The sequence below is a fragment of the Mytilus californianus genome, unplaced genomic scaffold, assembly GCF_021869535.1.
Source record: "Mytilus californianus isolate M0D057914Y unplaced genomic scaffold, xbMytCali1.0.p SCAF_1, whole genome shotgun sequence".
NCBI classification, from domain to species: domain Eukaryota; kingdom Metazoa; phylum Mollusca; class Bivalvia; order Mytilida; family Mytilidae; genus Mytilus; species Mytilus californianus.
The window spans coordinates 34,640,207-34,771,640 of record NW_026262581.1 but is presented as its reverse complement, the minus strand read 5'-3'; the positions used below and the strand labels follow the sequence as shown (position 1 = coordinate 34,771,640).

Sequence of the window (131,434 nt, the reverse complement as noted above, 5' to 3'; positions counted from 1 at the left end):
TTTTAATTTTGGGTCCCGTTTTTTAAATTGGTCTACATTAAGGTCCAAAGGGTCCAAAATTAAACTTAGTTTGATTTTAACAAAAATTGAATTCTTGGGGTACTTTGATATGCTGAATCTAAACATGTGTTTAGATTTTTGACTATGGGACCAGTTTTCAAGTTTGTTCAAGTTGGGGTCCAAAATTAAACTTTGTTTGATTTCAACAAAAATTGAATATATGGGGTTCTTTGATATGCTGAATCTAACCATGTATTTTGATTTTGGACATTGGACCATAATAGGTAAATTAAAAAAATTGAAGTTCTTAGACCACATTCTTTCTGTGTCAGAACCTATGCTGTGTCAAATATTTAATCACAATCCAAATTCAGAGCTGTATCAAGCTTGAATGTTGTGTCCATACTTGCCCCAACTGTTCAGGGTTCGACCTCTGCGGTCGTATCAAGCTGCGCCCAGCGAAGCATTTTATTTTCAATTCAAATTATCAGGTTTCATGTATATTCATAAATTAACATTGTGATTTCAATTTTATTTGAATTATGTGGTTGGTATTTTACTATAATGACCATTGAGGCCAGTGTTTAATTTGTTTCTTGGCAGCAATGGTTTACAGAGCAGGCTTGGATTTCTTGAAAAAATCTTAATGTGATATTTAAACATTTTCTGCCTTGAACAAAAACATCAAACCAAAACAAGTGATTCTTTTGATTCAAGAAATTCAAGCCAATTGTACATTCTTTTTATGTGGGTCTGGATTGGGTCTTCCCATTAGAGAATAATTGTGAAAAAATAAAGAATGGAGAGAAAAGTGGCCAAGTATGAATGGCAAGAGAATAATTGGATGAAGAAATATAAAAAATGGAGAAAAACAAGCAAAAAATAAATAATGGAAAAAATGACATAAAAAGTCCAAGAATACAAAAATGAAGCTTCCCAATTGAGACCCTCTCTAATGCCATGACACAGTACTTTGTTGTAGCTTTACTAAATGCTTTAATTTTACATTCCATTAGATTGATGCTCATCATTCTAGCTCAGAATCATTCCATTTCTTTTTTTTTTAAAATCATTTTGGATAAGTTTTTGTTATATAATTTACTATTTTAGTTGTAAATATATGACAAAGTTTTTTTTATAATTCTCAAATTAATTTCTCAAAGTTGGTTGTGAAATTTCATAGAGATTAAATTGTTTATGTTTTATTACTCATTGAACACAATCACAAACTGGAAAATGCCATGATCACCTGTAACACTTATTAAAACATCATCCATAGAAGAATTTTTAAAAGGGTTTTAAAATTTATTTAAATGTGAAATGGACTTAATCCACTGGGAGAATATATCTCTGAAAGCAAATATTTGATGTGAATGTAAATAAAAAATTATCAGGACATAATGGTAGTAGATAGTCCCAGAATAGTTAATTTACTAAAGTTGTATGTTTATTTTTATGATTAAGTTATGATAATAGTGCAATTTTAATATTATATTTTATGTTATCAAGTTTTAAGAATTTAATCTGAGTCATATATTGTTGTACACAAGAAATTGTTTATGCATGCTAATTTTGCATATTATTATTCATTTTAATTAATTCATTTGATTGTTAATCTTTGATCCATGATGTCTTATACTGAACATATGGCTCTAATCTTGCAGTAATTCAGTTCAGTCTAATAAATGATTTTAACTCCACATATTTTAGCTTTCCAATGGTGACATGAATTATTTTTAAAGTCCTAATATTGATTATGGCACTTAACATTTTCAAACTTTGCTCTTCTGCTAGACTAAAATTTTTATTGGTATAAGCATATTATTATATTTAATATAGATATATTTGATAGAATATTTTATCTGTATAAGGATGTGCCTTTACAAACATAACATTCCAAAAAATCTTATTTAATGAATTTTAATTATTTTTTGTGACATATGTTTCATAGTTGAAAAAAATAAATTATGCATTGATTCATTTTCTGCATGTCACAAAGTTTTTTCTTTTTATTTGAAGATAAAAGAAATCATAGAATGTATAAATTCTTGAAGAGCTATATGACCAAAAGAGTCCTACAAAGAATAACCATATTCGTTTAAAGTCAACTTCAACTGAGGGAGTTGGAACTTTAGATTCTTAATATTTCATAATTTATCAACAGAAAATTTAAAAGGTTATATCATCAAACATTAGGGATAATATAAGATTGTTTGTACAAATAAAACCAGCATCAACTGAAAGATAACGATGAATAACTATTGTGCTTGAAAATTACCAAAGAAAGTTTTGTGCAATCAAAATTTGTTATATATTTATGACTGTCGACTCTAAACTCACCTCAAATTTTAAAGTAAGCATATTAAAATACAATTTTTGAAGTGCTTTTCTTGTGATTATTCATTAAATGTTTATACAATTTGCTAAGATCACAACTCAGTCATGCTAGAGGAATTGGAAACAAGATTCATGATATAGCAGGACATATTTTAATGTTGTGTACTTATATAAATTTTTATATTAAGGATTATAAATATACATACTACAAACTTATTGTATGTGCCATTTGTTATACTATTATCAAAGTTTATTATCAATATTCTGTTTCAGTTTAAAATTTATATCCACATTTGTTTAAATGTAATGATTTTTATATAAAAAAATACTATACTGGTAATTTATTTTTATTGAGTAAAAACAATGCAAGACAAATAGATGCAGATAAAACAATTTACAGAAATGAAGAGAAACATGATATGAGTTGTGCTATGAATAGTTTTCAAATTGTGATAGAGATTTTTATGCACAGCGAACAAACACATAATGTTTTCTGGTCTCTTTGTGATTCAATCTGTTTATCTATTTGATTGCAAGTCCCTTTAGTGGTTAAGGTTGTGGTGTAATCAGTCTGAATAAAATCAAATCTCACACTTGCTATCGTTTATTTTTATGTCTCGCAACATATCAGAAAACGGTGAGCTGAGAGGTTTGATTTTAATCAGACAGAGGTGTAATATAGGTTAAAGATATTGTATCAGGTAGTTTGCCCTGGTCATCTGGAAATTATGTTCACAGGTTCCTTATCATGTGAAGCATGATGACTATTTACACATATTCTTTGATTAAGACTTCAAGATTCAAATTCTATAGTATTTAATACAGTAAGTGGATTAAATCTATTTTGCTCTTCCATAACACAAATCTTTATCCCTAGTGTCTTTAATGGATATAAATATAAGAAGATATGGTTTAAATGACAATGAGACAACTATCCATCAGATACAACATGACATAGATGAATGCAGATATAGCTTGCTATTGCCTTTAACAAATAGCAAAATCCATACCATATAGTAAGCTACATAAGCCCCAGACATTACAGAATGTAAAAGCAATTCAAACAAGAAAAAAAAGACCTACATAATGTACAAAACAATAAACACAAAAAAATAATATGACCAACAGAAACTAATGACAAACCACTGCATTATAGGCTCCCGACATAGGACAGGTACATACGGAATGTGACTGGTTTAAACATGGTTTTAACTCAACCCTCACCTAACCTGAGACTGTGGTTGGTCACGGTACATCAGAATAAACTGTAAATTCTTTTGAAAAGCATTCAACTCATCAGGTTGACACAAAGCACAAAAAAAAAACAACAAACAAAAGGACAATGACAAAATGATCCAATCTAAGAGTACTTGTAGTTACTGAAAATTAGTTGAAAGCCAATTACCACATATAAATAAATCATTTTTTTTAACTAAAAATATTTAAAAAAAAAAAACATCTAACGAATTAAGTGTGGAGACATCATACACAGTCTGAGAAAAACATTGCGCAATGCCAAATTATAAGTATCGACAGCATATAAGACTGAAAGTATTCCTTACTAAATTTATTAATAACAAATAAATGTTAGTCCCAATAAAAACAACATTCAAAGGTCTTATTACAGTTTTAAATTGATAACCTTTTAGGATAAGTTTATTAGAAGGATCTATAAGTTGTCTTGGATCGTATCTAAAATTACGGACTCTTATAAACAACAACACTATAAACATTAGAATGTTAATTCCCGATTTTTAGGATTCATATTCTATAAAAGGCAACACAATAATTGGATTAAGATAGATGGGGGTCTTAATTAAAATCCATAGATGTTTTTGATAATTTGACAAAATGTAGTTTATATTTTGCTTTTTCAAAATTATAACGTATGGGTCACTGGGATTTTTTTCATGCTAGAGGTTGTGCAAAATTGTCTGATTTTGTATACATTATACCTGGAAAACCCAATTTTGTGTGATAAAAAGAAAACACACCACAGAATTTTAAGATAGAATATGAGAAGGTAGCTCTAATAATATGCTTTAAGATAAGACGAAGAAAAATGGGGTCACCGGACTTGTTTTTTTGCTACATTATAAAATAGGGTAAATTCACAACACATTCTATTATAAAAGTTACTTTATCTGAGTTATCTCCTCTTATGTGGCAAAGCAGAAAAAATGAATCAAACAAAAGCAACAGTAGTATACCGCTGTTAATTATTCAAAAGTCTTGCACATGAATTACATACTACTCTCGAAATTAGCACATTTCAACAAAGATCTGTACCAATTGTTATCTGCTTTTTCAAAATCCAAGATAGAGGAAGATACCCCAGTCACATTAAAACTATTTTGGTATTCTAGAACACCTTACTTCATCCTTAGTGTCTGTCATGGACATAAAAATAAGAAGATTGATTGGCAATGAGACAACTATCCACTAGATACCATACATGAAATAAATATATACAGCTATAGATAATAAGATTTCTACAGTCACATCCCAACTTCCAGACTAAATTTTAGTATGCAGCGTAGTTTTTCTGCCTATTATTTTGGTAAAATGCAAATAATCTTGAAAACCATTATAGGCAAAGTATGTTGGGTATGATTGGATCTTCTACACTTGATTTCCAACTACATATATGATAAAGTGGTCTTAAATGATGATTTTGTGATCAATTTTACTATTTGCCTTTTATCCCCAAAACTGTTCAAGAAAGGAAGAAACCATCAACAACAAAAATATAAAAAGAATGTAAAATAAATGAAATTTTCAGAAAACTACTTGAAGGAGTTAATGCCCTTCACTGACGATCTTTGACTAGTTTAACTATTTGCCAGTTATATGAAAAGCTACAAATATATAAGAAACCTTGAACAACATCTTAAATGATAACCGCTGGTTTGATGCCCATGCTTGTCGAAGTTTACTCCCCGTGTGTTTCACCAGCCCAGTCGTCAGCACTTCTGTGTTGATATGAATTATCATTGATATGGTCATAATTATAAATAAGGAGTTTACAAAGCTTTGAATTTTTCGAGATACTAATGATTTTCTACACCAGAATTAGATTACATTAGCTGTATTTGGCAAAACCTTTCCAAATTTTGGGTCTTAAATGCTCTTCAACTTCGTACTTTATTTGTCCTTTTTAACTATTTTGATTCTAGCGTCACTGATGAGTGTTTGTAGACAAAACGTGCGTCTAACGTACAAACTTTTAATCCTGGTATGTATGATGAGTTTATTTACAACCACTTGGTTGATGTCACTGTTGGTGGAGGTTTCCTCCCAGAGGGTATCACCAGCCCAGTAGTCCTTACTTCCATGTTAACATGACTTATCATTGAAATTATCATAATTATGAATTTACTGTTTACAAAGCTTTGAATATTTCGAAATACTAAGGATTTCTTACCCTAGGAATAGATTACCTTAGCTGTATTATTAGGCAGGAAGATGCATGTGCTCTATAAAAGAATTGTTGTTCAAGTTATTAGTGTTTGGTGAACCTCTGAACATAATTTTGGGCAAAAACTTGCAATTAGCTTACTACTGTCATATATGCACGCCTACATCCAGGTGTTATAATCTGGTAGTAGCGAAAAAATCTGATCTGAATTTAATCTATTAATTAACTATAAATGTTAAACGGACCTTGCTATTTTTTTATTTATAAAACGACCCGATACAATATATTTCATGATCCTTTAACTACAACTATCCAGTGGGGAAAACTGTAATAATAATTTGTAAACAATGATACTTCTCATTGTGAAGTAATTTATACATTTGTGATATATTTTCATAAAATGGATTTTTTCATGGGATGTTTCTCCTTTTCAAAAGTCTTGAATGTTATCTTTGTTCATTTGAAATATAATACACAGGGTAAGTTACAATGAATAAGAATGTTCGTTTTACAAAATGGACAGTAAACCCGAAGCTTGATTAGTCCACTGAATTCAGAGAGTCCTAAGTTCGGTTTAAACACATGCAATTTGATACAAAATACTGACTGAAAGTAAATAGTAAACAGTTGCTCTCTTCCAGTAAGTTATGTTTGATCAAATTGAGGATGGAAGGATTGCAAACTAACCTAACCGTCTGCAATATTATTTCATGATTTTAATATTTTTTTTTTTAGCATATTGAAGCCAAATCCTGTCTCCCATACCTTTGTGATATGACGAGTGTAGACTAATTTATTGACTGATTGTTTGTGTTTATCGCAACTTTCAACACTTGTGGGCGGACAGTTTTTATAGGTTAAGGTGGCTAGAGAGCCTGGATAAAACAACCGATATTGGGTAAGACTGAAAGGGCATTTGCTGTCTAATGCATTACCACCGTATTGACTAAAACTCATTTTTTTCATTTATATCATACTAAAATATTTGCAAGAACTGCATAGAATGAATAAACAATGCATGAAAGTATCAGCATTCAGTGTGTTTTTACGATTAGACTCCATCTAATAAACCATCGAGATGACCTCCGAAGATATCCGAATGCCAATGGTCACGTGACCGGTATATAAATAAAAATTCAAAATTTCGCTTTTATTTATGTTTATACCGAAAAAAAATCTTTCTTATTGTTTTAGTCTTATTTATTGAATTGATAGTTGCTAAATAGTTACGTCAATTGGAATTACACATTAAATTTTTCTTTCTATAAATACATTATAGAATAACATTGCTTTTCATTTGGCATTAACAAAAGTTGCTTTGGTTTTTATACGACCGCAAAAATTAAATTTTATTTGGTCGTATATTGGTATCACGTTGTCGTCGTCGTCGTCGTCGTCGTCGTCGTCGTCGTCGTCGTCAGCGTCGTCCGAAGACAGATGGTTTCCGGATAATAACTTTAGTATAAGAAAATAGAAATCAATAAAATTTTAACACAAGGTTTATAACCACTAAAAGAAGGTTGGGATTGATTTTGGGGGTTATGGTCCCAACTGTTAAGGAATTAGGGGCCAAAAAAGGGGCCCAAATAAGCATTTTTGCAGTTTCCAGACAATAACTTGTGTTAAAGTGTATGAATCTCTCTGAAATTATACCACAAGATTCCATACTACAAAGGGATGGTTAGGATTGACTTTGGGGGGTTAGGCCCAAACCATTTAGGAATTAGGGGCAAAAAAGGGGAAAAACAAGGGTTTTTCTGGTTAAAGGACAATTGAGACAATTTAAAAGCAGTGTAAGGGAGGTAATCCAAATCAAAATCCAAATCAATTTAAAGAACAATGTTTGATTACCTCCCTTGTAAATTATGTATTAAGAAATGATGATTGTCTGAGATACTGACCATAACTTAAGGGAAAGAATTATTTTTTTTAATAAGGGAAAGGGGGGAGGTGAAAAAAATTGGAGGGGGACAATTTTTCTCATTTCAGATTTCAGAAATTAAAAGAAAATTTCTTCAAATATTTTTTTTTGGGGGGTTAATATTCAACAGCATAGTGTATTGCACAAACGCAAAAAAACGGGGTAAATTTTTTTTTTGGGGAGGTCAATTCGCATAGTGTATTGCACAAAAGCAAAAAATTGAATATAAATTCAAATCATATAACCAATTTGAAGTTCTTTGACTACAGTTATTCTGTGTCAGAAACCTATTATGTGTCAAAAATTTAATTACAATCCAAATTCAGACCTGTATCAAGCGTGAATATTGTGTCCATTTTGGCCCCAACTTTTCAGGGTTGGACATCTGCGGTCGTATCCAGCTGCGCAAAGCGAAGCAATTTATTATACTTTTGAACAGTCTAAATATGAACGGTTATGTGAAGAATTTTTCCAATCGTCATGTAAATATGTTTGTTATACTTCAAAAATCTCCATAGAAAGTCATAGTTATGCTTTTATTTATCAAATAAACTCATCACAGACATCTATTAAACTTGCACTTTTTTGCCGAATAGAGATTTTGACTACCACGATATTTCATTTTAATGTAAATAAATATAGGAGTACCATAGATTCAATTCAACAATCTAAAGTCTAGATAAAACCATAAACCGTTGATTAAGAACAAAAAAATTCGTATGATTACCAAAAAAAGTGAGATCGTCAAAACAGCGTTGATTGGTGTATAAAATATGTACGTTGTTTTCGTTCGTTTTTTGGTGTTTTGTTTTTTCTTTTATTATTTTTCTTTTTTTTTTTTGTTGGGTTTCTTTCATCTTTTGTATGCAAAAATTGTAGCCGACAATATTTGATTGCTTACTATTTTATTTTGACCTTGAACAAAGAACACAGGGTTTACAGGTTTATTGTAAATTGAGAAACCGAGACACTGAAATGATCAACCATTTGTGATGGCTTATTACTCTATCTCCTAACCCCATTAATCTACAAGTCGTGTCCAATAAAGTTTTAATGTAAATTTAACGGTCGGTGCATTACATTTGCGCGCATTACCATTACATTCGGGCGCAAAAATCATTACGTTTGAGCGCATTCTCTTGCAGGTAAATACAGGTAGAATATACTTATTTATTTATTTCTAACTATAATTTTGATCAGGATAAGTCATTTTTATTGTGAACAAACACTTAGTCCTGGAAATATATACAGATAAAAATGCAAATACATGGTAAATCTAAAGATTAGAAGTACTGATTTTACATGTCGTAACGTGCAAAAAAATTCATGGATGAGCTGAATAAAATTGCTCCATTGTAGAGAGCATGGAATGATTCCGCCGGGGTCGTTTGTAGTAATGATTCCGGGCCATTTGTAGTATGCATAGATTCTACTGACGGTTGTGATGCCAAAAGACATTGAGGAAATAGGGAATCTGTTAAAGTACCTTTGCAATTATTTACAGTGCATCGCCATGATGAAATGTTCCCCGACTTAAGTGTTCTGTCGATACGAAAAGTAAATCCGTCGTACACAAATGGTTATTCCCCCTATTTGTTTCGTTTCGGTAAAATAATGAAACAGAATGCTATTTATTCTGAAATATTCGCAATTAAGTTACATGTATGTCTTAAGCTATTACGGGATTTCTCATAATTACTGTATCTTTTTTTAGAATTCAAAATGAAAAATATATAATTTAAATTTAAAAATAGAATATTTTCAAAATTCATATTAACTATAGTCATATTTATCATGAATTATCTTATTTTACTTGTGTTTTCTGTAAAATGAATGCGCGCAAATGTAATCAAAAGCTGCGCGCAAACGTAAAAAATATGTAATCTCCAAATGCCCGCAAATGTAATACGCCCATTATAATTCGATTTATGGCTTCAGTAAATCTATTCAAGAGATTTATTTAATATTTTTAAATATGTTGAATATTTTCCATTGTTTTATTCTCTTCATTGTAACCAGGAAGTTACTGTAATATATTTTTAAGTCATATTGTTTAATGTACATTCGATGCTACGTTTCATTAAGTTTCAAAAGGAGCGCTTATAGCTAAATATTGGTAATTAATCTGTACTGAACACGATTGAACATACATGCATATATAAAAAAGTTAAATTCAAAAATGAAAAAAAAATACAATCACTTGACTGATATTGTCAATTGTTTTTGTGGTTTCAAAAGTAAACAAAGCAGTTTTGCATCAGTAAATCATATTGTCCATATTGTACATCCCCCCGGTCTGTTGCAGCATGCAAAACTTAAATTTATTGACCTTGACAAAGTGTTATTCACTAATATCCCAATTGCGGCTCTTATTTTAAATAACATTACATATGTGTGTTACATAAAAAGGGGAAACACATATTAGAAAAACTCAGTCCGTCAGCAGCAAGTCAAAACCAAATAATGTTGACCCGTTATCCCGTACTTCCTGGAATCTATCAACAAATTTTTGTCAACCACTGGATTTCAAGGAGTTATCTTATAACAAATCAATACATAAAAGTAAGCGTTTTATGTTGAAGGATCGATACTATCCAAACAAAAATATATCAGTCAATGTCAATGCAGGATGGGCGATATCACAAACTGGGGTTCTTAACTTTTCCACAGGGCAATTGTTTACTGAAATATAATTCAGATCGTTGCATATTTCTTACAATTCGTCTCTCTTTTACAACAAATTTCCTATATAAAATATTGGTCACCTGCAATGTGTAAATTGCTGTGAATAGGGCATATTAAAATTTATGTAAATGGTCTATACGGATAAAAATCTCGACACAGTTTTTATATAGTGATAGTATAGAATTAAAACTCACTTCATAAAATTTAGTCGACAAAATTGAAAAAAGGACAAAACACCATGGTATAATTCACATGTAAGCAGTAACATCAATCGAATGAGTATAATTTTTGTATATTTTTTAAATTCGTGGAAGAAATTAAACATTTTTTTTTTTTAATTTTATGATTTTGCCGCATAAATTGCAGAATTATTACCTTTGATATTTGTTACTAACTTGGATTAAATACACATGTTTAGATTAATTTGATAAGAGTGCAAAAGTAACTAAACAATGATCAGATTGTGATTTAGACACTGTAAAGACGTTTATTCTTATTGGGTTTAAGGTCAAAGATTTTTGTCAAACATATGCATACAGCTGTAGAATGTTAAATGTATTTAATCGCGAATAGCAATAAAAAAATTCATCAACAAAATTTTCTATAAGACAGTATCCAGCAAGTTATTAACCAAATTAACAATACCAAATTGTTATTAAAGTTCATATAAAGTCTTACAAGTAAATCGTATGTCAAGAATCACTAAACATCCGTAGCTAAAGGGCCACAAATGATTCTTCCGTGCTATCATACTTGGATTATTGTAGGTTACAAATACTTTTTAATGGTCAATTGCAGTATTCAACATGTCAATAAATATATCCGTATTAATATAAGCTGTATAATCGATGTACGTTTGGTGAGCTATTAATTCTATTATTTGGATTGGCAAATCATTTTTAGAAATATTTTCCATTAGAACTATAATAATCATATTTTTGCCACTACGAGACCACATTCCTTCAACTCGAGCAATATTTAACTCATAGTTGCACCATTCAGATTCAAGAAATTTCTGTGTGATAAGACAAACTATTTTTTCGCTCTCGTGAATTGCATTTGTAATGTTGTCAGAAATATCACAACCTGGGATAAAATTGCGGTGATGAATACATAGGTACTTTCCTTTGCCATTTTCGAGACCCTCAATTATTTCATTGAAAACGAACAGACGATCATCCTCTGCATAAGAAACAAACGCGTCGAATGTGTATTGAGGTTTGTCATGTAGTCGTTCATATCCTTTAAAATATCGTCTTTTTGTTGAATAATATCAATATCTTATATACCAACGATATCTATATATTACACTTCCAAGAATTAATCCAATCGACAAAAGTATGCACGCCCCAACTATGACAATCAAGCCAAGTTTTGAACTACATGCTTTTTCTAATTGTGTTCTTGCATCTTTGAGGCCGATTATATCACCGGTAATGTTCTGACAAGTATAATTATTGTAAGACATGAATATGTGTTTGTTTTTATTCATCCATGAGAAGAAAGGAAGCGATTCACAATTGCATTGGAATCGGTTATTCATTACGTTAACTTTTACGCTCTTAGATTGTTCTAGTTTTCTCATGCCATTCTTTGAGAAAAATGTTATTTGATTAGATGATAAGTCAATCAATTTGATTTTCAGTAAATGTAAAGTGGTAAGATTCCAATCAGTTAGTAGATTATGACTTAAGTCTAAAACCTGTAGATTGATTGTGTGTTTAAGAAGCTTTTCTGGTAGCTCAAATAGCCTGTTTGAGGATATATTCAAAAGCTTTAATTTTGACTGACTAGAAAATAACTCACCGTTGTCAAATTTCATCACAACTTTGCTAAGAATATTGTCTTGAATATAAAGTTTTTCAAGACTGCTAAATCCAATGAAAAAATATGATGATATGTTTACAAACAAGTTTCCAGATATATCAAGTATCTTGACCTTTGATACATTACAAACCGGCCCTAAAAGGTATTGAAAATTGTTTCCACTTACATTAATGTCTTCTAATGTATCATTGCTTACAAATTGTGGAACAACAGTATCACCTAAACCAGAGTGTTGAAATTCGACACTCTTTAAATTAGGAGGAATAATTGATATGTAGAATAAGTCTTCTCCAAAGGTACAATTTTCCGGTCGAGGATAAGGATAAGGCCAATACTGAATGCTTCCGTGACTTTTGGTAAACCACAATGACCATTTGTGGTGATTTTTTAAATAGTCTTGGGACTCAAATACTATTCTTTGGTTTTTGATCTGCGAAAAGTTCATTACAGTGCCAAAAATATTCATTAGTGTATTCACATGAGCAGACGAATGCATTCCCTTGAAATTAGAATTTTCATGTTTAGCCTGATTAAATTGTTCTATATCCGAGTGCCGTTCTGCGTTTATTCGCCTTGATAAACATTCAAGAGTTTCTTCAAAGTCATCACACACAAACCAGTGAGCAATATCGTCCATTGTTATTTGGTCTTGATAATTCAGAATTAAAGAATGGATTCCAGTTAAGTTGAAAATTCCATGTATTTTATATTTCTCTAGTCGCAGTCTGTTGTATGTGAGACTAAGTAATCTTAAAGATTTTGGCAAATAAGACGCTGCAAAATCCTCTAGCATTTCAAGTCTGTTTTGATCCATGTAAATTTCACTAATTCTAGTTTTGTTCAACGGTTGGATGTCTCCAGCAAATAAAACCGTACTGTAGCCATATGGACATGTAATTTTTCTTGCTCTCAGTACCTTTATTTGTGTTTTTGTAAGATCATACGTAACATTTCTTAGTCCACAAAATCCTAGTTTTAGGTTATGTGATATATCTAAATACTGTAGTTTTTGCAGTTTAGCTATCGCTCCTGCTTCAATGCGTCTTAGATAACAACCCTCCTCATTATTGGGTGTTAAGGTACATGACAAATCAAGTGATGTAATCTGTGAAACATTTTCAAAGTAATCTGAAGAATATCCTACTAGACCCATATTGTAAATTCTTAACAATCTCAATTTTGTAAGATATCTAAATCCTTTTCCAAATGAAGCACCAGATATGCCGTCGATTTTCAAGGTTTGCAGAGACTTTAAATGACAAAATATTTCATCCGGATAAATAGGTTCCTTCGTTCCGATACTATTTTTGCCAATATCTAAACATTTCAACCATCGCAGATTTTCAAATAACCCGTTGTAAAATATTCTTCTATTGTATTCAAAATTATTGTTATATAAATCCAATGTTTGAAGATATTGAATATTTACAAAGGGATATTTCCCGAATGCTTTCATCAAATTAGAAGAAACGTTTAAATGTGACAGCGAACTAGGCAATCGAAATCCTTGAGGCATTGAGTGTAAACCATTACAGCTTAAATTCAAATGTTTCAGCTTCTTCATTTCTGACAATGATCCATTACCAAAATCATGAATTTGATTGAAAGATAGATCCAAAAGATAAACATTGAGTGGGAGATTCTTGGTGTCTGGAATGTATGTTATTTGGTTGAAGCTGAAGTCTATGTAACGGACAGATTCAAAATAACTAAAATTCGGGATCCAAGATAAATTTTTATGCGAACAGTCTATCTTAGTCATATAACAACGACATGGGTCGCATGATTTGGCTTCAATATACGCGAAAATCATTAAAATAATGACCAAATATTTCATACGGTCAGTGAACAACTCCCCCATTCTCAATATTTGAAAACACTTCCTGTTGGAGAACATACGTATACGTTAAATGTTAACTTGGGGTCCAAATTTTGATTCATGTATCCTAAGTGTTCTTAGCTTCTTCAGGAAAAAATAATTTCACAAAATGTTTACTTCCTCGATAGATTTAACACCAAGGGTCTATCATCTAAAATCGTTATTTAATTCCTTTTGAACACAAGTTATTAATAGGAACACATTAAAGTAATATAAATACAATGCCCAAAATATGACTTTATCAACGAGCTATAACCCTTGTTCATTTTTATAAGTTGCATGCAATATTTGGATAACACCAACTATAGTCTGATTCTCGAATCAGTGTCTGAAAAAATACCAAACATCATTCATTTGATTGAAACTTATGATTTATCAGAATACAACATCATCAAAACAATAAGATTGTGGATTACAACATTTTTTGGAGTGAAATTTAAATTTTTCTTTAAAATGAAATTAAATTCCTTTGATTACTTTATTCAATAGATTTGCCAGTTTCTTCACATTTTTGAAATATTTAAGTTCATTTATATATTTATCAAACCTCCAGCTACAATATATTCAAGGTTGTCACTGATGTCTTATTTCAATGCATTCATAGTTAAATCAAATTTTCTGGGTTTTGCTCTCTTCCTCATTACAATATATGACAGTTACAAATTTATAAGATAATTATAAGTAAAAATTTTAGAGAGTTATATTCAAATAAAGGTATTCTTTTACTCTTCGACTTTTCAATACTTTGTCCGTTTATTGAAATGAAATGTCTCTTCCTTAAAATAACGCAGACTGAAATATTCAATCTTTGTTACAGGTTCGTAATCATCTTCGCATAGTTTAATTTCAGTTGTTTTGACCTTAGTATTTTTTGTAAATGTAGAAGATAGAATTGATGGTAAACTCTTGGGGTTCAGTAATATTGTAATTTTCAATCACGCAAAAAATTAAGTATGGTATTTCTGCTTTTGTATATCTGTTCGTTAATTATTTGGTATGGGCAAGTAGGTATTGAATTGCTAATCAGGTAGGATTGATTGATTGATCGTTATTGTTTGGCGCAGCTTTCAGCACTCGTTGTGGACAGTTTCTATTAGTGTAGTAGGCCTGAGTGCCTGATGAAAACCACCGGTAATGGGTAAGACTTAAAGGGTATATAAGTTGTCAAATTCACTTTCACTGAATTGACTCAAATTCTGATAATTTCATTTATAGCATATATACATTATATTTTCAAGAACTATATTGAAAACAACAAACAATGCATGAAATCGTAATAACGCATCAACTTTCAGTGCGTATTGTAGTACTAACATGTAGACTCCATCTAATTAACCACCAAGATGACGACTATTGATTGTCACCTGACCGATAAAGATATAAATATAAATAGAGCGACAAGCAAACGCAACAGAATAAATACGATTTTTCCGGGTATTTAATTTCATGTTACAGATTAAAAAAATATGTATATTTTCGTTTAACCTCTAAAACGATATTTTCATGAGCCAAAATTGTCAACGAAATGGCTCTTAACGGCTCTCTTGATTCTCTTTTCAAATATAACATACTTTACATTTTGATAACTAAGCATGCTGAACACATACGCAAATTAAACCGTCTTCAACTAAGGCTCAAATTAAAGTTTGCATGATAACGTACCCAATATGAGGTGGACTTACAGTCTTGCAAGATTATAATATTCTAGTATCAACGATGTGGCATTTTTACTGAATTCAATCACACTTGTTGATTATTGCAAAGTACTATTTAAGAATTCCGCTTTGTTCATGTTTAAAACAAAAAAAAATTTCATTTTAACTATTTGTCTAAATCGTAGACAAGACGTATTTTAATTGATAGTCGATAAAATGTTCATGTTTACGTCAATTGGAGTTAAAAAAATCTATAAATGCATTAATAATTACCCCTGCGTTAAATTTGACATTTACATAAACATGATAAATATCTTAGAAGTTTACACTATTTAACAGCCTGGATACAAACGGTAATTTGACTCATCGTCCTATGTATAAATGTTTATTATTTATTATTGATAAAAGTCATAAATATCCGTTAAATATCAAACTTTCAATTGCCGAATTAAGCTTGGGTTTTGAGAGAAGACAGAAAACAAAAGACAAAGGTCGGTGCAGCCTAATCGCGTCCTCATATTGTTTTCTAGACATGCATTGAGGCAATGTATACAAATTAAAAAAATCAAAAAAAATCAGGCGTTGCTTATGCTATTTCTGAAATATGTACGTTGAGGTTAGTTTCAATTTTGTTTTGAGTGACCTTATATGAAATAAGACAAATGTAAGACGGGATATATGAACATATCTCGATAAAAATGGTATTTTGGTAGGCCTACGTCATTATAGTATACCTCATATTGTAGCAGAAATATACAAGCAGTGCTATATATCGAGAAGTGGGTTATATGGAAGTCACCGAGAAATCAGAAAGACTCCGGTTTGGATAAACGTCGGTTTTGCTCTGGAAAATTTAGATTCCTATGTCAATTACATGTCCTTGTTACAGAATTTACCTGATGTTGACCTAGTTTCATGATCAAGTAATTAACGTAAAGTTTAGCTGATTCGTACTGTTTCTTATACGCTATAAGCAATAAGTCAGATATGTTTATTTTATATAATTATAAATGAACATGTCCAGATGAAAACGTTGATCTGACCTTGACCTCATTTTTATAGTTGATCGCTCAGCCAATAGTTTTCTTTATAAGGTTAATTTCTCTCAGATATTTTAAGCAATAGGTCAACGTTATTTGGTGTATCGAATATATACGTTGTTTTCAATCGTTTTTTTTTTCTTGGTCTTGTTTTATAATCATTTTATTAATCGGTTTTTATTTCTTTTCGGTTCGTATTTTGTGTGGGTCTTATTATTTGAATATTGTAGGCGACAATTTCTATTTTCTGTCCACCATGTCATAACAACATAGAACATGGAAAAAATATAAAACTGTCATATGAAAGATGGTGAACATAAAGAGTTTGTCTATTTATTGTATAATGAGACACCGAAACATTGATTATTACCTCCCAATCCTATTACAATCTGTTTCGTGTCAAAAAAAAAAACGATATAATGTGAATTACAATACGATTTATAGCTTCATTCATGAATCTATTCATGACAATTGTTTGATATTTTGAAATATGATGAATATTTTCCATTGTTTATAATTATCTTCGTTGTCGCCAGGAAGTTATTGTAATACATTTAAAAACTAATAAAGACATTTGTCTAATGTGTTAGTTATAAAAGTACAACAAAATGCCGAACTCCATTGAAAATTCAAAAAGGGGGAAGTCCATAAAAATCGACAAAATCAATCGCTACCAATCAACGGAACAAGTGAAAAACAACTGCCATATTCCTGAATTGGTACAGGGATTTTTCAGAAGAAAATGGTTGGTTAAACCTGGTTTTATAGCTAGATAAACCTCCCACTTGCATGACAGTTGTTTATAGTTCCGTCATATTGACAAAACTGGGTGAGCAACCAAAACCGACATAATCGAATAATGTGACAATAATTGGGATCCAGCAACCAAAACTGTGCAAATATACATCACAGACATTCAACACAACTGACTAACAAACATACAAATTGATCAAACAAAGAGGCTAGTTTTCATTCACTTTTATTAAGATTGTTCATAGCTTAATATTGACAGTGAATGTATGCTAAACAGGATTGTACATGTACATAGATAATTAAATATTGAAAATCAAAAATGAAAAAAGATATATGATTCCTTGATTGGGTGGGTTTAAAAGAAAGGAAAAGAATCGGTTTTATCTCAGAAATATATTTTCCATATCATAATTTGTTTACACCCTCGTACAGTTGCAGTAAACAAACGATAATTGTATTGAACATTGAAAAGCGTTATTCACCAATTATCTCAATAGCGGCTTGTATAAAACTTCATCACATATGTGGTTTTATAAACACATATCAGACAAACTGATCTCGTCAGCAACAACAGTACAAACCAAATAATGTTGACCCGTTATAGCATACTTCCTTGAAATATCAAAAATCGTGTTTTACCACAGGATGTCAATGCTTAATCTTAAACCAAATTAATACATGAAAGTTATGTAGTTCTGTGCTGTAAGACACAATATCCAAAAAGATATATGCACATAACAATTAAATGAGGTTTCCATTTATCTACACGGCAATAGTGTCATAAATAAATAAGTCAATCGTTAGAAACAGACATATTGTTTACCAGAAATGTGCTGATTATTGCGGAAAGGGTACATTCAAATTTCTGTAACTGGTCCCTAGACGATAAAAATTTCGACTAGGTTGTTTGACAGTGATGGGATAGGATAAACCATTTCAAACTCCACCTATAACACTTAGTCGACAAAATCGAGAGAAAAAAAAATAAGATACCATGGTATATTTTCATGTATAGTGACATTCCGAACCTACTAAAAATCACCGCCTTTCCGACTAAATAAATCATATATATATTTTGTAAGAGTGTTGTTTTCTTTAAAATGTGTCCCTATCTGTAAATAAATACATATATTCAAAATTTGATAAATGTTGAACAGTAACTTAACATCGAACCAGATTTTGATTTTGATACTGTGAAGAAGTTTATTTTTGCGGAGTGTAAATTACGTGATTAAAGGGATGTAGTTCGCGTTTTTTCTTGTTCCTAAGATAGACCATATACATCTAATGTTCGAGTTGATATTTATGCTGATTTGTTTAATAGTGAAATAAGCGAAAACAAAGCGATCTACAAATTTTCTTTTTTACATTATAAAAAACTTATCAAAGATACATTGCTTTTAATCTTGTAAGCCAGACGCGCGTTTCGTCTACAAAAAACTTGATAGTGATGCTCAAATTAAAACAGTTAGAAGGCCAAATCAAATACGAAGTTGAAGAGCCTTACAACATGAAGTCTTTAATTGACCCAATTACCCATATATTATTTACAGGTTTGAAATTGTTAGTAAAGTAACTAAAAAGACTTAAAAAGAATGTATATGTCAGATCACAATAAACATCCGGAGCTGTAGAAAAAAAATAAATACGTCTTTAGTCCCAGTATAACTGATTATGCCATATATCTGCGATGGTACTTCTTAATGTTCAATTCCAGTATCAAATATGTCAATAAATATATCCGTATTATTCTTATAAAATATGTATAATCGATGTAGGTCTGGTGAGCTATCAATTCTGATATTTGTTTAAGTAAATCACTTTTAGAAATATTTTCATTTAGAACTATATTAACTATATTTTCGCCATCACGAGATCACATTCCTTCAACTCGGGCAATATTTAACTCAAAGTTGCACCCTTCAGATTCGAGAAATTTCTGTGTGATCAGAAAAACTATTGTGTCGCTCTCATGAATGGCATACGTAATATTGCCAGAAATACTGCAACTTGGTACAAAATTGCGATTATGAATTCATAGCTTCTTTCCCTTTCCGGTTTCTAGACCATCGATTAATGTTTTAAAAACGAACAGACGATCCTCCTCTGCATAAGAAACAAATGCGTCGAATGTGTATTGAACTTTGTCATGTAGTCGTTCATATCCTTTAAAATGTCGTCTTTTGGTTGAATAATACCAGTATCTTATATACCACCGATATCTTTATATCAAACTTACAATAAATATTCCAAGACAACATTATACACGCCGCAACTATAACAATCAAGCCAATTTTGGAACTGCAAGGTTTTGCTAATTCGATTCTTGAATCTTTGAGGCCGATAATGTCACCAGTAATGCTCTGACAAGCATAATAATTGTACAACTTTACGTTTGTTTTTATTCATCCACGAAATAATGGAAGCGATTAACAGTTGCACTGGAATCGATTTTTCAACATGTCAACTTATACGTCTATTTATGTTGTTTGCTTTCTAACATTTAAAGTTAGTAATTGCACTCGAATGCAACATTTACATAATAGTGTAATCCGTATTATTTAGATACAGTTAAAACTTTTGTGATTCCCTTCCCTTGAATCTATTATTTTCTAAATGTATCAGCTTATCCTATCAGGGAAATTTGCACAATTTCATTTCCCCTTGTGATATTGTTTTATTTGTATAAAATACGGTAATCTCCCACCACAAACTAATCTTATATACAATTTTCCAAATTGTGCTGAAAGTAAAGGTAGATTTTGACACAAAAAAAACACACACCTAAAGATCAAATTAATCTTAAACAAAAGACAAATACTTATACAATATGCTTATCTTTTAATTGCCCTGGACAATCAAATATCTGCCATCAGTATCACTTTCCCTCAAGGACAAAACATTAAGATACAACCACCACTGATAAGGTTCCTGGCATGAGACAGGCACATAAACATGACGAAGGGTAAAATGATCTTTTTCTGAGATCTCAACCCTCCACTTTAAATCTGGATCAGAGAAATAACAAAATAGAAGAATATTCTTTTCTGCTTGTCTTTATAGAAACTTACTCAAGTTCTCTTCTATTCTCTACCATCGACTTGATTCTCAAGTTTTGACTAGAATAGCAAAAACCAGAAATTCAAACCATTTAGAAAGAAACCCGAGTAGATGTACAAGGGAACAGGTGCTGGTAGATTGTACAAGGGAATAGGTGCTGGTAGATAATGTTGTATATTGCTCTAAAGTTACAATTTTTTAATACTTTCTATTTCAATTTTTCACAAGATCATTCCTGTTCTTACTTCTATGTTCTATCTTTCCAAATTTTAGCCCCCTTTTTAAGCATACTTTCCAATGAGTAGTTACCAATTTCTAGTGAAGAGAATTTTTAGCAACTGATTCTTAAGACAAAATTGAACACCTACACACTTTTACTTCCAAGTATTTTTTCAACAACTGAAAATAGATTTACCATCATTGCATGTACCATGCTCTTTATGAGCAGATGATTGGTTTAATAAAGTGTTCTTATTCATGTTCATAAACCTGAAATCTTAAGAAATAAACAAATAACATGTTTTTACTTTCATTATTTTTCTTTGGATGCCATCTCCAAAAGGTATAAAAGTCTAGTTCTGAAAAATAAAATAAAAAAGATAAACAGGCAATATATTAGATTAATTCATAAATACATCATATTGCAAAGCATTGGGTTGCAATCTTATAATCTTAGATAAGAAACACACAACAAATTAAAACAAACTATTGTTTAATATACTTTATTCCATTATGAACATATTTTTTCAGCTAATACTTTTCCATGACCAAAGGGAAAAATCAATTCAAGCATATATAGCACCTATTACATTGCCTTAAAGATAATGTAACCGTTTCCTTTTTGTTTTTGAAAGTCAGAAAAAGTGATTTACCTACAGATAAAATTGATAAATGTCTTCAATCAGAGCTTAATTGTTTTTAAAAAACATTGCAAGAGAAAACAACACATAAAAGTAACATTAGGCCTTATATGAAATAATGTTAGCTGTTTCCCATGTTATGGTGTTATATGCTTGGTCAGCAAAAGCAAAGAATCAATGTTGGCTTGTCTTGAGAAAAACATAAATCACACATGTTGTACTTTGCATTTCATCAATGTCACCTAAGAAAAAATGAAATACTGTTGGTAGTTTTCAGCCAAACAGTAATAAATTCTGGTCATCAAAAATAAACATTTAATTTTGAGGTATATCCTGAGCTCTTGAATTTAATATTTACAATTTCTATTCACAGGAATGGTGAAAAGGTTCATAACATGTAACAGGTATTAAAACTTAAACATCTCAACAAAACTATAATACAAAAACAATCCACATAAAAAAGACAAAAATAACTAGAGACAGAACAGAAAATCATACAACAGTTTCCAGAATAACAAGAGGTCAAATAAGAACAGCTATTTGATGCATCTTACTTCTATCTCACAATAACTTGATTAGTACAAGGTCAAGAAGTCTTCAAGAATATATCTTTATAGTGTCTATACAATATGTCAAGTTATTAATCACCATGATTCTAGATAAGATGAGATTAATTTAAGAAAGACAGCCAAAGATCTGAAATTTTAACTGGATTTCAATACAGGCAGGAAATAATGCATGCATTTGGAATAGTTAAAATACCTTTATTTCCTTATAGGTTGCATGATTTTCAGTTTTGCCTCTACAATGATAGTGCACACCATGTTCTCAATAAAACTCTTCCTACAATCAAATGAATTATGCAAATTTAAACTATGAATGACTGAAACAGCATTTTTTGTCATTTTTGCCATTTCAGAATGATATAAAACACTTTCTCTAAAAATTAAACGGATGGATACATGAAGTGGACAATGTGTCATGTCTTCTTTTCATCAAAATACTTATTCACTCTTTATTTCTCATTTATCACTTGATATGATAACAAGGAAAGAATATTTTATTGAACAACTGTCATAATTTTTACGAAAAATAACAAGAGTGCACACGCTGAAATGTCTCGCCTTCTTTACTAATCATTGATATTATGTTGATAGTCCTAAATATAAAGCTTTACTACAACTATCACATACACTTAACATGATCCAAGAAAATGAGGTCAAGGTCATATAAACCAAACAAGAAATACATGTACACCTTACAATCATTCAATACACTAAATATAGTTGACCTATTGTTTATAGTTTCTAAGATACAGACTTAACCAAGAAAACTAAACATTGACCAATGAACCATGAAAATGAGGTCAAGGTCAGATGAACCATGCTAGGCAGGCATGTACAGCTAACAATTCTTCCATACAACAAATATAGTTGACCTATTGCTTATAGTTTAAGAAAAACAGACCAAAACACAAAAACTTAACACTGAGCAATGAACCTTGAAAATGAGGTCAAGGTCAAATAAAACCTACGTGACTGCCAAATAGATCATAAAATATTTCCATACACCAAATATAGTTGAACTATTGCATATAGTATAAGAAAAACAGACCAAAACACAAAAACTTAACTATAACCACTGAACCATGAAAATGAGGTCAAGGTCAGATGACACCTGCCAGTTGGACATGTACACCTTACAGTCCTTCCATACACCGAATATACTAGACCTATTGCTTATAGTATCTGAGATATGGACTTGACCACCAAAACTTAACCTTGTTCACTGATCCATGAAATGAGGTCGAGGTCAAGTGAAAACTGTCTGACGGGCATGAGGACCTTGCAAGGTACGCACATACCAAATATAGTTATCCTATTACTTATAATAAGAGAGAATCTAACATTACAAAAAATCTGAACTTTTTTTTCAAGTAGTCACTGAACCATGAAAATGAGGTCAAGGACATTGGACATGTGACTGACGGAAACTTCGTAACATGAGGCATCCATATACAAAGTATGAAGCATCCAGACCTTACACCTTCTAAAATATAAAGCTTTTAAGAAGTTAGCTAACGCCGCCGCCGCCGCCGCCGCCGCCGCCGCCGGATCACTATCCCTATGTCGAGCTTTCTGCGACAAAAGTCGCAGGCTCGACAAAAACCCAACAATTTTTATTTTACTTTGATCTTATAATAACATGCATAAGTGACAAATATACACATTACAAAAATATAAAAGAACACAATATATTTAATATAAAAAATATCACAGTTTTTTATAAGTGTTCTTTAAAATTAGATATTCATGTTTTTGAGCATTGCATATCAATAATTGCTTTCATGCATGATTTTTTTTAAATTGAGTTGAAGAGTTGATAAAAATCTGATTAAGTTTAATGTAGGTAAGCAGTGTTTTAAAAAATAAAAGATCTTATAGTCTTCAGTATACATATAAAATTCTGTTTTAATTCTCTAAATCTTTAAAGTAATTTATTCAAAATCATATTTTTTTTATGTTACACTTTTCCCACTGAATATTTATCTATGCAGTATAGGACCATGGCCAGATGCTGTATTTATATGTTTTGACAAGAAATTGCGGCAAAAAATTGTCAGAGTTTGTATAACAATTAGAAAAATATTAGATTCAGTATTCATATTATAGTCTGTTTTAATTCTCTAAATCTTTGAAGTAATTTATTCAAAATCAGATTTTTTAATTATATTGCCTTTTTCCCACTGTATTTATTCATGTAGTCTAGGATCATGGCCTTATGTTGTAACTATATGTTTTGACCAGATATTCTGGTAACAAATTGTCAGAGTTTATATAATTAGAAAAATATTGGATATAAATTCAGCTACAACATATAAAATTTTGCTTTTCAATGATAGAAATTTTGAAGATTTATATAACTCAAACAGAATATAAACAGGTACATGTACCAGTATACTATGCCTAGACCCATCAAGTTTATACACTTTTTCAAACTAATAAATATTATAACGATAATACTGATATAAATTACAATTTTCAAAGAACAGAATTAAAAGATCCATTTGTATTGTCTCAAAAGTTCTGTCTAAGTGAACAGAAGAAACTCTTGTATATAACTATAATATTAATGCCATTCAAAAAGTCAAGATGGCCCCAAACTTAGTATCAGTAAGTAAAATTTATCCAATCATAGCAATTGGTCCATTCTGCTCAAAGGAGAAAGTCTGGTAAGGGCTAGTTTTGGCCTAAAATTTAAAGTACATCTGATGAAAGATTTTTTAAATTTTTTAATTTAAGTGTCTACTCCAGTCGATTCAAATAGTTTGTTAAAGATTTGAACTGATTTGGTAAATAAAGACTATCAAATTCAAGCTTAAATATAAAAAGTCTATAAAATATGCCATAAAACGTCACTTTTCAGATGGTTTTTGTCTAAAATGGAAGTGGCCCCATTCGTATTCGGTCTCAATCTTTATATATGTTATGCATTATCATCAAATACAACATATATTTAGAAATTACAACTGAACACAAATGCGGCCACTTCAATTTTAGACAAAAATTAGCACTAATGCTACAATTGTGAAGATTTCAGTAATTTTGCCAGAATTTATGATGCTATTACCTGATGCATGTGCATTGTATTGTCAAAAACTTTTCTATGGAACAAAAGTATTCTACTTTCCAATTAAGAGCTAAAGTTTTCATTTCAACAAATTTGTAAAAATGCTATATTTTGGGGCCAAAAAGGGGTCTTACCGGGCCTACTCCTTTACCACCTTATCCTTTAATACAGATAACCCATTTAAATGAATCATCTTGATTTTATTATCATCAGATTAATACCTATGGCCCATTTTGGTTTGTATCCACCCCCAACTGAACAATTCTTACTGCAACACCATACAATGACATAAAGTTCTTGATAAAAGTCAAATGCACTGATCAGCCACAAGAAAATAAGTACCAGTTAATGCATGGATGATTTCTGTTGTAAACTCTCCTGCATCAGTTATATGATATCTATTGCTCTGTGTAAAAAATGAAGTTTTATCTGCCAATAACCTCCAGCCCTCATTACCAATTTCAGTTCCAGATATTACAGAGAGGAATTCCCTACCCTTAAATTTATCAAGTTTCGTTCCAGTGATAACAAGGGGGATAACAATAAATAATGATAACAATCTTTGCAGTGAAAAAATGACAATAACAAAATGGTTCATTAATAATGATTACACAATGTCTGAGATGTACTGTCGGTAAGGTTGTTAACAATTGGCAATACTATGATTCTTGTTTGGGCATTCTTCTTGGTCCCCGACCAGCAGGGCCTTTTGGTTTGGCAAAGGCTTGTCTGGCAACATTCTTCTTTGGATGAACTTCATCGTATATGTAGACTTCTGTTAATTCTTTTGGATCATCTATTTCAATCTAAAATACATTTTTAAATCAATTTTAATTAAATTAAAAAGTGAAATAATGGAAAAGCTATTCCAGAAAAAAAAAACATGTATGGGACAGTTGGACAGCAGGTGACATTTCTTTCTGAGGTTAATAGGGAAGGAAATGATTAATTTTCAAACCAAAGAATGCTGATGATGATTTTAATAAGTAAACATTGTCATTTCAATCAACTTGGTGGGATTGTGGAAGCCCATTCACCTAAAGTGGGGCTGACCATCAATCTGTTAAACTAGCTTAAGCAGTGTTATGTCAAAGAACGTCTCGTCCTTTTTCTATAAAAAGTTCATCAGAAGATACCAAGACCTAGTTGATAAAATTCCATATCAACTTCACAAATAATACATGATGGTCTTGAAGTATAGAACCTAGGTACTGACGTTGTTTATCATCTTAATTACATGTTACAGTGTTCTTTTATTTGTTTTCGTAAATTATTAACCTTTACTGTTTATTCCATTTTTTGTAATATCCTAATGGCGTAGCTTGGTACTTATGCATCCCTCCAGTGTGTTTATGCTGTATTGTTGTCTTTAATTTTTGCCTATGTGCTTTGTCTATATGCCATTTTGTTTTTCTTTGTTGATATATTTGTTTGTTTTATAGTGATTATGATTATAACATGATGTTGACTGCTGTACCCCTATTTTTAACGTTTTTAACTTTTATGTCTGTTTGTTTTGTTCACACATCATTGAAAATATAATGGAATTTTTATGTGACTGTCATACAAATGAGAGGTTTAGCTAGCTATAAATTTAAATTTTCCTTGGAATTTGGTATTTTCAAATTGGTATTCGATGCTTTTTTACTAAACACACTGAATTCAGAAGTAAGAACAAATATAGCAAGCTCAAAGTCATAACAATGTGTCCATGTCGGGTGCTATGTCATCAAGTAAAATGGAAAAGTATATGATGTATTACCAGAAGTTCATGACACAAAATCATTACACACACACACATGAAAAACCATAAGTGAAGAACAAGTTTATATTCATGCCACATCAATATACTCTAATCCTAAATGGGCCCTTTATAGCTTGCTGTTCGGTGTGAGCCAATGCTCCATGTTGAAGGCCGTATTTTGACCTATAATGGTTTACTTTTACAAATTGTGACTTGGATGGCGAGTTGTCTCATTGGCACTCATACCACATATTCTTATATCTATTGAACATCTATTATCAATCTTTACACCATCTGAAATAATTTATTCTCAGGACCAAAAAATTGGAAAGCCAATAATACAAATTATTTGCAAGTTTAGAGGAATCGGAGAAGTTGAATATTGGTAGTTTATACAGTCTGTTGTACTGTTCAAGATTTTTGGTGATTTCTGCTACTGGTATCCTTTTTTTTGTATTATTCAAAATCTGGAAATAATTTTAAAAAAAAATAATGTTTCACTGACCGCACTAGATACGACTGCAGAGGGCGAACCCTGAACAGTTGGGGCAAATTTGGACACAATATTCAAGTTTGATACTGTCTGACTTTGGATTGTGATCAAATTATTGACATAATATAGGTTTCTGACACAAAATAAATGTGGTCAAAGATCTTTAAAATCTATTGTGCAATACTGTGCAATTGAAGATTTCTTCTTGAAACTTTTCAAAAGATTTGAAATTTGAAAAATTTTGAAGAAAAAAAATTGGAAAAAAATCCCCCCCCCCAAAACTTTGGAGCAATTACCCCCAAACTCAATCCCAGCCTTCCCTTTGTAGTATGGAACCTTGTAGTACAATTTTAGAGAGATCCATACACTTAAACACAAGTTATTGTCTGGAACCTAGAAAAATGCTTGTTTTTGGCCCCTTTTTTGCCCCTAATTCCTGCATATTTGGGGCAATTACCCCCAAACTGAATCCCAGTCTTCCCTTTGTGATATGGAACATTGTGGTACAATTTCAGAGAGATCTATACACTTACACACAAGTTATTGTCCGTAAACTACAAAAATGCTTGTTTTTTCCCCCCTTTTTGGCCCCTAATTCCTAAACTGTTGGTACCGTAACCCCAAAAATCAATTCCAACCTTCCTTTTGTGATATTGAACCTTCTTGTAACATTTCATAGAAGTCCATTCACTTAAACTAAAGTTATTGTCGGGAAACCAAATGTGTCTTCGGATGACGACGACGCAGAAGACATCATACCATTATACGAACCCAAAAAAATGTTTGCTGGCGTATAATGATGTTTTAATTGTGTTCTTCAATGGTCTGTTGTGATTTGCAATATCTCATTTTTTTTCATAAAAAGGTTAATTAAGATTCAGTTTTATAAATGTTTTTTTTAAGTGTAGAAGTCAATATTGCTCAAGTTAATTTTCCATATTAGCAATTCTAGATTCAGCATCTTAACTTGTACGTCATTTCTTAATAAAATCCTAATATATCTGACCACTTGCCGAAAAAATTAATGGACAAATTAATGGTTTTCAATGAAATTTTATAGATTTTTTTTACCTTGACCTATCAGCTTCGTAATAACAAAAAATAACACATTAGATTGTAAATAAAATATAATGTTTACTATGCAAGTAGGTAATATTTTACACCTTCTAAAAGACAATTCTTACAAACTGTTAGAAAGACTTACATTTTTAACTACTTCTAAACCTAATTGTTGTACATTGTCGATAAATGGTGCTTTACAACTAGAATATAACATTCTTTCTTTTATAGAACACTTATAGCCTGGCATTGAATATATAAATACTGAAAGAGAAGAATAAATTCTATAGATATGCATGTAAATAATAAAAACAAAACAATGACAACAATAAGAAGATAAACAATTTACATAGATAAGGAATCCAAATACCTGAAATTTCCATTATTTTCTCTTGTTAGCTTTAAAAAGTTCATATTTTTGCACATGCATGAAGTTGTCATATAAACACAATATACATGTTATAGGTACATTGTTGTCAAATATAATTTATACATGTTGCTAAAGCTTTTGTTAACTGTCCTATACCTGAGCAATGATATCAAATTGTTTTACTTTGCAAGAAAAATCCCCAATTTGTATCTTCAAAAATCACATAATTAATATGAAGCTAATTATGGGGGTATAAATATAAAAATGTACGATGTCCTAAGTCAGGAGCCTGTTGTTCAGTGGTTGTCATTTGTTGATGTGGTTCATAGGTATTTCTCGTTTTTCATATAGATTGGAACGTTGGTTTTCCTGTTTAAATTATTTTACACTAGTCATTTTGGGGCCCTTTATAGCATGCTGTTCGGTGTGAGCCAAGGCTCTGTGTTGAAGGCCGTACTTTGACCTATAATTGTTAACTTTTTATACATTGTGACTTGGACAGAGAGTGGTCTAATTGGCACTCATATCACATTTCTTATTTATATTGTACATTCTGAGATGGTCCCTTACCTATACTTTCCATGTAATCTCCTTCATGTGTATGTTTAAAGTTATAAAGATGATATCTAGCATGGTCTGTGGGTACATGTCCTTGCAAATCACCTACATTAACATTTTCTGCTTCTTCGAAATTTATTATTTCTTTACTGAGATCTAAACTCTGCAAATAAAAACATACAAGAATACGAAAGCTATTCATAAATATACAATTACATTTTTCTTAACTTATATCTTCATGATATAGCAGTTTCCTGGTGATGTGATGTCAAGCAGCAATCAATCAGTCAATAAAATTGAGAATGGAAATGGGGAATGTGTCAAAGAGACAACAACCCGACCATAGAACAGACAACAGCAGAAGGTCACCAACAGGTCTTCAATGCAGCGAGAAATTCCCGCACCCGGAGGCGTCCTTCATCTGGCCCCTAAACAAATATATATACTAGTTCAGTGATAATGAACGCCATACTAAACTCCAAATTGTACACAAGAAACTAAAATCTTTATATATACTGTAGATTTATTTATATTCGTCAGTACCAATTTTCATGGACTAAGGAAAACTTTCATTTTCAGGGGTATTTTATTTCTTGGTTTAGCCAAAATCTGCATACAAGCCTATAAAAAAATTGTTGAACATATTTATGTATCAGATATCATAATGCATTTTTTTTTATAATTGCGATACCCACCAAATCCTATTATTCCCATTGATAATAAAATGCTCTGCAGGGCGCAGCTTGATACGACCGCAGAGGTCGAACCCTGAACAGTTGGGGCAAGTATGGACACAACATTCAAGCTTGATACAGCTCTGAATTTGGATTGTGATTAAATATTTAACACAGCATAGGTTTCTGAGACAGAATGAATGTGGTCTAAGAACTTAAAAATTTTAAATTGGACATTCACTTATTATGGTCCAATATCCAAAATCTAAATACATGGTTAGATTCAGCAAATCAAAGAACCCCAAGAATTCAATTTTTGATGAAATCAAACAAAGTTTAATTTTGGACCCTTTTGACCTCAATGTGGACAAAGTTGATAACGGGGCCCAAAAATCAAAAATCTAAATACATGGTTAGATTCAGCATATCAAAGAACCTCATATATTCAATTTTTGATGAAATCAAACAAAGTTTAATTTTGGACCCTTTGGACCTCAATGTGGACCAATTTAAAAACGGGGCCCAAAATCCAAAAACTTAATACATGGTTAGATTCAGCATATTAAACAACCCCAAGAATTCAAGAATAAAACCCCATTGAAATTGGTCAAGAAATAAGCAATTTATACGAAGTATCTTCTTTTGCACAATACTGTGCAATTGAATATTTCTTGCTATTGCGCAATACTGCACAATTGACAATTTCTTGCTATTGCGCAATATTGTGCTATTAGATATTTCTTGCTATTGCGCAATACTGTGCAATTGAAGATTTCTTGCTATTGCGCAATACTGTGCAATTGAAGATTTCTCCCTATTGTGCAATACTGTGCAATTGAAAATTTCTTGCTATTGCACAATACTTATTATATAATAATTTACACATCCTGTTTGGTGTGTATCTCCTACCATATCATTCTTATTTGCTTTTAAATATTAATCAGAAATAACCAACTTAAAAAGGAAAATTTTAAAAGAAAAAAAAAAGGAAAAAAAGAAAAAAAAGGAAAAAAAAAAATTCCCCCCCCCCCAAATTTTTTGAACCCCCTTATGATTCATCACCCCCAAACTCAATCCCAGCCTTCCCTTTGTGGTATGGTACCTTGCAGTACAATTTCAGAGAGATCCATACACTTGAACACAAGTTATTGTCTGGAAACTAGAAAAATGTGTTTTTTGGCCCCCAATTCCTAAACGTTTCGGGCAATTACCCCCAAACTCAATTCCAGCTTTCCCTTTGTGATGTGGAACCTTGTAGTACAATTTCAGAAATATCCAAACACTTACACACAAGTTATTGTCATGAAACTAGAAAAATGCTTGTTTTTTGCCCCTTTCTTGGCCCCTAATTCCTAAAATTTTGAGGCAATTACCCCCAAAATCAATCCCAGCATTCCCTGTGTGATATGGAACCTTGTGGTACAATTTCAGAGAGATCCATACACTTGAACACAAGTTATTGTTTGGAAACTAGAAAAATGCTTATTTTTGGCCCCTTTTTGGCCCCTTATTCCTAAACGTTTTGGGCAATTACCCCCAAACTCAATTCCAGCTTTCCCTTTGTGATATGGAACCTTGTAGTACAATTTCAGAAAGATCCATACACTTTCACACAAGTTATTGTCATGAAACTAGAAAAATGCTTGTTTTTTGCCCCTTTTTTGGCCCCTAATTCCTAATATTTTGAGGCAATTACCCCCAAAATCAATCCCAGCATTCCCTTTATGATATGGAACCTTGTGGTACAATGTCAGAGAGATCCATACACTAACACACAAGTTATGTCTGGAAGTTACAAAAATGCTTATTTTTGGCCCCTAATTCCTTAACTGTTGGTACCATAACCCCCAAAATCAATCCCAACCTTCCTTTTGTGGTATTGAACCTTATGGTAAAATTTCATAGAGATCCAATCACTTAAACAAAAGTTAGAGTGCGAAAACTAATGTGTCTTCGGACGACGCCGGACGACGAGGACGACGCCAACGTCATACCAATATACGACCGCAAAAATATAAAAACCTCACAATAATTTCTGAATAGACAGTATTTATTTGTCCTTTCTATAACATCTATGTAAGCTTTTGTCACCTCATAACAGTTGCTTTATCTAACCTGGCAGTATCATCCCTAATTGAAACTTTGTAACTTACCAGCTGCAGGTAATTAAATTGGCCCTGTCCTAATGCCTCAATTTTATTCAAAGCTTGTTGTGATATGGGAAAGGCTACTCCTGATATGGTTTGCTGTTTGGTATCCACACTAGCTGTATTGATCTGGAATTACATAAAAAATTGTATTATATTTGAACAAGAATGTGTCCATAGTACACGGGTGCCCCACTCGCACTATCATTTTCTATGTTCAGTGGACCCTGAAATTGGGGTCAAAACTCTAATTTGGCATCAAAATTAGAAAGATCATATCATAGGGAACAGATGTACTAATTTTCAAGTTGATTGGACTTCAACTTCATCAAAAACTACCTTGACCTAAAACTTTAACCTGAAGTGGGACAGACGGACGAAAGAACATGACGAAACGGACGCACAAACCAAAAAACATAATGCCCCTAGGTGGGGCATAAAAATATTTTATTCATTCAATATATATAATTTACCCTGGCTAAGCTTAGCTAAAATTGTCAGTAAATTACAGTAAAAAAAAACCTGCTATAAATTTCAACTCTATTAAGCGAAAACCTGTCTTGGCATGTATCTGTAAATAAGCTCTCCTCCTGTGACACTGTAGTAAAACCTATGCATTTTGAACCCTAATTCAAAGGTCACTGCTATCATGAGGTCAGTTTTACCTGCTCCAAAAGGTGACCTTTAAACACAGATTTAACTCTACTCTAAGATAATCTTTCACAGTGTAGTCATTTTTTAATTTTTTTGAATGAATCTAAATTACTATTAATCACAGTCAAACTCTACTAATTAATGATAATCACAACATTAGCATAATATGTCAGAAAAGTTGTGAATAAATTTTTAACAAAGACCATTTGCAATCAACACCAAATTGACTACAAGAAAAATAAAGCATTTATTGTAGAGGAAATAAAACCTTTCCCCAAAATCAGTTGGTGTTTACCTTGCATTGACAATTTCTGCCAATTGAACTGTCCTATAGAATAAATACAACAACTATTGTTCTCTATGGAATTCATTCAATGGGAACTTTACATTTCTCCATGAAAAGCCAATCATACATCGACTAATTTGGCAGTAGGAAAAAACCTCTTAGTGATAAAAATACATGTGACTATGCAGTATGGATTTTGATCACTGTTGAGGACTATGGTGACCTGTAGACGTTAACTTCCATGTCACTTGGTCTCAGGTAGAGAGTTGACCCATTACCAATCATACCATATCTTCTTATTTTTATATACCAATACTGAATAAAGATACACTGCATGTGATGGTGTAAAAATCATCAACAGAGCAAAAAAATACTTCAGGATTCATCAAGCAACAGACATGACAAGCAAAATGCAAGGCTAAGCCTCATATTTTCTCTGTATCTCAAAGTCATGCTTAAAAGTTCCGTGTTGTAAAACTGCTATTAACCACTTTATTATCATCTAAGATATGTTTATTGATAAAATATCTTTCCTCTATGACTTATACTGACTTAGCTCCAGACCAAAATATCTAGAATAGGGGTAAAAGTAAATACTGACATGTTTGTTTAACCTAGACAATTCTTACATTTCATTCAAACTAAACAATAGCTCATAACTGTAACTTGTGACATGCAAATAACAAAGGACAAATTAAACAATTAGCAGACAGAAAAAGCACAATTGTGTTTTCATTGCATTTTGCTAACAGAAAAAAAAAGTTATATTATGGTGATTTTTTTTTATCTTAGACCCGTGTATAATGTTTAAAAAATTTAAACACAAGTGAACCAACGCCTGGTAAATATTCTGTCAGTAGATTCCATAAAGTGGATACCTCGGGTATGCAGGGTCGTTACGATAAAAACATAAAATGTAGAAGGTCCAGTAACAACAACACTCTAAGGAATGCTCCAGTAATTTATTGAGATCGACATGTTTCGGTGGCTAGGCCACCGTCATCATGATAGACAACAATACATAAAATCATGCTGAGGTACAAAATCGGGTTGATGATTTTATGTATTGTTTTCTATCCTGATGATGGTGGCCTATCCACCGAAACATGTCGATCTTAATAAATTACTGGAGCATTCCTTAATGTTAAAAGTTGTTGTACAATGTAAAGTTGTACTACAACAACAAAGCAACAACAAAAGCAATACCTAAAAAGAGTTTTGCACTACAATTTTGTTCCTTGTTAGTTGGAGCAGTATATGATTTAACAACATCAAATAATATACAAGGAAAACAATAAGTGGAAAGGGCTCAGTAGTTGCTGAGGAAATGCATATGTAATATGAATGAAACTTAAGAAGATGACATATATCTTTGACATGAGTTTATTCAAATTTTTAACAAATCAATATTCTATAATATATATAAAAATTTTGTTTTATATATCAGGAAGGGTGAAGTCAAACTAAGCTGCTCTGTTTTAATGTTACACACTAGGTTTTATTTTAAAAACATATTGTCTAGATACACAAAAAAGTTTGTGCTAATACTTAAACAGACCATCCACAGTGAAAAAGGGTTTAATACTCAGAAAAGTGGGTTAACCCTGCATCATGTTCCTGACGCAAATAAAGAATATAGTGTTTTGTCTCTTCAATTTTTATGCCTGTTGAGAAATTGGTACTTGTGTCAAATATTTGTTTTTACAAGAATTTGTCAAGAACTCTGTCATATGGAATGATGGCTTGTCAAAGTTAAAGGCAAGTATATGAATCTAGATATCTTATTTTGATTTTATGTGTTATTGAGTTTCTGTATCATTGATATGACCTTCATTTCCTTTTCTACATTATCAAATAAAATGTTGTTCCCTATAGTTTGTGTTTGGTATTCTTAGTGCAATTTACAATTTAGTCCAATATTTGTCATTCTTTAGTTATTCTTATTTTAATTCAATTTGCAGATATATTACAGTAAAAACAATCTAAACCCTACATAAATTGTGAACTGTGTCGAGTGGATTTCGTTTCAGGACATTAAATGAAAAAAATTCTTTAGTATTTCTTTCTGTGCAAATCAACCACCTTTACAATCTGAATAAAACTGGGTGTTAGAAAAGGTGTCGGCTTTCACAGGATTCATGGTAATAAATTCATGTTTTTCAAGTCACTGTACCTCTCAGAGCATTGTAAAGGTTCGTAATACCATGCAGAATACAATTCTTTAATGCAGATTACTTACATCGTTTCAAGATGTACCTACCATCATTTTGACCATCTGCTATATTATAAAATATTAGTATAGTACAGTTAATTCTGAAATTTTAGTTGCATTTAATATTGTGATTGATGTGCAATGGACAAAATGCAAGATTTGAGAAAAAGGTGCAAAAAAATAATGCTATCAAAGGGAGTTATATATTTTTGGAAACCTATTCCATCCCCAGTTTTCACAATAACAAATACATTACGAAAATGACTGAATTCATAGTATTTTCATGTATATATTAGAACATTTTAGGTTCATTCAAACAGTAATAATAGTGATTATTTTAGGAAACTTCTTTAATAATATACTTAATATGAATAAACAGTATTGTGGGGTATATGCCAATGATACATCATAATAGCAACACTAAACAAGAATGTGTCCATAGTACACGGATGCCCCACTCGCACTATCATTTTCTATGTTCAGTGAACCGTGAATCTGGGGTCAAAACTCTAATTTGGCAAAATTTGATCTAAATTAGAAAGATTATATCATAGAGAACATGTGTACTAAGTTTCAAGTTGATTGGACTTCAACTTCATCAAAAACTACCATGACCAAAAACTTTAACCTGAAGCAACCAAAAACTTTAACCTGAAGCAGAACACTGAATGGACGGACGAACAGACGGACAAACGCACAGACCGAAAAACATAATGCCCCTAGGTGGGGCATAAAAATAAAAGACTTTTAAAATATTAAGTTGATTAAAATCATCTCATATGTTTACATGCTGAAAACCATCGTTCATGTTGTAGTTAAATAGCCATGTATTGTAAAACAATTACAATTTTACTTCACATAAGTGGCACAAAGAGTAAGTACTGTCTGATTTTATCAGAGAAGCATTCATCTAGTAACTTTTGTTGAAACCTTTATGCAAATATTATATTATTACATAAACAATGAACAGTCAAAAAAATAACTAAAAATATGTAGGGGAGGGTTTATCCAGTCACAAAGTACATACAAAACACTCTTTACCTCAGTCCTTTTGATGTGTTGTTTTTCTTCTTCTGCTTCAGTTAACGGTGCTGGAGCATGCTGTGCTACTACATGTTTCTTGTAACCATTTAATGAGACATCTGCCTAAAAAACAAAAGATATTTATAGCCTGTCATTAACATAATCATCTTCCATGTTCTTCTAATAATTCAGTTATTGCCATGGTCCCCTAGTCACTTTGCTACCCATTATGACATTGTTTGGTGTTCAGTAGCTATGTTTTATGTCAAAATTCTAAGACAAAACCAACAGTAGCTATGTTTATGTTAAATTCTAACACAAACACAACAGAGCTATGTTTCAAGTCAAATTCTAACACAAGAGTGCACACGCTAAAATGTCTCGCCTGCTTTACAGACCATTGATTTTATGTTGAATGTCTTAAAGATAAAGGTTTTACTACAAGTATCACATAAACTTAACATTTTTAAAGACACAAAAACAAAAACCACAACGGTAATTATGTTGATGTAAAATTCTAACACAAACACGACAGAGCTATGTTTCATGTCAAATTCTAACAAAACCACACCAGTATCTATGTTTATGTCAAATTCTAACAAAACCACACCAGTAACTATGTTTATGTCAAATTCTAACAAAACCACACCAGTATCTATGTTTATGTTAAATTCTAACAAAACCACACCAGTATCTATGTTTATGTCAAATTCTAACAAAACCACACCAGTATCTATGTTTATGTCAAATTCTAACAAAACCACACCAGTATCTATGTTTATGTCAAATTCTAACAAAACCACACCAGTATCTATGTTTATGTCAAATTCTAACACAAACACAACAGAGCTATGTTTCATGTCAAATTCTAACAAAACCACACCAGTATCTATGTTTATGTCAAATTCTAACAAAACCACACCAGTATCTATGTTTATGTCAAATTCTAACAAAACCACACCAGTATCTATGTTTATGTAAAATTCTAACACAAACACAACAGAGCTATGTTTCATGTCAAATTCTAACAAAACCACACCAGTATCTATGTTTATGTCAAATTCTAACAAAACCACACCAGTATCTATGTTTATGTCAAATTCTAACAAAACCACACCAGTATCTATGTTTCATGTCAAATTCTAACAAAACTACACCAGTATCTATGTTTATGTCAAATTCTAACAAAACCACACCAGTATCTATGTTTATGTCAAATTCTAACAAAACCACACCAGTAACTATGTTTATGTCAAATTCTAACACAACCACACCAGTATCTATGTTTATGTCAAATTCTAACACAACCACACCAGTATCTATGTTTATGTCAAATTTTAAACACAAAAACAACAGTTGTTATGTTTATGTCTTATTTTGAACACAAACAAAAGTAAAAGCTTAAGTCCCTCAAATTAAGGTGGGTTGAATTTAAAAGTTGATAATTAACAAAAGAACAAACAGAAATGTATCTATTATCTTAATCAGCTAAACTAATTAACTAATTAAGCTACTTGTGTTCAAGCTACACATTCTATAGAGGGTTGAGACTTCATAAAACCAATGTAACAACACTATGTACATGTATTCATGTGCCTATCTCAAGTCTGGAACCTTCTCAGTAGTTGTCTTTTATCATGTTTACTTCTACTTGTCATTCAGAGAATTTAGTGTTGATGCCCGAGGCTCTTTTCACAAAAAATCTTATGACAATGATTTATCATATAAAGTTCATGACTATAGAGTATTTTTATTCGTACGATTTTTTGTGAATTGAGTCGCAGATCTTTACAGTCTCTGTCAAATTTGACGTTGATACACTGTATGGAAATAATTATTGTTAACGACTTTATGTTGACCTCTAAATTAAATGACTTTTAGTTTTTAGTGTCATTTATTTGATATCTCATTGAACTGTACCAAAAATCTTTGAAAATGTGAATCGATTCAATTGAGAAAACCAACGGCCTGATTAATAACAAAACATAAATGAAAAACAAATATTTCAGACAGGATCCTGTTCAGTGGTTGTCGTATGTTGGTGTGGTTCATAAGTGTTTCTCATTTTTTATATAGATTAAACCGTTGGTTTTCCTGTTTGAATTGTTTTACACTAGTCATTTTGAGGCCCTTTATAGCTTGCTGTTCGGTGTGAGCCACGACTCTGTGTTAAAGGCCTTACTTCGACCTATAATTGTTAACTTTTTATACATTGTGACTTGGATGGAGAGTTGTCTCATTGGCACTCATACCACATCTTCTTATTTATATGAACCAATGACAACCACTTAATTACAGGCTACTGACTAGGGACAGACACATAGAGGGATGAGGTAAAACAGGTTTGTGAGCCCTCAACCCTCCCCTAATCTAGGACAGTGGTTAAACAGCACAACACAAGAACAAACTGTAAAATTCAGTGGGAAGTGGCTTAACTCATTAGATTGGGAAGAGGAACAAAAACAACTAATATAAAAAATAAAAGACACAAAGTACCTGTCTAATAGTACTGTTTTGATTAAATTGTATAATTACCTTTTCTGTACCAAACATTTCATCTTTTATTAAACCTCCACCAAATTCTTGTTTTAGTGTGGATTTGGTTCCTGCATATAACATCTTCTCTTTTATCTTAAAAAGTCATTATACATTAAAAAGATAAAAAGTGAGACCTGTGTATCTCATTTGCAAAATTTTCAAGGGGTTTTGAAGTGATGCATGAGATATAATGTGTATAGCCATTTTGACTTGGGACAGGCATATTCTCATATAATAACTGTTCTGTTTCCAAGATTCACATATACCAACAATCATAAATATTCCAGCTTTGAACTGTGATAGGCAAAACTTTCTACATTTTAAATCAACACTACAAAAACTGTGAGCAGAGATCATATTATCCCAATGTTATCAATATGATAGTACATGTTTTGCTTTGTGGTATCCAAAATTGCTATATGATCAAAAATAAAAAGGATAATGTATAAACTTATAAATAGTATTTTAATACCATCAGCAAGTATTTTCAGTTTTACAGTTGAAATTTATCCGGTATTACAGCGCTACTGATGAATTGATTACAAAATATAAAATATAATTTGAATTAGAACAATGCTACTTTTAAAAAACTTAAATCGATAAGCATGACTTTGCTGATTACCGTTACTAATAAATCTTATATAGTAGTAATCCAGTTATAAATCACTTTTTTGTGAGTTTTCATTAAATACTGTTTTTTTTTGTGTGAGAGTTTCACTATGAAATGATAGGGTCACTAGCTGTTAAATTCCATCAATCACCAGCAATTATCCAGTTTCACTGTGAATCAGTCAACACTTACAACAGAGATTTTTAACAGAATTAACTAATGTGAAACTGCAGGACATAAGATATTCAACATAGAAACAGACACAAACATTTCTCATTTTTCATATTTTATACACAAGTTTTGAAAGGGAAAGGATAAGAAATGTGATTATATAAGGTATTTAACTGTAAAATCAAAACATGGCACAGGAGAAATTTTAGACATCAGCATTTAAGTTCAAAATGAATGCAGAATGCAAGATATTATATTGAACATGTCATGACAAGATGGTTGAATTTAGAAAAGCTACTGACTAAAAAAATCAAAGGAATGTTAAACGTATTACTAACAATGGAACATTTTTCACTTGTCATTAATATAAATATGGAATTTGACTTTTTCATCCTCTGATTGGAAATCAGTGTATTACAATTTCAATAAACTCAAATATAATGCATTGATGTCATTTCTGGTTGTATTTATTTTTTGGGTTGCGGTCTCATTGAAATATATCCCAATATCTCCTTTATATGCAAACAGAAAAATTATGAAAATCATATGGTACACAGAAAATTAAATATGTAGCACATACAGACATGATGTAGCACAAAAATAAATAAAAAAAAAAATCAGACAAAAATGATTTTCAATTAGGGCTCATGCCATAAAATATACACATGGTTCTTATTAGGACAAGTCCCTCAGTCCTAGACTTAGGCAAATCAGACTAGACTCATTATTCTGAAATTGTAAGTCCCAAATATGCATTAAAATAGTTTCAGAGTTAGTCTTCATCATTTCATTACAAAAGTTTTAAAATATTAACCAAAAATTATTCTTTTATTTTAATAGATTGTTTTGATTAGAAGATTAAAAACTATGAATTAAGGCATTTGTAATGTTTCTCTTAAGAAATTAAGATTTATCCTCGCCAAATCTGAGAAGTCCCTGAAATCACCTGTAATAATCCAATTTGAGAACCCAGCTGTACACTTTAAGAATGAAATTAGTCTTTTTCTCTAAAAACTACAGCCCTTTAACTTTTAATCCAGTGACACTTATTAACAGAAATTATGGTACACTTTATGTACTGTATATGAGACTGGGAAAAAAATATTAGAAAAACAGAAGTACGACAGATAACAGATAATAAATAAACTGTTAACACAGAGATATGTCTCGCCTATTTGTTATTTTGATAATGCAAATGTTGAAATTAAAATAGCAATACTTTAACATGTAAGTTATGCAAATATTCAAAGTCAATGAACCATGACTAAAGGTACAGGGCTAAACAATCTCCATGGAAATGAGATGTGCCAATGCTAATACAAATGCACACCAAATACCATTGACTTTTCATAAGTCGTTCCCTTTAAACAAACCTAAACACAAACATTAACTTGTAAACTATGTAAAAGTTTCAAAGTCAATGAACCATAATTAGGGGGTGGGGTTATATAATCTCCATGGAAATAAAACTTTCAAATGCCAATACATTTGCATACCGAATATCATTGACTTAACATTAGTGGTTCATCTTGAACTGACCTAATCACAAACCAATACATGTGAACTAAGAAAAAGTTTCAAAGTCAATAGACCATGACTGAGGGGTAAGGACCAAATATTCTCCATGGAAATGAGATGTGCTAATGCTTATACAACTGCATACCAATTATCATTGACCTACCACTAACAGTTACCCTTAAACTGACCTAATCACAAACTAATACATGAAAACTAAGCAAAAGTTTCAAAGCCATAGACCATGAATGAGGGGGCAGGGCCAAATAATCTCCATGGAAATGAGATATGCCAATGCTTATACAACTGCATACCAAATATCATTGACCTACCACTAGTGGTTCCCCATAAACTGACCTAATCACAAACTAATACATGTAAACTAAGCAAAGTTTCAAAGTCAATAGACCTTGACTGAGGGGGCAGGGCTATATAATCTCCATGGTAATGAGATGTGCCAATGTTAATACAACTGCATACCAAATATCATTGACCTATCACTAGTGGTTCCCCATAAACTGACCTAATCACAAACTAATACATGTAAACTAAGCAAAGTTTCAAAGTCAATAGACCTTGACTGAGGGGGCGGGGCCAAATAAACTTCATAATAATGAGATGTGTTAATGCAAATACTACTGCATACCAAATATCATTGACCTACCACTAGTGGTTCACCATGAACTAGACCTAATCACAAACTAATAAATTGTTGACACCGCCGCCGCCGGAAACAGGATACCTATGTGTCGCTTTTTGACTCCGTCAAGGCGAGACAAAAATTAGGAGAAAGCAAGGTATATCAGTAATACCTAACCATTAAAAAAATACTATTGACCAATGCAGTATATCATATACACAATACCATTAAACATGCTGTATACATATAGACAGTACTGAAATATACATAGCTCATGATTGTTTTAATACATACATCCTCTTACATGTATGAGGAACTTACACTCTGCAATATAAAACATATACATGTACTACAATTGTAGTTGTGATAAATATAGAAAACTACACATTATATTTCAGATCAGTGCAGATGTTGTTCCAAGACCCCAATATCAGTCTGAGGTGTTAGATAAGGGGCTGATATGGGTCCCAACGATGATATTGAGACTGAATAGAAAATCTATTTATTCTGTTCATAATATACAGTTAATTTCAATTCATTAATAAAATGCATGAAGGTATTTAATTTTGAACTGACTTTGCAATATGAAGTCACAATGAAATTTCAATTAAGCTTTTGCTTAGTTTAAAAATGACTTAAAGTGTTTATTTCAGTTTCCATATCTTTGTGAGTTGAACGTTTTTATTTTTGTAATACAAAATCATATGAAGAAAGAATGTTCAAAATTATTTACACAAATAAATATTAATTGTGATGTTATAATCTGAGTCTGATATGAGTAAAAATCTGGAACATGGTTGAATGCAACATTAGCTTAGCATAAACATTTTTGAATTTGTTGGTAAACAATATGCTGAACTGTGCTTTTATATTGAAGGACTGATAAAATGATATTCAAAAACAATGACTAAGACAAATGTAAGATGAACTTTGGAAAAATAGTATACTGTGATTCATAATTTGTGGGATACAAATTTTTGTGGTTTTTGTTGTCATAGGTGAACCACAAATTTACCTGTTCAACGAAGTAAAAAATTTAAAGGCGTGTATGAAACTTTTGTAAAACCACAAAATCAAATTTTCACAAAAAAAAACCAATTTATCCGTAATCTAAGAAAATAAATGAATTCACAGTAACCATTTTAGTATATATTCTATTAATAACAGTTAATCAAAAATAAAATTAAGTTTTCAGTTCCTTTTAAATATTCCCATGCAGCTGAGTAGCTTCAAATATCTTGTATCTTCCAGATGAGAACTGTTTATGATACAATAATGGTGAATTTGATTTGTGCTAATATTTTTGAAGAAAATGCTCTACTGTATATGAAAGATTTACAGCAAATATTCCTGAGTGTGTACAAAGTTATGTCTGCTTGTTTTTTAACCATAAAATCAATATAACCTTTGTTTACTAGCTACCCATTGCAAGAATAGTATAACAGTAACATAACAGTAGTTATTACCAACCAATCAAAGCCTGTTAGACCAGTTTGTTCCTATATTTATAACAGGTAATTAAAAATCCATGGCAAAACTATAAACAACAAGCAAAATTAGCCTTTTTTTTATGAAATACATCATCAAATAGTTCAGCAGTAACCTGTGGCTAATAACAAGCATTTTCAACAACTGGACACCATATTCAGGAAACATGTGTTTTTCATAATGCCAAAAATCAAATTGTTTAAGATAAAGGCAATGAGATATTTCCAATAAATAAGTTTTGAATAATATACATTATTTATACACTCCTTCATGTGTAAACAATTTGACAAAAAACAGTATCAATCCTGTTTATTTTAAAAACCAAAAGGAGAAAATTTAGATTATCTCCCCTTCTAAGTTTTATGCAGTTAGATAACTGAATTATATTTTTTACATAAATTCTAAAAATAATTACAACTTACAGGTGAGAAGTCTGGAGACCAACAGATAAATATAAACTGATATCCCAGGTTGTTTTTACTGTCTAGTCTAAATAGGATATAACAGGGCTGTTTTTCTTCAAGTGCTGGTAATACGAATTTGTCGTAATGTACGCTTGTCAAGGAATATTCAGTTCAAATAAATTATAATCTACATGTAAACTATTTCATAATGGATATGAAGAGGATTTCATAACTGATATAAAGTGGATTCCATAATGGATACAAAGTGGTTTCCATAATGGATATGAAGTGGATTCCATAATGGATATAAAGTGGATTCCATAATGGATATGAAGTGGATTCCATAATGGATATGAAGTGGATTCCATAATGGATATAAAGTGGATTTCACAATCTATATAAAGTGGATTCATAACTAATAATGTTATACAAACTATCATGAATGACTAGACATTTTAAAACTGAAAATTGATTTTTTTTTAAATCATGTCTTGAAGAAAACGAAGTGCATGTATTCATGTTCTTTGATCTCACACATTGTCACATTTTTAATCAAAGGTTAATTGTGGCTTTTCTTATAATACATTTGTACATAAATAACAAAGGATATCATCTTCCCATGTCCCATCCACATCTTTACTGTCTTGTAACACCAGTTCCTCTGCAAAACAATACAAAAGAAAATGTTTTAAGATAACTGAAATCAAGTCATAAGATAGAGGCATTTTTATATAAAATTCTATTATTTGTATTTGTACTTTGTATATTTTATGGTTCAATTATCTCCTTGGATATGATATAACTTGCATACCAGCTGATGAAGAATAAATTGATCATGGCTAGGTGAAATTAAAACTTGAACAAATATTTTGTGCTCCTCTGCTAAGCATTCAACTTTACGAGTATTATCAAAGACAGGTTCTCTCACTAAATAATTCAAAATTTGGTGACTATGTTGAACGCATCTATTCCATCGAACTTGAGATAAAGGATACAACAGATACAGTTAAGTCTGCCTCATATCCTGACTTACATTTAGAAATTGACAATGAGGGTCGGTTGAAAACAAAACTTTAGGACAAAAGAGATGATTTCAGCTTCCCAATATGAACTTTCCATTTCTATGTAGCAACATTCCAGCAGCGCCTACATATGGAGTATAAATCTCCCAGTTGATACGATATTCCATGGCTTGTATTTTCTATCATGATTTCCTTGATAGAGGATTGCTACTCACAAGGAAGCTTTTAAACAAAGAGTTCCAAGTGGTGAAGTTGAAATCATCCCTTCGTGAATTTTACAGACGCCTGCATCACGAGTTGGTTGACCGTTTTGGAATATTTGTTTCACAGATGATAGCAGATATGTTCCTAATGTCGTTACTACAATGCTGTACCCTTTTCCCGAAAGTGACCTATCGAATTAGACTTATTACTGGGTTTGTATTAACATGCGCAACATCTGCTTACCCTTCCAGAGCACCTCAGATCACCCCCAGTTTTTGATTGGGTTCGTGTTGCTCAGACTTTTGTCATGTTAGTTTTCTTTGTTGTGTTTTGTGTACTATTGTTTGTCTGTTTGTCTTTTTTCTTTTTTAGCCATGGCGTTGTCAGTTTATTTTTGACTTCTGAGTTTGAATGTCCCTTTGGTATCTTTCGCCTCTCTTTGACATAGAGTTGTAGTGCTATATCTTTCTGTAAACACTTGACATTTGAGCCATCATGTTTACAGTTCATCCATGCATGTTAGTGTGCACAGTGTGGTACAAAACAGGGTTGGAATTTATAAATGTACCCTGTTCTCATCCAGATTAGGGTTAAATATTACTTTATATTTAAATTCATCCATCTTCATGATCTTTGACCCAATTTAAATAGGTATTGACTGTATTTCATTTCATGGAGATTTGAATTGTCGTTGTTATTTCTTCTGCCCAGTTTTTCTTTCATTTTTTTTTTAACATTTATGGTATAGAACCACTAATTCAGGCCCGGTCGGAAAGAACATACAAGAAAGTAGTACATATTTTAAACAAAATAGTTCCTACGCATAGCTGTATCTTTGTCAATAGTGGGAATATTTGGGTAGTGCTAGTATCAAATGAAAGCTTGGGGACTTGGGGTCACTGTAGAACCCTTGTTGAAAGTTTTATTTGAATAATAAAGAAGTATAGGAAATTTTAATAGGAGGGCTCATTTGGCCTGTTGTTCAGATCAGAAGTTCCTGTTTTTGTACTATCAAACTTCCGGGAACCAGTACGCTCTAATATGCAATTAAAGGTATGTTGATTTTTTCAGCACAAGTCAGCATAAGGTACAGTTTTGACATGAAATAACTGCCACTTTATTTGAACTTAAGATAAAGTAGCCATTTATGCTTGAAATTGCAGAATTTAACATAGAAAGCAATGGGGCTATAAATTAGTGGTTTTATACCTATTACTGACAGGCATGTGAAATTCTATTTTTAGAAATCATACCCTTTACAGTGAAAATTGGTCACATTTGTTGTCAGAAATCATGTTACATTATTTTTTTTATGTAACAATTATGTTAGTGTCAAATTACAGCCCTCAAATTGCTACAATAAGGTATTTTAGCCTTTTTTGGTCATTTAGCATGCACACAGTTAAGATTTTACCTGAAATTTAAATTTTTGGATTATCTAACACTGAAACCAATGAAACTTGTATATTATGACTAGTTTATGGTATAAATATTGTTTTTGGTCAAATTATCTAGTGAGTGTTCATGTTTTATTGTGTTTCTTGGTGAATTATTTATTTCAAGGAAAATTGGTGTATACTTATATAGGAATTCCAAAATCTCACTTGAAATGCATTTTATAACCAGTTTAGCAAGTTGTCTAGCTTGGAGATACATAAATTGCTTTGTTGATTCATGTTTATACATGAAAGTATGGTTTTTTTACCTAATCACTCTCCTTTTCCAACATGTAGAAAAAAGGGGGGACAAAATTATCAATTATATTTTATGTTTGGACCACTGTATTTATATTCAAGGAAGAATCTCTGATAAAAATAAGACATATAGGTAAGAACACTGTTATTTGAGTAGATATTAACAAATCAGAACTGGTAAAAATTGAAAAAGTGTCATATCTGTCACTATTAGTATCCATATGTAGTTTTCTTTGTTTAACGCATATGTTACTACCAGTCCAATTTGAGCTTGAATTCAGTGATATAGTGTTTTGACAAAAGCTTTATGTGTTTTTCTATGCTAGAAATAGATCATAGAAGGAAATTAAGTCAAGCAGAAGTCAATATAACAAGTTTGGTGCTGTTATAGGTATAGAACCACTAATTCAGGCCCGGTCGGAAAGAACATACAAGAAAGTAGTACATATTTTAAACAAAATAGTTCCTACGCATAGCTGTATCTTTGTCAATAGTGGGAATATTTGGGTAGTGCTAGTATCAAATGAAAGCTTGGGGACTTGGGGTCACTGTAGAACCCTTGTTGAAAGTTTTATTTGAATAATAAAGAAGTATAGGAAATTTTAATAGGAGGGCTCATTTGGCCTGTTGTTCAGATCAGAAGTTCCTGTTTTTGTACTATCAAACTTCCGGGAACCAGTACGCTCTAATATGCAATTAAAGGTATGTTGATTTTTTCAGCACAAGTCAGCATAAGGTACAGTTTTGACATGAAATAACTGCCACTTTATTTGAACTTAAGATAAAGTAGCCATTTATGCTTGAAATTGCAGAATTTAACATAGAAAGCAATGGGGCTATAAATTAGTGGTTTTATACCTATTACTGACAGGCATGTGAAATTCTATTTTTAGAAATCATACCCTTTACAGTGAAAATTGGTCACATTTGTTGTCAGAAATCATGTTACATTATTTTTTTTATGTAACAATTATGTTAGTGTCAAATTACAGCCCTCAAATTGCTACAATAAGGTATTTTAGCCTTTTTTGGTCATTTAGCATGCACACAGTTAAGATTTTACCTGAAATTTAAATTTTTGGATTATCTAACACTGAAACCAATGAAACTTGTATATTATGACTAGTTTATGGTATAAATATTGTTTTTGGTCAAATTATCTAGTGAGTGTTCATGTTTTATTGTGTTTCTTGGTGAATTATTTATTTCAAGGAAAATTGGTGTATACTTATATAGGAATTCCAAAATCTCACTTGAAATGCATTTTATAACCAGTTTAGCAAGTTGTCTAGCTTGGAGATACATAAATTGCTTTGTTGATTCATGTTTATACATGAAAGTATGGTTTTTTTACCTAATCACTCTCCTTTTCCAACATGTAGAAAAAAGGGGGGACAAAATTATCAATTATATTTTATGTTTGGACCACTGTATTTATATTCAAGGAAGAATCTCTGATAAAAATAAGACATATAGGTAAGAACACTGTTATTTGAGTAGATATTAACAAATCAGAACTGGTAAAAATTGAAAAAGTGTCATATCTGTCACTATTAGTATCCATATGTAGTTTTCTTTGTTTAACGCATATGTTACTACCAGTCCAATTTGAGCTTGAATTCAGTGATATAGTGTTTTGACAAAAGCTTTATGTGTTTTTCTATGCTAGAAATAGATCATAGAAGGAAATTAAGTCAAGCAGAAGTCAATATAACAAGTTTGGTGCTGTTATAGGTATAGAACCACTAATTCAGGCCCGGTCGGAAAGAACATACAAGAAAGTAGTACATATTTTAAACAAAATAGTTCCTACGCATAGCTGTATCTTTGTCAATAGTGGGAATATTTGGGTAGTGCTAGTATCAAATGAAAGCTTGGGGACTTGGGGTCACTGTAGAACCCTTGTTGAAAGTTTTATTTGAATAATAAAGAAGTATAGGAAATTTTAATAGGAGGGCTCATTTGGCCTGTTGTTCAGATCAGAAGTTCCTGTTTTTGTACTATCAAACTTCCGGGAACCAGTACGCTCTAATATGCAATTAAAGGCATGTTGATTTTTTCAGCACAAGTCAGCATAAGGTACAGTTTTGACATGAAATAACTGCCACTTTATTTGAACTTAAGATAAAGTAGCCATTTATGCTTGAAATTGCAGAATTTAACATAGAAAGCAATGGGGCTATAAATTAGTGGTTTTATACCTTATAGAAACCAATTATGCAAGTTTGGAATTCTTATTCTTGAATAATAAAAACTACATTCAATTTTTTTAATCCATGTTTAAATTTGTAAAAGCAAACAATTATAGGCTTGTATGCAGACTTTTGTAAAACCACAAAATCAAATATTCACAAAAAAACAATTTATCCATAATCCACGAAAATAAAAGAATAACAGTACCGATAGTTATTACCAGCCAATCAAAGCCTGTTAGACCAGTCTGTTTCTATATTCAAAAGGTCTTGGTGGGGTTCGTGTTGCTCAGTCTTTAGTTTTCTATGTTGTGTAATACAATTATAGGCTTGTATGCAGACTTTTGTAAAACCACAAAATCATTTTTTTTTATCAATGTTTAAATTTGTAAAAGCAAACCATTGCCAATGTGAATAATATTGAAGCTTACCATTTGCAATACCAATTTTTATCAATCGTACATGTCCCTCTTTGCACGTTGCAAAATATTCCAATAATTCCCTTCCAGCTGAAATATAAAATACAATATTTCATTTAGTTTTCATATGAAAAAGTAAAAAAAAAAAGACAGTACGCACAAGGTGATTAGGTTAAAAAAATCATCAATAATGGAGATTTTCTACAGTGGATATTTAGATAAGAGGACAAATGCTTAATTAAGGTAGCACTACAGTCAGAATTTTCTGACTCCAACCAACAGTCTTTAAAGATTAATTTCTCCAAAACTACTGAATGGATTTTAAAAATCTTTAACTCATTTTAAAGCTGAAATATAACTCTTTCTTAATCTATAGATAAATTTATTTTTGGTATGATTAATCTCAAAATATAGCTCATTAATTGCCAAAAAAGTGGTCTTCCAACTTGGATGAAAATGGCACATTCAGGTCAAATGGTAGTAAAAATTTGTTTTCATCCCTTTAATCAACCATTCACAATCTACAAAACCGTGTCTCAGATTTTTGATATATGCCTCCAGTAATAAGATATATTATTTTTACTGCTGGATGCCAAACCTCATTTCACCTTTCATCTTTGGAGACCTATAAATTCATTTAGAAACAAATTATCCAAAAACGAGGACACGGTATTGTAGAAAATACTCCCTTCAATCACATATATCAAAGTCAAGCCAAAGGGGTACCCATAAAGTTTCTATTTTCATTTTTTCCTTACAATTCTCATGAAAAATTGTTCTGAGAAATGACCTTAAAACTGAATTTCCTCTTAAGAACCCCTATAAATGCCACATAAATACAAAAATTCCACTGGGAACACCCCAGGAGTGTTCTGACACCATTACTTTATCAATAGAACCACACACATTGTGTCTTTGATGCTCTAATGCTGTAAAATTTGCATTTTGTGTGCACTGTATAACACTAACTTGGCATTTGGCGGGAGTTTGACGTCACAGATTTGACCAACATCTGTGATGTAGTAATTAAATAAAGACAAAGCTCCGCCTCTGTCCAGACAGTCTAAGATAAGAGAATAACAGGATTGGCCAGCTGCATCATAATTGATATTTAACATCATTATTCTCACTATAAAGAATAATTTTCATTTGAATTTTAAAAAGAAATATAATATGACCATGATGACTGAAATTAGCTAAAATATTAAAATTAAAATACATGTCCATAAAAAGATCAAGACCATCCCCTTCTTGAAAATAGACTGTCCAACATGATTTATGAGTTTCATGGAATTAAAAAATTTCACATAAACTTAAAATTAGTTAAAATGTCTAAAATTATTTTTAAATGTAGAATACCAAAGACGAGAAATTTATACAGGCAGTCAGAGGCTTTCAAAGATACTTTCACACTCTTTTCCATAGTTTTTTTTCATTTTGGTAGATTTCTTCCCTTTAAATTTTTTCCTATTCATATCTTTTTCTTTTTCTCTGTTCTAAACTTCCATGTTTTATAAATTAGTTTTGTTGCAATGCAATGAGATATTTATCTTGTGGTCACCGATTAACAGCTGGACACTGGTATCAACAGATGATTGACATATTAGCCCCACCCAAATGCCTATATATTTAGATTAATTACATGTGCTTTTATTTACATACGTTCATTATCAATTTACTCCCTGTTGTGATATGATAATGACTTTGGGATTTTTACAAACTGTGCAGAATAATACTTACTTCAAAATTATGTGATAAAAAAAATATCTTCAAAAAATCATTGTTAGACTGTAGTGCTACCTTAAAAAGCAATTGTGCAAGGCAATCAACAATTGCTCACTTTAGGCTTGGAAATATAAAATGTAGGCAGTATTTTGAAAATAACAAGACAATGGAGATTTCCATGGCCAGTGTCCATGAAATTGTAATTTAATGAATAACTATAAACATGATAAAGACAATCAAACACTCTATTAGCATGATTAGAGCAATGCAGTTTTAAGTGAAATTCAAGGAGCGAAGAAAATATGAATTTGTTACAATTTTGCAATAGTCAAAAGAATTTGGATAAGTAAGGGAATTTCCGTACCTCCAAAATTATTTATCTGTACTGTTAAAATAACTTGTACATTAAAGTATTACCCTGGACTGACCTTATAGTTCTATATAGATTCTTGAAGAAGAGATTACATTATGATATAATCCCTTTTAGGAATCTGTGTCCAGAGTTATTTTCTAATTTGGCCACCCTCAGAATCCCTTATCAAGCCCTTCCATTAAGTCTATTTAGGAATTTTTTTGCCAACTACCTCACCTGTAACTGGCACTCATATGTCTACACCATTCCATACACAAGAAGCAGGTTAGAATTGAATCGGTTTAGAAGGTACGGTCTGTTTTAGCCTTCCACTATTTTTGACATTTATTTTTGGATCCTGTTATCCTTTTTATATATATTATTTGGTAATTGTAGCTAAATTTTTTTCTGGAGTATCTTTCTGTATATTCCATAGGTATTATATGCCAAGGCCATAAATGCACATTCATATAATATACCCGTTTATGATATCTACATATTCCATGTGACTGTCAGAGCCAAGTTAACTCGACAAAGTCAAAGACCCACCCACTTTTCAATATATATTTTTTGATAAAGGGAAGATTAAAGCTTGTTTACTCTGATGTTTTTTCATGTAAATGGCTCAAGCTGTTCAATATTTAAACTGAAAAATACAACCTATTACCTGTAATTCCTGTTTGATGGGACATTTCTGTCAAATATTACCAAAATTTTCTCCAAAGCGGAAGCTAATCGGTCTTTCGATACACTCTAGACCGGCAACTGTAGTATTGAACGACATAGAGCATTCCAAATGGATTTTGAAAGACTCTTTTTTATTTGTTTAAAAATTAGCGTTTAGCCAATAAAAAGTAGTTTAACGGAAACGTTTCGAACAGACAACGACGGTGTACGAAATCTAGCACGCCACTCTCTTGCTAGCACTGAAGCCGCTGCTAAAGTTGTTTGAGAGCAATGACATCTGTTGCACACAATTTGAAAGAAAAAGCCAGAACTGGAGATGTTTTAATTAGCGAAAATGTCAATTTTGATGGTCTTTTACTCTCAGATCCTATACTGAAAGGGTTAAAATCTGCTGGGTTTGAAAGACCTTCGCCTATTCAACTGAAAGCAATACCTCTAGGAAGATGTGGACTTGGTAATAAATAGATCACAGCCTCATGCACTTAAATGCAGTGTTCTTGGCTACCAGGCCTATTTGACACTATAATTTGTCCAGTATTACAGCATCGCTTACATTGACCTGCTGTGACTTTATTTCAAGATAATTTAACTGTTAATTTTCATATTTAATTATAAAATCTTGATATTTTTTGTCTAGAAAAAGATAACTTCTGAGAAATTAATCAAAATTACAACAAATAAAGCAATTGTTGATCGACTCAAGTCTATACTTTACTGACCACATCAGAACCTTTAATTGAATAGCTTATCAAACGGATAGAAATTTTTGGTCTCACTAATTAGCGACAAAAAGAATATATTTAGCGACAAGAAAACATTTTTTTTTTATTCAAATTATTTCTTCCAAATAAATATTAAAAGAATATGCAAAAGAAAACAATTTTAGCGACAAGAAAGTTAATATTCCATAAATAAATAGATAGAAAAAGTCATTTTTATAGTAATGAAGCATCACAAATTTTTGAAACATAGATCTAATTGCTACATTGTACATTTATTTGTGATATTTTATTATTTATTATGTATTACAGCAAGTATTACGTTTACCCTGTTGTATTATGAAATAAATTTACTTGTGTTTAGAACAATACTATATTTATCTTATAATTTGTTTTTAAAACTCTCTTTGTACAATATATAATAAACTTGCAAAATGCATTATTTGTGCATCATTGTCCAGAAAATACAGACACAAATTACACAGAACAGTTAGAGTATATCATTAATCAAATGAATCAAGAGATTATATTCTATTATGCCGACTCTATATTTATCTCCATTTGTTTATTCATACTCTGACTTTGATGAAAACAGTACATACATTATCTTAAACATATTCTTTATATCTAATAAAAACTACACAATCCCTTTCTTCCTTACAAATGTTTAATTTCTTCATCTATCAATGTAATAATAAAAAACAACACAATCCCTTTCTTCCTCACAAATGTTTAATTTCTTCATCTATCAATATAATAAAAAAAAGTTATCAATTTATTTCTGCCCATATATTAAAAAAAAATAAATGCATATTTTTTAATATTTACTTGGAATAAGTAATCTTAATTAAAAGAAATGTTTTCTTATTGCTAAATAGTCTTCTTGTTGCTTCTTGTCGCTAAATTATTCTTCTTGTTGCTTCTTGGAGCTTCTTGTCGCTAATTAGTGAGACCCGAAATTTTTCTTGAATAAATGTTTCTGTGTTCCTATGTTTGACCAGGGAGTTAAATCTTAAAGCTTTGTCTCGATGACAGGGTAATCTTTCATGTAAATTATAATTTTAAGATTTCAATAAGGAAAACATAAAAAATACAATGTATTTCTGCATGGTTTACATGATTAAATGGTGAATTAAATAACAAATTTTCTAAGTTTTCTTAAACATGTTATGGTTATTGGTCAATACATAGTAAAAATCTATTTTTACACAAACAATGAACATGATGAATACACAACTTACAGACAGGCAGTCAGGGGTACTACTTGTACAAGTAATTTTTATTTACTTGAATAAGTAAATATTAATATACTTATATAAGTAAATTTGTAGGATACTTCTACAACTGTATTTTATTTACTTGTATAGGTAAATTATTTTTTGGCTTAGTTATGTCCCTTAGACATTCAGATTTTTTTACTTATGCAAGTAAAAAAGTCATCCTATCTTCATTTTTTGAATTTCTTAGGACTTCTTTGCTCTAATAGAATTTTTGATTGTCTGTCCTTTGCAGATGTCTTTACTAATCATTTAAGTGTAATTTCATGGACATTGAAAATCTCATTTGTCTGTTATCTTCAGAACACTGCTCATTTACAAGCCCCAAAGGGGCAATTTTTGAAGGCGGTGGCAAATACTTAAGATCTTTGCGCAATTAGTTTCTTTGTTGAATTAATGAGATGAAACATTGAACTCTAATAAAAAATTATGAGCTTACCTGAGAAAAATTGTTAAAGGCATGTTTTTACATCTCAAAACTTGAGAATTTTTCGGGATTGTTAAAAAAAAATTACTTATACATTGTACAAGTAAATTTTTGAGAAAATTAAGGGGAGATTATTCAAGCATTATAATTTACTTATATAAGCAGGGCTCACACTACTTCAAAATCATAGGGAGAAGGGACTATTTTTTTTGAAACTTGTAGGAAGAAGTGGTGAGATTTGAAAGAGAAGTGCTCGTTCGCACGCGGCGCTACAATGTTTGGTTTTTACTATAATATAAAGGGCCATATGTATCCTTTTTTTTTATATAGGTGTTCAATTCATACATGAGTCAATTAAAATAACAGTTGTTTCAGTTTAGGTCTTAAATAGTCATTTGTAGTTGCATAATTATATAAATCCTCTTGTCAGAATCTACCAACTAAATATCAAGCACTTAAAAGAACTTTTTATATCAAAAAGGAAAAAAAAGTATCATATATCAAGTAAAATGCAATTAAAAAACTATTCTGTTTATGATCTTAATGAAATTCACTGTTTCTCATTTAAAAGATATATACATTTAACAAAGTTAAGCAACTTTAATCAATAAATTTAAACAATGCATTTACATGGAAATATATACATTTAGCAAGGAGATCTAACCAAAAGTCTATTAAAGGGGCACTAGCTATAGCTGTCAAATTCATGTTCACCAATTTGACTCAAATTCTCATATTTAATGTATAACAATGTATAACATTTATCCAAATTATAAAAAGTCTAAAATAAACAATTTACAAGGCATAGGGTGGATAATATGTAGCTCGTTTTGTGTGTATTTTAGTCTAGACGCCTTCTAATTAACTGTCGAGTTGACCTCCCGAAAACCACCGATGCCCATATAAGGTATATAAACATAAATAAAGATATAAATAGATAGCACAACTCGTGCAAATGGATTTTTCTAGGTCTATTTAATTTCATTTATAGATTAAAAATATATGTTACCGTAGAAAGGCTTGTATAGTTCGCAGTGGTACATAGTCCGCACCCCCTTCTCCCCACGAAATTTTAGGTAAAAAAACTTTTTGTAACTGTTAGAAAAGGTCTAATGAAACTCCGGTAATTTCAAATCCTGTGCGGTCGTTTGCGGTATTTTCTTGGAAAAACCTGTTTTCCATCATCAAACAGAAGCTGAAACTGCTTGTTAATGATTCTAGAACGCTTCATGATTGTTAAAATAAGTTTAATTCACTTAAAAAACAATTTAGAAACTTGTGTATGTTTAAACAGGAAGTTTAAAAAGCACATGTAAAAGAAGAAATTAACCGGTGAGAGTCGAAATCCGTACATAACAGATATCACTATAATACGACTTTGAAAGTAAAACAGTTCCATCCTTTTGTAAAACAGTCTTTAATATATCTATCACATTAATGTTTGAAGGGTCTTAAGCTAATACAAACCATATTAGTCAGTATGAAACACCAAAACGGAACGAACAATAACCGATTTCGTTTTGTAGTTTACAAATTCTAAGCTGGTTTACGGTTGTCTTTTTCACTATGTTTGTATCGTTTCAATCGAGCAGATACCAGTTTATTTCAACCAATGCATTGAAAAGAAACGAGAAATTTGTAATGAAAGGTTTAGTTTTTATATTTATCAGTATTAATTTGATATTGAATAGAAATAACTTATTAATATGGATGAGTTAAAATTATTAGTTTGAAAAATGATAAGAGCGCCCTCTACAATAGAAATAACAAAGATGGCGGATCGTAAACAAACCACCTCGACCGCGAAATTGAAATTTTTCTCTTATTTCTTGCTTATTGTACTCTATAGTCCGCACCCCGTCTGGAAGGTCCAATTTTGGAGAATAAAACCGCGGACTATACAAGCCTTTCTACGGTAATCATCATATTTACCTGTATAAGAATGGTTTTTTTGAGGATCGAATCAGTCAATTAAATGATTAATCTTTGTTTCACTTTCAATGTTGACATTCTTTTCCTTTAAATAATCAAACATGCACACAATTCATGCGTTTTCCATCTCTAGCTAAGGGGTTAAAGTGAAGTTCACATGAATACGGATTCAATGAGGTCGAATTATTCACTTGCAAGTGAATAATTCATCATCAATATTTCTTTGCTTATTTTGACAAAGTTAGACAATACTAGCTGCTAAAAGCAAATTATTATTTCACTATTTCACTTTCATTAATGATTGAACAAAAAATCAATGGATCAAACATTATGTAAAGGCAATTTTGATCACTTTCTAATGAAGTAACAAACTTATTTTGCCGAAAATCAAAATGTTTTGCTATATGATATCGAGTAACAAGTAACGGAAGTGAAAGAAAATACTTCATAAAAGTTGTCTCTTTGAAATAACATACGACCAATCAGTAAAATCAATACTTTCACATCTTTTGTAAAGACAGAAATCGTTTATGTCTTTGAATTTCTTCACTTTTAAATGAAAAATATGCTGTTTCATTGACTTGGTAAGAAGGGGAAATTGCCGATGACGACAGTGACTGTTTTTTATACGACCGCAAAAAAATTTTTGTGGTCGTATATTGGTATGACGTTGGCGTCGTCGTCGTCGTCCGAATACACATTAGTTTTCGCACTCTAACTTTAGTTTGAGTGAATGGATCTCATTGAAATTTTACCATAAGGTTCAATACCACAAAAGGAAGGTGGGGATTGATTTTGGGGGTTATGGTACTAACAGTTAAGGAATTAGGGGCCAAAAGGGGCCAAAAATAAGCATTTTTGTAACTTCCAGACATAACTTGTGTGTAAGTGTATGGATCTCTCTGACATTGTACCACAAGGTTCCATATCACAAAGGGAATGCTGGGATTGATTTTGGGGGTAATTGTCTCCAAATTTTAGGAATTAGGGGCCAAAAAGGGGCAAAAAACAAGCATTTTTCTAGTTTCATGACAATAACTTGTTTGTAAGTGTATGGATCTTTATGAAATTGTACTACAAGGTTCCATATCACAAAGGGAATACTGGGATTGATTTTTGGGGTAATTTCCTCCAAATATTAGGAATTAGGGGCCAAAAAGGGGCAAAAAACAAGCATTTTTCTAGTTTCATGACAATAACTTGTTTGTAAGTGTATGGATCCTTATGAAATTGTACTACAAGGTTCCATATCACAAAGGGAAGGCTGGGATTGATTTTGGGGGTTTTCCCTCAAAATTTTAGTAATTAGGGGCCATAAAAGGGCAAAAAAAACATGCATTTTTCTAGTTTCAGGACAATAACTTGTGTGTAAGTGTATGGATCTTTATGAAATTGTACTGCAAGGTTCCATATCACAAAGGGAAAGCTGGAATTGAGTTTGGGGGTAATTGCCATAAACGTTTAGGAATTTGGGGCCAAAAAGGGGCCAAAAAACAAGCATTTTTCTAGTTTCCAGACAATAACTTGTGTTCAAGTGTATGAATCTCTCTGAAATTGTACTGCAAGGTACCATACCACAAAGGGAAAGCTGGGATTGAGTTTGGGGGCGATGAATCATAAGGGGGTTCAAAAAATTGGGGGGGGGGGATTTTTTTTTTCTTTAACATTTTCCATTTTAAATTGGTTATTTCTGATTTATATATAAAAGCAAATAATAATGATATGGTTTGAATAGGCATACATGTGAACCTCCCGACGGGAGTACAATAATCCCGTTTTCAGGGGTCTCCTCCCGACCTCCCGTTGAAAAAATCCCGTGTATGAAATTTTTCATGAATGAAAAATTTCTGCCCAACGTAACATCTCAGGCATCTGGTGTAACTGACATTACCTGAAGTTATATTTTACCTGTAAATCAATTAACATGCATAATTATATGGCTTCACTTGTCAGCTTGGGTGTCAAACATACTGGTAAGCAACGATTTTACCTCAGGCTAACTGCCGTTGTGTAACAAAAACTGTGTATTTATTGGGTTACTTCCCTTGATTTATCCTGTTTTAAGTTACTTTCCTTTTAATAATGAAAATTTTTAAAAGAATATTAATAAAATATAAATTGAACAAATAATCATAAAAGGATGGTTATTAAATGATTTTCAATGTCTTAGGACAAATAAAAAAATAATAATTTGAAAATTATTTGAGGATTCTATACTTCCTTTTAAGGCTTAAATTGAAATTTATATAATAACTATGACCCTAACTTTACAGATAGAATGAATTTCTGAGTTTGCAAATAAAAACTATTTGCAAGAGAAAAAAAAAAAAATAAAAACTATTTGCAGACAGCTAAACAAATGTTCTGGTTGCAATGATTGTTTTATAGAATATGAAGTAAAAAATTTAAAGAACATACTGGAAAAAAACAATGTTAGGGGACGACCATTTGATATTCTGGGGGGGGGGGGGGGGGGGGGGGGGGGGGGCCAGGAGGATTTTGAAAATAAATAACTCAGCCTTGATAATCACAAAAATAAATGGTTTGTTCTGTGGTAGTTTGAAAATAAATAACCTGACTTGCAATTTATTAAAAATAAATAACTCGGCAGGTCTATTTGAGAGCATGAGATTGCACCAGATTCTTCATAAAATTCAACTTTTTTTTCAAAAAAAATCGGGAATCACTTCCCAAATCTTTGAATAATAAAAGTATAAATATTATTTAAAATACTTGAAATGTCTGAAAAATGGGTTTCATTTAACTTGAGGTATATTGTCTCAGGAACACTTAACTCACTTTTATTACATATGGCAGTAACTACATTCAGGCAAATGCCTCATGTAGGAAATTTTAAAACCAAAAGCTTGTCTTCATATCAAATTGTTTTCACGGCAAGTGTCTTGCAAGAAGCAAGTTCTGTTCTCCCTCAGACGTAGCTCCTGTTTTTTCGGGATCAATGTTTCTTATTTATTTGTCTTTTGTTCATTGATTGCCCTTCTGTATTCTGTTAGTGTTGCATTCCTTTTGTAATTTAGTAATTTTGTTATTAACTTGATCAAGAGTTTAAAAAAAAACAGCAGCCACATACTTAACTATGTGAATTAAATTTTTGCTTTATCTTTGTCTTTTGATGTTGTTCCTAAAAACTCATAAAAAAGTCTTACACTGAATCTATACATGTTGCTTGGAGACCAAAATATTGTCAAAAAATGATTAAAACAGAACTTTCATTTTCAGATTAAGAAAGGGTTGGGAAACACATTTTGCATCATTAGTTCTAATAGCAACTTGGGGCCTTCAGCGGCTCCAAAACCCTTCAAATTTTTTTTAGCCTCGCTCCGCTCGGCATAAATGCTTTGCAATACTTTTAAAAGACACTAATTACAGCCAAACTTTAATATCTTGTATGTATGCAATACATGTATATGCAGTTGGGAATTCAGAAGATTCATTTCTACAGATGATGATGATTAATTCTGATTAAATGGTACATAATGATTGGACTATTCATGTATTATTTATAATAAAAAATGAATTTAAAAATTGTATGTTTTCAAATATTATGAATATAGTTGTGAAAATAAATAATCAGTCCCTTGCTTTAATGAAAATGAAAAATCTTGCTTCAACAGTGCAGAAAATAGATAATCTGTCCTCTTAGTTTACAAAAATAAATAACCGATCAAAAACAAATCCTCCTGGCCCCCCCCCAGAATATCAAATGGTCGTCCCCTTAGATTGAACATGTAGAATATAAAGATGGAGAAACTTTATAAGTACAAGGGTACTATAAACATAATAAATTGGTTGGAAAGTTGAAGAAAACACACTTTAAAAGACCATTTTTACAGCACACGGTTACATTTACAACAAAATTAATGTCGATTAAAAACCTCCTGATATGAGTCCTAATCTCCTGACCAAAATTTCCCAATCTCCTGATCTGAGTTTCACAGTCCATCACATGTATGAATAGGTAAATTGAAAATTTTTAAGTTCTTAGACCACTTTCATTCTGTGTCAGAAACCTATGCTGTGTCAAATATTTAATTACAATCCAAATTCAGTGCTGTATCAAGCTTGAATGTTGTGTCCATACTTGCCCCAACTGTTCAGGGTTCGACCTCTGCGGTCGTATCAAGCTGCGCCCCAGCGGAGCATTTTATTATTACATTGAAATTAAATAACTAAATGTCATTTTACATTTTGATATTTTTAGATTTGATTGTACAAGCAAAGTCTGGTACAGGGAAAACCTGTGTATTCAGTGTAATAGCATTAGAGGGTCTTCAGCTTGATACCTCAGCTCTTCAGGTCAGTATGTGTATATGCATATTCATGATTTTTAGGTAATTGTAACAGTAAACCAGTAGCCACTGTCTTGATTAGTGGAAGAAAACTGCATTTGTGAATTAATGTGGTCACTCATTGAATATTTTGCTTTATATGAATTTTTTGATTAGTTATTCTATATGATCACTCTGTTAATCACAATATGAATAAAAGGCAATGTGGCGTATACCTCAATGAGATAGAAACTCCCCAACACACAAAAAGACACATCTACAACATATGGTATACAACAATACATGAGTGTCTATAAACTAAAGAACCTTTGTGTGCACTCTCACATACCCCACGCCCCCACATTGTCACTGCGCAAACAAAATCTCTCTAGATTCTTAAGTTAAAAGACTCAAAATTCCTACTAAAGTCAAATGATAAAAATTTCTTGTGGATATTATATTTAGGCCAAAATTTTAAGTTCAAAGTGGCTTAACTCCTAGAAAAATAAAAATGAATCGTAATTTCCTATTGATATGCACATCTACATAGAATGTTATTATTATCTACAAAGTTTCCTGAAATTCTGTTGCATGGATTCAGAGGAGTTGCAATGAAAAACTGATGCAGTAGTATATTTAGGCCAAACTTCTCAGTTCAAAAGGGCATAACTCCTAGAAAAAAGTTGAATTAGAATTTCCTGTCGATATGCGCATCTACATAGTAAGTCCTTATTGTCTACTAAGTTCCATAAATTTCTGTTGTGTGGTTTCAGAGAAGTTGATATGACAAGAACAGGACTGACAAACAGGTCAAAACAGTATCCATGGGGTATAATCAGTATGACTATGCCAAACTCTAAATTCTCAAGTCTAGAAAAGTTGTGAATGAATTTAAAAGGGACAAAATCAGATTTGTCATCAACTTCATATTTTCTCCAGGACAATTTTTTTTTAAAACATTGTATAACTGAAGACCATAACTGACCAGGCTAATGACTGAAGGGTTTAAGCTAAGGTTATTAGGTTAGGAATCAAAATTTCCACCTGTATTTAATTTGTTGTAAATGTTTTCACTGATAAAATATTTATGCATATTTTGTGTCTTCATTTTTTTTTTAGGTTTTAATTCTTGCTCCAACAAGGGAAATTGCCATACAAATTTGGGATGTTATTAAGTCAATAGGCCAAGCATTGCCACAGCTAAGATGCCACACATTTATAGGTGGCATGCCACTACTGGAAGACAAACAGAAACTTAAGAAATGCCACATAGCTGTTGGTACTCCAGGTATAATTAAAAATCTGAAATGAAATACTAAAGGGAGATAATTTGTTTGTTTTCAATTTATAGACTAAACTACATGGAAATAAATTGCTGTTTTGTCTGTAGATTGATTCTTGTATTCCTTATAGCTGATACTAGAACAAAAAGATCTGTTGATAATATTTTACAACTCTATTAAAAAAGAATTCAACACAGGGCTAAAGTATTCTTTATCAAGCCCTTTTGTGCTGATGCGGCGTAAAGAAATCACTAATCAAACATTAATCAAGTACCAAAAAAAATGTTAACATGTGCTGTTATTGACAATGAGTAGCAACATGACTTTAATAAAACAAAAAAGGAAAGAAGTCATGATGCTATCCCGGGTAAAACATGTGGAAAATTTTCTTAAAATCTTTATGTTCTCCAATATTGAACAATAAAATCTCCCAATTTTTCCTAGTTGATATATCTATAAGCAATTGTTTGTCAAGGAAAACAATTGTCAAATTGTTGTTAAAAAATTGTTACATAATATACATACTATACATAATATTAAGTGCCAAGATAATTGACCAGTGTGCAATAAGTAGAAAAATAGAAATGAATATATATGATAGACACAAGATGATTCAGTTAAAATTTTCTCTTGTCAGTGTCGAGTGATTCACATTGACACAACGTGATTGAGGGTGACTTACATGTAGTATGTACACTGACTTGCAACCTTTTCTTGTCTATAAAATAAATATTTTGAAGTCAAACACTCAATGATAAGCATTCACTATGAAATATTTCCAACAAAAATTTATTTTAACAGAATCACCCTGTTGGTACAGTAGAATATTCAGCTTTCATGTGTTTCATTAACTAACAAAGAAAACATTACATCCACAACTCCATGCAAATTCATGTTTCATGTTTTTTTTACAGGGAGAATGAAACAGCTGATAGAACAAGGTGTAATGAACATAGAGAACATTAGAATGTTTATATTGGATGAGGCAGACAAACTACTAGAAGACAGCTTCCAGGAACAAATAAAGTAAGTTGCCGGGTCCAGTGACAGCCCAGTTGTTAAAAACTTTTGTATGACAGTTTCCAATGACAAATTAAGTATGTTGACCCCAGTCAAAGCCACTCAAAATTCCCTTTCAAAGAAGCATGACTTCATAACAAACTGCCCAAAATTTAAACACCTTCCAAGTACAAATCAAGTAGGCTGAATGCAGTTTAGATTTCTCTGAAATGTTATTCAAGGATAAAAAGTGAATATGCTGCAGCTCAAATTACTTAAAGAAAGTCTCAGAAAAAATCACAGCACACACTCATTTAAATGAAGATTCTCATGCGAAAAATTAATTTTCAGAGTTCTAACAATTTTTGTTATTATTAGGCCATAGAGACAAAGGATAAAGGTTGAATTAATTGTTTCAAAAGGCATTCACATTAGTGATAAGTAATGTAAAAAAAACTGGAAAAAAACCCACAAAACAAAATAAAAGAGACAAGAGAGGTAAATGAATATAAAAATCAGGAGATTGCCAATGAGATAACTATTCATGAGAGACCAAATTATGTAGATGTAAGCAACTATAGGTCACCTATATATGGCCGTCAACAATGAGCAAACCACACTGTATAGTATTAAATTATAATAGACCTGAAATTACAAAATGTAAAACAAACAGCCTGATTTATGTACAGAACAAGAAACAAAATCAATTATGAAAGACAGCTACCAACGACTACCACTGAATTACAGGTTCCTAATTTGGGACAAACACCTAAAGAATGGTATAGTTAGTCTTGTTTGTAAGCCCTCAACCCTTCCATAACCGTGGACAGTGGTGTAACAGCACAACATACGGTAAGAACAAACTGTAAATCAGTTGGAAAAGGCTTGATTCCTCAGATCAATACAAAGAGTCAAAACACACTAACAAAGAGACTAAAGACACTAAGTACTGATCTTAAGAGTTCTCATAGATACTGAAAACTAGTTCAAAGACAATCACAACTAATAAATAAATCATGTGATGTCATTAATGATAGAAAAATTTCTATACCACATGTTTGTCTCTAAATAACCTCCATTTTAGTTTCCACATAATTGTATTTTTTCAGTTGGATTTACTCAACATTACCAGACAACAAACAGATGTTGGCTTTGTCAGCAACCTATCCAGAATACTTAGCAGAACATCTGACAGCTTACATGAGAAATCCCACTTTCTTAAGACTAAATGTTACTGATCCAGCTTTATTAGGTAGATGCTTACATTTTTTTTATATTGCTGTGTAGACAATATGTCTTGTTGGAACATAATTGATTGATTGTTGGTGTTAAAGACCACTTAATGCACACTTGGCTTTCTCATGGCAACCAGTTTTTATTGGCGAAGGAAGCAAAAGTTCCAAGGGAAAATCAGCCACCTTTGACAGGAATACAGGGCCATGGGCAATTGTCATCAATTGAAATCAGAGTCTAACTCAACTGCTACAACACTGTTGAAAATTTCCAACCTTGTGCTCATGATTGCTTGGTAGATGTTTCAAAGAAACATAAAAAATACCTTCATTTGGAATCTGGATTCCACTAACATGACAATATTTTAAGTGTTTTTATTGTTTAAAACAATAATGATGAAATGCATACTTGAAAATTTATAAAAAAAAAATTTCTTTCAATGACATTGTTTTTAGACAGCAAAGGGGATTCTGACTCCTGATTCAAAATTAAGTTATTTAAACAATTGCTATGTAAATGGTGAGATGCAAGATGTAAATATTTTCTTGCAACTGGACAAATGTATGTACTACTCTAGGTGAAATGAAAGTATTTAAACAAAATTACAACTGTTTAAATCAAAATATCTGAAACAAAAAACTGAAATATGGGTTATGTTGCAAGTAAATAATACCTAAGGTTCTGCAATTTTTTTTAGCAGTAAAAGTTTAAAATCAAAATATCTGAAACAAACAACTGAAATATGGGTTATGTTGCAAGTAAATAATACCTAAGGTTCTGCAATTTTTGGTACCAAAAATTCACTTTCCCACATGTTTAATGAACTTTCCCTCAATTTTATACTATTTTAAAAATGTTTTCATAATTTTGTTATTCCTTTTATTGCATGTTTATACATGTAGTTCGTTTTGAGATTATGAACTCTGTTATTTCCTTAGAAATTAATTAGTTTGTCTAACTAGCTTGTGATTGTGTTGATAATTCAATGTCATGTTCATCTAGATATACAAATCATTTGATGGAATATATTAATTTTATTTTGAAATATATTAATTTTAGTTTGACACAGTGATAGTTCATATAAATGTGACATTACATCAGTAATTCAAATGTATTGGCAAAAAAAAGGGATAATACAGGGCTCGACATTACTGTTTGTCCGATTGTCCGGGACAAGTGGACACAGGCGTCGGGCAAGTAGATTCATCATACTACTTGTCCGATGGGACAAGTGAAAAATCGAGGTCAGATGTAAAATAGATCAAATTAAAGACTTATACATTCCCAAAAATATGAATGATTGTTTTATTGATCATACTAAATGAAATAAATATTCATTGATTGAACCAGAGACATATAATACTTGTATAATATGTCTCTGATTGAACGTATTTGAACATGCTGGCAGCCATTGACTAGGGAAATATAAGTAAGGGGGAAAGAAACCAATGTTAATGCTTCTTCTCAGTATAAGCCTCCTTGAATTAGGAGCACCTCCATATGGAGTTTTACCACAACTTTAAAATTTTAAATTAAAGTACGTTTCATTTAATTTTGCTTTGATGCATAACAATACATTAAAAGAGGTTTTATTTAATAAGATCTATATATGAAAATAATAAGTTAAGATGTAAAAATTAAATAAAATCTAAAAAGGCAGATTTTTTAGTGAAATGTTTTATGTACTTCATGATCATATATCAAAGTATTTACAAATCAAAATAAATTGTAAAAGCTTGTTTTGACACCATCAATAAATTAAAAAGGTTTAATCTTATACAAGGTGGCCAGGTGTATTTTCATCCATGGTTTAACCCATACCACTACTACAGAATGAATAGGTCCATAGGAGAACCTAGTGGTTTGGTAAGAAATGATGATTTAATGATCGACACATGATAGTGACATTGAGTCAGAGAACTCATTCTTGCAAATAATCTTTCAGTCTGAAATAATAAAATGAATTTTGATGTGGTATTCATATAACATAACAAAATACTCCCTTTATTTGGTACAATCAAAGCGCCAGTGTTATTATTGCATATCATCAATATGTAAGATTTTCAATTATGAATTCGGACAAGTGAGTTAAGAGTTCGGACAAGTTGATTTTCTTGCAACTTGTCTGAAGGGACAAGTTAGAAAAAATGATAATGTAGAGGCCTGTAATATTGTCAAACATTACACGCAAAAAATCACGAATTTGAGATCCGGATATGAAATCTTTTACCGTTTGCGTTCTGGTTATTAGATTTTTGCGTCTAGATCAGATGGATACTTGACATCGTGGATTTTCCTTGCTTAGCTGTCAAGCGTATTTATGACGGTGATTGCAAAACACATGCACACGCTTTTCTCCCTTAGACTTTAGAACCCCTGCATGATTTACACCAACAACAAGGATCTAGATTTGAGACTTTGATTGAAATAAAAGAATACAAACGGTTCCACATCAATCTTTTGATCTGTATGAATAGGAAGTTTCTGTAATTTAATTTTACTTGCCCAGGGACAACAAAGGTTTGAATTTCCACTTTCCCGTGACCTTAATCAACTTGCCACGGGTGACGGGAAATGGGAATTCTAGAACACTGGTCTTTCTTCAAAAAGTTTAGACTTTATTAAAAACTAAATTGCAATAAATGGCAAAATCAAGAAAAAAGATAAAGCAATATAAAATCCCATCCCTAAACTAATTGAATTGAAACCCTATTAATATTATATATGAATTCTGAGTTGTACGTTTTCAAGGGTATATCCTGCTAGTAGCTATTATTTGCTTATCATTTGTTTAATATTTGAAATACAATACTGAAAAGGTAGAGTTGATCATTATTACATTTATGTTGTTTACTGATGATTGAAGATGATTTAAAAGATTGTCATGAAAAACCTTTAGAATATATATACTACAGGATATTTCAAGTTAAATAAATATTGGTTGTCTTCAGTTTATTATTAAAGTTTGTTCCAGGGAATCAAATATTCCAAGCTGAAAAATCTTACCATCTTCCTAGCAATACACGGTTTTAAGGGAATTTGCAGAAAAAAATGAAGAGAAATAATTCTGTATAGTTTTATAAAGAGTAAAACAAATATTATAACAAAAGGATCATAAAATTGTTCTTTTTAATGATGATATTATTTCATTTTAGGAATAAGACAGTATTACAAATCAGTGAAGTTCCACCCTCTGCCTAACAAGTTGTTTGAGAGTAAAGTAGAAATTGTCACAGGGCTGCTTTCATCCATAGACTTCCAGCAATGCCTGGTATTTTCTAACTTACAGACCATGTACGTAATATGTTTTTGTTTGTCATAGTTTTTTTTATGGCTTCCAGCAATACCTTTCATTCTCTTACTTACAAACAGTATATATGTTGTAGGTTCTTGTTTCAAGTAACAATACATTTTAAGTTGACTTGCAATTTGAATTATAAAATTATTGGAGTAATTTGATGCCAAATGAACTGCACTGATTTTCATTCTGACATTTGAACTGAACCATTTCAATATGGCACACAATGTTGAGGTATACACATAAACTATTATATTTTTACCCCACATGTCCAAGTGCTTGTTCTCCATTAGAAATTTTTAGTAGATGTTTTTTTTCTGTCATTTTTGGAAATTGGTATTGATGGCATATGCTTAAAGTCTGTTAATTTACTGACAACTTCTTAAACTCCCTGACATTTGAACTATAAAATTGTCATGATACTTGAATTTTGTTGATGGCCATATTTAGATGTCTACATAATTTTTGGCTTTTTCAATGGGATGTGCCCCACAAATATCCTTTCATTTATATTTTATCATTTAATAGCCACTGAAACTGCTACAAATCTTTTTTGAAGGTATAAATGAGATTCTCACAAAGCAGGTGTGTTACTAAAAATACCAAAAAAGTAAACAGGGAAGTGTTTATTTGTTAAATAGATCAGGGCTCTCGGTCATAAAAATTTACTCAGTACTCGGAGTACAAAATTTGTGCTCGAAACACCAAATCCAGGATTTTGATTGGTTAATTTCTGAGTCTGAGTACGAAAATCGTACTCGAAATTTTTATGACAGCAAGGCCTGGTCTAATGTCTTTCAGCAAATATGTGAATACATAAATTCGTATGGGTACCAATTTTAAAGAATTTTAGAAAGAAAAAGATTTGTGGATACACGATTTTGTTGTTTTAACTTCTCAAATAATCCAAGAAAATTTTCTACCCCAAATAATTATGAATCAACAGAATAAAGATGATTGCAGAATATTGGGAAACTTTCACATACTGTGGAATCATTAATTTCCATTGGCATCAATATCCTGGATTAAGGGAAAAGTGTATTTTTGAGGACACCTGATTTTATGGATTTGCCAAAGTCTGCAAACAAAGGAGTAGGTCCAGTAAGACCCCTTTTTGGCCCCAAAATATTGCAGTTTTACAAAATTGTTCGAATGTAAACTTTTATCTATCTATTGGAAAGTAGAATACTTCTGTTACATAAATATGGTAATATTTTTGACAATACAATGCACTTGTATCTGGTACTATTATCATTAAGTCATGCTAAATTACTGAAATCTTTCACAATTTTAGCATTTGAGTTAAATTAAATGGAAGTGGCCGCATTTGTGTTCATTCTTAATATTTAAATGTAAGTTGTATTTGATGATAATACATAACATAACATAAAGGTTGAGAATGAACACAGATGCGGCCATTTTCATTTTTGACAAAAACCATCTGAAAAGTGACATATTATGGCATATTTGATAAATTTTTCATATTTTAGCTTGAATTTGAGCGTTTTAAATGACCAAATCTGTTCAAATCTTTCACAAAAACTAATTGAATCGACTGAAGTAGACACTTACATTGTACATTGTAAGTGTTTTTAAAAAGTGTCCAAAATTTTTCATCAGATGAACCTGAAGTTTGAGGCCAAAAATCGGCCCTTACCGGACCTACTCCTTTGCAAGCTATAGAAAATTTATATTTCGTTGAACATTGAAATTTGTTGTTTACCTTTACCCATGAAATCCACAAATGATAATCAATCCACAGTATCCACATTTTCTCGGCAATCACATATTGTTGTATTTCCAGGGCACAGAACATGACAGATGCACTGAATTCTAAGGGATGGCCAACTGCCTGTATTGCTGGTTGTCTAGATCAAAAGGACAGAAATTTGGCAATGGCTAAACTGAAAACCTTTAAATGTAGAGTTCTTATATCTACAGACTTGGTAAGAACAATGTTACTGTTGGTTTATGATTAGTTTGCCTTTCCCACAGGTTCTCAAGACTTACTATTTTTATATGACCGCAAAAATATTTTGCGGTCGTATATTGGTATGACGTTGGCTTTGGCGTCGTCTTCATCCGGCGTTGTCGTCGTCCGACACATTGGTTTTCACACAATAACTTTAGTTTAAGTTTATGGATCTCTATAAAATTTTACCATAAGGTTCAATATCACAAAAGGAAGGTTGGGATTGATTTTGGGGGTTATGGTACCAACAGTTAAGGAATTAGGGGCCAAAAATAAGCATTTTGTAACTTCCAGACAATAACTTGTGTGTTAGTGTATGGATCTCTCTGACATTGTACCACAAGGTTCCATATCACAAAGAGAATGCTGGGATTGATTTTGGGGTTCTTTGATATGCTGAATCTAACTGTGTATGTAGTTAGATTTTGGATATTGGACCATAATAGGTAAATTAAAATTTTTTAAGTTCTTAGACCACATTCATTCTGTGTCAGAAGCCTATGCTGTATCAAATATTTAATCACAATCCAAATTCAGAGCTTTATCAAGCTTAAATATTGTGTCCATACTTGCCCCAACTGTTCAGGGTTCGACCTCTGCAGTTGTATCAAGCTGCGCCCAGCAAAGCATTTTATTTTCAAATCAATAGAATTTAAAATTTTCCAAACATAGATGGCAGGCGTGTTTTTTACTTTTAGATGATTTTTTTTTTGGTTAAAAGCAAATCAATTTTATCAGATTTTTATCAACCCCTCAACAAATAAGTTATGGTAACCAATTTTCAGTCTATTAGTCCACATTTAAAGCAGCATTTTTTTTTGCTTTGCATCAATACTCATTCTGGATTGATGAAAGTGAGTTCTATTCAGCACTATTCAGCTTTTATTTTCTAAAGAACTTTAGATATGAAAAAAAGATTTTGAGTCAGGGTTGGCATAAACCCGGGTTTTATGAGTATTGCCCAGCCCAGTGGGAAATACTGGGAAAACCCGGGTTTTACTGGGTAATACTGGGCAATACTGGGTAATATAAAATACTGGCCTGAATTTTAAAAAGGATTCAGTGATCAAACACAAATGCAATACATTTAAGATATTTATAAACACATTTTGATTTATAAATAAGTTTACTTGATTGAGAGTCTTATAATACAAGTGTATACATTTGAGAAAGTATTATTCTAGCAACAATGAGACAAGTATACATGAAGACACATTAGGCAAATATAAATGGAAAAAGCCTTTCTCAATAATTCTTCTCAAAATCTATTAAATCACCCTTCTGTCTAGATTGGTCAAACTGTTAACATAAAGCCAAAGAATTCATTTTTTTTCAAATATATATAACAAATATTAAGAATTTACAATTACAAGTAAGAAAAAATACTTTTAAATTATTTTATATGTACATCACTAATTAATAAGTTATTATTCAGATTAGAACACAGATATGTTTATATAACAATAATCAGCCTTTTCATTTCTATAAGTGTTAATGACATGACCCTGTAAGGTGTTTATTTAGCAATATGATTGCATAGCATTTTAAATTTACAATTCACTTAAACACTGCCATAAAATGCATTTTTTTCAAAGTTTGGATAATTGAAACAATGGTTGGAAATTAATAAGTTATCCTTAAATGTATCTTGTATTCTTCCTACATAGAATAAGTGGAGAAGAGAATGATATTGAATTTTAAATCTTCTAGAAATGACTCTCAATGGTTATCTGTATAAAATGTATATATTTAGCTTTAATACTATGAAACTACAACAAGACTTTACTCTTTTGGTTTGAAATAAAGCTTAAAAAATCATATTGCCCAGTATTGCCCAGTATTACCCGTTTCATGGAGTATTGCCCAGCCTGGGAAAACCCGGGTTTTCCCGGGCAGGTAATACTTTGCCAACCCTGTTTTGAGTGTGTTTAAAGTAATTACTGTTTTGAAATGAAATACACATAGCATTGGTCAGCATGTTATGCAGACCCCTAGCTTTCATAATATTTTTTTTAATTGTACCCCTTTCTCTCTTGATTTTTATAGAATTATGAAATGAATTATCTTTCCAATGTTTCACAGTAAGTCAACTTTTGATTTGAATTTTGAATTATTGAAAGATTTTATAAAGTTCCACCAGTCCATCGGAAAAGAAAAAGATTGGGAAAGCTTTTATAACATGAGAAAAAGTCCTATTATTGAGCCTATATATGTACATTAAACATGGCACTGGTAATAAATACTACATTCTATTGTTTCAGACATCCAGAGGTATAGATGCTGACAAGGTTAACTTAGTGATTAATCTTGATGTTCCAAAGGATCATGAGACATACCTACACAGAATTGGTAGAGCAGGAAGATATGGTAAGGGTTTTCTCTAGAAATAATAGCATAGAAGGGAGAAGGGTCTAAAGGCACTTCTAATCAAATTAGATGTGTGGCAGTGCTTGCTTTTTGAAGGACATGTTTTGGAAGCGATAACATGAATACAATTTAAAAATATTTTATTTTGTCTTTGAAATTTTTTTGATTTTGAAGTCTACATTTTTTGTGCTGATGGTAAAAATAACAATGATAAAACATTATATTTTTATGACTAAACTATAATATGATTATTTTAGATACTCAATTTTCTCATTTGAAATCTCAGGTTGCCTTTTTGTGCACAAAATTTATTATGACAGCATAATTTTCAATTTGTATGGCTAATTATATCATTTAACGTTAATGTACAAACAGGTTTAATATTGAATTTGATTTGTGATATTCATTATACACAATGTGACAAAATAAGTCAATAACTTTGATTGTTGCACATATTCATTTATCCAGGTGAGTTTAGGGAGTAGAATTGCTGAGTCTTGTTATATTGTATTTGAATAGTATTATTTCTGTATTTTAGGTACATTTGGTGGTTGTGTGAGTGTTGTTAGTGAAGGACAAGAACTGCTTAATCTTCAGTCTGTAGAGAAAAAATGTAATACCAATATCACACTTCTTCCAGGTAGGCATAGTATTCAGTTGTACATGGTTTTTGCATGCAGTAATCGATGAAATGTTCATTGAAATAGAATTTTTGTGAACTTTACCAAGCTTAAACTCATTACTGCTATATTTAAAAAAATGAAATGAATATTGTTTAATACAATATTGACAAATTTTGATTAAATCACCTTTAAAAAATGTTTTCAAAAGTTAAGTATTTAGACACTTTTTATTGTTGAAAACATGTTCTTTGGAAAATTTTATGAGTTTTGGGATTGCTGTTTCAATAATACATACTCCATATCTTGATTATTCCTAAATTTATGAAAATTATGTGATTTAATTATTTATTGCTTGGTTTCTTAAAATATTTATTTTGGTATTATTATAGTGGTATTAACTTACTAGCTATATTTTTTAAACATATGATTTTTAAATATATTTAGTTTTAAGGATAAACAATCTGAAGTTATGAATATCATGAAAACTATTATAAACTTTAGTTGTTGCATCAACATCATAAATTAAGATTGTAGTTCTAATTCCAATCATTTGATAAGAAAAAATGGCAATGCTATGTTTAAGTATTTGTTATTAGATTGCTGCCATCAAACTTGTAGTTAATGCTTGCAAATATAAGTTTTCACTGTCCTATTTTTAGATCCTATTCCAGTAGACTTAGTGAAGGCACAAGGAATGATAAATCTGGACGATATGGTGTCAACAGAGAAAATATTAACAATAAAAGACAACTGTTATGTGACATTTCCTGTAAAGAACAAGGAAGAAAATAAACAGTCAAAACGGAAAAATTCTTATGATGGTACTGATATTCAGTCAGAGCAGGTTTCTGATGACAAACATAAAAATTCAAACAATGATAAGCTGGAAGAAAACGATCTAGAATCAATTCAAATAAATGCTCGTAATAGCTCAGCAAGTTTCACCATATTGAAGAGTGATAAGTCTGATGGACACATTGTAAGTTCAAGAAAAGAGAAAGATATTTTGTTAAATGGAGTTTCAGATCAAAGTGATAAGGCTCAAATTGGTGACATAAGTTCTGCAGAGAACAGTTCTCAGTCTGTAATCAGTTCTATAGCTGATAAGAAAATACCTACTAAAGAAGGTTCAAATGAAGAGAAGACTATTAAAGGGGAAACTATGCAGACAAAGAAGAATCAAAGAAAGCATACTAGTGCTAGCTTTTGGACACAACTTATTGAAGAGAGAAATGATGATGAGGAATTTGTCAGAGAATTTCATGCTAGTCAGGTGGAAGACGACATATTTGATATTTCCACAGCTGATATTGATGATGTTGAACTAATAGAAAAGAAGTTAGAGAAAGTGAAAGTAGATAATGAAAAGGCTGAACCTATGAAACGAAAAACAGCAAAAAGAAGAAATGTAAATGAAGAAAAGAAAGGTGCTGTAACCTCACCTTCTGAGGTCATCGTGCCTACAAATGAAATCGTGGCAGATGTTCAGAGCCTCAAGGACCTGGAAATAAAAATTCCATCATTAAAAGAGGTTATTGGATTAAAGAAATTGCAAAATCCACACACATACCAAACTGCTGTGGAGAGTTGCAAAGTACACAACAGTACTGCAAATTCTCTGTCAGAACAAGTTGGAAAAATATGTTTATCAGAAGATAAAAATCAGTGTAGAATCAATAATATGTGCAGAGCATTGACTTACGATAAGGATTTATTACAAAAAGTAAATAAAATACTGGCTATGTCACATTTAAAGTTTACCAAAAAATCAGTGCAGACTTCCGAGGAATTTAAAAGTGATGAAAAACCTGCTTCAGCTGCAAACCATATAGAGGAAAAATCAAATAAGAAAGGAGAAGTTAGACAGACAATTCAAGCAAAAAGAAATAATAAAAAACAGTCAAACCTTTCTCCTAATCCTAAAATATCTTTTCAGTCAAAAGATAATGCTGATATTACATTTGTGCAAAATTCAGAAATCTATTCTGTTGGCAATCATGTAGAACAAAAGGCAAGTGAATTGAAAGATCTCAAATTAAGAGGAAATAATCAAAGACCAAAAGACGTCAAAGTATGTATCCATAGCGATAGCAAGGAAAAAGATGTACAGGAAGCTGATACTTTTTATAAAAGAGCAAACCAGAAAGAAACTTTAGATAAAGTTGGCACGGACTATAATTCAGCCAATTGGAAAAAGTCAACAAAAGAAGATAAAAGTTACAACAAAGAGCCTGGGTCAAAACCCTATCAGTGTTATAGATCTGAGCCATGGCAGGAAGTAAAACGTGATCTGTCTGAATCTGAATGTCCTGATTCTAGTGAATCTAGTGAAGATTTAGAGGAGGAGTCTCAGAATTATAAACATCCACATGACTATGGTCAGACAGGAAGTCGAAAAGGGAAACAGTCACATTATAAAAAGTCTAGTTATGATTTTGAAGACAATTGTGCATCTTCTTCAGAAGATGAGAGTTCTGAGATTTCTGGAAGTGACAGTGATTTGAATCAAAATCCATGGGCCTCATTTATGAAAAGTTACTCCACAAATTTTCCATCACACTTTCCCAACACAAGCGGATACCATCAAAATCCTTATGCTAGCATGTATAATTACCCATATATGAATATGCAACAGATGCCTTATGTTAATATGCAACAGTATCCGTTCATGAATATGCAACAGAATCCGTTCATGAATGTACATCAGAATCCATATATGAGTGCATACAACCCATACTTATATCACAATCCGTATTTTCAGATGACTCAGTCACAAACTCATCATAACTATCAAAAAATGTTAAAAAACCTGCAACTGCAGCAGAAATATGTCAGCTTGATGCTAAAAAGGCACAAAAAAATGATGTCAAAGAAATAATTTGTTTGCAACCAGTTTGCAAGATCTAAGTCATAGCTGCAATAAAAGTATTGAGTCTAGTTTTGAAATGTCATTAAATGATCAGCTTCCAATGCATTGTATTGCTACACACTTTTTTATACGACCGCAAAAATTGAAAATTTTTTGGTCGTATATTGGTATGACGTTGGCGTCGTCGTCGTCGTCGTCGTCGTCTGGCGTCGTCCGGCGTCGTCCGAAGACACATTGGTTTTCGCACTCTAACTTTAGTTTAAGTGAATGGATCTCCATGAAATTTTACCATAAGGTTCAATACCACGAAAGGAAGGTGGGGATTGATTTTGGGGGTTATGGTACCAACAGTTAAGGAATTAGGGGCCAAAAAGGGGCCAAAAATAAGCATTTTTGTAACTTCCAGACAATAACTTGTGTGTAAGTGTATGGATCTCTCTGACATTGTACCACAAGGTTCCATATCACAAAGGGAAGGCTGTAATTGATTTTGGGGGTAATTGCCTCAAAATTTTAGGAATTAGGGGCCAAAAAAGGGGCAAAAAACAAGCATTTTTCTAGTTTCATGACAATAACTTGTGTGTAAGTGTTTGGATATTTCTGAAATTGTACTACAAGGTTCCATATCACAAAGGGAAAGCTGGAATTGAGTTTGGGGGTAATTGCCCGAAACGTTTAGGAATTGGGGGCCAAAAAGGGGCCAAAAATAAGCATTTTTCTAGTTTCCAGACAATAACTTGTGTTCAAGTGTATGGATCTCTCTGAAATTGTACTGCAAGGTACCATACCACAAAGGGAAGGCTGGGATTGAGTTTGGGGGTGATGAATCATAAGTGGGTTCAAAAAGTTTGGGGGGGGGGGGATTTTTTTTTTTCTTTTAAAATTTTCCATTTTAAGTTGGTTATTTCTGATTAATATTTAAAAGCAAATAATAATGATATGGTAGGAGATACACACCAAACAGGATGTGTAAATTATTATATAATAAGTATTGTGCAATAGCAAGAAATTTTCAATTGCACAGTATTGCACAATTGCAAGAAATCTTCAATTGCACAGTATTGCGCAATAGCAAGAAATCTTCAATTGCACAGTATTGCGCAATAGCAAGAAATCTTCAATTGCACAGTATTGCGCAATAGCAAGAAATATCCAATAGCACAATATTGCGCAATAGCAAGAAATTGTCAATTGTACAGTATTGCACAATAGCAAGAAATATTCAATTGCACAGTATTGTGCAAAAGAAGATACTTCGTATAAATTGCTTATTTCTTGATCAATTTCAATGGGGTTTTATTCTTGAATTCTTGGGGTTCTTTAATATGCTGAATCTAACCGTGTATTAAGTTTTTTGATTTTGGGCCCCGTTTTTTAATTGGTCCACATTGAGGTCCAAAGGGTCCAAAATTTAACTTTGTTTGATTTCATCAAAAATTGAATTATTGGGATTCTTTGATATGCCGAATCTAACCGTGTATTTAGATTCTTAATTTTTGGTTCCGTTTTCAAATTGGTCTACATTAAGGTCAAAAGGGTCCAAAATTAAACTTAGTTTGATTTTAACAAAAATTGAATTTTTAGGGTACTTTGATATGCTGAATCTAAACATGTATTTAGATTTTTGATTATGGGCCTAGTTTTCAAGTTGGTCCAAATCGGGGTCCAAAATTAAACTTTGTTTGATTTCAACAAAAATTGAATATATGGGGTTCTTTGATATGCTGAATCTAACCATGTATTTAGATTTTTGATTTTTGGGCCCCGTTATCAACTTTGTCCACATTGAGGTCAAAAGGGTCCAAAATTAAACTTTGTTTGATTTCATCAAAAATTGAATTCTTGGGGTTCTTTGATATGCTGAATCTAACCATGTATTTAGATTTTTTATTTGTGGACCCGCTATCAAATTGGTTCATATTGAGGTCAAAAGGGTCCAAAATTAAACTTTGTTTGATTTCATCAAAAATTGAATTATTGGGGTTCTTTGATATGCCAAATCTAACCGTGTATTGAGATTTTTAATTTTGGGTCCCGTTTTTAAATTGGTCGACATTAAGGTCCAAAGGGTCCAAAATTAAACTTAGTTTGATTTTAACAAAAATTGAATTCTTGGGGTTCTTTGATATGCTGAATCTAAACATGTGTTTAGATTTTTGATTATGGGCCCAGTTTTCAAGTTGGTCCAAGTTGGGGTCCAAAATTAAACTTTGTTTGATTTCAACAAAAATTGAATATATGGGGTTCTTTGATATGCTGAATCTAAACATGTATTTAGATTTTAGATTTTTGGCCCAGTTTTCAAGTTGGTCCAAATTGGGGTCCAAAATTAAACTTTGTTTGATTTCAACAAAAACTGAATATATGGGGTTCTTTGATATGCTGAATCTTACCATGTATTTAGATTTTTTATTTGTAGGCCCGCTATCAAATTGGTTCATATTGAGGTCAAAAGGGTCCAAAATTAAACTTTGTTTGATTTCATCAAAAATTTAATTATTGGGGTTCTTTGATATGCCAAATCTAACCTTGTATTTAGATTTTTAATTTTGGGTCCCGTTTTTTAAATTGGTCTACATTAAGGTCCAAAGGGTCCAAAATTAAACTTAGTTTGATTTTAACAAAAATTGAATTTTTGGGGTTCTTTGATATGCTGAATCTAAACATGTGTTTAGATTTTTGATTATGGGACCAGTTTTCAAGTTGGTCCAAGTTGGGGTCCAAAATTAAACTTTGTTTGATTTCAACAAAAATTGAATATATGGGGTTCTTTGATATGCTGAATCTAAACATGTATTTAGATTTTAGATTTTTGGCCCAGTTTTCAAGTTGGTCCAAATTGGGGTCCAAAATTAAACTTTGTTTGATTTCAACAAAAATTGAATATATGGGGTTCTTTGATATGCTGAATCTTACCATGTATTTAGATTTTTTATTTTGTGGGCCTGCTATCAAATTGGTTCATATTGAGGTCAAAAGGGTCCAAAATTAAACTTTGTTTGATTTCATCAAAAATTGAATTATTGGGGTTTTTTGATATGCCAAATCTAACTGGTTTTTAGATTTTTAATTTTGGGTCCCGTTTTTTAAATTGGTCTACATTAAGGTCCAAAGGGTCCAAAATTAAACTTAGTTTGATTTTAACAAAAATTGAATTCTTGGGGTACTTTGATATGCTGAATCTAATCATGTGTTTAGATTTTTGATTATGGGACCAGTTTTCAAGTTTGTCCAAGTTGGGGTCCAAAATTAAACTTTGTTTGATTTCAACAAAAATTGAATATATGGGGTTCTTTGATATGCTGAATCTAACCATGTATTTTGATTTTGGACATTGGACCATAATAGGTAAATTAAAAAAATTGAAGTTCTTAGACCACATTCTTTCTGTGTCAGAAACCTATGCTGTGTCAAATATTTAATCACAATCCAAATTCAGAGCTGTATCAAGCTTGAATGTTGTGTCCATACTTGCCCCAACTGTTCAGGGTTCGACCTCTGCGGTCGTATCAAGCTGCGCCCAGCGAAGCATTTTATTATCACTTTTTATCAGGTCACCAAGTCTAAATATCTAAATTACTATTGCTTGACATGCTCTACTGCACTCATTTTATTTCTTTTGCTTGATAAAAGTCACCATGACTTAGTTGGGGGTAGTTTATGAAAATGAAAGGATGTTTTATGGTCAGAGGTCGTTTATAAATAAGAAGATATGGTATGATTGCCAAAGAAACAACTCTCTACTAGAGACTTATTGACATAGAAATTAACAACTATAGGTCACTGTATGGCCTTCAACAATGAGCAAAACTCATATTGCATAGTAAGCTTTAAAAGGCCTCGAAATAACGAATGTAAAACAATTGAAATGAGATAACTAAATGCCTGATTTATGTACAAAAAACAATAATCAAAAAAACGAATATGATATTCAGCAACAAACAACAACCACTGAATAACAAACAGCCTCCTGCTTGGGACATGCACATACAGAATGTTGCAGGGTTAAACATGTTTACTAGTGCCAAAACCTGCCCCTAACCTGGGACAGTGGTGTTACAGTACAACATTAGAACAGATAATTAAAATCAGCTGAAAAGGGCTTAACTGAACTCAGAGTACTTGCAGTTTCGGGAAGCTAGTTCAAAGTTCTTAAAAACTAATAAAAAAATTGATGTATCTATAAATAGAAAGTTTGTTTATTCGATGTACATGATGTAGCAAAATTACTTTAAGGATCAATCTGATAAAAACACATAGAATATTATCCTATTTCTAGGCTCCACTTACAAGGATCAGACACTGCTGCGTTCTACTTTCTGTTTTAAAGACTATCCGCAGTCCTCTCGTTTTGTTGAAAAGATGCACACCTTATAAATTTTGAATGAATTTTCATTGGCTAATGAATTAATACCAGCCTAGAAAGGAGAACAGAGTGTTGTCAGATCTTTTTAAGATAAGCATGGACACAAGCATTATATCTGTATTTTAATCAGTTTGGTGTTGACACATTTTGTTTTAAGTCGATCATTTGCTGTTAAACAATAAGTCATGTTTTAGAGCAATCAATAGCAGTTCCATCAGTTCTTGAAAAGTCGATTTAGATTCCTGCAATGCACATTGAATCATCCACTTTTAAACATAAATATATTGCAGACATTCATTTGAAAAATGTAACTTTGTTGTTGACACAAAAACCTATATATTATATATGTTATATGTTCATCCGTTTCCTTGCAACAACAACATTAATCAATCAGCAATCAGTCAATTAATCAACGTTTATTAAGTAACACAGGACAGAATCTAAAAAATATCCAATATGACCACAGTTTTACAAAATATGAAAACAGCAATTATAAGATCATGTGCTGCTCCTTTCCAATCAATCTAATGATAACAATAAGAGATTTTGCATTGACAACATGGCATGTTTCAGAAAGAAAGAAAAAAACATGCTACTTTTTTCCCTGCGTCTCCAATGATGGAAGCGGGTCTAGTAATTGCTAGTAGACCCCTTATGTCATTTTCTGTCTGTCCGAAAGACATAAAGTAGCTTCTATGAAATGGAATGTTTTTTTATTTGCATTTATTTATTTGCAATTTATCTGCAATTGGTAATTATGTGCTGTAGCCTGTAAGCAATTTATTTCTGTCAGCGACTTCCTGTTTCCCAATAGTTTGGAAATCAGATTCATCAGTTCTGCTTCAGTACACATGTTCCATCAATTAGTTGCATGCATCAACAAAGGCCTGACCCGACATTGGTCTTCTTTGATCACGGAACGTTTAAATACTTCTCATGCACAGATATCATTAGTCAATTTTGAAATATCTACCACTGGACAATCAATAAAGTAAAGCAAACGACAATCAATCAACTAAAGTCATAATCATCATAGTCTGTCAGGACTATAATATGTATTTTTCTGTTTCTATTATTTCTGTTCACCATGTGTTCAACACAAATATCTGAAATAAACTTCATCACGTACGTTAGACAACAAAAGTTTTTAAAAATGAAAATTTCGTAGTAATTTGTAAGGTCTTGTAGATGTATTTTATCTTTTTAAAACATTATCAAAGATACCAAGATTAATCAGTGATGTTCGAATAAAAAAAGTTAAAAGGCCAATATGCATTTAAAAAATCAAAGAGCAAAAATTAAATTGTCAAAATATAAGTAGGATGTATTAATTGGTGAAGCTAGAACATCAAGTATCAAATAATGCATGGGCTATAATGATTCGAATAGGCATTGTCAATCCTTTGATGAATTAAACTGATCATATGATACTTAAGTAATGAAATACTGAATATATATATTACACCAATATCTCCATGTATGACCAGAATAAGTGTGAAATTAGGATCATATTAAGATCGTCTCACGTAATGTGGATACTTGGTACTTCTCAGTCTTCCAATTATATTAAATTAGTGGACACTTGACCACGTAGACTTGTAACGATACGTGGGCCTATCACTTAGATGATTTAGGAGTTGTCAATGTAAGGTGCAAATAAAAGAAATGTTTCGTATCGTCCCTAGTATCAAATACTAGAACACACACTATATTTATTTCACTCGAGATATATACACAAATTTGCTGATATCAAAAGACAAAGTACAACAATTTCTCTTTGTGTCAAAAAATAACACATTTACCAGTCAGCTGCACTTAATTATGCGTGTTATAATCTGTGTAGTTTTACTTTCCAATTTGTGCGAAGAGAGCATATTTCCGTTAGTTATATTATATGCAAGCACTCTAAAGATGATAATAAAACCATTTGATTAATAAAAGGAGATGTAATGTGATGTTACAGAAAAAAAATCATATAAGTACCACAGGAAAAGGGGGTGTGACAAATGCCAGTGACAAACACAAGTAGTAATAAAAAACAAAATCAGAAGAACTAAAAGAAAATAGGGTATCGAAATGCAAATCTCATTGATCAGCACATTTATCAATTATCAATTTAATATCTATTTTATAATCCTCAAATATGTAACTGTTAACTTTTATTGATAAAAGAAAATCAAAGTTCAACTTTAATTGATAAAAGAAAAACAAAGTACAGCTATTTCTCCTTCTGACAAAACACCACAGTCGACAAGGAAAGCATATATATGTAAGTATATATATATAACTGCATGCTCTCTTTAGATCATCAATAATAACGTTGAGTTTAAACCTATTCCTTTACAAAAAAAAGTAAAATAACAAAAATACCGAACTCCGAGGAAAATTCAAAACGGAAAGTCCCTAATCAAATGGCAAAATCAAAAGCTCAAACACATCAAACGAATAGATAACAACTGTCATATTCCTGACTTGGTACAGGCATTTTCTGATGTAGAAAATGGTGGATTGAACCTGGTTTTATAGCTAGCTAAACCTCTCACTTGTATGACAGTCGCATAAAATTCCATTATATTGACAACAATGTGTGAACAAAACAGACATAGAAGGAGAGGTGAGGATGTTAAACTTGCTACTATTTTAAGTTTGGTTTTGACATAAAGGAACAGAATGTATAATTCTGAATGCACAAGAGCATGTTTTTTCAAGTCGTGTATAAATTTTTGGGATTTTGTATTTCTTGTACAATATGATAGTTACATCCTTACCTTTTCAATATATTACTGCGAACCAAATGAAACTTTTCCACAGATTCATTTCCTATTGGTCATTCTATTTAAACTTTTGTCAATTCTATTGTCCAATAGAATAAATACAATACATTGTAGCTATTGTTCTCTGTGTAGTTTATTCACCGGGACCTTTAAATTTCTTCTGGGAGAAATCCATCACTCTGATTAATTTACATGAGTAAAACAAAATCTTCTTAATTGATGAAAATACACGATTCTACTAAAAAAAACTGCAGGTGATGTTGTATTTACTCAATTTCAATAATATATTTTCAATTTGTTCAATATAAACACTGATTTAATCATAAAAAGATGACTTCTGACAAAATATTTATCCTTATTTCTATTGAAATTTGCATTTTTTTGTTGTTTTTTTTTTAGATATAGAATCTACACATAATTATTTTCCAGTTTTCATTTGTCAAACACAAAAAAAAAAAATTCAATAGCAACAATGTTAAAAATTTTGTCAGAAATCAACTTTTATGATGTTTGAATCACTATTTACATCGAACAGATTGAAACTATATTAGTGATATTGAATAAATACAACATCACATGCAGTTTTGTGAGTTAAAGCATATATTTTCATCAATTTGGAAGATAATTATTGTATTCAGGTAAAGCAATCAATGTGTGATGGATTTCTCTTAGAAGACATTTAAAGGTCCCAGTGAATAAACTATACAGAGAACAATAGCTATTGTATTTATTCATCGGGACAATAGAACTGACAAAAGTTTAAATATATTGACCAATAGGAGATGAATCTGTGGAAAAGTTTCATTTGGTTCGCAATAACTTAGTATACAATAAGTAAAGTGTTCATCGAATTTGCGTGATTTGCAGTTTGGATGTATCGTTTAAAGTAATATTCGGGAAGAGGGTAATGTGCTTGAAGAGAAATAATATATGACTGCTTTTAATTCATTTAACAATTTCAAGACTACCTACTTCATGTCAAGATAACAACTATGATAATTGATACATGAGAAATTATCGCCTGCTTTTGTTCCAATAAAAAATTCCCGTTCAATCAGTTCAATTCACAGAATGCATCTTTTGATTTCACTCATGATTCTGTCAACAAATTTTGGGGTATATATGACCGTTTTAAATGAAGGTAAATCCAGAAAAGCGCTTTAAATGCACAAGTTTTATAAAGGGTTATTTCATTTTATAGACAGGAGATAGACGCTGTCCATTTTTTGTTGTACTCCTCCTGGACTCAATAACACTTGCACCTGGTTTGTTCACATTGATGAAGTGTTATTTTTCACTCAGTCTTGCTTTTGTTCTTTTAAGTAAATCATTTGTGTAAAATCTGATACTTTTTTAAAGATAATTTCAACTTTAGAGGAGAAAAAACTCAATGAATGAATGATTCTGTAAATAAAGATCAGCCTGAAAAGTTTAGGATATCTATATTAAAAAAATGTAGTATTTGAATCTCTTCATGCTAGAAGTTACGATTGATTTTGAATTCTTTTTTTTTTCTCAAATTTACGAATATTTGTAAGAGGGCTCAGAAGCAGTTGAAAAAAAGAATTAGTTTATGTTCTAATAGCCGTGATACATTTACTGCACATCACCAATTTATATAAGAATTATACCAATAGTTAAAATTCATATAGACTCAAGAAAACACCATGCGATATAATTTTGTAAAAAATACTGCAGGTAGTGATGAATTAAAGAAGATATGGGTTGCTGTCAATAAAAAAAAAACAAAACTCAACAACATCAAGTGGATAATGCAGTATCAGCAATCGACACAACATTAAACAAAAGTATCAAAACAAGATTTGCTGTAAATTAAAAAGAATATTTCATATCATTTTAGTACGATTTGTAAATACAACTGAGGCCACCAGAGCTTAAACGAATACATTAAAAAAAATCTCTTAGGTATAAGCTTTTAAGACAACAGAGAAATAAGTATCTGACAGCCCAAAAAAACGAAAAAGTGAACTGTAGTAAAGTATATCGCTTGATTTTTAAAACCAACACATACTTTGTAAAAATAATAACAAAAGCAACTAAAAAAATGTAGTATCCTTTTATTTATTTGCAGTGGCTGAGTTATATTAAATTGACAAGATGGCATTTCCCCAATCCATAAGGCAAGCCCAAGTGCCTAAACCATGTGAGTTGTGTGAAACAGACACAAACATTAAATGGAAGTGTGTACAATGCAACACACATATGTGTGAAAAATGTAAGAAAATTCATTTAAAAGTTCAAACTTCAATCAGACATGACATTGTTGATGCCTATAATTCAGTAGCTGAAAAAGATATGGAACACACCATAATTACCAACAATATTCCATGCCAGAGTCACAAGAAATTCAACTGCATGTTTTGCAGGACATGTGATCGCTTCGTTTGTGCAGACTGTATAACTGCCTTCCATAAAACACATGACCTTGATTCAATTGACACAGTGTGCGATGAAAGAAGGCAAAGTCTAAAACAACTAAGATCGAGATTGTTTGAAAAGGTAGCACGTTTTGAAACAGAAGAAGAACAAATCAAGGATTTAAAAACTAAATACAACAATTTTCTTGCTGAATCTGTTGAAAAAATTAACCAACAGGAACAGCTGATTAAAGTTGAAGTCAGTAAATATGCTAATGAACTCAGAAAGCAAATGGAAAGTGAAAGGCAAAGGATAAAAAATTCGATGCTTGAAAAAGAAAAGCAATATGAAAAAAATAAAGAAAATTTGCTAAAAAAGCAAAGCGATATACAAGAAGTATTAGAATCAGAGCATGCAGTTAACGTTTTCACTGCTCATAAAGAATTTTGCACCAACGAAGTTCCAGATGTCCCCTTCGAGACACTTCTTGATGAAACAAAAGATTTCATTCCGCAGAAAGATAATTTGAAGAACATTTCCAACTTATTTGGATCACTTCAAAAGACAAATCTACCAAAGGGATTGTCACAAATCACTTTTGATGTAATCAAGAGTTATACTACAAATATAAATACTGTCGAAAAAGTATTAATACTTGATGACAGGACAGTTTGGATTTCTAATCATGCGTCCTCTTGTTTACGTAAAATAAACATTGATTTAACAATCAAAACTATAAAAGATATTTCTGTTCAGGTTTATGACATGGCACGGAAAGGTAATAATGATATCTTCCTGTCCTTGTTTGACAGTACTAATGTCTGTCTGTTAACAACAAAGAAAGGAACAATTAAACCTTTTCTGTCCGTTTCACCACTGGTAACGTGTGGTATACATGTCACAAAACACAATGAGATTATACTTGGTGTAAAAGACTTGGGCTGTCCATTCAAAGTAATTGACACAAGTTGTAGAAAAATTATAATCTTTGGAATGAATGGGAAACAAAAACAATCTTATGAGTATGACAAGCATAAACAGAGACTATTCACTATTCCTGCTAGAATCACATCCAATGTTAACAATGATATACTTGTTATAGATAGAATATCTGTTAAGGATTGGAGGGCGGTTGCTATAGACAGGGAGGGACATGTTAAATGGGCATATCAGGGAAATCCTCAAGTCAATAGCGATAAGCTATTTTATCCTATAGATATATTAACGACATCAGAAGGACATGTTTTAGTGAATGATGTAATAACCAATACCTTACACGTCTTGTCTGGAGAGGGAGATCTACTGACATGTCATGCTATGAAGGATCAGGGGATATTTCATCAATTTTCGATGGATATTGATTCAAAGGGACAGCTATGGGTGGGATGTCATTCAGAGAGCGAACAGAGATCAGATGCTAGACTACATGTTGTAAAGATGCTTTTTTAATCCCCATTAAATAAAACTAAAAAAGCCTTAATAAACATTTTGAATTTATGATTTTCCCATTATTTGACGGCACTTCATATATTTTTGTATGTGAAGAAACTTATAAAAGTGTATGTACATCCATACAGTTGTTCAGTGTCATTTCAATAAAAAGATGAATGAAAGAAAAATGTTGTAATATAAGGAGTTATTAGTCATACTTTACAGTCCTGTATTGGGATTGATATGTACTGCCATGAAAGATCATCAAAATGTCATTCATTTTCGCTGGATATTCGTACAATTGGATTGTTATGACTGAAGCATGATTTGGTTCGTAGGAAAATAATGCAGAACGTCATGTGATAGAAATCTTTTTTTTTCACAATGAATAGAAATGAACATCAAGAAACACATTAAATTGTTTGTTTATAAATTTTGAAATTATAAAGAAACTTAAGTTTCAACTCTTCCTGGCAAAGTTGACCTTAGATGGATTTGGCTATTTTTTGGGGTCCATTTTGGTGATATAGCTTTTTAACTGTTTAGGTTCTTATATATCATTGGCTTTCAAATATTCGGCGTTGTGAGTACCTGATGAAGGTAAAATCAGAAAAGCGCTTCGGACACATGTATTCACAGCGTGTTGTTTCCTTTTTAGACTTTGACTCTTTATATCTTTCTATAGCTTTATACTTTTACAAGTGTGGACATAGATCAGTGTGGGTAGTATGTTTGAATTTTTACAACTTGTTTTGTCTTGCCTGCGACGAGAATCGCAGTATGATAGACATATGGATTACTACGGTATTAACATTTTGAATAAAGCTTTATATTCCAAAACGTAAAAGACCTGGATGCTTCATACCTTGTATGCAGATACCTTATATGACGAAGTTTCAGTCTTTAATACGACCATTGTCCTCGACATCATTTTCATGGTTCAGCGACTGTTTTTTTGCCATGTAAATTTCTCACTTATTATGAGTATTAGGATAACTATATTTGGTATATGGATTCCTTGCAACGTCTACATGTCACCTGACCTCGACCTAATTTCATGGATCAGTGTTAAAGATACGTGCATAGGTCTGTTTGTCAGATACTTTAAGCAGTAGGTTAACTATATGTAGAGTATGGAATGATTGTAAGAGGTTCATTGATCAATGTTAAAGATTTCTGTTCTAGTCTGTTTTTCAAGTACTATAAGAAACAGGTCAACTACATTTGGTGTATGGAATGATTGTAAGGTGTGTATAATACGACCTTGACTCATTTTCATTGTTCGTTGGTCAATGTTAATTTTCTGTGTTTTGGTTTGTTTTTCAATACCAAAAGCAATAGTTCAACTTTATTTGGTGTATGGATTAAGTGTAAGGTGTATATGTTTGTCTGACAGGATTCATCTTTGAAGATATTAAGTTTATGTGATACTTGTAGTAAAACCTTTATATTTAAGATTTTCAACATAAAATCAAGTGTGAGAAAAGCAGGCTTTTAAGAGTGTGCACTATTGTTTCCAAAGTGTTCTATGTTAAACTGTGTTCCACAGTGACAGCTATCCTGAATATCAGACCAGTGCCAAACACTAAAAATTACCAGTGTAGTTTATTCAATGTTTGGCTTTTGTATGTTAAAGACTTCCTGGAAGACACACTATTTGTATTGATTACCAAATAATTCTGTTAAAATATGTTCCGCGGAAAAGCAGATTATTTTTACTACCTATTCAGAATAATTGCTTTCTCTCTTTTCTTTGGCAATACAATTTTCTTCAAAAATTGAGAATCTGGATAAAACAGTATACCTCCTACCCCATTATAAAGTACGTGGCTGTTCTATAAAAAATGGGAATATAGTCAGTTGATAGGGTGAAAGGTTAAAAACATCCTCACGACAGCGCTTAAATGGACAAGACTGGTGGATAAAGCAGCAGGTCTTATAAGTTGGCAGAATTAAATATTTATGCCTGTAATATGATTAAAATGCTATCCTAATTTCAACAACAACTTTTGGTGTTTAGTGTTAACTTAAGTGCAGTAAGCTATCCATCAACTTTGGCAAATTCTGCATCAGATTTTTAAAACGATTATTACATGGCCCTCAACTGAAGGATAATACACTTTAAAAGATGATGGGCAGGAATTGGAAGAAATAGTTCGATCTTTTAAATGCAGCTTAAGTAGAAAATAAAGAAAATCAGGTTTCGTTATATAGTTGACATAATCAATTACATTTCATTCATACCATGGTCATGATAGATACTAGTAGCATTAAAGAAAAGAGTTCAAATGTCCCTCGCGATGCACATATTTCATCTGTTCAAAGGCAATAACTAAAAAAAAAATATTTCCAAGGGCATAGCTCATTTAAATATTTTATAGGCACTTACTTTCGAAATTATCCGAGAAATTGTTGTTATAAACCTTTGATAAGAATTTGATTAAATTTGGCAAAAATTGTACATGTGAGAGCGCTTACAGTGCAAATTTCCATAACATTTATATTTCTAAGGCGCACAATTCTTTAGAAAATAATTGATCGGCACTGATTTTTGAACGTGTCCGAGACAATGCTAATATAAACCTATTATATATGTTTTATACAAATCTTGGGAAAATTGTATACATGAGAGCACTAACAATGCAATTTTCCATATAATTAATATTTTTCTAAGGGCCATAAATCTTTTAGAAATAATTGATCGGCACTGATTTTGAACTCATTCGATACATTGCTGATATAAACCTACAATATAAGTTTCATAACAAATCTGGCAAGAATTGTAAACAAGAGAGCGTTAACGATGCAATTTTCCATATGATTAATGTTTTCAAGGTGCATAACTCTTTTAAAAATAATTGATCGGCACTGATGTTCGAACTCGTCGGAGACCTTGATGATATAAACGTACAATATAAGTTTCATAAAAAGTCTGGAAATAATTGTGTACATGAGAGCGCTAACGATGCTATTTTCCATATAAATAATGTTTCCAAGGGGGATAACTCTTTTAAAAAAAATTGATCGGCACTGATTTTCGAACTTGTCGAAGACATTGTTGATTTAAATATATGGTATAAGTATTTACAAAATCGGGCAAGAATTGTACCTGTGAGAGCGCTAACAAGACCGGACGGACGGATGATCGCCTGGTATTTCTATGCAAAGTGTCGCAAGGGGAACAAAAATGAAAATAAGATATCTGGAATCTGGCTTCCAGGGTCACAAGAATAATGGAATGAATTACACAGATGCAAGCCAAATATGTCCAGAGGAGACATTACCAATTCCTCGTGATTTTCTTTTGGTTTGAGAAATCTTATATCTATCTGAACACTTATTACATGGCAAACTTCAAGAAGGTTACGTTATCAAGATGTGATTATCATGATCAACGCGCACTTGTCAAAAACAAATAATTTAGAAATGAAGAGTTAATGTAGAAATCCCATTTGACAAACGAAAATATATAAAATCATAGGTTCTCTTCATTGGCAAAGTCGAATTGGTATTGTACCAGTTTTATAAATAGGTACAGTACTTTCCCCTCGACGTAACGTTCTTCATAATTAATGTGCATCATGAATAAAGTTATACTGACAAGTTGAATAGTAAATTACGTGACAAGTGTATTCAGTAAAGGTTGAAATAACAATCTTTCATATTAACATAAATTCATGTGAATTGATGTTTCATGTAATAATCGTTGTGATATGTAGCTTTAGCACGATACAAATGAAGATACATGTTGAGTTCATTTGAATTAAATACCACTTACATTTACAAATACGAATTTCAACTCACTCAACACTCCTTTGTTTCGGTTTCAGTATCGGCTTATGGTGAAGATGTCAACTATGAAAATAACACTCTGATTTTCTGAAAATCTTAATTAGCATACTATTTAGCATATCTACCTAAAATTGTGGTGTAAGTTCATGTACAAGTAAATTTGACCTGAAAATGATCAACAAATATTTTTCATTCAGAAAGAGTTCCATGTAAATCTATATTTTCTAGTTTGAGTAAACAGCAACATCAAAAGAACTATTTTTGTCACAATAGGGCTATTTTGACCTTAAATGTTCTAAATGTGAGTGGGTGAATTGCTGCTTGACACCAATATTGAAGATCATTCATAACCGAAAAATCACCTTTCAAATAAGCAACATCAAAATCAAAAGTTATCTTATAATTAACATTTCATGCTTAAGGACTAATGAATGTATATGCCAAATTTAACATTATGTCTGATTCAATAAGTGGTTTTGTATGATCAAGGCCAAACTTGTGAGATTTTATAATTTTTTTTATGAATCATATCTGCATTCATGTTTTGTCTCTGTATCTGTGGTTTTTTTTCATAATCATAGTTTCTCCCTAGACATAAGGATACTTGCGTTACAGACGTGGTAGCAATTGCATATACTATTCGCATAGAACTTTATATTTTAAAAGGCAGAGGAGTTGGATATTCACAATTTTTATGAGGTGTTTTTCGCCTAGTTTCTATAAAGCATACACCAGTTGATCTTGATTTCTTTTTAATGATTCAGAGACTTCATCGTGAAAACTCTATTTTATACTTTTCTTTCACCACCTGATTTTTTTCAGTTATATTGATTAAAAGGAAAACTATATCAGGTAAAAACATTGTTGAATCATGTTTCATTTGAAAAGCTATTTTCTAAAATGTCATATTCTATTAATTTAGTTTTTCCTGGAAATACCTATTGTGTTGTTAAATCCCAGTGACCCAATTTCAAATACTGTTTATATTTTAAGACGACTGGTACATCCAGGTTCTGAACAAGAGAAGGATCATATATTTAGGGAGCAACCTTTAAGTGGACGATACAATTTTCAACTGCAATAAAGAAGATTTTTATTTTGATGCCAGGGTACTTAATTATGAAGGTAAGAGTAATTTTATTTATTTTTTACATTTATTAATAAGATACATGGAACGCTAGCATAAAAAAGGGAAGTTCATCCAGTTAATATCTCTTTTCTGGTATGCTGATGTCGCTGTAGTTTGTTGTATTGTCCAATATGTTTGATATTCTTTTGATAATTTTTTGTATTGGTTTTACATAACCAACACACTTTCATGAAAGAATTTCTAAATGCGAGGTTTTTGCATTGGTAAATATAAATATAAATCTTGAGTTAAAGCAAGAATAATTCACCTCAATCTGGACTTCTCAATATTTGGATTTAAAACAGATTTTGCAAATTGGACAAAATCATACAGTATAATCATACAATATGACTTCAATGTAAATTTGTCAAACATTCAAATCATTAATGAATGGAGATATTTCGTTCAGATGATTAAGACAGCAACGCAATGACAAAAATAACCAAAAGACATCTAGAGGTCAGCATAAGGTCTTTATCTTTAGACTTACAACATACAATATGTCATGCAATATTACAGGTGTTTTTGCACCCAAAATATATTTCTATTTCATGAAAGCTTGTCAACATTGCCACAATATATCTGTATTCGGAACACCATAGGGCACATTTGAATATATATTTACAAAATACAGGGGAAGGTAAGAATGCAAACTTTTTGGCCCTCCTTTTAATTCAAAATGTTATTATACTACTATTTTTTTTTTTATAAAAAATGAAAACAAAACTTTATAAATTTCATGCGTCTGAAGCTCGTTTCTGGATTTACCTTCATCAGGATGGCTCAAAACCGAATATCTTAAAGCCAAGGAGGTATAAGAACCGAAACAGTTAATGAGCTATATGACCAAAAAGGACCTGAAAATAACGGCCAAATCCTTCTAAGGCCAACTTTGCCTGCGTGATTTTAAACCTTAGCTTTTTAATAGTTTTCAATATTTATAAACAAACAATTAATTTGGTATGAATTATGTCAGTACCAAAGTTCTGAATACCGAGCTGATGATACCCTCGTGGACTGATAGTCCACCAGCAGCGATATCGACTCAGTGATGTAAACAATGAATAAAAAGCGTGTGTCATGAAAACATTTGTTGTACAAATATATATAGACCAATATACAAGGTGAATGAAATGAATCACGTATTCCAAGAGAGAGAGAGGGTATAGAAATGCTGAATTGAAATTTTCTTTTAATTGTTCAAACACCATAGTTTTTTTTTTTTTTTTTGCGTTTGAAACAATACCTGTCATTAACCTAAACTACATATTTCTATAATATTTATACTTTTAAAATTCCACTGGCTTTACTAAAACAGTTTATTGATACACAAATTCATCCTAATACAACAGTGACTAAGTTTATTTACCTGGTTCATTAGTTACCAGGAAATGAAGGATATTTGCTTCGTTTTGTTCATTTGAAAGGGCTTCATTTTTAGACTTAAAGATAAACAAACAACTTTTATGTTTGTGTTTAATTCACATAAATACGTTTTTTGTGCACGGAGTTGACTCCCTTCTTATGTCATTTCACTTGTTAGTAGAATTATGAAAAGAAAAGTAGGGGTAAGAGGGCAAAATTTTTATTAGCACTACATGGATAAAACTAGAGGATTCCGAATATATGACAAAAAGTAAAAAAACAAGAGTAGCGAACATCCTTCAAACAACAGTTAGAAAATATGAATATAGTGAACTAATTCCGTGATAAAATCTCAATCTGGTACTTATCATTTGCAAATAATTAATGTAGAAGAAAAGAAAAATCCTTTTTTTTTTAACCCTCCTGGCTAAAAGATAATATGTATATCATACACCTTTACCAAAAAATCAAATAATATACAATAACGGATTTGGTTACTGCTATAAAAGCAGAAATATCATCAATAGATAATATATTTACTGGCTAAGGTATATAGATCAGATATTATCCTTTTCATTTAAAGTTATACATAATGAACATGGTTAGGTGTATGGATCAGATATACTTTTTGTCACTGAACGGTATTTAATTACAATTGGGTTCATTTAATTTGTTTTTAAAGTTTTCTAAGGTTCAATTCAGCAATTTTACCTTTACGACTTGTGCAATCATATCTCAATACTCTGTGTACACTGAATTATACCTTGCCTATGTCTATATCTACGAAGGTAAATTGCAACTTGTAATCTTTGAGCATACCAAAACAAAAACTGAGAGGAAAATTATTTTTGAGCTTGCTATTGTAAATCAGTTATGAATGTTCACGCTGTTTTGCTAGGGCATGAAGCCATGAACAAACATTTCGTCATTGACTTCTTATTTAGCAATCATCTTAGGAAACTTGAGATACGTATGGCTGAAAAAGTGTGCACCTTTACTTAATTTTTATTTAACCGGTATAATTTTTGATTCAGATTTCATAAACATCTTGATATATATAATTCACTAATCATATACCAGGTAAAAGTTTCTCTTAAAAAAATATGGAGACTGATGTTCATATTGTGTCTTTTGAGTAAGGGAAGATGACTTATTATTTGTGATATTACATATAGGAATAGCAAATCTAGCACTGTTAAAACATCTGTAAAAAAATAAATATAAATAAAAAATATAGTGTTCAAAATTATTTTTTAGAGTGAAATGTTCGAGCGTCACTGATGAGTCTTTTGTAGACGAAACGCGCGTCTGGCGTAAAAAATTATAAGCCTGGTATCTTTGAGTTTTTTTCTATTATACAACAAGGAAAATCTTTACGATTGCCAATGTAACTGAAATGTATAGAAAAGAACTATTATTGCTCTTAATATCATATTTATTAAAATTACATTCCCTTGGGAAAATTTTAATTTCCACAGTTTTATTAGGAAATTCTTGCTAAATGGGAATTTAAACAGACATATCCTATTTAAGGCATTACACTGTAGTCATAACAATAAAGAAATAGTTTAATATTTAGGGGTGCAATTGGTGCCAATAGAAATACCTACAAACTGTTTATAAAATTTATTGCTGAAACGTACATAATTAGAAGTTGTTGTTTATTGCTCAATGACACTTTACACTGTATCATTATTTAGAATACGGTTAGTTGATTTTCATAAATCATATTAGTCCTTTAACAAACGAAAAGCTCGGGAGAGTCTGAATAACTCACCTTACAAAATATTAATATATAAATCATTAGCAACTGTGGTAGCAATCTTTTACACACTAATTAAGATTGTGACAAAATATAATCCAGATCCAAACTCAAAATATTTTTTCAAGTTATTCCCTAAAAAGGAAACAATTGGTTATTTCAATTGCTTTGTTTTCTTGTATATCTTGTCTTACTCATAATTTTTTGCTTGATATAATTTTTCTCAATTATAGTTTTCAACTAGAAATAATTGCGGAAAATACTACAATTGTCAAAATTCGTTTTGTCATTTAAGGGAGGTGTCGATAACAAACTCCAATATGTTCACAAGTATTTATAGCTCTTATCTTGTTGTTAATTGTTGCTAATCACAGTTTATCTATGTCTATTGTATTCAAGCGAATAGCTATACATGCAAAACATGGATACCTGGGAAATTATCATTTAAGGGAACCAACTCTTATCAAATGCTGAGTCACAATTTTGATCATATTGACATATTTAAGAATCTAGCATTTGTTATTATTTTTGCTGTTTATAATTGTAATTTCATTCGTTTAAACGGGCAGTGCATAAGACTAGATTGATTTCTCCTGGGTGTTTTCATCATATGTAGCATTGAGGGCGTTAGGTTTTCCCGCTTCATTATTATTTTCGCGGTTTTTTATTTCCTATGTAATCATTCAGCACGACACCGTCAATCTGAACAGTGGAAATTTTCTCGGTAAATTTTACTTCTGGTTGAAGTTAATTCAGCTTTATATTTGAAGAGTTTTTTGTTTGATACTAATGTTTGAATTATATATTATATATGTAGATATGTGTTTGAATAATGTTTATTTTATATTAAATATAGCATCGGCGTTGTCGTGCGACCATCCATTTTACAAAGTCTTTGGTATTTATTAGCCTTTTATTGCGTTTATATTCATATATTTGATAAAGCAGTGTCAAATATAAACTTGTATATTTGGTATAAGTATTGGTTTTATGTCTACATTGATGGGTAGTTAATACCAGGAGAATTTCTATTATATTTTTCAAGATAATTGTCAAAAATGCAATATCAGGTGAATTTAATGGCAAAAACTCCTACAAGTGGTCAACTTGTTCTTTGCCTGTTATAGTGTTCGTAATTATAGCCATAAACGCCGAAACTTATTGAAAATCATCATAAAAGGGTAGTAACTCCTCATAAGAGGCAACTGACGATTTAAGCTATCGAATGCCCTGACATGACAAAATTTGAAAAAAGATCAAACAAGAAAACCAACGATCTGATTTTTGCTAAAACAATGAATGAAGAACAAATATGACACAACCATTGATCGCCACTGACCAAAAACTGGGATATATGGTTTAGGGTTCAACATGTTTTTAGGCGCTCAACACTAATCTAAATCTGTTTTAGATATTGTCTTGCTGTTTATTTAAGACGTTTATAGTTTCTATTATCTATAGGTTTCGTCAAGAAAACAAAAGTGAGTAAGAATGGTTATTGAAGGGCAATAACTCATAAAGAAGACATTTACTATAGGATTAAACGACTTTTTAAAGGAATTTATTGGTGTATAAACTAGACCAATTCGGACTTTTATTTGTTTGTGAGTGACTTGGTCCAGTTTATACACCAATAAATTCCTTTAAAAATGCGTTTTATCCTTATAATTCTTTAAAATTGGATATATGGAAGTTAATTTCCTATTCGTAACCTCTATCACATGTAAATTGTATATTTGTGTCATTGAATTGTCTTGGCGCATGAATAAATGTACTCCATAAAAAGTACTCCATAAAATGATGCACATTTATGCCTCTTATGAGATCGAGTTACTACCCTTTTATGATGATTTTCAATAATTTTCGGCGTTTATGGCTATAATTACAAAAACTATAACAGGCAAAGAACAAGTTGACCCCTTGTAGGATTTTTTGCCCTTAAATTCACCTGATTTTGCATTTTTGACAATCATCTTGAAAAATATAATAGAAATTCTCCTGGTATAAACTACCCTTCAATGTAACGCCAAAAAAAAATGTACTCCATAAAATTTGCTATCTGATAAAAAATAAACCACAAAAATATCTTTTTATCAAATGCATGTTTTGTGTTTATTATTTAATTTAACGATGAACGCGAAGTGAAAATAAATATCTTTAACGTCGAGCCGGTTTGTGTTATTATCGCCGCCATCTTGTTTACATTGGTTACAAAAAGTAGTTACGTCAACGTCGTCTATCGAAAAATAAACAACTTCAAGAGCCACTACCGTCAGCCCTCTCGACTAATCATACAAACGTATTCCCTAATATGCAAATCATATAAACATTATTAACTTTTAAACCATGTTGCAACATTTGTTGATCTTATCTGGTTGATCATTTTTATATATCTAAAGTATCTCCATATCTACCATAGTTTTCAAGATGCTAGCCAAAAAAATGCAGACAACTGCTAACAATAGTCATTAAGAGCAATAACAAAAATAAGGAACTAAGGAAAGATTACAGTCATGCGGCCAATTTGTAGATATTGTCCTTCTGATCATTGTTGCAACTTATCTTTATCTTTCGCAGTTTTCATATTAAGCAAAAACAAAAACAAAAATCAAATAAAATCATTTATGGACAATAAGTCATACACGTATATACGTATATAGAGTCGTCCGACAATTTCAGCTATTTGACTTATTTGTAAACTGTCAATCAACTCGTGATGGCGTCTGTAAAATGTCGAAGGGATGATTTTAACTAAAAAAATCTTGTTAAATTTTCATGAAATTTCATCTAAATCAGTTGTCAGTTTTTGTTTTATCATTGGTAAAAGAAGTAAAAATTGGGCGATTTTTTCCAAAGTCGATAACGATCTTCATGCAAGTTTATTGGTCTTCGGACATATCTATAGGCACAGATTTCAAAACTTTTTATTATAAAAGACTTTGGTAGGCTCCATTCTATATGTTATGAGTTGACAAACGAGTTTCTTTTACACCTAATGGCATATATTGATCACTGAAGTTCAAAAACCACCGAAAATACATCTAGTAATGATTTTGTTTTCTATTTTCTATTCTATGCATATCAGTGTTAACAACAAAAAAATGTACTTCACAGAATCACATCAAAAACCTATATCTATATCTTTTATACATTGCAGCTCCTATTGTAAATCAAGATGGAATTTTCCAAAACCATAAGGCGAACCCAAATTCCTGAACAATGCACTTTTTGTGAAACAGATGCAAACGTTAACTGGAAATGCTTACAATGCAATACACTTATGTGCGAACATTGTAAAATAATTCATTTGAAACTTCAAACCTCAATTACCCATGACATTAATTATGTCAAAAGATCAGAAGCTAAAATAGAAAAGGAACACACCACTATAACTGACAATATTCCATGTAATATTCACAGGAGCAAGTTGAATTGCATGTTTTGCAGAACATGTGACTACTTAGTGTGTCCAGAGTGTATAACTGCTTCCCATAAAAAACATGACTTGGATTCAGTTGATTTAGTGTACAATGAAAGAATGAACAAACTCAAAGAATTAGCATCAGGATTTTCTAAAGCATTCACACTTTGTGAAATAGAAGACAGTAAAGTTAAAAGATTTTAAAACAAAATACAACAAATGTTTTAATGAATCTGTTCAAAAGATTTATCAACAAGAACAGATGATCGAAGATGAAGTCAGTAAATATCATGAATATGCTAAAGCACTTCGAGATCAACTGGAAAACGAAAAGAAAAGAATCGAAAATTCAATAACATATAAAGAAAGGCAAAACGAGAACATTAAGGAAACTTTGCTGAATAAGCAAAGTAAAATACAGGAAGTTTTAGAATCAAATCACGCAAAACAAGTGTTAAAGTTCAGTGCACATTCAGAATGTAGTGCAAAAGATATTCCAGATCTATCATTCAGGGAATTTCTTAAGCAGACCAAAGAGTTCATTCCTATAAAATTGAAGACCGCTACCAACTTTTTTGGATCTCTTCATAAAACCAAACTACCAAAAGGATTGCCACAAGTAAACTTATACGTAATCAAGAGTTATACTACAGATCAGAAAATGGTGTATAGAGTGTTGATGATAGACGACACGACAGCTTGTATTTCTAATCACATGACAACTTTTCTGCATAAAATTAACATTGATGACACTATCAAAGCGGTAAAGGATATGTCAGTTAATGTTAATGATATGTCAATCACAAGCAGTAATGATGTTCTTCTGTCTTTGTCTGACGGTTTTGATGTCTGTCTGTTAACAACAAAGACAGGAGAAATAAAACCTTTCCTTTCTGTTCCATCAATGATACCACTTGGTATACATTTCACTAAACAAAATGAGGTTATACTTGGTGTCAGGGAGAGATGGGGTGTTAATTACAACCTAACAGACAAAAGTTGTAGGAAAATTATAATCTTTGGGATGGATGGGAAACAAAAACAATCATATGAGTATGATAAAAATAAACAGAGACTATTTACTTTCCCAGCTAAAATTAAATCTAATGTTAACAGAGATATACTGGTTATAGACAAAACATCTTATAAAACTGGTAAGGTGGTGGTTCTGGATAGGGAGGGACAGATTAAGTGGACCTATCAGGGAAATCCTCAGATTAATTCAGGGGATAAACTGTTTAATCCTACAGATATAGTAACAACATCAGTAGGTCTGGTTATAGTGTCTGATGTTATCAACCATGCCTTACATATCCTATCAAGGGAGGGAGATTTACTGATATACAAAATAATGAAGGATCAGGGAATTACTTATCCAGTGTCACTGAATATTGATACCAAAGGACAGCTATGGGTGGGATGCTATTCTGGAAATGAACAAAGAACAGATGCCAAACTACATGTTGTGAAGATGTCATTAAATCCAAATTGAATTAATGAAATCATCAATGCATATTTCAATTTCTGATAAAACAATTAAGTTGTGTTTACATATATGTCTGAGTATTTGTGTGGCATTGGTACATATCATAAAATTACTCCAATGCAAGTGGCTTATTTTCTAATTTGATTGGTGTATAAAGGAGCTTATAAATTAAATAAGAATCAATATTTTTACCCAAAGTTAAGTAAAGGAAATGAAGGGAAGAAGTTTGGAAGTGGATGATTGAAACTGTTTGGGAATGGGGATATATAGCTTTTGACATGGAAAGTAATGAAGGGTCAATAAATTATTCATCCATTCACGATGAATAATAGCACCAGTGGACAGTAATCGGTGGGGTGTGATTCTATTAGGTGTGAAACGATTAGATGATTCTAATCTTTATGTAATTTATATAATGTCTTTTTAAAATAAACAGTATATCAGATCAGAACAAAGTGCATAGAGTGCTAATACTAGACAGCAAGACAGCTTATATCTATAATTCTAGTCAATCTGATTAAGATTCTGATCCATATTAACTCGCATATATAGGCTCTTATGAGGATAACGAAATCAGAGCTCTATATTTTAATTAGATTGATTACTAGTATACATACTCTGCGTAAAAATAAACATCTGTGAACCAATCAAAACGGGTCAGGATATGTCGGTTATGTTTATGACATGTCAATAACAAACAATAATTATGTTCTCCTGTCTTTGAATGATAGGACTCATATCAGTCTGTTTACAGGAGAAATAGAACTGCTTAATCCTACAGATATACAATGTAGTATCAACATCGGTAGGTTATGTTATAGTGTATGATGTTATCAATCATGCTTTACATGTCTTGTCAGAGCAAGGATGTGATTCTGGTGTAAATGAAAGAAAACACAGATGGCAAGTTTCATGTTGTAAAGAAGTCTTTTAATAAAAAAAACACACCCATAAATACTTTATTTTTTATTGTACAAATAAATCAAATTATATATATATTATATATCTGTATACAAAGGAATTTGTATATATTTATTTTTAAAAAGTAGCATTTTTTTACTGAACATTAAGGAAATGAATGGAAGGAAAAGTGGGGCAGTGGCTAATTTGATCAATCACTCTGTATGTGTAACACTGACATGTAACGTTAAGAAGGATCAGGCAATTATTATTCATTAATCCATATAAGATTGATACAAGTAGACAGTTATGGGTGGAATAGGATCTGAAGTTTTGAAACAATTGTCACAACTCTTGGTGTATATTTTGTATAGTCTTTGTAATCAAGGTTGAAGTATCAATAATATCATTAAATATTTCTATTCTTTGACTTCTGTACTCTAATTTATGTATACAAAAGAATTTATGAATATTGATATTCATACATTTATTAACTACTGAGTTTCAGTCTTTAAACTAAAAGTAATGAAGCTGAATGATTGAGATGACGGGACATACATGAAACAACAATCAACGACACAGTGAAAATATGAGGGCAAAATATGTCATAATGTTTACTATTTTGTAAATATTCTTGTTTGGTCAAATTAAAGCAGATTTACTAATTGGTCTCGTAACTAGAATGTCCATATAACAAGTTGTCAATAATTCAACATAGACGACATCAACCCATTTCTAAAAAAAAACAAAAACGAACAACTACTCCGACCAAAGTAGCTGATTTACTGCAAGCACATTAAGACATTGTAAGAGTCGACTAGTTATTCCGGTTAACAGTTTTACGGACAATACGGGTGTTCAATAAAAATGTAATGCTTCCAAACATATCTATTCAAAAGCTTCAATATTATATAATGCACAAGATTTACCTGTGTTTCTCAAGCATAAGTTAAAATAAAGGTCAAAACATACAGTAGTCAAAATTTACCAAGATTTAAAGAAAAAATGTAAGAGGAATCAAGTAATTAAACATTGCAACAGAAATATGGTTTTAAAACACTGTTATATGCCATTCTACATCTTCTATTATATTGTGTCTTTTTTGTTGTGAGGGATGTATAAATTCCCTGCCACATCCAATCTGTGTTTTTGTTAGATGTTTTTTTCTGCTTTGTAGCTTCAGTTGATTTATGTACAAAACAATAAAAGAAAAACAAATATGATAAACATCAATAAACCACAACCACTGATTTACAGGCACCTGACTTAGGACAGGCACATACAGAACGTGGCGGGGTAAAACATGTATGTGGGCGCAAATCCTTCCCCTATCATGAAACAGTGGTGTAACCGTACATCATAAGAACAAACTGCTATCCGATTTATATTTTACAGCCAGCAGTATACACGGACAATTAAGTGTGAAATAGAAGGAGAATCAGATGTCTATTATACGTCAATGGAAACTCAGCCAAAAGACAGAAATAAATAAAAATAAAAAAAAACAGATCAGAAGTACCTGTATTTATACTACCCAACTTTCGGGAACCAGTGCTCCCTATTATGCAATTAAAGATATGTTGAGTTTTTTAGCACAGTCAAGTCAGGATAAGTATAATTTTGCTATGAAATAACTACCACTTTATTTGAACTTATGACAAAATAGCTATAAATGCTTAACATTGCATATTGGTTTTATTCCAGAAAACACATTTTAAGCAAGTGGGTGTCTGCGTTTCTGCAGAATTCTTTCTTTCTCCAATCAGAAAATACCAAAAAATGCAAATGTTTAAGTAGACTAGTCAAATATGCAATATCTTTACGATTAGATTTTCTAACACAATGGCTCTAATACGCATGGAATATTTGCCACTGGACAATAACCAAAAAACAATCATATGAATCCATTTTTTGATACAAACAAAAACTGGCAGTGCTTAGCCGATCAGATTTATATGATTTTTTTCGGCCATCAGTGAACACGAATAATTAAGTGCCGCATGAATAAAAAGAGATGTGAGGTATACGTCAACAGCAACCCAACTACAGAAATAACCAAAAGACATCTAAAGGGAGACGTGTAATCTTCAACAATAGACAGGTGTCCTAACAATATATCACTTAAGTGCTATCAGATTTATATTTTTTTCAGCAGTCAATAAAGTGTAAAATAGAAGGAGAAACAGATGTGGGTTATACGTCAATGGAACAGCAGCCCAACGACAGAAAAAATAAAAAAAAACCATCTTGATGCAGACATATAGTCTTCAACAAATAGACAGGTGACCACACATTGTCAATATGTCTCGCTCTTAATTGTCTCGATTCCACCAAATATATGTATGAATTCAACAGAAACAATCAAAGATCTGCTATTAACACTCAATTCTATATATGTAGGCGGGAATTACCATTACGATATGACATACTACCGTTAACGACAACGTCCCCGACGTGGGACACACACAACATACATTTAAGAAAATGTAACGGAGTTAATATATTAACGTTTTTCTTATATATCTTTACCAGCCCCCTCTAATCTCACAACAATACAAGGAGAGATATAGAACTTGTAGATTCTAAGATTGAATCCCGTCGCCTCAACGTACGTACGGGTTGCACTCTGTCCCGTCGAGGACTAAGTTCCCAACAGATCTAGACTTTTATTACTAGATTGCGGGTAGATGACAAATCTTGCAGTGCAAACTTATATGTAAAAATTATTTCATGAAAAAGGTATAATAATATTCAAAGTTTTGCAAAATTTGTGTCTGTTATCAGGAAAAAGCCATGATAAAGAAAAATTTTATGATTGAGTCGTTGTTTAAAATTTTTTGGGACTATTCAATTTTAATTTGTGCAGATCACAACTTCAAAATACACGAAAATGGCGAAAACCCTGCAAACGTATATAATACGTATATAACATTCCAGATTTTTCCCATACCTTGTCTGAGGAGGTTTTGCAAATTGTGTACTATATAATGGTTTCAAACCCATTACAACGTATGCTAACCTCTAAAAGAAGTGGCTTATTTTGTTACGTGTTATGTATGGTAAACGATTTTGTTTTTGTGTTTTTGTTTTAATTTAGCTGCTTGCATTGTTTTGGTATTTTAGTTTTGTTAAGAAAAGGGGGGTGCCGTGAAACAGACGTTTCAAATGATAAACACCAGCTATGAAATGCGAAATATTTTCAATGTTTAGTAAATAAGTAACAACTTTTTGACACATAAAACGTAAATATGAATAAAAGGAGATGCAAGAGATATACACCAATATATAACAACAAAATACTGAACGGTACGAAATTCGCTGTTTTTACTTTATTGGATGCTCAGTTCAAATATACACCACTTTTCACGTGGAAGGGGTGGAGTTTTAATTATGACGGTTTTAAAGTAAAGTATGTTAGCAATAAAACTTTGAATTTTTGCGCGGGATTTTCTTCAGCTCAGGCCTCCGTAAAATAGGCGAGTTACAGTGGTGTGCAATGCCGTAAATCTGAGAAGATGACCATTTTGTATCACAGTATGATATCGGCAACAGACAAAGAAACAGCATAATTTCATCGTAAACGATTAAAATTGCTAAAGTCTGTTTTCAGTGGAAGTCAGAGTCCATTCCGTGATGGATAAAAAGTCGTAAGTCGAAGTTGACATCAGTATGGTACCAGGTTGTAACGAAACTGTGGAGAAACAATCCACTTAGTTGATCATGCAGAGAGAAAGTAAATTTAGCCAATCGTCTAATGAAAAAAAAAAAAAAAAAAAAAAAAAAAAAACCATTTCAAAAAAGAGTCTGACTATTGCTGATATAAAATAATTTAATCACGAAAGAAGGAGAATTGTTTTTTATTTGGTCATTTTCCTCTTCGTTTAGTTTTTGCTTATTTCTTTTCGTCCCTAGAAAATAAGTAAGACTTACGTAGAGCTGCGCTAATTTCCCAAAATTGTGTGTGCGTTAATGTCTTTAGTTTTCGCTTGACACACAGAAGGTATATAATTCGGGCTCGGTCACAAAGAACATAAAAGAAAGTAGTACATATGTTAAATAAAATAGTTCCTACGCATAGCTGTAACTTTGTCCAGAAGTAAAAGAAAATGGACAATTAACTGGTATCAAATGAAAGGCTCCTCCACGTCTTGTTATCACTGTAGAACCCTTGATGAAAGTTTCTCATGAATAATAAAATAAATATATGAAATTATGATAGGGGGCATATTTGCCCTGTTGCTCAGATCAGAAGTACCTGTTTTTATACTACCCAACTTTCGGGAACCAGTGCGCTCTATTATGCAATTTAAGATATGTTGAGTTTTTCAGCACAGTCAAGTCAGGATAAGGTATAGTTTTTCTATGAAATGACTACCACTTTATTTGAACTTCAGACAAAATAGCTATAAATGTTTAACATTGCATAGTGGTTTTATTCCAGAAAACACATTTGAAGCAAGTGCGTGTCTGCGTGTCTGCGTTTCTATTGAATTCTTTCTTTCTATATTCAGGAAATACCAAAAATGCACAAATATGCAATATTTTTACGATTAGATTTTCTAACACAATGGCTCTAATACGCATGGAATATTTGCCACTGGACGTTAAGCAGAAAACAATCAAATAAATCCACTATTTTTGATACAAAGAAAAACTGGCAGTGCTTAGCCGATCAGATTTATATGATTTTTTTTCAGTCATCAATGCGCACGAATAATTAAGTTCCGCATGAAGAAAAGGAGATGTGAGGTATACGTCAATGAGACAGCAACCACACTACAGAAATAACCAAAAGACATCTAGAGGGAGAGGGGTAATCTTCAACAATAGACAGGTGTCCTAACAATATGTCACTTGAGTGCTATCAGATTTATATATTATTCTCAGCCAGCAGTATACACGGTCAATTGAGTGTAAAATAACAGGAGAATCAGATGTGGGTTGTCCGTCAATGGAACAGCAGCCCAACGACAGAAAAAAAAAAAAAAAAAAATCTTGATGCAGACATATAGTCTTCAACAAATAGACAGGTGACAACACATTGTCAATATGTCTCCCTCTTAATTGTCTCGATTCCACCAAATATATGTATGAATTCAACAGAAACAATCAAAGATCTGCTATTAACACTCAATTCTATATATATAGGCGGGAATTACCATTACGATATGACATACTACCGTTAACGACAACGTCCCCGACGTGGGACACACACAACATACATTTGAGAAAATGTAACGGTGTTAATATATTAAAGTTTTTCTTATATATCTTTACCAGCCCCCTCTAATCTCACAACAATACAAGGAGAGATATAGGACTTGTAGATTCTAAGATTGAATCCCGTCGCCTCAACGTAGGTACGGGTTGCACTCTGTCCCGTCGAGGACTAAGTTCCCAACAGATCTAGACTGTAATTACTAGATTGCGGGTACACTACAAATCTTGCAGTGCAAACTTATAAGTAAAAATTATTTCATGAAAAAGGTGTAATAATATTCAAAGTTTTGCAAAATTTGTGTCTGTTATCAGGAAAAAGCCATGATAAAGAAAAATTTTATGATTGAGTCGTTGTTTAAAATTTTTTGGGACTATTCAATTTTAATCTGTGCAGATTACAACTTCAAAATACACGAAAATGGCGAAAACCCTGCAAACGTATATAATACGTATATAACATTCCAGATTTTTGCCAATACCTTCTCTGAGGAAATTTTGCAAATTATGTACTATATAACGGTTTCAAACCCAGTACAACGTATGCTAACCTCTGAAAGAAGTGGCTTAGTTTGTTACGTGTTATGTATGGTAAACGATTTTTTTTGTGTTTTTGTTTTAATTTTGCTGTTTGCATTGTTTTGGTATTTTAGTTTTGTTAAGAAAAGGGGGTTGCCGTGAAACAGATGTTTCAAATGATAAACACCAGCTATGAAATGCGAAATATTTTCAATGTTTAGTAAATAAGTAACAACTTTTTGACACATAAAACGTAAATATGAATAAAAGGAGATGCAAGAGATATACACCAATATATAACAACAAAATACTGAACGGTACGAAATTCGCTGTTTCTACTTTATTGGATGCTCAGTTCAAATATACACCACTTTTCACGTGGAAGGGGTGGAGTTTTAATTATGACGGTTTTAAAGTAAAGTATGTTAGCAATAAAACTTTGAATTTTAGCGCGGGACTTTCTTCAGCTCAGGCCTCCGTAAAATAGGCGAGTTACTGTTGTGTGCAATGCCGTAAATCTGAGAAGATGACCATTTTGTATCACAGTATGATATCGGCAACAGACAAAGAAACAGCATAATTTCATCGTAAACGATTAAAACTGCTAAAGTCTGTTTTCAGTGGAAGTCAGAGTCCATTCCGTGATGGATAAAAAGTCGTAAGTCGAAGTTGACATTAGTATGGTACCAGGTTGTAACGAAACTGCGGAGAAACAATCCACTTAGTTGATCATGCAGAGAGAAAGTAAATTTAGCCAATCGTCTAATGAAAAAAAAAAAAAAAAAAACATTTCAAAAAAGAGTCTGACTATTGCTGATATAAAATAATTTAATCACGAAAGAAGGAGAATTGTTTTTTATTTGGTCATTTTCCTCTTCGTTTAGTTTTTGCTTATTTCTTTTCGTCCCTAGAAAATAAGTAAGACTTACGTAGAGCTGCGCTAATTTCCCAAAATTGTGTGTGCGTTAATGTCTTTAGTTTTCGCTTGACACACAGAAGGTATATAATTCGGGCTCGGTCACAAAGAACATAAAAGAAAGTAGTACATATGTTAAATAAAATAGTTCCTACGCATAGCTGTAACTTTGTCCAGAAGTAAAAGAAAATGGACAATTAACTGGTATCAAATGAAAGGCTCCTCCACGTCTTGTTATCACTGTAGAACCCTTGATGAAAGTTTCTCATGAATAATAAAATAAATATATGAAATTATGATAGGGGGCATATTTGCCCTGTTGCTCAGATCAGAAGTACCTGTTTTTATACTACCCAACTTTCGGGAACCAGTGCGCTCTATTATGCAATTTAAGATATGTTGAGTTTTTCAGCACAGTCAAGTCAGGATAAGGTATAGTTTTTCTATGAAATGACTACCACTTTATTTGAACTTCAGACAAAATAGCTATAAATGTTTAACATTGCATAGTGGTTTTATTCCAGAAAACACATTTGAAGCAAGTGCGTGTCTGCGTGTCTGCGTTTCTATTGAATTCTTTCTTTCTATATTCAGGAAATACCAAAAATGCACAAATATGCAATATTTTTACGATTAGATTTTCTAACACAATGGCTCTAATACGCATGGAATATTTGCCACTGGACGTTAAGCAAAAAACAATCAAATAAATCCACTATTTTTGATACAAAGAAAAACTGGCAGTGCTTAGCCGATCAGATTTATATGATTTTTTTTCAGTCATCAATGCGCACGAATAATTAAGTTCCGCATGAAGAAAAGGAGATGTGAGGTATACGTCAATGAGACAGCAACCACACTACAGAAATAACCAAAAGACATCTAGAGGGAGAGGGGTAATCTTCAACAATAGACAGGTGTCCTAACAATATGTCACTTGAGTGCTATCAGATTTATATATTATTCTCAGCCAGCAGTATACACGGTCAATTGAGTGTAAAATAACAGGAGAATCAGATGTGGGTTGTCCGTCAATGGAACAGCAGCCAACGACAGAAAAAATAAAAAAAAAACATCTTGATGCAGACATATAGTCTTCAACAAATAGACAGGTGACAACACATTGTCAATATGTCTCGCTCTTAATTGTCTCGATTCCACCAAATATATGTATGAATTCAACAGAAACAATCAAAGATCTGCTATTAACACTCAATTCTATATATACAGGCGGGAATTACCATTACGATATGACATACTACCGTTAACGACAACGTCCCCGACGTGGGACACACACAACATACATTTGAGAAAATGTAACGGTGTTAATATATTAAAGTTTTTCTTATATATCTTTACCAGCCCCCTCTAATCTCAGAACAATACAAGGAGAGATATAGGACTTGTAGATTCTAAGATTGAATCCCGTCGCCTCAACGTAGGTACGGGTTGCACTCTGTCCCGTCGAGGACTAAGTTCCCAACAGATCTAGACTGTAATTACTAGATTGCGGGTACACTACAAATCTTGCAGTGCAAACTTATAAGTAAAAATTATTTCATGAAAAAGGTGTAATAATATTCAAAGTTTTGCAAAATTTGTGTCTGTTATCAGGAAAAAGCCATGATAAAGAAAAATTTTATGATTGAGTCGTTGTTTAAAATTTTTTGGGACTATTCAATTTTAATCTGTGCAGATTACAACTTCAAAATACACGAAAATGGCGAAAACCCTGCAAACGTATATAATACGTATATAACATTCCAGATTTTTGCCAATACCTTCTCTGAGGAAATTTTGCAAATTATGTACTATATAACGGTTTCAAACCCAGAACAACGTATGCTAACCTCTGAAAGAAGTGGCTTAGTTTGTTACGTGTTATGTATGGTAAACGATTTTTTTTGTGTTTTTGTTTTAATTTTGCTGTTTGCATTGTTTTGGTATTTTAGTTTTGTTAAGAAAAGGGGGGTGCCGTGAAACAGACGTTTCAAATCATAAACACCAGCTATGAAATGCGAAATATTTTCAATGTTTAGTAAATAAGTAACAACTTTTTGACACATAAAACGTAAATATGAATAAAAGGAGATGCAAGAGATATACACCAATATATAACAGCTAGCCAACAACACAAAACTGAACGGTACGAAATTCGCTGTTTTTACTTTATTGGATGCTCAGTTCAAATATACACCACTTTTCACGTGGAAGGGGTGGAGTTTTAATTATGACGGTTTTAAAGTAAAGTATGTTAGCAAAAAAACTTTGAATTTTAGCGCGGGACTTTCTTCAGCTCAGGCCTCCGTAAAATAAGCGAGTTACAGTGGTGTGCAATGCCGTAAATCTGAGAAGATGACCATTTTGTATCACAGTATGATATCGGCAACAGACAAAGAAACAGCATAATTTCATCGTAAACGATTAAAACTGCTAAAGTCTGTTTTCTGTGTAAGTCAGAGTCCATTCCGTGACGGATAAAAAGTCGTAAGTCGAAGTTGACATCAGTATGGTACCAGGTTGTAACGAAACTGTGGAGAAACAATCCACTTAGTTGATCATGCAGAGAGAAAGTAAATTTAGCCAATCGTCTAATGAAAAAAAAAAAAAAAAAACAGGGAGAGGATCTGAGAAATCGATATACACTGCATTGAAAAATCAAATGTTAACACTGCCGAAGAAGCAGTTAAAGTGATTAAACCCAGACAGAATATTACAGAACAAAAACAATTGCATATTGAAAACGGCTCTTTTCAGAGTCGCAAAACCATTTCAAAAAGAGTCTGACTATTGTTGATATAAAAAAATCTAATCACGAAAGAAGGAGAATTGTTTTTTATTTGGTCATTTTCCTCTTCGTTTAGTTTTTGCTTATTTCTTTTCGTCTCTAGAAAATAAGTAAGACTTACGTAGAGCTGCGCTAATTTCCCAAAATTGTGTGTACGTTAATGTCTTTAGTTTTTGCTTGACACACAGAAGGTATATAATTCGGACTCGGTCACAAAGAACATACAAGAAAGTAGTACATATGTTAAACAAAATAGTTCCTACGCATAGCTGTAACTTTGTCCAAAAGTAAAAGAAAATGGACAATTAACTGGTATCAAATGAAAGGCTCCTCCACGTCTTGTTATCACTGTAGAACCCTTGATGAAAGTTTCTTATGAATAATAAAATAAATATATGAAATTATGATAGGGGGCATATTTGCCCTGTTGCTCAGATCAGAAGTACCTATTTTTATACTACCCAACTTTCGGGAACCAGCGCGCCCTTTCCTGCTATTAAAGACATGTTGAGTTTTTCAGCACAGTCAAGTCAGAATAAGGTATAGTTTTTCTATGAAATGACTACCACTTTATTTGAACTTCAGACAAAATAGCTATAAATGTTTAACATTGCATAGTGGTTTTATTCCAGAAAACACATTTGAAGCAAGTGCGTGTCTGCGTTTCTGTAGAATTCTTTCTTTCTATATTCAGAAAATACCAAAAATGCACAAATATGCAATATTTTTACGATTAGATTTTCTAACACAATGGCTCTAATACGCATGGAATATTTGCCACTGGACGTTAAGCAGAAAACAATCAAATAAATCCACTATTTTTGATACAAAGAAAAACTGGCAGTGCTTAGCCGATCAGATTTATATGATTTTTTTTCAGTCATCAATGCGCACGAATAATTAAGTTCCGCATGAAGAAAAGGAGATGTGAGGTATACGTCAATGAGACAGCAACCACACTACAGAAATAACCAAAAGACATCTAGAGGGAGAGGGGTAATCTTCAACAATAGACAGGTGTCCTAACAATATGTCACTTGAGTGCTATCAGATTTATATATTATTCTCAGCCAGCAGTATACACGGTCAATTGAGTGTAAAATAACAGGAGAATCAGATGTGGGTTGTCCGTCAATGGAACAGCAGCCCAACGACAGAAAAAATAAAAAAAAAAAACATCTTGATGCAGACATATAGTCTTCAACAAATAGACAGGTGACAACACATTGTCAATATGTCTCGCTCTTAATTGTCTCGATTGCACCAAATATATGTATGAATTCAACAGAAACAATCAAAGATCTGCTATTAACACTCAATTCTATATATATAGGCGGGAATTACCATTACGATATGACATACTACCGTTAACGACAACGTCCCCGACGTGGGACACACACAACATACATTTAAGAAAATGTAACGGAGTTAATATATTAAAGTTTTTCTTATATATCTTTACCAGCCCCTCTAATCTCACAACAATTCAAGGAGAGATATAGGACTTGTAGATTCTAAGATTGAATCCCGTCGCCTCAACGTACGTACGGGTTGCACTCTGTCCCGTCGAGGACTAAGTTCCCAACAGATCTAGACTGTAATTACTAGATTGCGGGTACATTACAAATCTTGCAGTGCAAACTTATAAGTAAAAATTATTTCATGAAAAAGGTGTAATAATATTCAAAGTTTTGCAAAATTTGTGTCTGTTATCAGGAAAAAGCCATGATAAAGAAAAATTTTATGATTGAGTCGTTGTTTAAAATTTTTTGGGACTATTCAATTTTAATCTGTGCAGATTACAACTTCAAAATACACGAAAATGGCGAAAACCCTGCAAACGTATATACATTCCAGATTTTTGCCAATACCTTCTCTGAGGAAATTTTGCAAATTATGTACTATATAACGGTTTCAAACCCAGTACAACGTATGCTAACCTCTGAAAGAAGTGGCTTATTTTGTTACGTGTTATGTATGGTAAACGATTTTTTTTGTGTTTTTGTTTTAATTTTGCTGTTTGCATTGTTTTGGTATTTTAGTTTTGTTAAGAAAAGGGGGGTGCCGTGAAACAGACGTTTCAAATCATAAACACCAGCTATGAAATGCGAAATATTTTCAATGTTTAGTAAATAAGTAACAACTTTTTGACATATAAAACGTAAATATGAATAAAAGGAGATGCAAGAGATATACACCAATATATAACAGCTAGCCAACAACACAAAACTGAACGGTACGAAATTCGCTGTTTTTACTTTATTGGATTCTCAGTTCAAATATACACCACTTTTCACGTGGAAGGGGTGGAGTTTTAATTATGACGGTTTTAAAGTAAAGTATGTTAGCAAAAAAACTTTGAATTTTAGCGCGGGACTTTCTTCAGCTCAGGCCTCCGTAAAATAAGCGAGTTACAGTGGTGTGCAATGCCGTAAATCTGAGAAGATGACCATTTTGTATCACAGTATGATATCGGCAACAGACAAAGAAACAGCATAATTTCATCGTAAACGATTAAAACTGCTAAAGTCTGTTTTCTGTGTAAGTCAGAGTCCATTCCGTGACGGATAAAAAGTCGTAAGTCGAAGTTGACATCAGTATGGTACCAGGTTGTAACGAAACTGTGGAGAAACAATCCACTTAGTTGTTCATGCAGAGAGAAAGTAAATTTAGCCAATCGTCTAATGAAAAAAAAAAAAAAAAAACAGGGAGAGGATCTGAGAAATCGATATACACTGCATTGAAAAATCAAATGTTAACACTGCCGAAGAAGCAGTTAAAGTGATTAAACCCAGACAGAATATTACAGAACAAAAACAATTGCATATTGAAAACGGCTCTTTTCAGAGTCGCAAAACCATTTCAAAAAGAGTCTGACTATTGTTGATATAAAAAAATCTAATCACGAAAGAAGGAGAATTGTTTTTTATTTGGTCATTTTCCTCTTCGTTTAGTTTTTGCTTATTTCTTTTCGTCTCTAGAAAATAAGTAAGACTTACGTAGAGCTGCGCTAATTTCCCAAAATTGTGTGTGCGTTAATGTCTTTAGTTTTTGCTTGACACACAGAAGGTATATAATTCGGACTCGGTCACAAAGAACATACAAGAAAGTAGTACATATGTTAAACAAAATAGTTCCTACGCATAGCTGTAACTTTGTCCAAAAGTAAAAGAAAATGGACAATTAACTGGTATCAAATGAAAGGCTCCTCCACGTCTTGTTATCACTGTAGAACCCTTGATGAAAGTTTCTTATGAATAATAAAATAAATATATGAAATTATGATAGGGGGCATATTTGCCCTGTTGCTCAGATCAGAAGTACCTATTTTTATACTACCCAACTTTCGGGAACCAGCGCGCCCTTTCCTGCTATTAAAGACATGTTGAGTTTTTCAGCACAGTCAAGTCAGAATAAGGTATAGTTTTTCTATGAAATGACTACCACTTTATTTGAACTTCAGACAAAATAGCTATAAATGTTTAACATTGCATAGTGGTTTTATTCCAGAAAACACATTTGAAGCAAGTGCGTGTCTGCGTTTCTGTAGAATTCTTTCTTTCTATATTCAGAAAATACCAAAAATGCACAAATATGCAATATTTTTACGATTAGATTTTCTAACACAATGGCTCTAATACGCATGGAATATTTGCCACTGGACGTTAAGCAGAAAACAATCAAATAAATCCACTATTTTTGATACAAAGAAAAACTGGCAGTGCTTAGCCGATCAGATTTATATGATTTTTTTTCAGTCATCAATGCGCACGAATAATTAAGTTCCGCATGAAGAAAAGGAGATGTGAGGTATACGTCAATGAGACAGCAACCACACTACAGAAATAACCAAAAGACATCTAGAGGGAGAGGGGTAATCTTCAACAATAGACAGGTGTCCTAACAATATGTCACTTGAGTGCTATCAGATTTATATATTATTCTCAGCCAGCAGTATACACGGTCAATTGAGTGTAAAATAACAGGAGAATCAGATGTGGGTTGTCCGTCAATGGAACAGCAGCCCAACGACAGAAAAAATAAAAAAAAAAACATCTTGATGCAGACATATAGTCTTCAACAAATAGACAGGTGACAACACATTGTCAATATGTCTCGCTCTTAATTGTCTCGATTGCACCAAATATATGTATGAATTCAACAGAAACAATCAAAGATCTGCTATTAACACTCAATTCTATATATATAGGCGGGAATTACCATTACGATATGACATACTACCGTTAACGACAACGTCCCCGACGTGGGACACACACAACATACATTTAAGAAAATGTAACGGAGTTAATATATTAAAGTTTTTCTTATATATCTTTACCAGCCCCTCTAATCTCACAACAATTCAAGGAGAGATATAGGACTTGTAGATTCTAAGATTGAATCCCGTCGCCTCAACGTACGTACGGGTTGCACTCTGTCCCGTCGAGGACTAAGTTCCCAACAGATCTAGACTGTAATTACTAGATTGCGGGTACATTACAAATCTTGCAGTGCAAACTTATAAGTAAAAATTATTTCATGAAAAAGGTGTAATAATATTCAAAGTTTTGCAAAATTTGTGTCTGTTATCAGGAAAAAGCCATGATAAAGAAAAATTTTATGATTGAGTCGTTGTTTAAAATTTTTTGGGACTATTCAATTTTAATCTGTGCAGATTACAACTTCAAAATACACGAAAATGGCGAAAACCCTGCAAACGTATATACATTCCAGATTTTTGCCAATACCTTCTCTGAGGAAATTTTGCAAATTATGTACTATATAACGGTTTCAAACCCAGTACAACGTATGCTAACCTCTGAAAGAAGTGGCTTATTTTGTTACGTGTTATGTATGGTAAACGATTTTTTTTGTGTTTTTGTTTTAATTTTGCTGTTTGCATTGTTTTGGTATTTTAGTTTTGTTAAGAAAAGGGGGGTGCCGTGAAACAGACGTTTCAAATCATAAACACCAGCTATGAAATGCGAAATATTTTCAATGTTTAGTAAATAAGTAACAACTTTTTGACATATAAAACGTAAATATGAATAAAAGGAGATGCAAGAGATATACACCAATATATAACAGCTAGCCAACAACACAAAACTGAACGGTACGAAATTCGCTGTTTTTACTTTATTGGATTCTCAGTTCAAATATACACCACTTTTCACGTGGAAGGGGTGGAGTTTTAATTATGACGGTTTTAAAGTAAAGTATGTTAGCAAAAAAACTTTGAATTTTAGCGCGGGACTTTCTTCAGCTCAGGCCTCCGTAAAATAAGCGAGTTACAGTGGTGTGCAATGCCGTAAATCTGAGAAGATGACCATTTTGTATCACAGTATGATATCGGCAACAGACAAAGAAACAGCATAATTTCATCGTAAACGATTAAAACTGCTAAAGTCTGTTTTCTGTGTAAGTCAGAGTCCATTCCGTGACGGATAAAAAGTCGTAAGTCGAAGTTGACATCAGTATGGTACCAGGTTGTAACGAAACTGTGGAGAAACAATCCACTTAGTTGTTCATGCAGAGAGAAAGTAAATTTAGCCAATCGTCTAATGAAAAAAAAAAAAAAAAAACAGGGAGAGGATCTGAGAAATCGATATACACTGCATTGAAAAATCAAATGTTAACACTGCCGAAGAAGCAGTTAAAGTGATTAAACCCAGACAGAATATTACAGAACAAAAACAATTGCATATTGAAAACGGCTCTTTTCAGAGTCGCAAAACCATTTCAAAAAGAGTCTGACTATTGTTGATATAAAAAAATCTAATCACGAAAGAAGGAGAATTGTTTTTTATTTGGTCATTTTCCTCTTCGTTTAGTTTTTGCTTATTTCTTTTCGTCTCTAGAAAATAAGTAAGACTTACGTAGAGCTGCGCTAATTTCCCAAAATTGTGTGTGCGTTAATGTCTTTAGTTTTTGCTTGACACACAGAAGGTATATAATTCGGACTCGGTCACAAAGAACATACAAGAAAGTAGTACATATGTTAAACAAAATAGTTCCTACGCATAGCTGTAACTTTGTCCAAAAGTAAAAGAAAATGGACAATTAACTGGTATCAAATGAAAGGCTCCTCCACGTCTTGTTATCACTGTAGAACCCTTGATGAAAGTTTCTTATGAATAATAAAATAAATATATGAAATTATGATAGGGGGCATATTTGCCCTGTTGCTCAGATCAGAAGTACCTATTTTTATACTACCCAACTTTCGGGAACCAGCGCGCCCTTTCCTGCTATTAAAGACATGTTGAGTTTTTCAGCACAGTCAAGTCAGAATAAGGTATAGTTTTTCTATGAAATGACTACCACTTTATTTGAACTTCAGACAAAATAGCTATAAATGTTTAACATTGCATAGTGGTTTTATTCCAGAAAACACATTTGAAGCAAGTGCGTGTCTGCGTTTCTGTAGAATTCTTTCTTTCTATATTCAGAAAATACCAAAAATGCACAAATATGCAATATTTTTACGATTAGATTTTCTAACACAATGGCTCTAATACGCATGGAATATTTGCCACTGGACGTTAAGCAGAAAACAATCAAATAAATCCACTATTTTTGATACAAAGAAAAACTGGCAGTGCTTAGCCGATCAGATTTATATGATTTTTTTTCAGTCATCAATGCGCACGAATAATTAAGTTCCGCATGAAGAAAAGGAGATGTGAGGTATACGTCAATGAGACAGCAACCACACTACAGAAATAACCAAAAGACATCTAGAGGGAGAGGGGTAATCTTCAACAATAGACAGGTGTCCTAACAATATGTCACTTGAGTGCTATCAGATTTATATATTATTCTCAGCCAGCAGTATACACGGTCAATTGAGTGTAAAATAACAGGAGAATCAGATGTGGGTTGTCCGTCAATGGAACAGCAGCCCAACGACAGAAAAAATAAAAAAAAAAACATCTTGATGCAGACATATAGTCTTCAACAAATAGACAGGTGACAACACATTGTCAATATGTCTCGCTCTTAATTGTCTCGATTGCACCAAATATATGTATGAATTCAACAGAAACAATCAAAGATCTGCTATTAACACTCAATTCTATATATATAGGCGGGAATTACCATTACGATATGACATACTACCGTTAACGACAACGTCCCCGACGTGGGACACACACAACATACATTTAAGAAAATGTAACGGAGTTAATATATTAAAGTTTTTCTTATATATCTTTACCAGCCCCCTCTAATCTCACAACAATACAAGGAGAGATATATGACTTGTAGATTCTAAGATTGAATCCCGTCGCCTCAACGTACGTACGGGTTGCACTCTGTCCCGTCGAGGACTAAGTTCCCAACAGATCTAGACTGTAATTACTAGATTGCGGGTACATTACAAATCTTGCAGTGCAAACTTATAAGTAAAAATTATTTCATGAAAAAGGTGTAATAATATTCAAAGTTTTGCAAAATTTGTGTCTGTTATCAGGAAAAAGCCATGATAAAGAAAAATTTTATGATTGAGTCGTTGTTTAAAATTTTTTGGGACTATTCAATTTTAATCTGTGCAGATTACAACTTCAAAATACACGAAAATGGCGAAAACCCTGCAAACGTATATACATTCCAGATTTTTGCCAATACCTTCTCTGAGGAAATTTTGCAAATTATGTACTATATAACGGTTTCAAACCCAGTACAACGTATGCTAACCTCTGAAAGAAGTGGCTTATTTTGTTACGTGTTATGTATGGTAAACGATTTTTTTTTTGTGTTTTTGTTTTAATTTTGCTGTTTGCATTGTTTTGGTATTTTAGTTTTGTTAAGAAAAGGGGGGTGCCGTGAAACAGACGTTTCAAATCATAAACACCAGCTATGAAATGCGAAATATTTTCAATGTTTAGTAAATAAGTAACAACTTTTTGACACATAAAACGTAAATATGAATAAAAGGAGATGCAAGAGATATACACCAATATATAACAGCTAGCCAACAACACAAAACTGAACGGTACGAAATTCGCTGTTTTTACTTTATTGGATGCTCAGTTCAAATATACACCACTTTTCACGTGGAAGGGGTGGAGTTTTAATTATGACGGTTTTAAAGTAAAGTATGTTAGCAAAAAAACTTTGAATTTTAGCGCGGGACTTTCTTCAGCTCAGGCCTCCGTAAAATAAGCGAGTTACAGTGGTGTGCAATGCCGTAAATCTGAGAAGATGACCATTTTGTATCACAGTATGATATCGGCAACAGACAAAGAAACAGCATAATTTCATCGTAAACGATTAAAACTGCTAAAGTCTGTTTTCTGTGTAAGTCAGAGTCCATTCCGTGACGGATAAAAAGTCGTAAGTCGAAGTTGACATCAGTATGGTACCAGGTTGTAACGAAACTGTGGAGAAACAATCCACTTAGTTGATCATGCAGAGAGAAAGTAAATTTAGCCAATCGTCTAAAGAAAAAAAAAAATAAAAAACAGGGAGAGGATCTGAGAAATCGATATACACTGCATTGAAAAATCAAATGTTAACACTGCCGAAGAAGCAGTTAAAGTGATTAAACCCAGACAGAATATTACAGAACAAAAACAATTGCATATTGAAAACGGCTCTTTTCAGAGTCGCAAAACCATTTCAAAAAGAGTCTGACTATTGTTGATATAAAAAAATCTAATCACGAAAGAAGGAGAATTGTTTTTTATTTGGTCATTTTCCTCTTCGTTTAGTTTTTGCTTATTTCTTTTCGTCTCTAGAAAATAAGTAAGACTTACGTAGAGCTGCGCTAATTTCCCAAAATTGTGTGTGCGTTAATGTCTTTAGTTTTTGCTTGACACACAGAAGGTATATAATTCGGACTCGGTCACAAAGAACATACAAGAAAGTAGTACATATGTTAAACAAAATAGTTCCTACGCATAGCTGTAACTTTGTCCAAAAGTAAAAGAAAATGGACAATTAACTGGTATCAAATGAAAGGCTCCTCCACGTCTTGTTATCACTGTAGAACCCTTGATGAAAGTTTCTTATGAATAATAAAATAAATATATGAAATTATGATAGGGGGCATATTTGCCCTGTTGCTCAGATCAGAAGTACCTATTTTTATACTACCCAACTTTCGGGAACCAGCGCGCCCTTTCCTGCTATTAAAGACATGTTGAGTTTTTCAGCACAGTCAAGTCAGAATAAGGTATAGTTTTTCTATGAAATGACTACCACTTTATTTGAACTTCAGACAAAATAGCTATAAATGTTTAACATTGCATAGTGGTTTTATTCCAGAAAACACATTTGAAGCAAGTGCGTGTCTGCGTTTCTGTAGAATTCTTTCTTTCTATATTCAGAAAATACCAAAAATGCACAAATATGCAATATTTTTACGATTAGATTTTCTAACACAATGGCTCTAATACGCATGGAATATTTGCCACTGGACGTTAAGCAGAAAACAATCAAATAAATCCACTATTTTTGATACAAAGAAAAACTGGCAGTGCTTAGCCGATCAGATTTATATGATTTTTTTTCAGTCATCAATGCGCACGAATAATTAAGTTCCGCATGAAGAAAAGGAGATGTGAGGTATACGTCAATGAGACAGCAACCACACTACAGAAATAACCAAAAGACATCTAGAGGGAGAGGGGTAATCTTCAACAATAGACAGGTGTCCTAACAATATGTCACTTGAGTGCTATCAGATTTATATATTATTCTCAGCCAGCAGTATACACGGTCAATTGAGTGTAAAATAACAGGAGAATCAGATGTGGGTTGTCCGTCAATGGAACAGCAGCCCAACGACAGAAAAAATAAAAAAAAAAACATCTTGATGCAGACATATAGTCTTCAACAAATAGACAGGTGACAACACATTGTCAATATGTCTCGCTCTTAATTGTCTCGATTGCACCAAATATATGTATGAATTCAACAGAAACAATCAAAGATCTGCTATTAACACTCAATTCTATATATATAGGCGGGAATTACCATTACGATATGACATACTACCGTTAACGACAACGTCCCCGACGTGGGACACACACAACATACATTTAAGAAAATGTAACGGAGTTAATATATTAAAGTTTTTCTTATATATCTTTACCAGCCCCCTCTAATCTCACAACAATACAAGGAGAGATATATGACTTGTAGATTCTAAGATTGAATCCCGTCGCCTCAACGTACGTACGGGTTGCACTCTGTCCCGTCGAGGACTAAGTTCCCAACAGATCTAGACTGTAATTACTAGATTGCGGGTACATTACAAATCTTGCAGTGCAAACTTATAAGTAAAAATTATTTCATGAAAAAGGTGTAATAATATTCAAAGTTTTGCAAAATTTGTGTCTGTTATCAGGAAAAAGCCATGATAAAGAAAAATTTTATGATTGAGTCGTTGTTTAAAATTTTTTGGGACTATTCAATTTTAATCTGTGCAGATTACAACTTCAAAATACACGAAAATGGCGAAAACCCTGCAAACGTATATACATTCCAGATTTTTGCCAATACCTTCTCTGAGGAAATTTTGCAAATTATGTACTATATAACGGTTTCAAACCCAGTACAACGTATGCTAACCTCTGAAAGAAGTGGCTTATTTTGTTACGTGTTATGTATGGTAAACGATTTTTTTTTTGTGTTTTTGTTTTAATTTTGCTGTTTGCATTGTTTTGGTATTTTAGTTTTGTTAAGAAAAGGGGGGTGCCGTGAAACAGACGTTTCAAATCATAAACACCAGCTATGAAATGCGAAATATTTTCAATGTTTAGTAAATAAGTAACAACTTTTTGACACATAAAACGTAAATATGAATAAAAGGAGATGCAAGAGATATACACCAATATATAACAGCTAGCCAACAACACAAAACTGAACGGTACGAAATTCGCTGTTTTTACTTTATTGGATGCTCAGTTCAAATATACACCACTTTTCACGTGGAAGGGGTGGAGTTTTAATTATGACGGTTTTAAAGTAAAGTATGTTAGCAAAAAAACTTTGAATTTTAGCGCGGGACTTTCTTCAGCTCAGGCCTCCGTAAAATAAGCGAGTTACAGTGGTGTGCAATGCCGTAAATCTGAGAAGATGACCATTTTGTATCACAGTATGATATCGGCAACAGACAAAGAAACAGCATAATTTCATCGTAAACGATTAAAACTGCTAAAGTCTGTTTTCTGTGTAAGTCAGAGTCCATTCCGTGACGGATAAAAAGTCGTAAGTCGAAGTTGACATCAGTATGGTACCAGGTTGTAACGAAACTGTGGAGAAACAATCCACTTAGTTGATCATGCAGAGAGAAAGTAAATTTAGCCAATCGTCTAATGAAAAAAAAAAAAAAAAAAACAGGGAGAGGATCTGAGAAATCGATATACACTGCATTGAAAAATCAAATGTTAACACTGCCGAAGAAGCAGTTAAAGTGATTAAACCCAGACAGAATATTACAGAACAAAAACAATTGCATATTGAAAACGGCTCTTTTCAGAGTCGCAAAACCATTTCAAAAAGAGTCTGACTATTGTTGATATAAAAAAATCTAATCACGAAAGAAGGAGAATTGTTTTTTATTTGGTCATTTTCCTCTTCGTTTAGTTTTTGCTTATTTCTTTTCGTCTCTAGAAAATAAGTAAGACTTACGTAGAGCTGCGCTAATTTCCCAAAATTGTGTGTGCGTTAATGTCTTTAGTTTTTGCTTGACACACAGAAGGTATATAATTCGGACTCGGTCACAAAGAACATACAAGAAAGTAGTACATATGTTAAACAAAATAGTTCCTACGCATAGCTGTAACTTTGTCCAAAAGTAAAAGAAAATGGACAATTAACTGGTATCAAATGAAAGGCTCCTCCACGTCTTGTTATCACTGTAGAACCCTTGATGAAAGTTTCTTATGAATAATAAAATAAATATATGAAATTATGATAGGGGGCATATTTGCCCTGTTGCTCAGATCAGAAGTACCTATTTTTATACTACCCAACTTTCGGGAACCAGCGCGCCCTTTCCTGCTATTAAAGACATGTTGAGTTTTTCAGCACAGTCAAGTCAGAATAAGGTATAGTTTTTCTATGAAATGACTACCACTTTATTTGAACTTCAGACAAAATAGCTATAAATGTTTAACATTGCATAGTGGTTTTATTCCAGAAAACACATTTGAAGCAAGTGCGTGTCTGCGTTTCTGTAGAATTCTTTCTTTCTATATTCAGAAAATACCAAAAATGCACAAATATGCAATATTTTTACGATTAGATTTTCTAACACAATGGCTCTAATACGCATGGAATATTTGCCACTGGACGTTAAGCAGAAAACAATCAAATAAATCCACTATTTTTGATACAAAGAAAAACTGGCAGTGCTTAGCCGATCAGATTTATATGATTTTTTTTCAGTCATCAATGCGCACGAATAATTAAGTTCCGCATGAAGAAAAGGAGATGTGAGGTATACGTCAATGAGACAGCAACCACACTACAGAAATAACCAAAAGACATCTAGAGGGAGAGGGGTAATCTTCAACAATAGACAGGTGTCCTAACAATATGTCACTTGAGTGCTATCAGATTTATATATTATTCTCAGCCAGCAGTATACACGGTCAATTGAGTGTAAAATAACAGGAGAATCAGATGTGGGTTGTCCGTCAATGGAACAGCAGCCCAACGACAGAAAAAATAAAAAAAAAAACATCTTGATGCAGACATATAGTCTTCAACAAATAGACAGGTGACAACACATTGTCAATATGTCTCGCTCTTAATTGTCTCGATTGCACCAAATATATGTATGAATTCAACAGAAACAATCAAAGATCTGCTATTAACACTCAATTCTATATATATAGGCGGGAATTACCATTACGATATGACATACTACCGTTAACGACAACGTCCCCGACGTGGGACACACACAACATACATTTAAGAAAATGTAACGGAGTTAATATATTAAAGTTTTTCTTATATATCTTTACCAGCCCCCTCTAATCTCACAACAATACAAGGAGAGATATAGGACTTGTAGATTCTAAGATTGAATCCCGTCGCCTCAACGTACGTACGGGTTGCACTCTGTCCCGTCGAGGACTAAGTTCCCAACAGATCTAGACTGTAATTACTAGATTGCGGGTACATTACAAATCTTGCAGTGCAAACTTATAAGTAAAAATTATTTCATGAAAAAGGTGTAATAATATTCAAAGTTTTGCAAAATTTGTGTCTGTTATCAGGAAAAAGCCATGATAAAGAAAAATTTTATGATTGAGTCGTTGTTTAAAATTTTTTGGGACTATTCAATTTTAATCTGTGCAGATTACAACTTCAAAATACACGAAAATGGCGAAAACCCTGCAAACGTATATACATTCCAGATTTTTGCCAATACCTTCTCTGAGGAAATTTTGCAAATTATGTACTATATAACGGTTTCAAACCCAGTACAACGTATGCTAACCTCTGAAAGAAGTGGCTTATTTTGTTACGTGTTATGTATGGTAAACGATTTTTTTTTTGTGTTTTTGTTTTAATTTTGCTGTTTGCATTGTTTTGGTATTTTAGTTTTGTTAAGAAAAGGGGGGTGCCGTGAAACAGACGTTTCAAATCATAAACACCAGCTATGAAATGCGAAATATTTTCAATGTTTAGTAAATAAGTAACAACTTTTTGACACATAAAACGTAAATATGAATAAAAGGAGATGCAAGAGATATACACCAATATATAACAGCTAGCCAACAACACAAAACTGAACGGTACGAAATTCGCTGTTTTTACTTTATTGGATGCTCAGTTCAAATATACACCACTTTTCACGTGGAAGGGGTGGAGTTTTAATTATGACGGTTTTAAAGTAAAGTATGTTAGCAAAAAAACTTTGAATTTTAGCGCGGGACTTTCTTCAGCTCAGGCCTCCGTAAAATAAGCGAGTTACAGTGGTGTGCAATGCCGTAAATCTGAGAAGATGACCATTTTGTATCACAGTATGATATCGGCAACAGACAAAGAAACAGCATAATTTCATCGTAAACGATTAAAACTGCTAAAGTCTGTTTTCTGTGTAAGTCAGAGTCCATTCCGTGACGGATAAAAAGTCGTAAGTCGAAGTTGACATCAGTATGGTACCAGGTTGTAACGAAACTGTGGAGAAACAATCCACTTAGTTGATCATGCAGAGAGAAAGTAAATTTAGCCAATCGTCTAATGAAAAAAAAAAAAAAAAAAACAGGGAGAGGATCTGAGAAATCGATATACACTGCATTGAAAAATCAAATGTTAACACTGCCGAAGAAGCAGTTAAAGTGATTAAACCCAGACAGAATATTACAGAACAAAAACAATTGCATATTGAAAACGGCTCTTTTCAGAGTCGCAAAACCATTTCAAAAAGAGTCTGACTATTGTTGATATAAAAAAATCTAATCACGAAAGAAGGAGAATTGTTTTTTATTTGGTCATTTTCCTCTTCGTTTAGTTTTTGCTTATTTCTTTTCGTCTCTAGAAAATAAGTAAGACTTACGTAGAGCTGCGCTAATTTCCCAAAATTGTGTGTGCGTTAATGTCTTTAGTTTTTGCTTGACACACAGAAGGTATATAATTCGGACTCGGTCACAAAGAACATACAAGAAAGTAGTACATATGTTAAACAAAATAGTTCCTACGCATAGCTGTAACTTTGTCCAAAAGTAAAAGAAAATGGACAATTAACTGGTATCAAATGAAAGGCTCCTCCACGTCTTGTTATCACTGTAGAACCCTTGATGAAAGTTTCTTATGAATAATAAAATAAATATATGAAATTATGATAGGGGGCATATTTGCCCTGTTGCTCAGATCAGAAGTACCTATTTTTATACTACCCAACTTTCGGGAACCAGCGCGCCCTTTCCTGCTATTAAAGACATGTTGAGTTTTTCAGCACAGTCAAGTCAGAATAAGGTATAGTTTTTCTATGAAATGACTACCACTTTATTTGAACTTCAGACAAAATAGCTATAAATGTTTAACATTGCATAGTGGTTTTATTCCAGAAAACACATTTGAAGCAAGTGCGTGTCTGCGTTTCTGTAGAATTCTTTCTTTCTATATTCAGAAAATACCAAAAATGCACAAATATGCAATATTTTTACGATTAGATTTTCTAACACAATGGCTCTAATACGCATGGAATATTTGCCACTGGACGTTAAGCAGAAAACAATCAAATAAATCCACTATTTTTGATACAAAGAAAAACTGGCAGTGCTTAGCCGATCAGATTTATATGATTTTTTTTCAGTCATCAATGCGCACGAATAATTAAGTTCCGCATGAAGAAAAGGAGATGTGAGGTATACGTCAATGAGACAGCAACCACACTACAGAAATAACCAAAAGACATCTAGAGGGAGAGGGGTAATCTTCAACAATAGACAGGTGTCCTAACAATATGTCACTTGAGTGCTATCAGATTTATATATTATTCTCAGCCAGCAGTATACACGGTCAATTGAGTGTAAAATAACAGGAGAATCAGATGTGGGTTGTCCGTCAATGGAACAGCAGCCCAACGACAGAAAAAATAAAAAAAAAACATCTTGATGCAGACATATAGTCTTCAACAAATAGACAGGTGACAACACATTGTCAATATGTCTCGCTCTTAATTGTCTCGATTGCACCAAATATATGTATGAATTCAACAGAAACAATCAAAGATCTGCTATTAACACTCAATTCTATATATATAGGCGGGAATTACCATTACGATATGACATACTACCGTTAACGACAACGTCCCCGACGTGGGACACACACAACATACATTTAAGAAAATGTAACGGAGTTAATATATTAAAGTTTTTCTTATATATCTTTACCAGCCCCCTCTAATCTCACAACAATACAAGGAGAGATATAGGACTTGTAGATTCTAAGATTGAATCCCGTCGCCTCAACGTACGTACGGGTTGCACTCTGTCCCGTCGAGGACTAAGTTCCCAACAGATCTAGACTGTAATTACTAGATTGCGGGTACATTACAAATCTTGCAGTGCAAACTTATAAGTAAAAATTATTTCATGAAAAAGGTGTAATAATATTCAAAGTTTTGCAAAATTTGTGTCTGTTATCAGGAAAAAGCCATGATAAAGAAAAATTTTATGATTGAGTCGTTGTTTAAAATTTTTTGGGACTATTCAATTTTAATCTGTGCAGATTACAACTTCAAAATACACGAAAATGGCGAAAACCCTGCAAACGTATATACATTCCAGATTTTTGCCAATACCTTCTCTGAGGAAATTTTGCAAATTATGTACTATATAACGGTTTCAAACCCAGTACAACGTATGCTAACCTCTGAAAGAAGTGGCTTATTTTGTTACGTGTTATGTATGGTAAACGATTTTTTTTTTGTGTTTTTGTTTTAATTTTGCTGTTTGCATTGTTTTGGTATTTTAGTTTTGTTAAGAAAAGGGGGGTGCCGTGAAACAGACGTTTCAAATCATAAACACCAGCTATGAAATGCGAAATATTTTCAATGTTTAGTAAATAAGTAACAACTTTTTGACACATAAAACGTAAATATGAATAAAAGGAGATGCAAGAGATATACACCAATATATAACAGCTAGCCAACAACACAAAACTGAACGGTACGAAATTCGCTGTTTTTACTTTATTGGATGCTCAGTTCAAATATACACCACTTTTCACGTGGAAGGGGTGGAGTTTTAATTATGACGGTTTTAAAGTAAAGTATGTTAGCAAAAAAACTTTGAATTTTAGCGCGGGACTTTCTTCAGCTCAGGCCTCCGTAAAATAAGCGAGTTACAGTGGTGTGCAATGCCGTAAATCTGAGAAGATGACCATTTTGTATCACAGTATGATATCGGCAACAGACAAAGAAACAGCATAATTTCATCGTAAACGATTAAAACTGCTAAAGTCTGTTTTCTGTGTAAGTCAGAGTCCATTCCGTGACGGATAAAAAGTCGTAAGTCGAAGTTGACATCAGTATGGTACCAGGTTGTAACGAAACTGTGGAGAAACAATCCACTTAGTTGATCATGCAGAGAGAAAGTAAATTTAGCCAATCGTCTAAAGAAAAAAAAAAAAAAAAAACAGGGAGAGGATCTGAGAAATCGATATACACTGCATTGAAAAATCAAATGTTAACACTGCCGAAGAAGCAGTTAAAGTGATTAAACCCAGACAGAATATTACAGAACAAAAACAATTGCATATTGAAAACGGCTCTTTTCAGAGTCGCAAAACCATTTCAAAAAGAGTCTGACTATTGTTGATATAAAAAAATCTAATCACGAAAGAAGGAGAATTGTTTTTTATTTGGTCATTTTCCTCTTCGTTTAGTTTTTGCTTATTTCTTTTCGTCTCTAGAAAATAAGTAAGACTTACGTAGAGCTGCGCTAATTTCCCAAAATTGTGTGTGCGTTAATGTCTTTAGTTTTTGCTTGACACACAGAAGGTATATAATTCGGACTCGGTCACAAAGAACATAAAAGAAAGTAGTACATATGTTAAACAAAATAGTTCCTACGCATAGCTGTAACTTTGTCCAAAAGTAAAAGAAAATGGACAATTAACTGGTATCAAATGAAAGGCTCCTCCACGTCTTGTTATCACTGTAGAACCCTTGATGAAAGTTTCTTATGAATAATAAAATAAATATATGAAATTATGATAGGGGGCATATTTGCCCTGTTGCTCAGATCAGAAGTACCTATTTTTATACTACCCAACTTTCGGGAACCAGCGCGCCCTTTCCTGCTATTAAAGACATGTTGAGTTTTTCAGCACAGTCAAGTCAGAATAAGGTATAGTTTTTCTATGAAATGACTACCACTTTATTTGAACTTCAGACAAAATAGCTATAAATGTTTAACATTGCATAGTGGTTTTATTCCAGAAAACACATTTGAAGCAAGTGCGTGTCTGCGTTTCTGTAGAATTCTTTCTTTCTATATTCAGAAAATACCAAAAATGCACAAATATGCAATATTTTTACGATTAGATTTTCTAACACAATGGCTCTAATACGCATGGAATATTTGCCACTGGACGTTAAGCAGAAAACAATCAAATAAATCCACTATTTTTGATACAAAGAAAAACTGGCAGTGCTTAGCCGATCAGATTTATATGATTTTTTTTCAGTCATCAATGCGCACGAATAATTAAGTTCCGCATGAAGAAAAGGAGATGTGAGGTATACGTCAATGAGACAGCAACCACACTACAGAAATAACCAAAAGACATCTAGAGGGAGAGGGGTAATCTTCAACAATAGACAGGTGTCCTAACAATATGTCACTTGAGTGCTATCAGATTTATATATTATTCTCAGCCAGCAGTATACACGGTCAATTGAGTGTAAAATAACAGGAGAATCAGATGTGGGTTGTCCGTCAATGGAACAGCAGCCCAACGACAGAAAAAATAAAAAAAAAAACATCTTGATGCAGACATATAGTCTTCAACAAATAGACAGGTGACAACACATTGTCAATATGTCTCGCTCTTAATTGTCTCGATTGCACCAAATATATGTATGAATTCAACAGAAACAATCAAAGATCTGCTATTAACACTCAATTCTATATATATAGGCGGGAATTACCATTACGATATGACATACTACCGTTAACGACAACGTCCCCGACGTGGGACACACACAACATACATTTAAGAAAATGTAACGGAGTTAATATATTAAAGTTTTTCTTATATATCTTTACCAGCCCCCTCTAATCTCACAACAATACAAGGAGAGATATAGGACTTGTAGATTCTAAGATTGAATCCCGTCGCCTCAACGTACGTACGGGTTGCACTCTGTCCCGTCGAGGACTAAGTTCCCAACAGATCTAGACTGTAATTACTAGATTGCGGGTACATTACAAATCTTGCAGTGCAAACTTATAAGTAAAAATTATTTCATGAAAAAGGTGTAATAATATTCAAAGTTTTGCAAAATTTGTGTCTGTTATCAGGAAAAAGCCATGATAAAGAAAAATTTTATGATTGAGTCGTTGTTTAAAATTTTTTGGGACTATTCAATTTTAATCTGTGCAGATTACAACTTCAAAATACACGAAAATGGCGAAAACCCTGCAAACGTATATACATTCCAGATTTTTGCCAATACCTTCTCTGAGGAAATTTTGCAAATTATGTACTATATAACGGTTTCAAACCCAGTACAACGTATGCTAACCTCTGAAAGAAGTGGCTTATTTTGTTACGTGTTATGTATGGTAAACGATTTTTTTTTTGTGTTTTTGTTTTAATTTTGCTGTTTGCATTGTTTTGGTATTTTAGTTTTGTTAAGAAAAGGGGGGTGCCGTGAAACAGACGTTTCAAATCATAAACACCAGCTATGAAATGCGAAATATTTTCAATGTTTAGTAAATAAGTAACAACTTTTTGACACATAAAACGTAAATATGAATAAAAGGAGATGCAAGAGATATACACCAATATATAACAGCTAGCCAACAACACAAAACTGAACGGTACGAAATTCGCTGTTTTTACTTTATTGGATGCTCAGTTCAAATATACACCACTTTTCACGTGGAAGGGGTGGAGTTTTAATTATGACGGTTTTAAAGTAAAGTATGTTAGCAAAAAAACTTTGAATTTTAGCGCGGGACTTTCTTCAGCTCAGGCCTCCGTAAAATAAGCGAGTTACAGTGGTGTGCAATGCCGTAAATCTGAGAAGATGACCATTTTGTATCACAGTATGATATCGGCAACAGACAAAGAAACAGCATAATTTCATCGTAAACGATTAAAACTGCTAAAGTCTGTTTTCTGTGTAAGTCAGAGTCCATTCCGTGACGGATAAAAAGTCGTAAGTCGAAGTTGACATCAGTATGGTACCAGGTTGTAACGAAACTGTGGAGAAACAATCCACTTAGTTGATCATGCAGAGAGAAAGTAAATTTAGCCAATCGTCTAAAGAAAAAAAAAAATAAAAAACAGGGAGAGGATCTGAGAAATCGATATACACTGCATTGAAAAATCAAATGTTAACACTGCCGAAGAAGCAGTTAAAGTGATTAAACCCAGACAGAATATTACAGAACAAAAACAATTGCATATTGAAAACGGCTCTTTTCAGAGTCGCAAAACCATTTCAAAAAGAGTCTGACTATTGTTGATATAAAAAAATCTAATCACGAAAGAAGGAGAATTGTTTTTTATTTGGTCATTTTCCTCTTCGTTTAGTTTTTGCTTATTTCTTTTCGTCTCTAGAAAATAAGTAAGACTTACGTAGAGCTGCGCTAATTTCCCAAAATTGTGTGTGCGTTAATGTCTTTAGTTTTTGCTTGACACACAGAAGGTATATAATTCGGACTCGGTCACAAAGAACATAAAAGAAAGTAGTACATATGTTAAACAAAATAGTTCCTACGCATAGCTGTAACTTTGTCCAAAAGTAAAAGAAAATGGACAATTAACTGGTATCAAATGAAAGGCTCCTCCACGTCTTGTTATCACTGTAGAACCCTTGATGAAAGTTTCTTATGAATAATAAAATAAATATATGAAATTATGATAGGGGGCATATTTGCCCTGTTGCTCAGATCAGAAGTACCTATTTTTATACTACCCAACTTTCGGGAACCAGCGCGCCCTTTCCTGCTATTAAAGACATGTTGAGTTTTTCAGCACAGTCAAGTCAGAATAAGGTATAGTTTTTCTATGAAATGACTACCACTTTATTTGAACTTCAGACAAAATAGCTATAAATGTTTAACATTGCATAGTGGTTTTATTCCAGAAAACACATTTGAAGCAAGTGCGTGTCTGCGTTTCTGTAGAATTCTTTCTTTCTATATTCAGAAAATACCAAAAATGCACAAATATGCAATATTTTTACGATTAGATTTTCTAACACAATGGCTCTAATACGCATGGAATATTTGCCACTGGACGTTAAGCAGAAAACAATCAAATAAATCCACTATTTTTGATACAAAGAAAAACTGGCAGTGCTTAGCCGATCAGATTTATATGATTTTTTTTCAGTCATCAATGCGCACGAATAATTAAGTTCCGCATGAAGAAAAGGAGATGTGAGGTATACGTCAATGAGACAGCAACCACACTACAGAAATAACCAAAAGACATCTAGAGGGAGAGGGGTAATCTTCAACAATAGACAGGTGTCCTAACAATATGTCACTTGAGTGCTATCAGATTTATATATTATTCTCAGCCAGCAGTATACACGGTCAATTGAGTGTAAAATAACAGGAGAATCAGATGTGGGTTGTCCGTCAATGGAACAGCAGCCCAACGACAGAAAAAATAAAAAAAAAAACATCTTGATGCAGACATATAGTCTTCAACAAATAGACAGGTGACAACACATTGTCAATATGTCTCGCTCTTAATTGTCTCGATTGCACCAAATATATGTATGAATTCAACAGAAACAATCAAAGATCTGCTATTAACACTCAATTCTATATATATAGGCGGGAATTACCATTACGATATGACATACTACCGTTAACGACAACGTCCCCGACGTGGGACACACACAACATACATTTAAGAAAATGTAACGGAGTTAATATATTAAAGTTTTTCTTATATATCTTTACCAGCCCCCTCTAATCTCACAACAATACAAGGAGAGATATAGGACTTGTAGATTCTAAGATTGAATCCCGTCGCCTCAACGTACGTACGGGTTGCACTCTGTCCCGTCGAGGACTAAGTTCCCAACAGATCTAGACTGTAATTACTAGATTGCGGGTACATTACAAATCTTGCAGTGCAAACTTATAAGTAAAAATTATTTCATGAAAAAGGTGTAATAATATTCAAAGTTTTGCAAAATTTGTGTCTGTTATCAGGAAAAAGCCATGATAAAGAAAAATTTTATGATTGAGTCGTTGTTTAAAATTTTTTGGGACTATTCAATTTTAATCTGTGCAGA

General features: G+C 32.1%; 5 protein-coding genes and 1 long non-coding RNA gene across 6 annotated transcripts; 4 read left to right on the top strand and 2 right to left on the bottom strand.

The window, feature by feature from the left end:
* Positions 1–10,983: 10,983 nt before the first annotated feature.
* On the bottom strand, positions 10,984–20,612 carry LOC127719592 (toll-like receptor 4). The gene is made up of 4 exons (XM_052225840.1): positions 20,587–20,612; positions 13,065–13,558; positions 12,272–12,323; positions 10,984–11,617 (listed from the first exon to the last, which is right to left on the bottom strand). The coding sequence occupies exons 1-4, from the start codon at positions 20,610–20,612 to the stop codon at positions 11,143–11,145; spliced, it is 1,047 nt and encodes a 348-aa protein (XP_052081800.1). The 3' UTR covers positions 10,984–11,142.
* Positions 20,613–23,602: 2,990 nt separating this feature from the next.
* On the bottom strand, positions 23,603–52,036 carry LOC127719672 (twinfilin-1-like). Its single transcript, XM_052225909.1, has 10 exons — positions 51,927–52,036; positions 49,195–49,272; positions 44,262–44,312; positions 43,670–43,797; positions 38,821–38,916; positions 36,304–36,408; positions 32,117–32,239; positions 29,302–29,452; positions 28,507–28,625; positions 23,603–25,871 (listed from the first exon to the last, which is right to left on the bottom strand). The coding sequence occupies exons 1-10, from the start codon at positions 51,949–51,951 to the stop codon at positions 25,725–25,727; spliced, it is 1,023 nt and encodes a 340-aa protein (XP_052081869.1). The 5' UTR covers positions 51,952–52,036; the 3' UTR covers positions 23,603–25,724.
* Positions 52,037–52,130: 94 nt separating this feature from the next.
* Positions 52,131–75,302, top strand: LOC127719597 (ATP-dependent RNA helicase DDX54-like). Its single transcript, XM_052225830.1, has 10 exons — positions 52,131–52,400; positions 60,524–60,618; positions 61,710–61,878; positions 62,788–62,899; positions 63,982–64,124; positions 67,261–67,399; positions 69,208–69,349; positions 71,637–71,742; positions 72,281–72,382; positions 73,025–75,302. Exons 1-10 carry the CDS (start codon positions 52,217–52,219, stop codon positions 75,241–75,243), a joined length of 3,411 nt encoding a protein of 1,136 aa, XP_052081790.1. The 5' UTR covers positions 52,131–52,216; the 3' UTR covers positions 75,244–75,302.
* LOC127719679 (uncharacterized) lies at positions 56,924–58,638 on the top strand. The gene is made up of 2 exons (XR_007990448.1): positions 56,924–57,382; positions 57,544–58,638. It is a non-coding gene; the product is annotated as an uncharacterized LOC127719679 (long non-coding RNA).
* Positions 75,303–84,492: 9,190 nt separating the features above from the next.
* Positions 84,493–86,202, top strand: LOC127719524 (uncharacterized). The gene is made up of 2 exons (XM_052225750.1): positions 84,493–85,456; positions 85,856–86,202. The coding sequence occupies exons 1-2, from the start codon at positions 84,493–84,495 to the stop codon at positions 86,200–86,202; spliced, it is 1,311 nt and encodes a 436-aa protein (XP_052081710.1).
* A 4,751-nt stretch (positions 86,203–90,953) lies between these two features.
* Positions 90,954–99,686, top strand: LOC127719617 (uncharacterized). The gene is made up of 2 exons (XM_052225844.1): positions 90,954–91,101; positions 97,390–99,686. The coding sequence occupies exon 2, from the start codon at positions 97,916–97,918 to the stop codon at positions 99,143–99,145; it is 1,230 nt and encodes a 409-aa protein (XP_052081804.1). The 5' UTR covers positions 90,954–91,101; positions 97,390–97,915; the 3' UTR covers positions 99,146–99,686.
* Positions 99,687–131,434: the final 31,748 nt, after the last annotated feature.

Excerpts from the sequence above, each read along its gene's own strand:
- LOC127719592 (XM_052225840.1), bottom strand. The coding sequence starts at position 20,612 with ATGGTAGAGAATAGAAGAGAACTTGA. Across the intron at positions 13,559-20,586 it reads GAGAATAGAAGAGAACTTGA|AAGAATATTTTACAACGGGT; the intron begins GTAAGTTTCTAT and ends TGAATACAATAG. Across the intron at positions 11,618-12,271 it reads CTTGATATATCTGGAAACTT|ACGATATTTTAAAGGATATG; the intron begins GTTTGTAAACAT and ends TTCAACAAAAAG.
- LOC127719672 (XM_052225909.1), bottom strand. The coding sequence starts at position 51,951 with ATGTCCCATCAAACAGGAATTACAG. Across the intron at positions 38,917-43,669 it reads GGTCTCCAGACTTCTCACCT|ATAAAAGAGAAGATGTTATA; the intron begins GTAAGTTGTAAT and ends TGACTTTTTAAG. Across the intron at positions 28,626-29,301 it reads AGATTACATGGAAAGTATAG|TATTTATATATTCAATGCCA; the intron begins GTAAGGGACCAT and ends CTTCTCTTTCAG.
- LOC127719597 (XM_052225830.1), top strand. The coding sequence starts at position 52,217 with ATGACATCTGTTGCACACAATTTGAAAGAAAAAGCCAGAACTGGAGAT. Across the intron at positions 52,401-60,523 it reads TCTAGGAAGATGTGGACTTG|ATTTGATTGTACAAGCAAAG; the intron begins GTAATAAATAGA and ends TGATATTTTTAG. Across the intron at positions 61,879-62,787 it reads CATAGCTGTTGGTACTCCAG|GGAGAATGAAACAGCTGATA; the intron begins GTATAATTAAAA and ends TTTTTTTTACAG.
- LOC127719524 (XM_052225750.1), top strand. The coding sequence starts at position 84,493 with ATGGCATTTCCCCAATCCATAAGGCAAGCCCAAGTGCCTAAACCATGT. Across the intron at positions 85,457-85,855 it reads TCATGCGTCCTCTTGTTTAC|ATAGAATATCTGTTAAGGAT; the intron begins GTAAAATAAACA and ends TACTTGTTATAG.
- LOC127719617 (XM_052225844.1), top strand. The coding sequence starts at position 97,916 with ATGATCGAAGATGAAGTCAGTAAATATCATGAATATGCTAAAGCACTT.